The sequence below is a fragment of the Chroicocephalus ridibundus genome, chromosome 3 (genome assembly GCF_963924245.1).
Source record: "Chroicocephalus ridibundus chromosome 3, bChrRid1.1, whole genome shotgun sequence".
Lineage (NCBI taxonomy): Eukaryota > Metazoa > Chordata > Aves > Charadriiformes > Laridae > Chroicocephalus > Chroicocephalus ridibundus.
Genome location: NC_086286.1, coordinates 112,391,273 through 112,514,178, shown reverse-complemented (window position 1 = coordinate 112,514,178; position 122,906 = coordinate 112,391,273). Strand labels below are relative to the sequence as shown.

General features: G+C 43.4%; 2 protein-coding genes across 3 annotated transcripts; both read right to left on the bottom strand.

Annotated features, from left to right (window-relative positions):
* Nucleotides 1-11,175: 11,175 nt before the first annotated feature.
* Nucleotides 11,176-55,188, bottom strand: GRHL1 (grainyhead like transcription factor 1). Its single transcript, XM_063330463.1, has 16 exons — nt 55,062-55,188; nt 51,100-51,286; nt 48,027-48,097; nt 46,111-46,501; nt 45,231-45,307; nt 44,268-44,424; nt 43,645-43,756; nt 42,583-42,677; nt 29,417-29,575; nt 23,031-23,118; nt 20,683-20,822; nt 19,219-19,256; nt 19,028-19,116; nt 17,143-17,228; nt 15,292-15,356; nt 11,176-14,404 (listed from the first exon to the last, which is right to left on the bottom strand). The coding sequence occupies exons 1-16, from the start codon at nt 55,079-55,081 to the stop codon at nt 14,290-14,292; spliced, it is 1,890 nt and encodes a 629-aa protein (XP_063186533.1). The 5' UTR covers nt 55,082-55,188; the 3' UTR covers nt 11,176-14,289.
* Nucleotides 55,189-61,685: 6,497 nt separating this feature from the next.
* TAF1B (TATA-box binding protein associated factor, RNA polymerase I subunit B) lies at nt 61,686-112,000 on the bottom strand. Of its 2 annotated transcripts, XM_063330461.1 has the most exons (16): nt 111,903-112,000; nt 110,964-111,062; nt 110,449-110,536; nt 108,474-108,571; nt 108,085-108,180; nt 107,339-107,471; nt 103,765-103,921; nt 98,199-98,298; nt 76,771-76,918; nt 74,462-74,639; nt 74,113-74,159; nt 71,214-71,304; nt 70,695-70,765; nt 68,412-68,637; nt 63,718-63,832; nt 61,686-63,140 (listed from the first exon to the last, which is right to left on the bottom strand). In XM_063330461.1, exons 1-16 carry the CDS (start codon nt 111,918-111,920, stop codon nt 62,901-62,903), a joined length of 1,905 nt encoding a protein of 634 aa, XP_063186531.1. In that variant the 5' UTR covers nt 111,921-112,000; the 3' UTR covers nt 61,686-62,900. The 2 variants fall into 2 exon arrangements, with proteins under 2 accessions (XP_063186531.1, XP_063186532.1); XM_063330462.1 differs by lacking the exon at nt 61,686-63,140 and having other exon boundaries at nt 63,167-63,832.
* Between the last annotated feature and the right edge of the window lie 10,906 nt (nt 112,001-122,906).

Sequence of the window (122,906 nt, the reverse complement as noted above, 5' to 3'; positions counted from 1 at the left end):
GACACCGCCCCTGTCCGGGCGGGGGACGTGGAGGGACAGTCCCCAGCCGAGCCCCTCCCGCCGCCGCTCGCCCGGCCGGGCGTGCCCTTCCCCTCTTTCCCCGCGTTTAACCGAATCTCCCTTTTTTTCATATCGAATGGTTCGGGTTGGAAGGGTCCTTAAAGACCATCCAGTGCCACCCCCTGCCATGGGCAGGGACACCTCCCACTAGACCAGGCTGCTCAAAGCCCCATCCAGCCTGGCCTTGAACACCTCCAGGGATGGGGCATCCACAGCTTCCCTGGGCAACCTGTGCCAGTGCCTCACCACCCTCACAGGAAAGGATTTCTTCCTGATATCCAATCTAAATTTCCCCTGTTTCAGTTTAAAACCGTTACCGCTCATCCTATTGCTCCACTCCCTGATAAATAGCCCCTCCCCAGCTTTCCTGCAGGCCCCTTCAGGGACTGGAAGGGGCTATAAGGTCTCCCTGGAGCCTTCTCTTCTCCAGGCTGAACAACCCCAGCTCTCCCGGCCCGGCTCCCATTCCCAGGCCGCCCCCTCCCATCTCCCCCCGCAGGGGCTGCGGCAGCCGGTGCAGCTACGAGCCCTTACAGAACCACGGCATGGTTATGTTGAAAGGAACCTTAAAGACCATCCAGTTCCAGCCCCCTGCCATGGGCAGGTGACCGTCACCCTTCACCCCCTTCACCTTCATTTTTCAGGGAAAATGCTGTCAGTGACTAAATAGCAGGATGGGGGGGGGGGACACAGGGACCGTGCCCCTCATATAAGCCACTAGCCATCCCTTGTGACACCGGAGCCACTCGCTCCGCCCGGTGTGGAGGGAAACCTTTAGGGAACTGTAATTGATTTCCAATTGAGTAACGGCATCCGAAGGCGGCACAGTCCCTGCGGCGGGGGGTGGGGAGCGGGACAGGGAAGCAGAGCAGGTCACCGCTCCCGATTCCCAGAGGGATCTTTTCCCAGGCCACATACCGCAGACTCTTCCTCCGTGTCCTGAGCCCACAGCTGGAAACCGCTGGAGGGGGGCTCCTCACGCGGGGGCAAGGCTCGTTAGACGAAGTGATGTTACACGTCTGTGTGCCGACTCGATGTGTGTGATGGCGCTCCCTTTGCTGAGCTAAAAATGGCAGCTATCGGTTTTAACATAAATCCTTAGAGCTCTTACCAAAATCCCCTTGTTCTGCTGCTGCCAGCTGAGGCTGCGTTAGGTGAGGAAGGAGCATCATCTTCATCCTCGCATCGGATGTCGGTGGCAGAGCCCCGGGCTGAACCCCACGGAGCCCGAGCCCCCTCACAGCCTGGAGCTTCTCCCCTTTCCCTCTTCCCTTTCCAGAGGCTGCACTAAGGTGAATATTAATGCAATTAATACTATCCCGCATCTCTGTCCTTCCACCTGCGCCCACCACCTTCCCTGGGGGCTCCAACCGGCGCCACCGTACCCCCAGGCCCACGGGGAGGACCCAGGGGGCTGTGGGTTCCCTCCTGCAGACAGTGACCTGGAGCGAGGCCCACATATCCCCAAATCTCCTTTCCCAGGAGCTCGGAGGCGCCTGCCCGTGCAGGTGGCTGCGGAACGCCGGTGTCCCTGCCCTGCATCACTGTGGTCCCCAGCCCGGCAGAGCCATCCTCCGCCAGCTGCCCCGGCTCTGCCGCCGCTCCCGCATCCTCCGGATCCCTCTCCCCGCCGACCCTTTGGTGCTGTAAAGGCCCGTTTAATCCAGACCGTGGGCAAACACTCCAGAGAAAAGCTTTCTTTGTCGGAGATAGACACTGTCTTTGTCCCGAGGTCGGAAGGAGCGGATGTAAGGTGCTCCGGAGGAGGGATGAGGAGGCTCCACTCGGGTCGTCTTATCCTTTCTCCTGGGAAAACAAGGAAAGAATTGACCATTGCGTGCGAGCAGGAGGGGAAATACTTAATACTGTTAACTGAAAACAACAAAAGGGCACGCAGGCAGCTCTCCCCCATTCCCTTTTTGCAGATACTTATACAATAAGCAATTCAAAAGAGACCAGAGGAAGAATAGTACAGGCTCAGACGGTTTTCCTAATGTTTACCAGAGGTTAAAGATCAACCAAAGCCGTTGTCCGGCTGCAGCTTTGGAGTTAGTGCAATTTGGCATCGGCATCTGGTCTGGCTGAACACAGCAGCAGGCTGCTGGGGCAAACGCGTACAGCCGAGCACGTGGGGCGGGATTAAATAAATATAGATAATTACAACCCAAGCTCCCGCACAGGAGACGTGAGAAGGTACACGGGAAGAAATGAGAGACTGCGACGCATGTGTCGGATGTCTCTCTCCATCCGCTCTCCCTCCTCGGCTGTGCTCTTGGCTGATGGAGCAGTCGGAGCTGCCGCAGCCTTGGATTGCCCCAAAATGCGCTTCCTGGGCCAACAGCAGCAGCCAGAGGAGAAGATCCCCACCACGGAGCAAACGGAGCCGCTCTGCCAGGTGGTGCCGGGCACTGGCTGATGGAAACAGCGGCAGCAGCCCCCGGCTGAGGGCAGGAGTGGGACCAGAAGGATTCACCAGGGGTGAACGCACCCACCTCGGTGGGAACAGCGGAGTTACAGAAGGGATTTTCATTGCAGAGCCAGAGGGATGTGTTCCCCATGTGCCGATATCGCAGAGCTAAAGGGACACGCTCCTCACATGCCTACATTGCGGAGTTGGAGGGACACGCTCCCCACATACCAACATCATGGAGCTGGCGGGACACGCTCCTGATGTGCTGACATTGTGGAGCTGGAGGGACATGCTCCCACGTGCCAACATCGCGGAGCTAAAGGGACACACTCCCCATGTGCCAACATTGCACAGCTGAAGGGACACACTCCCATGTGCCAACATCACGGAGCTGGAGGGACACACTCCTGATGTGCCGACATTGTGGAGCTGGAGGGACACGCTCCCACGTGCTGATATTGCAGAGCCGGAGGGACACGTCCCACATGCCGGCATCATGGAGCTGGAGGGACACGCTCTGGATGTCCCGGCAGGGGCGAGCGCGTTGCGGGGCAGGGAGGGGGGTGCAGCCGTGCGGTCCCCCCCCGCTGTCACGCTGCGTGCGGGCCAGCTGCCGCCGGGGAGGTCTCATCCGTGGCTGCAGGCGATGGAGGAGCAGAGCAAACCCCCCTCGCCAGCACACTGCCTACGTGTCTGCCGGCAGGGACGGGCTGTCACACGGACAGCTTTCCCACAGGGAGGACGAAAGCGCGGTCCTCGCGTGCCAGCCCCAGCTGGCGCAGGAGCCGACAGTCGACTTCTTCCTCGCCTGCATCTTTTCGTATTCTCTTTCAGAAACAGATCAAGCTTTCCATACGTGGATAAGCATCCAAGGAGCGGGTAAGCAGCTGGCACGGCATAAGGAACCACATCCAGGTTACGGCAAAAGGAAAGGGTTTGAGAGAAGAGTCATGCAGACTGTTTCCCACTTTATTTTGGACCCGGGGTGCTGATAAAATAAACACACACTGCCGATTACAATTTATTTTTTTTCTCTCTGCTCCCCATAACGTGTTTCTACCTGAAAATATACTGACTGCACCAAACACTTCCCGGGACCTGGCAGTACTGCAGAGAGAAATCACCACTCGACCGGATTTCTTCCGAGTACGCGAAACGTAATGTTTACTGAATTAAAAAAAAATCCAGCCCACAAATACTGATGACAGGTGAGGACCGTCCAGAGACCCACCGTAACAGAAATAATAAAGTAAGCGACAGTAACGAGTATGACACACCAGCGCGCCATCTGCTCGCTCGAGTGCACCGTCTGGTTTTTCTACTGCTGCTATTCGTGCCCTGGTCTTATTTTAGTGGCACCAGGAGACAGATTCAAATAGCAGCAAAAATAAAAATGACACGTTATTTATTTATTGTTCTGCTTAAGTGGATGTCTTCATCGTTCCCACCATTCTCTTCGCCTCGATATTGCCGTTGGCTAAACCCACGCGTGTTCTGTGACACACAGTGTATTAAAGCATCAGCAATGCCGACAGATGTTCCCCTCTCTTGGTCATCTCACAACTTGCTTGGGCAGGTACCAAGCCTGTGTGCAAGCACACGTTTCATCCTGAATCATCTCTCATATTTTATTAACTCTGAAGTGTTTTTGTGCAGCGCTCGGATGCTGCGAAGGTGTCCCGTGTGACCACAGACCGACCTATGGACCGTCGGACGTGGTTCACCCGCACAGCTGCGGGTGACCGGTACCACAGGCTTTCACCGGGCAGGAGTGTCCTCGCAGGCAGAGAGAAGGTCCTCCAGCACCGACACTGCCATCTCCTCTAGGACATTGTCCATATTGACCTGCACACCTGTACAGCGCCGAGCACAGCGTGCTGCCAGGCCCAGGGGAGGTCTGGGGGGGCGGGATTTGCTGATCACAGGCATCCAGCAAATCTCATCAAATCTTTAGTTGTCTCATCAAAGGTCTTCAGTTATCTCCTCGCTGCCTCTTGGGCCGAGGTCCATGTGTGGTCAGAAGGGACGGTCAATGTGTTCTTCCCGCACGGCCGCAGCGGGCAGCTCACCAAGGGTGTTTTGAGCCCCAGTGGGGTTTGTTTAAGACCCTGGCACTTTTTCCCATTCCTTGCACCACATCTGGATTAGCCGGCTGCTATCAGAGGGGTTCCCATGCCCTGGTAAAAAGTCCCTCTCCAGCTTCCCTATAGGCCCCCTTTAGGTACTGTATATATTAAACAGACGCCATCAAGTACGGGATTTTACTACTGACAAATACATTTTCCATTAAGAGCTGAATAAATAAAAGCCACCTATGTTCTTCTGAGCCTTTGGGGTGCTGGGGGAGAAGTCAGTAGCAGCTGAGCCGCTTAACAGTTTAAATCCCTGTCCTACTCTCTGAGGGGGACGTCTAACCCCGGCGATGTCCGCATCCCATCCCTGCCGCAGCAAAGGAGCTGGAAAACCCAAATTCCTGCTCTTACGATTCTCCCCCAGCAGTATCGCTGGTCACAGGTGACTCAGTCTCCTCCACCCCCTTGCTCAGAAGCCAAACATTACCCCACTTGCTACTTGGATAAAGTATCCCGCCAGGCCGGGCTGCTGAAGGTGACTTGGTGTGACTTGATGCTGTTTCTCATAAAATGGTTGCTTGGACTTACTCGCCGCTACTCCCCCCGCACAGCAGAGATCCTACCGCCCCGCTTCAAGGGCACTTTCCCACTTAGTTTTACGCTGTTCACTTAAAAAGGGCAAGGAATCCCTATTTTTTTCACAGCCTGGGTAAATCCTTTCGTCACCCTCGGCTGTGCGCTTCCCCGCCACTGCTGCAGTGCTTCGGGACGGTAAGGAGACACAGTGAGACAACTGTGAAGTTGACAACACAGGAGACACAGTGAAAATAAACCCAGGCTCTAATTCTGCGCCGTGGCTCCGCTGGTTTGTAGCCACGCTGTTTACACTGGATTTCTTTTTCCATGGTGCCAACAGAGCAGAGAAACGAGCCGCCGCCGCCGCAGAGCTTTTCCAGGGGGTGGCTGCTGGCCAGGGGACGTCCCCATCTTCACACCCCACTTTGGGCTGCTCAGGGGGTGCTGTAGCTCTGGGGACCAAGGTCCGGGCACATGCTGGGGCTACCGGGCTACAACCCAGCAGAGCCAGCCAGGATGCTGCCTCCTCCGGGATGCTGCCTCCTCCAGGATGCCTCACTTCACCCAAGTCTTAGAGCCAGGATCCACAACTGCTCCGCGTGCGTTCTTTAGGCTCTTTAGGTCCCTCCAACACACCTGATGGGTAGAAAGGCAGGAGACTGTCTAATGCCAAAAATACACATTTCGTACACCAGTTGTCATCCCCAGTATGCCCAAGGGTCTGACTTTCCTCCTCTGCAGAGTACGTGAAATATTTGATGCTTTCCTGCCCTGCTGGCCCATTGCAGGGCTTTGCTAGTCAACGTGTTCCCAGGGCTTTCAAGCTGAAGGAGCTTCAGCCACCTTCTTCCTGCTACAGGTTTTCTGTCCCCTCAGCTTTCACACTGTATCTGCCTCCTTCCCTGTAAATTCTGATTGTGCTTTCCATTAGAAAGAACCGACCGCTCCCGGGCACAGCAAGACCTCCTCGCACTCAGCTGTGGCTCGCTGAAGAGGCACCGATGGGCTGCACGGGACTTGAGCCTCTGAGGCTGCCAGGACACGTATGAGATGGGGCTGCAGGGCTCACAGCACCGTGTCTGGGCACGGAGCTGTAACGCCAATACCCAGCATGGCCATCCAGCTGCTGGTCCTCTCCTTGCATCCCACCCTCAAGCCTCTTGTCCCACCCGTGAGGAAGGGTGAAGCCTTTCCTCGTCTCACCTTCCACTTAGGCGCAAGCCTCAGCCCCAGCTGTTCTCACCATCCTGTTCTCCGCTCTCCTCTCTGAGACACCCCGATAGCAGTAGGTACCATTTTATTTTCATATTTATAACAAAATCACCGCTTCATCTCCCTGAACTCTTGGCACGGTTTCCTCCAGGAGACCCACCACACACCTTCACAAGGCAAGAGGCACGAACTGAAACACAGGAGCAGTTTCCAAACATCAGGAAACACTTTTTCACTGTGAGGGTGACCCAGCACTGGCGCAGGTTGCCCAGGGTGGTCGTGGAGTCTCCATCCTTGGAAGGTTTCGGAAGCTGTCTGGACACAGTGCTGGGCAACTGGCTCTGCATGGCCCTGCTTGAGCAGGGAGGTTGGACCAGATGACCTGCTGAGGTCTCTCCCAACCTCAACCATGTGGTGACCCTGTGAAGAGCCGCCTGAGGATGAACATTCACAGCTCTGCTGGATGGGAAAGGCCACAGACTGGGTAGAAACGCTGCTTTCACCCCAAAACCTTCCCCACACACCCAATAATTCCCAACCTCATGGTCAAACTGAGCCCGTGCCCGCAGCTCCTTCTGCTCCACAAATATTGACCAAAATAAGCTGAGCTGTGAATGCCCTGCCCTTAACCCGGAGGTTTGTGCTTCAATTTCAGAGCAAAGACGGACTTGGCTGGCTCAGAGCTTACTTTGTCTCCAACCCTATCAGTCCCAGGCCAGGTCCTCCTCCTCCCTTCACCTGGGCATGAAATCCCAGTGCCAGGACAGATTTCCACCTGCTGTCTTTGTCCTTTATGGCATTCACACAGCCTGTCACACCGCATTACATCCACCCGAGCGCCGTTGTCAGGGAGCTCGAATATGCTTCGTAAAAGCCTCACGATGCACCTTTGGAGCAAAACAACAGCGGGGTGATGGGCGCGTGTAACGCAGCGTGAAAAAAACCTCAAGGATCAGAGAGGGAGGCTTTTCAAAGTGGGGCGGCAGGGGGAAATTCTGACAAGAAATTAAATATTGAATCATGGAATTGCTTAGGTTGGAAGGGGCCTTTCAGATCATCTAATCCAACCATCAACCTAACTCTGACAAAAACCATCACTAATCTAAACTATCATAGAATCAAGGGTTGGAAGGGACCTCTGGAGATCATCTGGTCCAACCCCCCTGCCAGAGCAGGGTCACCCAGAGCAGGTTGCACAGGAACGCGTCCAGGCGGGTTTTGAATGTCTCCAGAGACGGAGACTCCACCACCTCTCTGGGCAGCCTGTGCCAGTGCTCTGCCACCCTCAGGGTAAAGAAGTTCCTCCTCATGTTTAGGTGGAACTTCCTATGCTCAAGTTTGTGCCCATTACATGTTGTCCTGTCCCTGGGCACCACTGAAAAGAGCCTGGCCCCCTCCTCCTGACACCCACCCTTTAAGTATTTATAAGTGTTGATAAGGTCGCCCCTCAGCCGTCTTTTTTCCAGACTGAAGAGACCCAAATCCCTCAGCCTTTCCTCACAAGAGAGGTGTTCCAGTCCCCTAATCATCTTGGTAGCTCTCTGCTGCACCCTCTCCAGCAGTTCCCTGTCCTTCCTGAACCGGGGAGCCCAGAACTGGACACAGTACTCCAGGTGTGGCCTCCCCAGGGCAGAGTAGAGGGGGAGGATGACCTCCCTTGACCTGCTGGCCACGCTCTTCTTGATGCACCCCAGGATGCCATTGGCCTTTCTGGCCACAAGGGCACTTTGCTGGCTCATGGTCATCCTGTTGTCCACCAGGACTCCCAGGTGTCTTTCCACTGAGCTGCTCTCCAGCAGGTCAGCCCCCAACCTGTACTGGTGCATGGGGTTATGTCTCCAACTATGTCTCCAAGCGCTACATCTACCCCTTTTAAACACCACCAGGGATGGGGACTCAACCACTGCCCTGGGCAGCCTCTTCCAATGCTTAAATAACCCTTTCGGTGTAAACATTTTTCCCAATATCCAGTCTAAACCTCCCCTGGCACAACTTGAGGCCGTTTCCTCTTGTCCTATCGCCTGTTACTTGGGAGAAGAGACCGACCCCCACCTCTCTACAGCCTCCTTTCAGGGAGTTGTAGAGAGCGAGAAGGTCTCCCCTCAGCCTCCTTTTCTCCAGGCTGAACACAAAAATTTGATGGCATTGAACAGCATCATTAACCCCAAGCGTACAGGAATTGGAAGGCAAGGGTGATTTAAGCAGCAACAGATTATTTTTTTTTAGCTTGCCATCACTGCTTTTATAATTGTCTCCTTTTGTCTCACACCTTATCCTGACCTGGGGCTTCGTGCATGGCGAGTCTCGACCAGCCTCTCGCCTGCAGCCCGAGCTCTTATTTAAGTGCACAGAGCAGAAGCAAGCGGGAGAGCAAGGGCCGTTTTGGGGCTCAACACCCACAAAAGGGGGGACCCGTCACTGCGCCCCCCCGAAATCCCTTGGCCAGTGCGGGCTGACGGGCTCAAAGCAAAGTATTTCAAGCGAGAAGAGTCACAGGGCAGAGACTACGGAGACATGGACGCAGAGCTGACCACTGAGCAATCATTTTTACTTTATTTGCTTACTAATGTTTGCAAAGCTCGTGTAATTATTTAAGGAAAAAAAAAAAAATCAAGCAAACCTTATCATGACAGAATTAAAAGCCCCATAAACAGGGCCACAGACTCAGCGGGTTGGCAGGGGCAGCACTGCCTGGCCAGGGCTCCGTCCAGCTCCGCCAGGCACCGGAGAACCCCAGGAGTTGATTTTCCTGGTGCTGGGGAACCCAAGACTCAATCCGCCCACCTTTCACCGCCGCTCCAGATTTCACTCCGATTTACGTTGTCTTTTCCAGCCTGGTGGCAGCAGCCACCCACGCACCAGGCTCCACCATCCCTCCGGTGTTGTCCCTCGCCTCCAGGCATCGCACCCCTAAGAGGTACAAGCACTTTTCCACCACCTTCCCACTTTCCAGAGCTGCTGCCAGGCTCAGTCACGCACCTTTCCTCTGCCCGGCCTGTGCTTCCCACCCCTCGAACCACGGCGGCGGTGACTGACCTGCCGACCAGCGCTGAAACGGGAGCACGCCAAGTGCCACGCCACTGACACCGGTCACCAGCTGCTATTTGCACACGCACCTGCAGCGTGGCCACGCTGGAAGGGTAGCAAAATAAACAAGGTTTAATGCAGCAGGCATGCCATCCACCCCCCAGCTGTGCGCGCAGGCAAACGGGTCGATGGGGCGACGGAGCATTGTCCTGCGCAAACAAGAAACTGCAAGATGCACCAAAAACCCTGCAAACGCCCCGGCCGCAGCAGCTGGGGAAACCAGCCCAGAAGGAAAAAAAAAGCCAAAATATCCCTTCTGCAGCATCATGAACTACGGGAAAGGTGCCCAGCAAAGAGCACTACTCTTTTTTTTTTTTTTATTAGAGTTGAGGGGTCGTCAAGATATTGTCTAATATTTAAAAATTTAATCATCATAATAAATCAAATAATCTAAAATAACAAACCAACCCAACTGAGGAGCATGTAAGCTCCACGTTCTTGCAAAGCCTTGAGAAAAAGCTCCTGCAGTTAATTTGTATAGAGAAAAGATTCTTGAATAAGCTGCAGAATTCAGCTTTCCCACACAAAAAAAGATCAGATCTTAAAAAGCTTAACTAAAAGTTTGTGATTAGAGGCCCGAGTCACGCCCCAGGGAAGCTGCAGGGATCACCCCTGTAAGGCTGCCTGACTTGGGAGTTCAAAGCTGCATCTTTGGGAAATCCACCTTTCCCCCACTGATGCTCCGCCACGGGTAAGGGCTGCTTGAAAACACAGTCTTTAAATTCACGAGGTGAACAGCAAAGGGCCGACGGGGCGGCAGGAGGAGGAAGGAGGGACGGCGTAGGCACACACACAGACACCGCGTAAAGGCCTGGGAAGAGGAAGCTCTCACACGCCCAAAGGGGCCGTGGCACCGCTGCCGTTTCACAGCGGATCCATCCCCACGCTGAGGTTTGCTCCGAGAGGGACACCACGCCACAAACCCACTGTCCAGGCTTTGCTAAACTCCGCTCAGCCTTTCAGCGGGCACCAAGCTGGGTGGAGATGACACTCGGCCTCACCCAGGGCACCCCAGGACTGGCTGGGCGACGTCCTGCAGCATCACCCTACCTCTGGGACACAAACTGCGAGCACAGCCCGCATCAGAACTAGAAATAAATGAATAAATAAATAGTTACCCGCCATTTTTCTAAGCCCAAAATTCTTCTGCCTCCCACGTTGTTCCCCGGACACGCTGGTGCAAGCCCAGCCATTGGGAGGGTGTGGGCACCGACGCTGCCCCAGGGCAGCACCCCGCCACCGCTGCGGGGGCTGGGGAGGCAGCTAGAGCAAAGGCTTGTCGAGACATTTTCTAACGGCGAAGAGGAGGCGGCGAACACCTCCCCAGACACCAGAGCAACAGCGGGGCACAAGGTGGCAGTGCCCACGATGCTTTTGTTCGACCCCCAGCAGAGACCTTCAGGCATCACCCACGGCGCACCTGAGCTCCCCGAGGGCCTTTCGGTTTTGTTTTACTGCCAGAGGAAAGCGTCCTTCCCGGACACGACGCTACACGGCTTCCCCACGCTCAAAAATGAATGAGGCTGGTTGAAATCAGGCAGGGAATGAGAACGGGACTAACTCATGTGGGAATAACAGCAGGGCTGGCATTGGGATTATTTCCTTCTGCGAGTAGGAGAAACTACTAAAGAGTCACCAAAGTTTTGTTTTATAGATCCCCTGTCAAAAAAAAAAAAGGGGGGGGGGGGAAGGACAGATGCGTTTACTAGATAAAAGACTCATCGTTAGAAATGAACATATAAAATTTAATAGCTTGGTTTAAAATACATTTTTCAATTAAAAAACAGCAGGCAAAACCAAAAAAATCAGTTTCATAAAACATACATGACATTGCTGCTACTGTTATAAGACCCGTGTCCCAGAATATCTTATAGCGGAAAACAATCGTCAGATTTAGTTCACATACTTCATTAAGCAGTAAAAAGAAATAACGTTCATGTCAATCCTACCTCTATAGAGACTCTAAATCTACTTCCCTGACCCTAGACTGAGTTTCTGTAATAAAACTTCCATTTTCAATAAAAATGTGTAAATATATACGTATTCTATATATCAGGTTTAGAAAAAAAATTCCCTTGCCATAGTAACATTATTCCCCGTGACTGGTGAAGGGAAGCCCAAGCGGCGAGTCGGTCGGCTGGGTACGAGTCCCGTGGCTGCTCTGCAGGTGGTGGATTCCTCTACGGGGTGACACGTGTTGGCCAAGTCTCTTCAGCGCCGTGCTCCATGCCGGCCTCTCTCCTTTGGCTTCAAGGCCAACGGGCTCCATCCACCTGCCCACAGTCACAGATGCATCCACGTGGAATTTGCTCAACTCCAGCCACAGAGCGAGAGGGGACCATGCGGTGCCCAGAGCGCTGGCAAGCCCCCGTGGGGCCCATCAATGGAGGAGGAGGAGGGAGGGGGGAATGGAGCAGTCTATGAACCAGCTCGGGACTGGTCCAACACACATCTCAAAATACTATATTTCATGTAAATCATTAAAAAATATAGTGGGGAGGGACTTCAAGTGGTCACCTAGTCTCAGCACCAAAGGAGAATCAAATATACCTGTGACAGTCCAGAGCTATGTCCACCCCGCCTGGCTATAAAGACCTTCAACGCCAAACTCCACCGCCCCCCTGGGCAAACTGCTCTTCTCACTGGGGAAAATCACCTCGACACCTAACCTGAATTTCTGCAATTTACACCCACTACTTCTCACTGCACTTGCGATTGACCAGGAGAACACCTTCATGTGTTGGGAGGCTGCTCCCCTAAACCTTCTCTTCTGAAGACGGCCCTTCACCAGGCAACTCATCCAATCCTTCCTCCTCGCAAGCCACGAGCTCTGCCTGGAGGACGGGGCAGTCTGTTCTCTCTGGGACATGGGATAGGACCAGGCTCTGCTGGAAAGGCCAGGCTCAGCACAGGGCACAGCGCTCCAGCGGAGGCCTCGGCAATGCCAAGTAGAGCAAAAGGCGGGTCTCATTTCTCGCAGGTCGTGCTCCTGTTTATCAACTCAACATGGCATTTACCTCCCTCTTCCAAACAGCAACATGACACAGCTGAACAACATTCGGTTAGGATCTGTTAACCATTAAGTAGAATCGTTAGCCGTTAAGTAGAATCATACCCTACTTTTCCAGACTATTTCTCCAGCCTATCCAGATTGACCTTCATGTCCCAGGTGATGCACCTGCAGCTCTTCCCAGCTTTGTGCTGTCTGAAAATGTTATAAATGTCTCTTTCATTATCCAAATCCCTAACAAAAGCACCGGGTGACACTGGACCTGGTACTCACACTCATCTGCTCACCCTGTAACACAGGTTTCGCGTTAGAGCCAGGTGCTGCTGTTTAAATGTTCCTCGCTACTAACTAAAGGGTGCCTTTCCTTCATAAGCACATGCACGCGATGAGTAAATACTGTACAATCTACCGCAGAGCAGTATTTTTTGGAGGTGTCTGGCACTCCCAGCTGGGGCTAGGCTCAGGACGCCTGCTACCAGCTGCCCCTGTTTGGTCTCCCCACCTCAGCAATGGGTCAGTGCCCGGCGATGGACGCACACCAGGAATGCCTAACCTGATTGCAGCCCTTAGTCCGCGCTAACGCTCGGCCTGCTGAGCCAGGATGCTGCCTTCCTCTCTCAAAAGCCCTGCCTGTGCGCTTCCAGCTGTCAACATCCTAGGACCTTGCAAGCTATCTCTGATGCAGGAGCCCATCCAGCCTGAGCTGCTGTAGTGGGCAGCATTCAGCTGAGCCTGAAGTACATTGCTACAAAAACACAAACAAACAAACAAATCAACCAACCTACCCTCCAGGAGACCTTCTTCCTGACCCCCAGAAGTGAGACTTCAAGGAAACTGCATCTGCTCAGCTCCTCTTGGAACCCAGCCCTCAGACTTGTCCCAAATTACCTCTCAGGGCAGCAGCGCGCAGACTTTGTGGGGCTCAAACTGGCAGTTTATCAGAGAAGCCAGGATTGCCGTCGCCTTGCTGGGCGGGAGGGCTTAGGAGAGAGCCGGAACCTTTTTCCTTCCATGTAGGAAGATCCATGTTAAACAAGCAGGTCTCTTGTGCCTTCTATGAACGTACAAATGTGTGCTCACCTTTGGTGCGTGTTAAGGGTTTGTCCGTTTTTAAATAGTTACATTAAATATCTGTTTTCTCTGTATATGGCATCCTTTTAGATGGGCTTCATTGCATATATTCACGGTATATACAGAACACCGTATTTTATATATATTATATATCACTTGTATGTACACATTTACAAACCTTCAAAAATATATTGCACTTATATACAATATAGCTTCATCTGATGAGAGTTCACACAGTTACTAAGGCGAGTTCTTCATAAGCAAGGCAGTTTTACATTCCCCCCAAATGACACAAGTGATTTCAGTAGTCTGCCCCTGTTCAAGAGTAAACATTATAAAGACTTTTCTCCAACCTGCACGCAATTCCTACTAGTATCAATTAGTAGTTTTGCAGCTCTACTTAGCAGAAAACAGTCCAATAAAACGGTATTAGCTGATAACGGGCTCAAACATGGATACTGAATAGATAAATAAGATATCACCACTCTAAAAGGCCACCTTTCCAGGGGGTTTCCCCTCCCGTATTTACTAATGTTTTATACATGCTCTCTATTTAATCACTGATCTTTGCTCGCTCATTTCAAGTGCAAATAAGGTCATGAGCATTGCAATGTTCTTTGGAAAGAACAGAAACACAAATGTATTAAGCTAAAACACTGCTCTGCTCCCCAGAACAAGTCAACGCCTGGCTTTCTTCTGGAGAAGGTGATTAGTGTTTTGCCCAACATCCTAAATTATGGGAAAATGTTCACTTGAGACCTTTGTTTAAAATCCACAGAGGATCCATGATCTTAGATCTCAGTGAGAGTGAGCTTGTAAGATCCTCCAACTTCTTCAATCTGCAACTGGAAGGTATCTTCATTAGAATAGTGTTTCACAATGTTATCGTCCATGTTGACCAGAATTCTGGAAAAATAAAATAAGTCAGGGAAATGTTACCTTTCTAAATGCCAAAGATAGCAAAGGTGCCCTCAAATCTCAGAAAGCCTGGACTGTCCAGCGGTAACGCAAGATCCCTGCTCACCTCTCTCTGACGCGTGGCTTCCTATTGCAGATCTAGCTGTTTTTACACAATCCTGCCATCAAGGCTTGCAGCCACACTTCTAGGATCTGAATGAAAGGGTTAACTCAGGCTCCCGGGCCAGGAAGGGAGGGAGATCTCAGAACTGGTGGAAAACCTTCTGAAGCTGCAAACACTTGGGCAACCTTGGGGCTCTGAACTGGTTTGTCTGACAGCTATAAACAACCATCACAAAACCCTATAGAGCTTGTGGGGAAGAAACAGCCAACGCCTGGCCACTCATTTCATTTGCTACAACAGTGAAATACTTGTGTGTTTGTGGGTGCGCACACGCACATGAATGCAACGCACACGCATACACACACACACAAAGCTGTCCTTAGCAGTGGTTTAACTACCACCAATTCAAACCTTTTGCAGTTATCCCAGTGTGTTAATTCTGCTATGAAAACACAAGCCTTTAAACTACATTCCAATGGTGATTAAGGGATGTATTTTGCCAGCCAGAGGGGCTTTGGGGAAGGGGCTAAGACACCAAAGTGACTTTAGAGAAAAAAAAACAACAAGAAAATTAGTGAAGTCAGACTACCTATTTCTATAGTGCCTTTCCGGTCTTCTATGAATGACATTGCAATAGGATTAGTACGTGGCATCCACACCCACCCACCCGCAAACGGCATTTGCGTTGCACAGTGCACGGAGGAATTACAAAGCAGATTTGCCTACAAGTTTGAAAAGAGGAGTTCATGTTCTCAGACAGTTGCATACTCACCCTTTTTTACATTTTTTGAAGATTTTTCCTATTTTATCAAAAGGAACGTCATACTTGTCAGATATCTAGAACAAAAGAAGAAAAAAAAGCATTTGTGAAGCAAGGAGACTGCTGGCACTGCCCTCCACTTACGATTTTACAGAAAGGAACAATAAAAGGTCTGCAAATCCGAACACCCGCTCTGCCCCATAAAGGCAATACTAAATCCTGAACTGCAGCATAAGACTACCAGTGAGAACCCCTCTTCTGCAGTCTGCCAACTTCTGTGCAAAACATTTAATCGTGTTCTAAACTTGGCCACTGACTTCTCAAAAAGCACCCTCCTGCTCCCACAACAAAAAGCCCATGCAGAAAAAAACCCCACCCCTCAGCCTGGTTCTCATCCTCTCTTGGCTCTCTGTTCGCTTAGCATACAGAAAACCATTTCTAAATTCAGTGTCTGATGGATCAGGTGAAAGCTAGTCATCACAGAGCTGGCACAGGAAAAAAAACAGCAAGAGAGCAAAGACCCCTGCTGCTAAGGACAGGAGCTGATCAGGAATGCCGCCCTTAGCCAGGAGGGTGACCTCAGCATGAAACCACAGCCACTAACCACGGCAGTTCATCCTGTGAACCTCCAGAAAGCCATGAGGTCAGCAACTGAAGCCTCGTTTAGTTTGGCAAATTGTTCTTATCACACTGACAGCAAGTACAAAACTGATATGCCATTTCAGGATGCAAAGGCACAGGGGGTTTTCCTCTAAGACACAGTTGTGAGCTCTTGGTTCCTTGCTTTAAGAAGTGAAACAACAAAGGCGCAACTTCACTTCAGGATCACGAGGTAGGAGAGGACTTCATAGCCTTCACTTCCCCTGCAATTAGCCTCCGTCTCCAGCCTGCCTGTGCTGGCAAAGCCCCACAGCCAGAAGAGGGAACTTCAGGTTACAGAACCATCTCTGGGCCCCAAAGCTAACAGCAGGAGCTGGCTGTACAGCCCCGAAGCCTCCATACTCTGAGCTTCGACAAGGCATTAGTCACAAAGAGGCAGCCAGAAACGTCAGTTTTGAGCTCGTGCCAAACATTACACCATTCCTCAGAGTTAAGCTCTGTACTTCCTTTGCAGCACTGCAGCAGGGGTAGTAGAAAGCTGCTTTGGAAGTCAAGCACCAGAGAGCAATTTCACGCCCATGTGCACAGATATATAAAAGTCTTCAAGCACACTCAGAAGCTGGGGCACGGACCTCTCTTCATAAGCAAGTTATGAAAGGGGAGGGGGGGCCCCCAAACAAGGCTTTGAAAGACTGAAATAAACCCAAACCACTGAACGTGTTCTGGAATTCACTCCATCTTCTAATTAAAACACCCTCTCTGACATGAGGGACACCCACGGTGGGAGTCTGTTGATTGTTTTTTGATGCAGCTAGAAGAGACCTACACAGCTGCTTCTGCAGCTTGGCCAAAGTAGAGCCTGCATTAGAGAGGAGCCTAGAAGGTGCTTTCTCCAGCTGTGCCTGTTATTTTGGAACTATCTCAGGTCTCCAGTCATCAAGCGTGACACACCTGGATTTTCAGGAAGGTCGAGAAACACCTTCTTACACCCAGACCCCACAAACGTGGAGTAAGACACTCAAAAGGGAAACTTCCTGAAGTCCTTTAATAATAAATTAAAGTATTGTTTACATTAATTGCCGTGTTATTGAAAGGAAATCTGCGTTACGCTTCTTATCCAGAAGAGCAGGAATATGTGGACATAAACTGCAATTGAGAGTCTAGCTCCTGATTGTCCAGTGTATAAGGACTGGATAGCAAGGGACTACACTCGATTTTTCCTCAAACTTGTGGCAAGGACTATTAAACAGCTATATTACTTACCGCTTCCATTAGACCTTTCAGAGATGGTGTCTTTAACATTAGCGCGTCAAAGACTTCCTCTGACTCTTTTCGGACATACAGCAACACTGAAAAGCAAATCGGAGAGAGGAATTTACTACATAATTACTCCTCAAGAACAATCTGTATATGATAATGGCTAGGTACTGAATAATATACATTGAGGAGCTCGTGAAGAGATATATATACACACCCATATATTCAATATACATGGAAGACTGCACAAAAGTCACCCACAGCTAGGTTAGCTCAAAACATACTTTTTGCACACAGAAATACTGTGTGCTCAAACATCTTTATTGTCAAAATACTTTTAAATTTTTCACTATTTGCTATTTTCTCTATTACTTGAAAGAAAAAGGTTGTATTTGAGACTCAGGAAAGTGGAACGCAAAAAACACAGCTTCGAGACTCTTGGGTATCCGTATTTCACAGGTCATCTGCCACAAGACCTTGCACAATAAAATCATTTGACACATGCCACCACAGCAGGTGAAGCCAATCCTGGCCACCTCCTCATTTTTAAGTTATTTATTTGTACAGTCCTCTGCTCCTCTCATTTCTCTTCCTACCCCTTGCCATGTTTCAGTAATGCTTATACTACCCCAGCTGACACACAACGCAGACTTAGTCTCCTACTAGGAGGGCAATGAAAGAATAAGAAACCCAATTAGGTAAGCATCCCTAGCATTCTCAAGCTAGCAGGGAGTCCTTGTGTATAACATCAGCCTCATCAAAACTGCATTAAGGCTGAGGAATAAGCCATGAGAGCAAGAAAGCCTGGACTTCAACAGCTTTGCTGTCTTTAATCCATCTTCTAATGACTAGGTATTGCAGGCTGTTTACAAGGGTTCATCAGCCACAGCTTTGACACACCTGCAACACAGAACTATTACTGACTTATCTAATTGAACAAGGTGAACTCGGGGCGGCACAGCACCTTGATGGACTTCCTCTGGTAAACGCAGGCTTAAAAAAAGGACTGTAGATTTAAAAAGTGAAGACAGCACACGCACCCTCAGTTACAGCACAGGTCGGACAATACACCAGTCAAAGGAGAGAGAAACTCATGGGTCTCATTTTATGGCATACAGCAACAACAAAACCCAAGAAGTCTAATTTCCTTTTCTAAAATCCATCCTTCCTTACTAGTTTATCCAGACTACGGAAGTGCAGCTCCATTAAGGTCAGACTTGCTAGACTTAACCTTCGCCACATCACAGGTTTAATCCTTCTCTTTTAATCCTTTAAGCTTTGTCATGGTTCTTCCACACACGGCTGTCATTAGGCAGGTAATCCAGTACACCATCTCCAAAGGGATCTCTCACCTCTTTCCACAACAACATCCAATCCCACATCAAATTGCAAACGTGGACAATGAGTTAAAAATAAGCAGAATATTCTCTCAGTTTGTCTCTCAGCAGTGAACCGCCCATTTTCCGGCACCGTGACAGATGCAACAGTTCTATACCCAGAACTGGTTCTTGACATTCATTGCGTAAAGTCCTGGAGAAGATTTCCAAAGTATTTTGTAGTGAATTACATGATGATTTTTCTTCCCCCAAGTCCACCAAGGAGATTGGTAAACTGCTCACCGCCTCTGAGTCTCTTTCCTTACAGGTTCAGACCCAACCAGCTTCTGAGTCAGCAGAAAACCCCAGAAATTCTGACATTGTAAAACATTTGCAGAGCTGACCTACATCCTAATATACCAACTCTTTCTATTACTACTCAAAGCCAGAAAGATCAAGCTAAAGTATACTCCAAAATAAATTAAATTAAAACAACTCTTTAACCTCAGATGCATCTCTCTATCGTGATGGACAAATAATCCAATAATTCAGTCTCTGAAAGAAGAAAACAATACCTCTTTTTGGTTCTTCTATTCTGGCCATTTTATTCGGAGTACCAATAAAGTCCTCTTCCCCAATATAGGCTCCTCTCTTTAGGTTGGAGCTGTCAACGTCAGGGCAAAAAGTCAGCAGCGGTACAATTACAGCGACTTACACCTCTGTCTGAGGGCCAGACTTCAGTAGGCTGAAGTACAGCCGCTCTTACCTTTCACCCTCCAGTTCTTCTGAAGCAACAGGAAGGACCTTTTAAAACAAAAGGGAGATTTTCTTGACATATGCAGAAAAGCACACACTGAATTAGCTAGCTAGTGGTAACCTTATGTGTTACTCGGTCTTCGGAAAATACTACAAATCGCTCTGAATGCTACAAAGCAAAGTTGCGTAAGGACAGACCCATTAGCTGGTTAACATGGTCTTGGCAGCCAACGCTCCCCCCATCCCTCTAAGTGCTTAAGTGCTATCTGTTAATAGCCACTTAGCAGCAGCTTTGTTTGCGTTAAAGAGTCACTGGCATGGGAACAATTCTGCTGCATCCAGCATGAGCAGAGGTCCAACAGCATCAAGTTAAAGGACAGGGAACCCCTGAGCCCATGGCGGGAGCCACAGGGGACAGGCAGATGGCCCACCCACCCACCTCAGTTGTAAGCACATACTGATGTATTGACAGGACACAGGGGAAACCAAGGCTGTCAAGGAGAGAACCAGCCATGACTACATTACTGGAAGTAAGATGCTTCGGTCCAAGCAATAAACATTGGCCTTCATTTTAATACACAAATAATACTTGCACTTCTGTCCAGAATTAGAATTAGTTTCCTCTTATTATCTTTCAACCCTGCATCAAACAACACTTTGTCTCAATCTTCCAAAAGCCAGTAAGCATCTTCTTTACCTCTTTTCATAAAGAGAAATTAAAGGATCTCAAATGAGAGAGGCGGGAACATACAAGAGCTAACTAGCTTTCTATCTGGAGTGGCACAGAGTCTTCTGAGAGCTCAGCACTAGAGCCTTCATAGGAAAACACGCGGAAAAGTCAGCCTTACAGATACAAGTTTATTCTCCATCCCTGTTAGGAGTTTAGGCAATGCTCTTAAAAAGTAAGGTTTAAATTCTGGTAGAGCGTGCCAGGACTCCCAGCACAGGGAAGTTCAAGATTTTGAAACTTGGTTGCACTCTAATTTTTTCCCTTCCAGTTTCCCGTCAGCTGGGACTTTCCAGGAACACCAAGGCAGGGCACTCTGGCAGCGGATCACAGAGCTGACACGCTTGCCAGTTCCACAGAACGGCTTTTCACCCTGCAGCAGCAGGCTGGAGGAGCCCGAGGTCTACAGCAGCGCACCAGGAACACAATGGATTTTACAAGAGAAAACCAGCCTGCAGTTCACTCAATGAACTCTCAACTGGACGTGCTTTGGAAACATTATTTCAGGTTAATGGAAGCGGGAGTTCACAGGCAAATAATTTATTCATAAAACATCCCCAGTTAACTCCAGCCAATGCGACTAGGAGCAATGTCTCTTGCTCACGTGAGACTCAGCCTGTATTTGTTTACAGAATCTGTGCAGATATTCTGGCATTTCATATGTATATACATACGCACAGCATCCTAGGCTTTTTGCAAATACATCCCATAGCCCTCCTCATCCCCACACCCACGAGCTTTACTTACGTGAGCCCCACGCTGAAGATTTGCAAAGTGAACATCAGGAATGAAAAGGACTGGCTGAGTGTCTAGATCCATGAAGGGCTTGAAGACGGTGATGTCTGTACGTTTGTGTGAGGGAAGCATCGGCACTTTGACATCAGAAACTGCAGATTGGAATAGAGAATAATGAAGACACCGATGGGGCTGTGGCAAGAGGCATATATGCTGTTGAACGAGGGCACTCTGCAGGCAGGGTCAAAGGGAGAAGCTCCTGTGGCAGAGGAGTCTAAAGTGGGGTTGTCTATGTCTCAGATGAGGGCCTGGACCCCAAGGAAACAGCTTTTTTTCCCACAAAGGAGTAGGTGCTTGCTCCATCTCTCCAAGAGAGCTGCTTGACTTTGTTCAGATATTAAACTGGCCTGGAGAATGGTCTGGCCACTCACCCCAACAAAGAAACACAGGTCTTCCATGTACCAAGCAAACCATCGAAACAGAGGGCAAAACCTAGTTCGAGACCCTCTTTTCCCTATCCGTTCCCTCAAAAGGTTGCTGGATTTCCCATACCATAAAGGCAGAAAGAAGACAAAGAGACAACCTACATGGTTCCAGTTGGGAGCCTCTCAAAGACAGCACCACAGAAGCACTATCACACTTCAGAGGTGGTACAAATACTGTTTTTAGTGCAAGATGTGACATTTGGAGTTACATTCCTATTCCACACTTTCAAATTTTACATTTTTGTTCATCCTGGTCACCTCAAGCTGCCAGACCCCAGTTCATCCCCCTCCAGGACCAGCATCATTTCCTACAGAGTATTTTGGTTCTCACAATGCACCAGCTGACGTGACACAAGACACCAAGTGCACAGACTTCACCCACAAAGACCCATTTGGGAGAGAGTGAGGCAGGAGGTCCCTTAAAATGCACTTCAGACACATTCATATCAAACTGACCCCAGCTGAAGATTTCCATTCATTTTAACAAGCGGAAACATTTCATTTTTGTGTCAAACCAACTGCAAGTAAAACATTTCTCATATCCCCAGTGGAAAAGATACTTTTTTGTTCCCTTGCAAAACTTTTTTTTTTTTTTAAAGATTGCTCAATCCCTTTAGAAAATAACTGTCTAGAAGTCACAAACTATCTCTGCTGTTGATGAGTCCATGCACACATGGCATTTGTGATCGTGGAGGTGGGTATAATAGCTTATGGCTTAAAGCAATCAAAAACTTCCCACACAAGAGCAAAACAGCAATGGATTGTACTTTCCAGGAAAGCAGAGGTCACATCAGGCTAAGCCCAAGCCTAGGAAGTTCACACTGGAAAGCGGCTTTTGTAACATCATAAGATCCTGGAAATCTGTATTGAAACTGTTTGCACTTTCCAGTCATTACGAAGGGCTGCATGCGGTAATCTTCTGGGAGCCGTTGGGGCTACTACCTTTGTGAAATGCTAACTGTGTGCCATAAGCCTGCCTTTCACACCACATACTTTGGGAAAAAGCCCAAAAACCCAGCCCTTTCTGCAACTGTCCTTGAGCAAACGGGTTCCCTAATAATCTTCTTCTGAAGCTGCTCCAGCAGCCTGTACCTGCTGTGTCAGGAAAATCCTGCCCAGCAAGCCATGAGGTGCATGCTTGTTGAACCAGTTGGACTGTTAAAAGCACGGCTCTGACAAGCACACTGAGCAGAGCCAGGGAGAACACGCACCTGCCCCGTGCAAAGGAAGAGCGGGGAGATACATTTTCCTCTAAGCAGGTGAATAACTAGTCATCCAAACGCAGGATCTGTTGCAGTCACCCGCAGCGGTTAAAGGAAAGATGCTCAGCCAGAAGAAGCTCCACAGTCTTTACATACTACGAGTGCTGAGGCCTTCACATCTTCTATTTAAATTATTTACTAAGGACCACTTTGCTCTAGAAGAGTAAGCGTAAGGCTGGGAGGTGGGAGGCTCAGTCCCAAGGCTGCCACCACCTTGCTGCACAGTTACGAACGTGTTTTTAATCTAAGTTAAAGCCTAAGTTTAGGACCAACCTGGAAACACTTTGGAACAGCTCCAGTACCTGCTGCCTCGCATTGCCACAGGGTCTCCAGCAGCGCCTAAAAGTCACACACTCACCCTTTCAACTGCTAAAGAACTCACACGATTTAAAACATAACAGGATCCTGCCTTGGACAGGAAGAACTAGGCAGACGTGAAATCCTAACTGACTCAGTATGTTGCAAAACACAATTAATGGTTCCATAAGCAACTGCTTAAAACAAACACTACTCCATAGGGGATAAAAATTGATTTAGAGTTCTACTGCACAAGTTATTTGTAACCAAAATCAGATCTAATATTTAAAATACTGACGGAATAATTTCTACTTACAGGCATTCAACTGAGAGCTGGGGTCACTGCACTTGCCTTTTCTTTTGCTTTGCTTTCGCTCTTCATCCCTGATTTTCCTCTCTGCTCCCTGCCAGACAAGAGATTAAGGGGAGAGGGGAGAGAGAGAGAGGGTTGGTTTTAGTTTTTTGGGTTTTTCTAGATGCAGAGGCAGGAACACCGATTCTTCCAGAGCTGTGTCTGTGGAGATCAGCTCCACGGTACCCAAACTGCAGGTTTGCCAGAGCGTGACAACTTGGAGATCTGCCCAGTGTTTACTTTCAAGTCCTGTCACCTAATGAAATCCAATAACCATATCAAAGATGCAAACACTTGCTCTTCTTTCAAGTCAGATGGGGATATGATGACAAAAGACACCCACAGCTTTAACAACTGTATGAAACGTGAGATAAAATAAACTTGAAGTGTTCAAAACAATAAAAACTTGCAAGTTCCCTGAGTTTAAAAGTTCACTACATCATCATTAAATCCTGATGTATTAAAAAAAAAAAAAAAAAAAATCAAGCCACACTTGGATCACCAAGTGCAAGACACCCTCCTGCACATTGCACATGGAACCGGCAGCAGTTATACCAGCCTGCACTGATCTCAAGTTGAAGACAGGCATAATTGTAAGGTAGACGTTACTACTTCTCTTTTTTTTGGGGCCAGGCTATGGGGGAATCCACAAATACCTAACCAGGTCCTTGCCATGGTTCCCGGCCCTCCAAACCAAGCAGCAGTAGGGAGAGAACTATGTTTTCTGCAAGGTGCAAGCAGCTATGACAGAGAGAGAGGAGGAAGGAAGAAGGTTTGTATTGGAATCACGTTCGTTCCTCTAGCTCTGCCCAGCCCTCCCAACATGACTGTGGGTTAAGGTAGGGATGTCACATTGCCAGTTGCATACGGTGATAAGCCCACAATAGATCCCCAACACTCAATCCTGATGCTACCACCAGATCACTGCCCAAACTGGTATAACACAAGTTCTACCTGTCTCCCAACACCCTCCTGCAAAGCGAGGCAAGAGGTAACAGTTCCAGCCACAGGAAGCCATTATTTCTCATTCCCACCCCTACAAAGCTGCCAAAACACACCCACATCCTTGGACAGTGCTGGAGGAAGACTAGATTAGTTACGGTGAACAAGATGACAAAAAACACTTGGCGATGGGGTGGAAACGGTGCCTAAGGCAACAGCCCTGCTAACCTCCCAGTAAATCAATACTCTATAGATGACAGGATGCCTACGCCTGCTAGGTAGCAGCAGGCACGTTTGCACTAGGAATAAAAAGGAAAATTAGCCTAAATATTTGATGTGCGTTAACATATATCACCTTTTCTTCCACCTAACAGCAGGGACACAAGCAGTTTCAGGCAGCTGCTGCGAAAGAGGCAAAAAAAATACTAATGAAGACACAGACACTGCCAGCTTCGTTTGGCCTCATAAAGGCAATACAGCCCACTACAGTGAAGACATCCCACCTAAACCTCAGCACAGCTGGACCCACACCTCTCTGCAACTTCCCTTACCAGAATAGTCACAACACCTCAGCTTGACAGCAGAAAGATCAGCTTTGGTTCCAGCCCTGCGTTTTACCTTTCACATGAAAATAATAAAGTTCTGCTACTCAAACACTGTGCTACAGAACAGCACCTGCTTCCTTGTGGAGAATGTGCTAATCCATCAAGAGCACACAGTTTGAGAAAAACTCTGCCCTCCCATACCTACAGCCAGAGTTCTGCTTGAAAGTCAACTTGTTCCAGGTTACCGGGGCCCAGGTAAACACATGTCAAATTCCACATAAAAAGAGAAAGTTGTGTCTTGATAACAGGTTTTTCTGCCTTGCCAGTGGAGCTCAGCAACAGCCACGCTCAGATACTTTTGAAGAAAAAACATTAGCAATCCTGTGTTCTGCTGTTATGGAATAAATAAGCTTGTAAGAAAGAGGTTTCTCCAACTTTATCACCTAGAGAACAGCCTACAGTCTGAAAAGCAAGATTTCACACTCTTGCTTGTGTGCTAAAGGCTGCAGGGTTGTTCTGGTTTTTTTGTTCTTTTTCTTTCCTTCAAAGTCTCCAGTTGTGTAAGGGACTCTTGGGCTGAGAAAGGAAAGCGGCATTTTTGAGGAGAGCTGCCATCCCTTCACTCTGCAGAGAAATGTGATGTATTTGATAAAGCAACAGAGATGCAGGGAGAGGATGCAACATCAAGTCATGGCACGTTGGGATCCGGAGCCCTCATGGCATCACAGGATTCCCCGCTTCCACACGTGGGCTGTCAGTCAGACGTGCTCCAAAGCCGGAGAGCTGCTCCCCCGCGCCTCTCTGCACGCCCTCTCACACTGGGTGCAGCTCTGGCACACAGCCCACAAACCACTCAAGCTCTTCCTCTGCCCTGTGGCCCTAGCAGCCAAGCCATCAGGGGATACCGGTGGACAAAAAATTGGACACGAGCTGGCAGTATGTGCTTGCAGCCCAGAAAGCCAATTGTGTCCTGGGTTACATCAAAAGAAGCGTGGCCAGCAGGTTGAGGGAGGCGATTCTCCCCCTCTACTCCGCTTTGGTGAGACCCCACCTGGAGTACTGCATCCAGCTCTGGAACTCTCAGCACAGGAAAGACACAGACCTGCTGGAGCAGGTCCAGAGGAGGGCCACGAAAACAGTCAGAGGGCTGGAGCACCTCTGCTATGAGGACAGGCTGAGAGAGTTGGGGCTGTTCAGCCTGGAGAAGAGAAGGCTCCAGGGAAACCTTATTGCAGCCTTCCAGTATACAAAGGGGGCTTATTAGAAAGATGAAGGGTAGCATTTTACCAGGGCCTGTAGTGACAGGACGAGGGGCAACAGTTTTAAAATGAAACAGTGTAGGTTTAGATTGGATGCAAGGAAGGAATAATATTTTTTTTTTTTTTTTTTTTTACAATGAGGGTGGTGAGACACTTGAACAGGCTCCCCAGAGAGGCTGTGGCTGCCCCATCCCTGGAAATGTTCATGGCCAGCAGCCTGTTTAGCGGAAGATGTCCCTGCCCGCAGCAGGGGCACTGGAGTAGGCGACCTTTAAAGGTGCCTTCCCACCTGTAGTCTGTGATTACGCAAAAGAAGGAACAGTCTCCATGTTGCTGCCCATCCACATCAATGCTGCCTCGCCCCATCTCTCTCCTTCCAACAGGATCTCACTCGCTTATTCCTACCATCCTATAAAAACCTTCCCACAGCACTGCCTATCACAACAAGAGTAACAGCAGGTCCCAGAGGGCAACACTAGCTATAGCCTGTTAAATCCTGCATTTAATCTTCCCTGTGTGGATGCCTAGCTGAGGCACAACTTACAGCACAGAAGGTTGTCTTCCACTGGGACAGGTCACCCCCACACAGCCCAAATAATGCTGGGCCAAGCATGAACGAAGCTTGTGCTGTAACATGCCACAGGATGTCACCATTACGCCCACACAGCTTTACTCAGGTCTTGAAACCACATAGCTCTAGAGGAAAACCAAACATCCTGGGCACCTGTGGACCCCCTTTCCACTGAGAGAGAACAAAAGGGAAGACACAAACACATGAAGAAACTTGATCTCAAGAACTAGAAACAAGCTACCAGCAGCTTTCCCTTCCACACCAAGCGTGGGAATCCTCCTCCTTCACTCCTTTCCCGTGCAAGTGTTAACTAAACTGTTTGACCTTCTGTAGGATATCTACCAATTTGTACGCACACACCCCAAAAAAAAAAAAAAGAGAGAGACAGCAGAAGACTGCCTGCCATGCCAGCGTCTGGGTTCAAAGTCAGTTCAGGCAAGCAATGGAAGCACAGCCTTAACAGACAAAGGAATAGAAGGGACCTACACAGAGCTGTCCCTGTTAGGCGGCCACAGCATCGTCATTTTGTGCTGGGTTTTTTTTTTTTTTTTCCAACAGACCTCCACAGGATAGACTTGGCCCTCCACAAAGAAAACATGGACAACAGTGCTTCTACAGGTAAGAGTGGCCACCTGAGGACACATTAAGGACAGCAATACGTGTGGATACTATAGCAACGATGGTCCTGTAAACATTCAAGACCAGCTGACTGATTACCCAAGATTCAAAGCAGGGCAGATGGGTGCTCCTTCTGAAATGCCAATGCTCTTACAGGAGCCTGGAGAAGGTGGCCAGCGCTGGGGTCTACAAATCGGTACCTGCAGATGTAAGGACATGGGTCTGCTCACAGGAGCACTTGCCTGGCACCTCAAACAAGCGATTGAGTACACAGTTTGATTCAATGTGGTGATAAATGCTATTCAGCTTGTTGGCCTCCATTCCCAGCTCTCATTACCAGACCCGGCCTGATCTGAAAGGCAGCAAACTTCAACACCGTTTCTACAAATGCAAATTACAGAATCATCAGGCACCAGCCTCACACTGGCTGCCTGTTCACAGAACGAGCAACAGTCAGATTAAATACTGAAAAGTAATCTTTTCTCCTTCCCTCCCTCCCCTTTTAATTCAGGGCCAATCTGCAAAGTATCTGGAGGAATAAAGCAGGAGGAAAGGTCAAAATCCCAAAGGAAAAGAAAAGATACATTGGCATGACTGTACTAATAGCTTTACTGAGATTTATGGTATAGACTCAAATGGTTTCCTTTAAGCTATGTTGTTGTGGTTTAGGCAGGGCTGGCCACTAAACGAATGACAGAGTGTCCCTTCCCCTCTGGGATCACACATCTACCCTTTTATTGACCGATTTGTCTTATTAGCAGTGGCACAAGCCTGTCAGTAATTTTAGCGCAGTATCGGTAACTGACTGGTCATCTTATGAGTAGAAGATTCCCCCCCTTCCCCGCAGCAAGTCTATATTCTCTACAATACCAGTGAGTACAGGTTCATAACACACAAGGGTCCCAGATAATGGAAGAGTTGTAGATGACACACTTGCTTCAATCTCATTTTAGAGGAGAAAAGGAAAAGAGAAAAAAGAAGGGGAAAAAAAAAAAAAAAGACTGACGAAAGCCCAAAAGACGCAAGCCTTTTAGGCTCACTGGCAAGCCTTTCAGATAGCTCTGGAGAGCGTTCTTTAACTCCATGGTAAATTCTTTGCAGAAATCATCACAACGGAAGCCTTCTCAGGAGGCACTTGAAGGAAGATGACTAAGTAGCTTTACATTGGCAGCTGCCTACAGGCAGCTGCTCCCAACCATGCAAGGAAGCAGAGGCCTATTTAAAGTATATAGATGGGACAATAAAACACGGCAGGATGGGTCAATGGGATGCTACAGCAGAGGCAGACTGCAGAGGGCTCCGTATATTTTGGGAGGTAAGGAGAGCAACGGAGATTAATATTTGCAGCAGTGTCCTGAGGGATGACAACAAGGCAAGACCACAGAGCATGTAACCAGTGCAAACCTAGCACAGAACTCAAGAGTGACGGCCACAAGCCCATCTCAGACCTGCAGCTGCACAGAGAGATATTTGAGATATCACTTGCAAAGAGTCTGTGCTATGGAGTCTGGATGCAAAGAATGAGAGGCCCTAATCAAGCGGGATGCCAGCAAAATAGGAAGTCAGTGTGGTTCACAGCGATCAAAAGGAAGACTGGGGAAGTCCAGCCGGCATTGATCCCAGTCAAACAGCAACACTGCACATTACTTGCTCTGGTCCTTCAAAAGACTGGTCAGGCAGGAACAGGTTACAAAGACTGGGAAATGTCCCTTCTTTGCAAACTCGGTGAAGCTTTTACAAGTGCTTTCAGCTCAGCTCCTGCTATGTTTCTTTCACAGCTTCAGGTGAACAGTGGCTTTGGGAAGGGTGTTCATTCTGTGTGCTAAATGTGTTAGGCAGAGCAGTCAAATTACAGCACCCATCCAGCTTGTAAATGGGCTTAGTTATACTGCTGTATCTCACAGCAGCACAATGAAAACAGCAACATCTTCTGTTCTCAAGACGTGCACGTCACCAGTTGGTTTTTTGTTGGTTTGTTTTTTAATAACAAATGCAGTAAGAACACTAGAAGAAATTTAGAAGGACCAACAAGACATAACTTGGGCAAAAAGACAAGCCTTCACTTGCTCCAATCAATTGCAATGATTTCTCTTCCCGATGGCACTCTGTGGGACTTTCCAGTGCCTGGAGTACTGACAGCCAGTCTCCTGCCACTGACTGACCTTTCTCCAAAGTCAATGCTCAGGAACACTTCTCAGCACTCCAGCAATTTTAGAGCAGCAAATTTATCTGAGGTCATCATAACATCTATGAGCCAAGCAGAAGGGGCTGAAATTCTTTCCTTGCAAAGGCTGAATGCAGATGGGAATTTTCAATGGGCCAAAATAGCAAGTGCCAGAATTAGAAAAAAAAAAAGCTGCTAAGCTGTGGAATAGCCTTTTCCAAAGGGTCACTGGCACATTGACTCAACCTTACCTTGTCGCAGAAGACTTTAATCTGGCAGTAGGCTCTGTGGACAGGTTTGTTACTCCTGTTATTGTAGCTGTAGGTGTCAATCTGAAGATTCAGGGGCAGGCCTTTAACTCCCTTCTGAGAGGAGAAATCCGTGCTGAGGCAGTTCACAGAAATGAAAACCTGTAGAAGAGGAAAGCAGCACCCATCAGTAGTGACACACAGACTCCTGGCTGGCCGCTGAGCAAGGGACTATTTGGCAAGTGCAGATCTAAATGCTGGTCCTCAGCACTACAAGTAGGACCTTCTGTCTTCTGAGAGATCAGGCAAAATCCACAACAAGCAGTACTACGTTCTTAATCCTTTATATAAGCCGTTACAAGGGACAAAGCCACTTTGTCCAGAGTGAATTTCAACAAACTCTCAAACTTTATGAAGACTCCACCCATCTTTTTCAAGATCTCAAACTTTCTGTAACAGTAATCCTCCTACACCCAAGCCTCACTGCCCAGTGTTTTACCACCTTGGTAAGAATACAACCATGCTTCAAAAAATTTACGTTACTTTGGGCAAGTTAAAACAAAGCTTTTCATGAGTTTTACGTAAGCTGCTATGAGCACAGCTTATGCTTGAAACTACGTGGAGGTTTTTTTGGTTTGGTTTTGGTTTTTTGGTTGGGTACTTTTTTTAGTGATATTAAAAGCTTTTAAAAAAATACTAGACAACATGTTATCTTTAAACACAGGAATAATACCGTTATTTCAGTGAAAGAGTTTCTGCACTTTACACTTTAAAAGATGAACACCATTGTGAATATTCCCCAGTAAGACCTACAATACCCTGCTAGCGTTCAGATCAAAAGGGAAAGAGTAATATTTTCATTACTCTAATTAAAAAATTGAATTATGGGGAAAACAAATTAAGAGAGATTTTCAACATATCTAATTTAATTTTCATAATTGCCTTAAAAAAAAAAAAAAAACACACAACCTACCCCAACAACAACCCACAACCAGAGAACAAGCCAAATGCTGCTTAACAGAAGGAAGAAATATCCTTGTGTGGATATGAACAGATAGACCAGAGCACTTTGTATCCAGAACGTGCACTTGCTTTGTGCCAAGCCTTTCTGCAGACACAATCCTCATTACCGGTATGTCTCAGAAGAAGCTGTAGTGATTAATTACCAGGAATTTATGAGCTACCAAGACCTGCAATGGCTCCTCTCCTCTCCGTGTCAAGAACAGAGGCTGGGAACCCACTGCTTAAAAAGAAATTAAAAACAATCAAAGCCCTGGAAGCCTGAGCATCTTGGCAGAGATCTTGCAGGAATACTGTCCCACCACCTGACTGCTCACTTATTGTGCTACTACCACGAAGCACCCGTTTGACAGGCTCCGCAGTCAGTTAGTGCCACCTCCCGGAGCCATCCCGGTGTTGCAAAGTCTCGAGGTAGGTTTTGAGAAGCTTATGGGTTTGGGTTGGATTTGCGGTTTTGCAAAATGTTTATCACGGGCTTCTTTGCACAGGTTCAGCAACACCCTTTACTAGTTTTAACAAAAGAAGGGAAATGGAAATGTAATAACTTTCACCAGATTAGGGATATAAACTCTTTTTCTTTCCCATATATAACACAGTAGTATGAAAAGCCTGGGAGGAAAAAAAAAAGAATAGCATAGATAAGCATCATCTCTCGTAATAACTTGTCTGAATGTTCAAGATTCACATGCAACTCCTTGCAGCCCCTGTGAGCACCGGTTATCCCAGGGCGGGGAGACAGCTGCTGGCACACCATCCCTTCCCTTGTGCACACACACCATCTCACAGAGCTGGCAATGCCCCCCCTCGAGTCCCTCTTGTGCAAAGGGACATTGAGACGTGTGAGACAACATCTAACTCACGCCCGCGTGGCATGCCAGCAGAGCCCCATCGCCAGCCACCCGACCTGCACTGCTTGCGCTCTGGTGGCCCAAGCCAGGATGACACAGAGGGACATCAGCGCGGAAGGAGCCAACGCTCAGTGCCCGCTCACCTTCCAGCCTGTCCCTCAGCATCCCAAACTTGCGTTGTTCCAAGACGACTTCTTTTGAAAGCGTTAAACACATCCCAAATGGCAGCCAGGAAAATTATTTTAAAACAAGCTCTTTTCAATCTTCCCCAGACTAAGCTTTGCTTGCTTTTATCCACCCCGCTTCCCTTTTTGCTGCCTTCAGCTTTACAAGGGCATTTTGCTTGTGGCGCTGGCACACCCCGGGGGAAAGCTTCAAGGAGTTTGAAGAGCTGCTTTCATCCACTTCGCAGCTAGGTAATCAGATGGATGCACAGCCTGAATAATTGTGTTCCCTGAGCAGGGTTTTGGTTTTTTTTTTTTTAACAAGAGCCTCAGCTCTGGTGTTTGCATATTTTTACATTTTAAATTTTAATTTTAAATTTATTTACCCATACTGAATATTCACACGCAACTCTCACGTCTGTATGAAGAAATGACTGCGTTCTACAAGAAAACATGCCCGAGCAGCCATGTCAGCAGGTCCACCACAGCCTCAAAATTTCTGCGAAATCCCTCATTTGAGTTTCACACCACTGGACACCAGTGGACTCCATGTGCAGCATCCGCCATCAGTTCCCTCGCAAGCAGTGTCGCTTTTTTACTGGATAATTCAGGTCTATGTTTTCAGTTTTCGTGGCTTACCAGCCACGCAAAGCCCATGCGGCACGCTGTCTTGAAGGTAGGAAGAAGCATTGGTCTCAGCACAACTACACGTGCTACAGCAGCAGAGCTGCATGGGTATCCCATGGGAATTTGGGATTGCCTGTCAGATGACAAAGATTATCCTCCTACTTTAGAGTCTCCTCATTTGATTAGCTTTGACTTTAAGCAGCTGACTTCATTTTCATGCCATTTAAGTCTTTGGGACTCGGGGCAGGAGATGGCAACTAAAACCTAATCACCTCTCTGAGGCAACAGAGCGCCAGCCTGTCTTCTCCTGTTCGTACAAAGCCATTTCAGTTCAAAAGGATCATCTGCTCCTCTCTACCCACCCTGTAACTCCTATTTTTGAGCGACTTCAGGTTGCCTCAAGTTCCACAAAGACAGAGTTTTAGCGAACAGCTTTTCCAGTTTGGGCTAAAACAGTTTCAAGCCAGGTGCTTTTTCGTTCAGGAAGACTTGACTTGCGTTTGAAACGTAAGGCCAAGTGACTGCGCCAGCTACATCCCCACCCTAAAATTGCCAGAAGAAAGAAAAACGTAACCGCAGAAGTTGTTCTGCGTCTTCAGCCTGCTGAGCAGGATTCCTTTTCATGTGTCCAACCTATTTTTCTAAGGGCAGTTCCGCATTCTCAGCTATATTAAGATTTGTTGTTACTTTTAAAAAAAACATTTTCATTTCACCTCCCAAGATTCAACATAAAGACAGCACTTAAAAATAGAGTACTGTCAAGCCCAAGCACTTACAAACATGAGTCAAGCCCTCAAAAGTTACGCAGATTTTCTTTAAAACTGAGATTTCTAAAAGGATTAGAAACCTGTTCTCAAGTAATTTTGCTTGCTCGTCAGTTAAGCCTTAAGTCTATATTTGAATCACATTTCCAGGCTTTTATCTCCAATCAAAGCCTGGCTTTATTTTCCCATTCTTTTTTGTTGATTTTTTCAGGCTTTTTAAATTATTATTATTATTAATCAAAGTTGAGATTCTCATCGAGACAAATGGCTTCACAATGGTGAGGTTTAAAGACAAAACACCAAACAGCATGAAACCTGTGAGCTGGTACGAGCTGTTAACCGCCCCCCGCCCCTACCTGTTGGCCAACACTCCAACACACTACAAACCCTCCTCCACCCAACACCAGGCCGGGTTTCCTGCAGCCTTTGTGGCAGAGGAGCAGCAGCCCAGCCGCACACAACGAAGGACTGAAGGCAGAAGGATTAAAGCACCTCCTCCAGGATCCCGCTGGAAGTCAGTGTGGGAAGAAACCAGACCTCATGACTTCCCAGTCTGTTTCAACCACCCGACCACTCCTCGCCTAACTCAGGAGAAACACACCGTGCACCTATGTTCAAATCTACGAGAAACAATCTTCCATTTTAATAATGCAGGAAAAAAAAAAATTAATCCGGCAGCTCTGCTGTGTGCCCTCAAGGAAGGGCAGCAGAGACAGCCAAGTTCTTTCCACACAGCACCTTCCACACAAGATCTGCCTTTCAAACAAACCAGGAAAAACAGGCATAATTAAAGCGCAATCAAAGCGCTGCAGGAACCTCACTGTCAGCGAGATGAAAGATGCCTTTTTTAAATGAAGGCTTGCATACCCAGATCTCCTCTCCTTGGTTTATCTTGGACACCATGCTCTTTTGTCACACAAAAAGCACCAGCAATTTTTGATTAGTCCAAAGGCTACATATGCAGCAGCTTTAGATGAAATGTCACCTTGTACAGCCTCTTCTGACTCACTGCAAAGCAAAGTTGAAAAGGAACAATATGTAGGTACACGGCAATGTCTGTATTGCCATAGGCAAACAACACAGATGGGTATTAGCACACTAAACTCTGGACAGTCCCCAGCGCACACACAGGTGTGGGCAAGACTGCAACAGCCACGTAACAGATCCCCCCGTCGTGCAAAGCCTTGTACGCCCTTCTGGGTAAGACCCTACACAGACAGACTTGGGACTATTCCAGCCCTTGCTCCACGTGGCTTTCATTTCAACAGAAGTCAGGTAAATTGAATTCACTTCCTCCTACTTATGCTCCATTCTATTTTTGTACCCAGAGGATGAAGACTTCACTCAATAATCCAAGTCCATTAGGTATTTCTTTCTCCATTGAAAATTCTGATAAAACTTTAGCTCTATTCTAGCACTAGCAGGCAAAAGCCTCTCATTTTAATGTTATATTCAACTTTAAATTGTCAGGATGCTTTTGATTATGGATTACTGTGTTTGGACACAATACAGAGTTTGCAGCCTACAACACGACAACCAGGGACAGGTTAAACTGCAATGAGATTCCTTCCAGGGAATACACTTGGATACTGTTTTTCTTGACCTTGACTAAATAATTTCAACGTTCTGCCCAAGATACAGTAGGCAAAGGGATTCCAGTGCGTCCTGGGACCATTTCCCCAACACAAAGGCAGTGTCTCACCTGTGGACTGATCACTGTGCATCCTACTTGCAGACCAGCCTGAGGCCACACACAGCCCTTGGGACTCACGGGACGCATCCTGTCTCTCACTTCCCGCAGAGCAGCAAGGCCATTCCTGTGGTCTCTGGCCAGGGAAGGCTGCAGTCACTGCACAGCTGACTTGATCTACAAGTTATTTTCACTTTTTGCAGGACAAGGATTTCTATAGCCCTTAACTGAACTGATCTGAACAGAAGCCTTTGAGGCTACCACAGCAGATTAAAAAACAGAGGAACAAATAAGGTAAAGGATCCATCAGACCTAAATAAAAGGACTTGGATATGGACTAGAAGACTCGAACTAACCTCCTCCTCTTCTCCCTCAGAGGACCAAGACATGCACCATCCAACAGTAGGGAGCAGGAAGCTACACAGCTATTACCAACGCCAGGACAGAGCCGCTCCTCACCCTGGCTGCCGGCAGGAATTCTGGGAATGTCAACGCAATGTCCAGCAGCCACCAGGTTGGTTGGTCTCCGGCAGCTGCATGCGCAACTCGGGGTTATGCAGCCGTGTGGTCACAGCACTCTTTGCTGGCTAGCTGAAGGAGCAGTCCCAGGCCCAAATTCCACAAACAACTCATTTATCAGCCCTCCGCTAAAGAAAAGTTACCCGGAAGCTCAAAGGTTGTTATTTAAATGTCGATGATGGCTGAATGCATGTGGTTTCTCCAAAGGCTTGGACAAATATAAACATAAAAGGGAAAAATAAAGGGTCTTTTCTAAAGATTTATCCACATGAAGGTGCACAATAGAGGCCTTAACATACTTCATCCGTGCTGCGAGCTGTCTGGATTCAAATCACCAGCAGCCCAAAAGCCTTATCAGTTACACCAGCGCAGCCCCAAGCCCTTCGAGAGTCAGAGCTGTCAGCCTGGGCACCGCAAAGTGCTAACGTAGCTAACGTGGCTTCCAGGATTGGCACCGGGTCATGGCCAGGCAGCTTGGAGCACGGGCAGGGCAAGCACAGGTCTGCCTGCACACATCCGTGAAGGCACGTCCTAAGAAAACAGTGCTGGGAAGCCTCTTCTGTCTTTAAAAGAAAGAGGGCGGGGGTGGGGGGGGGAACCAACAAAAAAACAAAACCACACCACACTTTGGTACAGATCACCTGAGAGGTGGATAATCTTACTGCTCTCACATTCGTTTCTTCACCTCCCACATGCACCACAGGTTTTGCATCAGCAGGAGGCATGCCAGGAAAGAGAGATTAAAAAAAAAAAAAATTGGGCAATTCATGCACCTGTGGGCTCCCCAGCCGCCTCCTGCCTTCGGGATCGGACACTCCAAATAAGGTTTGTCTGGCAGATGTGCGATAGGGCCGCATCCACTCCAGCTCTGCTCAGCCAGACCCAGCACCATCCTCCTTGCAGCCCGGGGAAGTTAGTTTGCATTCAAAACCTACCAAGCCCAATTTGGGTGACTGACACAAAACACATCGCGGGTCCCACACCATGCCAAGGAATGCCAAGTGGGAAATATGACCCAACCCCGGATGAGAGAACATCCTCCTAGCAAGTTCATTCCATCAACAAAACGAAAATGAATGGTAATGAAAGGAAAATACATATTCCTGCTCAAAGAGCAACGCCGATTGTTATTCCAACCTGTTCTGAGGCAAGGAAATACAGAAACGTCTCCGCTCTCAACACGTGGGAAACCTGGGGATAGAGGTTCCCAGTCCCACTGATACCTCCTCCCACCCCACACTCTGATAAGATAAAGGTGCGGGGCCAAGCGTCAGCTTTTGTGGGGTTGGTTGGAAAGAAATGAAAAGCAGCAGTTTGGCAAAAAAAATTGCAGCATGTTAAAGAAAAAAAAAAAAAAAAACAACAAACAAAAAGCACAAAACCCACATCACCACCAAAACCAAAAATCCCTACACAAATGGAAAAAAACCCACAATCCACCCACCAAATAACCTCAACAAAAAACCCCAAAACAAACAAAAAAATAGCAACACAAAACTGAAAGAATTTCATCTACAAAGACACAAAAATGGCTGAAAAGGAAGTTTTGCCACCAGGTACTACAGGAATAGAGAAAAGGAAAAAAAAGTCACCTCCCAGTTTTCTCTATAGATAGATAGAAGAGATAACATCAGGAAGATTTTTTTTCCAGCTTAAGGACACACATTGGGAGCTCCATAGTTGGTTGTAAGACCAGACAGGTGGTGGAGTTTGGGACACCGAGTTCTGAAGAAACACTGTTGAGTTGAAAACCTGCTTCTAATGTGCAACACTTGAAAATCAAAGGTAACATATGTTTGTTTTTAAGAAAACCCAGGACAGAGCAGGGAGAGGTGTGTATAAGAGGCAGGTAAGCAATCCTTGCTATGACTTTCCTATGTCACTGCTCCAAAGGCTGTGTGTACTTGTGCCTCAAAGTACTTGTGGTCTGCAGCCTTGGCTTCAAACCAATCTCTTTCCTTTAAGTATGTTTGACTCATCACATTTCATAGTTTCATTTCCAACTAGCCAAACCTGTACCTCCTCAATGCTGCTGAAGGTGGCAACACCTTTTTTAATGAGGCATATGACTGCTGTTTCATTACAATGGCATCCATATAAATGCATGCAATATTCATCAATCAGAAAAGTTGAAGTTCTTCCTACAGTGAAGACCAAGTGAGGATTATGCTAGAATAAACTCTTAAAATAAATCAGTGGTGTACACCCCAGCCTTACTTCAAGTTGTAGCAAGAGATCCACCCTCTCCAAAAATTGAGCTCATCTGAACAAAGAATCCTGCCCAAGAACTGCAGTCAACATACACGAGGATCTGCCAGACCACCCTCATTGTCCAATCTGCTATTTCAAAAGGTCAACCCAAATTAGCCTCAAATTACTTTAGTACAGGACCGTTCCACTTTTCTTGGACCCCAAAAAAATAAAAATAAAGCAGCAGCATTAATTGCTCTGTCATTGAGTGTGTCACTTAAGAGATACCACAGCACCTTTCCTTTGGTGGAAAAAGCAAAAAGCTCTACCGTAATATTCTCCAGCTCTAAATCCCCCTGTTACGCCCTTGCTATGTACCCCTTTTTAGTAGAAAGGCTCCTTTCACACTCAGCATCTGGCTTACAATGCCTTTTTTTTTTATTATTATTTTTTTGGAGGGAAGGAGTGGGAGGACAATAGAGCCCTTAATGTGCAGTGACGTCATTTTTGGCTACGGTCCCACCATCCAGCCTAAAGCAAGCCAGACAGAAGACCTCCACGGGGGCCCTTCTCCGGGAGCTGCTGGAAGCAACACTACATTTCAGAAGGGACCCATTGGCAAGCATGGAAGGGGTGCCCCAGCGCAACAGCGTGTTCTTGCACTGTTAGGACTGCAAAAGCAGGGCAAAGAGGGTCTCGCAATCACCGTGCAGACAACAACTCGCCCTGTTCAGACATGAGGCCCCAACCCTCCTGTTCCACCAGGCAGGAGCTCAGACGGGATTTGAGCAAAGCAGGATCCAGCAAAGCCAGTTAACCCTGGGGAAACCGATCTGTCCAGATTGTTCAACTGCCACTGACCTGAGAGCAGGCCATGTCCCCAGGCCAGAGTTAAGGGATAGAGAATTTGCTTCACAGCCTAACGGGTAACACAAGAGGTAACAGTACAGTGGCCAACATTATGAACAGCGTAGCAGAAAACACTCAAAAGAAAAGTGCATTTGACCATGCACATAGTGGCAGTTTTCATTAAAAGACTTCTATTGAGTATCAACCAAGAGAAGGAGCACTGGGCATGCCGAACAGACCTGGGAAGAGATGGTTCCCAACCTCAAAAATTCATTAACTGAACCTACAAACACTTCTCCCAGTTGACATATGGAGGTCAAACACATAAAAAGGGCTGCAAGGACCGGATTCCTCTCTTCCCTACCTTCAAAATCCCCTGATTTTAAAGATGGCCAAGCCCACTCAGTCAATGAGGAGGGGCAGGCACCTCCAGACAAAGCTCCATCCCAGCTCTAGACATCCCGTCCCTAATGAAGTCATAGAAGCAAAAGATCACGAGCTTGTGTTCAGACATCTAAAAGCTGTTCACAGGAGAAGAACCCCACCTTGACTGTCTGCCCAACACAACAGACATGCAGGACAGGGTGGGAAACTGTTTGAAGTCTCCACAGGCCTCAGGGTAACTCCAGCATTACCTGTTGCATGCAAGCGAGTATCAGCTACACATCTTTGTCAGACTCATCAGACCACACTTCCACCCAACCAGGATGGCTCCTGACTCAGTGCACTGGCTTTCCTAAATATCCAATTCAACAACTCACCAGTTTATTAACTAATTTCCCAGTTCACCATCTCCCTCTTTCTGCTCACAAAGCATGATTGCCTCCTCATTCAGTTCTTCCCCACCCCTGACCTGTAACATGGTGTGGCCAGACCTCACCTCTAACACAGACATACCTGGAAGCCCACCAGAATCACCACCTCCCCATTCTGCAGTGTCTCTTTGTCAATCTTTCTACCCTGTCCTCGCTCTCCTTCCAGTCTCGGGAGCACCACTTTGGGGCAGTCTATCTTTTCCTCCCCACCCTCGGCTCCCTTCATTGTCTCAGAGCAAGGAGTCTTTGGATCCTGGCTCTGTTTTCAGCTTGAACACATCTGAAGAACACTTAACCCACCACTTTTCCATAGAGTGGCCACTTCTAGCAGCTCCTGTGATGTCCCAAAGCAACAGAAGAGGGCAGAGAGGAGCTGCTAGAAAGAAGCACACAGCATTTGCTCTGAAAACCATGGACATTGACTTGTCCCAGAGTGGGAAGTGTCTGTCATGCATGAAATACTCTTGGTTTCTACACAGATGGGCTCACAAACAGCACACCAACGCAGCCAGCTGTGTGACAACTTCAGTCGTGCAGAGCCAGACTTGCCTGCTGTGTCCAGCGTCTAAAGCCCTGGAGTTGCCCTCAGCTCTCCCAGCACAATGCAACTGGGAAATGCTGGTTGCTGAGGGCATCTCAAATATCCTTTCCATCCCCCAAAACTCCACAGCTGCAAAATCCACATGTTTTCCTTGCTACAGAGTGAGCATACGACTCTTATCACCTGAAAACAGTGTTCCTTCACCAGAAAGCTGTATTGTACAAAATCCTTGAAGTGCTCCAAGGGAACTGGCAAAGCACACTCTCAGGCAGGTGGCGACCCTCCTGCACAGCAGAGATCCGATATTCCTGTACAGCCCCACAATGAGGGCTAGCACAAGAAGGGCATGAACCTGGTCCCAGAGCTGCCAGGTTCTTGTGATAACACGCTATTTCTCCCTTAAATGTGACACACACACACACAGAGTCCTGGCTGCCTATATGAGTAATTACATCAGAAACCCCAGATGCAGAGCCTCATCACCTCCTGTTTGACACTGCTGCACAGGACCAAATCACTCCCACAGCGAACTGGGAGCAAGAGGGAAATGGAAGAAGCAGCAACCCCAGAAGAATCATTCGGCCCTGGTCCAGGTAACCCCAAGGCTCAGGAAGTAAGTTTCTAATAACCAAGGCTTGCTAGCTGGTTAAACATATCATCTGTGCAACACTGCTGCTGTTATTAAATGTAAGACACTATTTATTACTGTGGAGGATTTTCTGTAGCATCAGAAACTCATCTCTCTCCATTGCCTGCTCTCTTCACGTACTTCAAAAGACTATTACTGGGGGAAGGAAGGGGGAAAAAAAGGGGGGGGGAATGAAAGAGAGAGAGCATGCAAGGAAAAAAAAAAAAAAAAAGGAAAATGTAAGAGAGAGAGCATGCAAGGTAAATGAACCATGCAATAAAAATTGTTGAAATTGGCTCAGGCATCTCCTGATAAGATCACAGGAGTTGAGAAAGAACTGCAGCTCTACTGGCAAGAAATCTGATCATTGACAAAACGCATCGACTCAGGTTTAAAAAAAAAAATACAGTTAAACAGATGCTTAAACACACAGAACACTTGCTAAAAATGCCAACTATTTGAACACTGAAGTCCAGAATATTTTTATCTTTGTATGATTCTGATCCCAGGAACCAAAGCTTGCACTCTTGGTATCAACAGTCCTCTGCAGCTTCATACAAATCAATACTCAAGTATATGGATCTCGCACACTAAGACTGTGAATCTGGAGCTAAATTTGCCTACGTAACTGCAAAACCACTCTAGGTCACATCTCCCTGCATCACCTCATCTGAGCTCTGAGCTGAAATACCACTTTGAGGGTCCTTAGACCTTTTCAAGCTGCTATTGGCAATTTCACTAAGGACTGAAACAACTCATTCTGGGGTCTGTAAAGCACTTGGGTAGTAACAACCTGATTCACAGGGCTGGGCTCTGTCACCTGGTGGGAAAGGATGGCTTTCCTTGGGCTAGCTATGGGCAGCACCAGCTCTAAGCCCTGCTCCTGGGTTAGCAGCACATCCTTACTGCTGTAGGATGGCTCAGCCAGCCGAGAGGCAGCTGCAGAGCTGCAACATGCTTCCAACTCCTTGGGGACCTGAAATCATTGCTCTGTCCGCATGATCCATCCCTGCGTGCAAATCCTAAACCCTCAAGTACATCTCAGACACAGATTACGAGGGTTCCTTGAATGGAAACATGTTAGACTGGCTATAGCAGCAGGGTACCATTTTGGGAATACTTACTGACTCCTTTTGACAGCCCTTCTGAAGTTTCATCTATTTGTTCATATAGCAAACTGCTTCATGCTTCAAAAAGATCACATCAGCCTTTTAGTCTCCTCCCTGCCACCCCTCTCAACCCAACTGAAACCAAGTCTGGTGAACAGGGAAGCCTGGTACCCAACACCAGCCTCAAAGATAACGTGACACATGCTGCGAGGCAGAACTTTCTCCCATCAGCAGCACACACAGCTCCTCGCTGCTGCCTGCCAACCATCCCAGACTTCTCCCACAGAGCCGAAACTCAACAGCAGCCCCCACACAACCCCTCCCACTCTCTTCTCTCCAAAGCTTTTGTGCTGCACAGAGCAAAGCTCATGCTAACAGTGAGGTCTGTGCAGTGACACCATCCCTTGTGCCTCCTGCAGAGCATAGTGGCACACACAGCTCCAGAAAAGGACCTTTGCATTCTCTGTTGAGAGCTCCTATGTCCCCCAAGCTGGGGCTCTCCCTAGACAGCACTGTGCAGTCACCAGTAGTTTTCTCCATGATGTTAGTGACTAGCATAGGATGTCCTAGCAAGAGAAGAGCCAGCCTCCAAAAACTGAAGGTAACTGTTCCCAATTTTTAACAAAAACCCAGGAAGTAATGAAGCTCTCCAAAGAACACTCCTGCACCTTGACTCCAGCAACAAACCACAAACTCCAGCAAATGCCTCTGGAACAGAGGCGACTCCGCTCTCTGACCTGCTCTCCTGGCACCCAGAAGATGCATGGGCTTTTTTCAAAAACTGGAGTGGCTTCAAACAGTTGCAGTTAGCTACTAGCTAGGGAAGCTGCCTGGACTTACACGCCTACCCTAGTGACCACAGTTCTGAAAAAAAAAAAAAAAAAAAAAAAAAAATCAAACCAGAGTTCACCAGGAGGCTGCTCTAACTTGAAATAGGTCACTGGGTGCTGGGATCTGAGGTTTCAGCAACACATGCTTTGGAGCTCAAGGGCAGCAGCTACTCCCTCTTCTGCTAAAGCCAAGCCCATTGCCACAGCCTTATCTCCCTCAGAAGCTGCCCCTCGCCTCCTGCGGGGATCCTCCAAGATACTGTGCTCCCTGCCAAGCCTAGCTATGCTCCATCACACTTCCCGTACCACTTCATCTGCTCTGGAAACGCTCGGCGCTTCCTTTTGTCAGTACTTGTCTGTCAGGTAGACAGTTCTGCCAAGAACCTTAAAGCAGTTGCAAAGCTCTCCTCAGTTGCACATTCAAACCCTATTAAGAAATAGCCAGAAGGTTTTGCCTAATATAAGAGCGTAAACAAACTTGTTACATGCTAATCACCAGGTAGGCCACACACCCTTCCCCTCCCCCAGTCCCCGAATCTGCTAAAAGGACAGGAAATATAATCATGGTCACATACCTTTGCTTCCTCGTTGATGTCCCAAGTGAAGGATATGGCATTGTACGCAATCTCCTCAATGTTACTGATGGTGTTGAAGCTCTCCTTGTAGTCAGCTGTTAGAAAGAAGGATGCATGAGTGAAAGGAAGAGGCGATACCCATCTGGAGTCCTCAATCACACAAAGCAGCCAAAACTGCAACTCCTCACCAACCTCTTGGGGGCAAAGGAGTAAAAATGGATCATTAAAAAGGCTGGAAATGGTTCTCATACAAAAACCAAAAAAAACCCCAAGAAACGGGAGGAAGGAGGAAAACAGGACTCGGCAGAAATTCCAAACTAGAAACTCCAGTGAGAAAGGCAGACATCCCAAATATCACATGTCCTGTGCTATAACCTGCTATGTGCAGGAAACTCTACCCTGTACAGCAAGGGCATAAGCTCTCAATAAAACTCCTTCAATAACAAACAAAGATTTGCATGCGCGTCTGCTTTAAGTGCCAAGTGATTAATCCCTGCTTTTATTCACAGAAGGAAGGGACGAGGAGTACAACTCAGCCTTCAGCCAGAGAAGGCTGGAAGCCAGCCAGCCCCAGCCTTGTCTGGAGGCAAGTGGAAATTTGCAGTGTTTTCTTTTTTTACATGTACCAAAGACCAGTTGTGAGAGAAGCTGTGGGAAGGAGGATCATTAGTGTTGAGGTATTTCTATGAGGATCTTGTCCTTTGAAGAAACACAATATTTAGGACAGCCACAGAGTCTATAAGCTGCGATTTAGCTACAAGCACCAGGATATGCCAAAGCAACTGTAGTTTGAAGGGTGGTGTTAGATCTCCCAATGCAAAACCCTAAACTCTGACTGCTCACCAACGAAAATCCTCCAAAAATCAGCCTCTTTAAGGAGTCCTGAAAACTACCGCATTAGCTCCAAGCAATCAAAAGCTCTCTCCGGGCTTTCGGCAAAGCTATGGACAGCAGAGAGCATGATCCAAAAGTTACCTAAAACAACAAAGCTTCAACAGAAAACCAAACCTTGCCAAGGAATTAGGTTTGGAGTTTGACATCAGCAACGACAGTGTTCCTTACCTATGTCAATGCATCTTTGTTTGGCCGTGTGCTGTCTTGAGTGCCAGTATTTCCAGTGCCTGAGCTGATCTTCCCTTGTTTTGTCTTCAGCAAACACAACCATGATGACACTCTGAAAGGACAGGGGGAGGGAGTAAGATATATATAAAAAAAAAAAAACACAACCACAAAAAAACCCAAAACGCAAACACATGAAAGAAAAGGCCAGAGAGTACATTTGTTTTGGAAGTTCTTGTTGGTATCAGGTTTTCCGCTTTAGGCTTTCCAACCTGACGCACCACAGTATAGCTGGCACACCGCTGCCAAACAGGAAGGCAGACGGCAGCGCTTTCTGGGTCATAAACAGAGATGAGCAGAACTGCTCTCCTAACTGGAGTTCAAGGATCTCATTCCAGGTGTTGCATCACCTTTACACAAGTGCTGACACCACTTCTTAACAGACTGAGCCAGGATGGGTTGGTCTGGAAGTAGGTGGACAGCAAAGGAATGAACATTGACGTAAGAGAGCGAGTAAGCTGGCCTTAGTGCTGATGCTCTGGTTTAGATTATTGCACTTTGGGAGAGTTTAAGGCTAACATTGTACACACCCTCTTTCCCAAGAAACCACAAGAGCTGCCACTCACTCGGACTTTACTGATGGGGTGATGGATTCCTTCACTGCTGCTGACTTCTTTCAGCGTGATTGGGTAAAATTGACCTTTATTCAGGTAAGTCATCGTGCTGTCCCCAGGCTTCTGTCGGAGGGACTTAGAAGCTTCCAGAGTGTATTCAAAGTTATTCCTACGGAGCGAAGAAGGCAGTGATTGCTAAGGTATTTTCCTGGAAAGCCGATTAAACATTCCACATTTAATTTGGAGAAATTCCAAAGTCGTTAGTTGACTCACTAAGCCATCAACAGGCAAGGAAGTTGGAAAACAGGATGAGCCCCTTTTTCAACCATTTCCTTCATGAATGAACATTTAAGAGAAGTTCTTGGCAAGCTAAATCCCAAGACACATCAGCAGGCAAGACTGGAAGCTCCCTATTCAGGCTGAGAGCAGCAAGCTGCTCTCATGAAACAGGAAAGTTATCTATTAGCAATTAAATTAAATTCACAACCTAATAAGCCATTCCGCGGCCATGGTCTTCTCTTCTCTCTTGGTCAACTGCAACTAACCAAAAACTAGTTTATTCCCCTCCTTAAGAGTTCAGATGAGTTTCACACTTCCTATTTCTGCTGTAGATTTCCAGCAGGGAGAGAGCAAGGCAAGCCGGGGAGAGGGACACAGCTGAAAGCCAACTCCAAGACCACTGCAGGGCTGACAAACAGCACCGCATCTTCCCATGGGACAGGGAGCGGGTACAAGGACAGCAACTGAAACTGGGTGGTATTTCCAGCCCTGCAGGTAAGTTTTCCTTGAAGTAGTTTTCCTTAAAGATATAGGTAGGGTTTTCAGCTGTGAAATTCAAATGAGCAGACACTGTTGTAGTTTTGAGACCCACAGCCCCCCCAGTGCCAGACAGAGACTCGGCACAGAAGTACTGCTTGCTCGTGGAAATTGTAAGAGAACAGGAGGATACAGGCAAACAGGGGCCTTAAGCATTACCCAGAAATGCTGTCAAAAACATAGTCTTCTGAATTCATGTTGGCCATCCGGAGATTCAGTTCAGTAGGAAAGAAAACCTGGGACAGACACAAAACAAAACAGCACAACAATTAACAAAGCAGCAACAAGAAAAGTCAAGATTAAACAGATACTTGTTACCACAGAACTTCTGGCAGGCAAACTGATCATCCGATAACAATTGATTTTTTGGTCTGTACCTACAGGACACTTGAGCAAGGCTTTAATCCAAAACTTTTGGGTGTCAACTAAGCACATCATCTCACAAGCCTTCTGAGTCAGCTTAGGGCAACACTTTAAAGCTTTCCCAAATCTCAAAGAAAGGGCATAGCTACACAGTTCCTTGAGGTCTGGCTTAAAAATCAAAACATGGTTACGCTGTTGTTTTCAGTTGGTACCATAAAACAAAAACCACGCATTTTCATCCAGGTTTAGCTCTCACTCAAGGCCCCTAAATAAACCACCTGTTTTCTACTGACACACACCACACCTAGAAACTGTCAGTAAGGAAGCTTACAGACATAGTCACTTCACTTCGGTACCTGCAAAGGCACCGTGGGGTGCTGAACTCTTGCAAAATCCTGGCCCAGTGCTGTGGATCAAGATAACTATTTCCATGCTCTGCAAGCCAAAGGTTCTGTCACTAGTAAGGTTAGTCATTCGCTTTTGATAAATGATTTTATGTTGTGAAGGTTTTATTTACTAAGTTATACTTGTGCACTTTTTCTCAGAAAGTCTTCTATTCCTAAATCACTGGGCGGATTTCTGGCTCACATAACAAGAACAATTGAAGATGGAACCAGGTCTCTCCATCCAGACCAAGACACGCACACATGCACACAGCGCCTTCCTCTCTTGGTACCTCTTGCACGCCCTCCTTGAAAGTCTCTGAGAAGGTGGAGTCTGGTGTTCGCCTCTGGGAGTTTTGAGGCTGGGTGTTGGAATTGAACTGGTCGGGATTGAGGTTCCTGTCGAAGACCACGACACGCTCGGGGGGCTCGGGGTGGTAGACGCTTGGTGGGATGCCCACTGCAAAGCCATGGGGCTGCGTCTCCGTTTTGATGGAATGGGTGGGCATCGTAGCAATTGAAACAGTGACTGTTGTGTCTGGGGTTGTAAGGTGGCCTCTCTTGTCCATGCCCATCTGGGGCGTGTGTGGAAGGACAATATTGAAAGGCACATTTTTCAGAACCTGGACTCTGTTTTCTCCAGCAGAAATGAGCGACTGTTCTGTCACATTTGGGATGCTGTTCCTTTAAAGGGTAAAGAAAAAAACATGCATAAATTATACAGCTCATTTTCTCATTAACCAAGAGCTAGAAATACTTCTCAGCCTTTTGGACAAGGACAGCTGATACCACCTCTCCTGCTTGTGCAAAACAGCTCAATCCTAACCTGAAAAGCTGAGAAACTCATTCAAAAAAAACCTCACCCACTAACAACCTCACCTTGGATATGAATTACCCTGGAGCAAAGGGTGAGGGTTCGCAGCCCAGATCCTCACTGCTTGGAAAACAGCGGTCCAAAACTAAGCACTTCGATGCCCTTCCCACCACGCATTGGCGCACACGGGCTCCATGAAACTGCTCTTTGGTGGATGGAGGAGAACTGACAGCAAGGTTGCTGCCTAGGACTGCGCATCACCCGGGAAGCGCTAGTAGGGAAATTACACCCCTCTTTCATGCACAAACCCCCGAGAAAATCCACACCGAGACTCCTGGGAATGGTTTGCATAACTTCCCACTCTCCACCCCACCACACTCATTTCTGCCAGGACAACACTGAGGTCTGTGGCCGAGCTGACCTCATTGCTAGTAGCCACTAAGTCCGCCTGCCCTCCCTTTCTCCATCCCCACAATGTGGTTCTGCCCTCTCCTTTGCACCAATTCTGACGCTCCCCCATCCCCTTGGTGAGCCAGTTCGGCTTGTTCCACTGGCAGAAAACTAGCCATTTCTTTTTTTCATCCTGCTAGGTTATGGGTCAGTGGAAGACCAGAGCTGGTAGGAGAGGAGCAGTGGTAACACACGGCTGGGAACCAGACTGCTCCTCTCAACAACAAGCTGTTCAATCGGCTCAGCCAGACCACAAAACCTCACCTTGAGTCCTTCAAGCATTCTAGCCTGTCCAAAGGAAGAGGGTGGTAGGAGTGGAAGCCTGGCTTGAATGAACCTCTCATTTGTAATATTTACTTAATCAGTATCATCTTCTGCTTGGGAGGCACAAGAAGGGGAGGGGCAGGAAGAGGGGAAAAAAAAAAAAAAAAAAAAAAAAAAAAAAGGAGTTCCAGAGGATACTAAAGAAGCCCACAAACACTACAAACCCAAAACTAAATCACAAGCACTCTCAAGTCCTTCCCTGTCAGCCCATGCACAAGGAAGCAATGCTGCTGGTGCCTGAAGAACAAAATCATCAGTGAGCAACTGAGGCAACCACATGCAAAAATAAAAGGGTCACCAGTCACCTCCGCAGCCTTGGTGTGCCTGTGCTACCAGGCTGCGCTTAGTGTTACAGAGCTGCTTTTGCTACACTGACTTTATGACACCAGCACTTAGAAAGCAGATGGATGGTGATGAGCAGTTTGGGCGTCAGCTCTCCACATCACGGTCCAATCCCTGTCCTGTTCCTGGGGCAGCACAGGAATTTGGGGCACACAGTAAGAGCAAACAATTTCTCTCTTCAGCACAACATTGCAGTGCAGCAAGTTATTTTCCATCAGCAGCTTCGGCGGTCTAGGAGGGAAGGGAGATAAGCAGACATGCAATAATAAAAACTAATACCTTTTGCTATGGTCTTGGTCAGGATGTTCTACCTCTGGTTTAGCTGTCGAAGATCTCCTCTCCCTTGGAACCTGGGAAGTGCAAGACATCCTATAATTGCACTCTTCCTCTCATACAAAAAAAAATAATTAATTATTTCCTCAAAAAACACAGACATTTAGTCAAATTAAGAAAGCACTGCTCTCTGATACCAATCATTATTAGGATTCCAGCTCCACCAATGTTCGCGCAGCTTCGGGATAACAGGCCTGCCCCAGGCCATGCCCTGCAGATCCCCATGTAGCTGACCCAGCCAGCTGTGCCAGCCCTGGGCTCCTGTGAGTGCCAGGCGGTGGGAAAACCAGTGCAGAAAATCATCCACCCCTGACGGGAACACCAGCACCGAGGTGCGCAGCACCACAAGGGCAGTCCCCAGGGTTTGTGCTGGCAGTGCAGGTTTTCTCTTCTGCAGACTGGCAGAGTTCAGCTTGCTGGATGAGCTCAGGGCTTATGAAAGGATGCTGCTTCATAGCCCTTTCCCAAAGAACACATGCTCTCCAGGCTACTTCCTCAAAAACCACCTGAGGCTTTCCTTTCTCCTCGGAGAGCAGAAGATTCAGGGAGGACCAGGTCCAATAACTGTAATGGGATGCTACAGCTCATTTTTGTGCATGGCCACCTACAACACATTGGCCCAAACCGTATTGAATCTTCTATAAACAAAAGGATTTAAGACAGCTCAATACTGCTCCTCTTATTTTATGCCACGGACAGGATTTGCCCTGTAAACATCACACACTGCAAACACTGATCACACAAACCACCTAGTTCACACACAGACATATGCCATTTTCCTGGCTGCGCTGCAAGGCCAAAGCTTACAGAAGGTGGTGAACTCTTCGACCTGCAGTGGCTTGGTTCACCAGAGTACACAGCCAGCGCCCCAGCGACCTGAACGGCTTTCGCTACCACTGGCACAAGCCCGTGGTGCTCAGGCCCCCTACACTGCACACAGCAAGTCCACGCAAGCTCCTCAGCAAACACATAAACAGTGCCCAGAACTTTTGTCACCCTCATCACGCCTCCTGAATGAGCAAAGCAAACATTTTGCAGCGTAAGGAAGAGTAAACTCTCACCACTTTCCGTTGCTGAAGCCTGCTCAGACACTGCCCGCGTTTGCCAGCTTGGGTGCAACGTGGGGAACCACTGCTTTACTGCTAACTTGAGGACTGATGGCATACCTGCATGAACAGCGTACTTCTCTAAACAGCCCCCAACTAAAACCCACGCCCTGGCCCTTGCACATAACCTGGAATCTCTAGTAACACCAGAGTTGTTGGATTTTCCGTGCTAGGAAGCCAACACTAACTAGCCACTGAAAAACAAGAGTCTTCCGAGCTGAGTTTGGCCTCCAGTCCAACACTCCTAGACTCTAGCTTTTGATCAAAAATTTGTCTCCCGTAAGGCCTTATTAACGACAGTTGAGGTATCAGGGTACCCCATTAGTCAAATGGAAGAAGACTCAAGTTTTCTGTTGTTGTTTTGGGTTTAGGGGTCTGGGTTTTTTTAATACAAAGGTGATCTCATCGGCTGCCTTTAATATTGCAGAGGAGATGTACTAGAATTGTCTAAACATCGTCCCTCTAGCAGCCCTCAATAAATCTTTCAACCTCTAGCCATTTTGTTTCATGCAAATACATGGCATACCTGCTCTTCCACTGATTTTTCTGTACACCCACTGATACCCAAACATAAGAGGAAACCCTGAATTAGACATTAACATACAGAAAATCCCTTCTGCTTTGCCAATTGTGAAGGATCGACATCAACATTCTCTCTGTAATCTACAGGTTTAGAAATCAAAATTGATTTTGTGGATTAAAATCACTCTGGTGAAATTGTTGGGGTTTTTTTTCCAAGAGCACAGCAAGTGCAGGCACAAAGCAGAAAGCCAATTTTCTCACAAAAGTAGCTGAATAACATCCACATCAGTGAGTCTGTGGCATTTTTTCATGTGCGTGTGGAGTGCTAATCTCCATATTAAGCATTACAAGAATATTTTGATATGTAAGACTTATTCAGTTCTTAAAAGCACAGGCAAGTATTTAGTATGCACAAGGCAGCCTTCGCCTTATGCTTGGAGGCTGGCAATTGCACTCCCTACTGTTAAAAGGCACTAGCCAAAGTATCAGGCACACAAGCCAAGTCAGCCTCCCAGCCTCCCTGCATGGTCAGCAAAGACAAAACAGGCATCTCCACCCAGTGAGCCAGGCCACCATAACGCTGGACTCTAACATGAGCAGGACACTTCCCTGGTGTGTGGGAAGTGTCCTGCTTCCCCAGGGTGTGGGACCCTGCTGGTCCCTCTCCCCTGACTTGTACATGGACTGGACCCTGCCTCAGACTTCTGGTATTTAGGAAAGAAAGCTCAGCAAAATGTATCCCACACAAACCGGGTGGTTATCTGACTGTGTCCAATTCACCTGTGAGCACCTAGGAAGGCGCCTGCCTCTGAGAAGACCGTGAACACTGAGTAAGACAACCACAGTTGCCAAAGGATTAACAGATTACAGCAGTTGAAGCTCATTGAAGGTCAGAGGGATGCGGGCAGCAACTCCTCCAGGTGGACACTTCTACCACCAAAAATCTGTAATTATAGCTTAGTATCAGCTGAGACTAAGGTACTACATCAAAGACACAGCAAAAGCCAATGATCCCACCAGAACTGGGAGCAAAAGGAGAGAAATTTCTTCCTCCACATGTCATTCAGACACAGACATGCTTCCAAAGTTTCATTCTTCACGACTATTTCTACAATATATTGCTCCCTGCAGAACCTGGAGTTGACAGGCAAAGTGCAACTGAAGCTTTTAATCCATTACATTAAGATCCAGGGGATCTTACTCTACTAACCTAAAAATAAACCAATTTTAAGAAAGTGAGACATGGGATTTTTTTTCCATTTAAAACCCACATAGTTTAAAGTCCTTGTGATCTATTCATAGCTTCTGTAAAATCCTCCAGCAAATGACACCTTTTCCACAGGTGGAACTAGAGCTCCGCTGGCTGCCAGAGCACACCCACACCAATCTACCTTGTAGTAATCATACAGCAGTCCGAGGGCAGCTGCGCTGTCTTCATCACCATTGATACTCATCATAGCTTTGGTAGCTGCTGTAAGGGGATTTTCAAGAAAGGTTTTCCAGGCCTCATCTTCACTGGTGTACGGACGTCTCTGAGAGTAGAGAGAGTCATTCTGAAGAACCAACACAGGTCTTTTACTTGAATCGTGAAAAAAAGAAGAAAGAAAAAAGCCACCTGTTAGAACACACGAAAAACATTCCTAAAGTTCTTCTAAATTAGCTGCCCCAGTTTCACAGGGTTCATATTCTGATTCAGTGCACTGCAAGGATTAGTCAACACAAAAAGCCCAGAAACCTAATTCCGATCTCACTCATGCTCAATGTAAATCAGGATTAATTTGACCGAACTCAGCTGGATTACACCAGCCTATATAAGATTGCAAAGCCGTTTCAGAGCACAACTGACCTGCTCATGCTCTGAATGCAACCCAGAAAAAAAGTTACACATGCTTACTAGTCTGCCACCTACAAAACCTCTATCACATCCTATGTAATACTACTGAGTCACAACCTGCTCCAGTTCCCAAGTGGGACTAGAAAACGTGAATTAACGAAACATCTCTTTCCCCAGAGCTTTCAGAAGGTGCCTTCGCTCTCAGAGTATACCTGAAAACACCACCTAGAAGCTACCAATTAGTTGTAGACTAACACAGGGAAATTGGCCAGAGGGATCTCAAATCAATTTGGCAGTGAATTTTTCTGACAAGGAAGCCAAAAGACTTACTGCCTGGTCACTGTTGAAATAATCTGTGACACTAGTTTGAGAAACCCTCAACAAATAACTGGGAAAAAAAGAGAAAAAGTGGAGTTTTTGCCCTTTAAATTGTAGTATAAAATATATATATATATATTTATTTATTCTGAACATTTTGAGATTGCTGGGAACAAGAAAGCTCCAAGACTACTCGGACTTTCTGCCCACAGGTGAAAGTAGGACCATCTGTAGAAAATGCTGTCCTACCACCCTAGAGAACTTAATATATTTTGTTTCTATTAGCAAAATACATGCTTCATCTTTCAAGTCAGTTCAAGCAAATGTTGTTTAAATCTGACTTTTAAACCAGTTCAAACAGTTTTCTTTCCAGTACAAGCATAACACGAGTTTACTGCAGATTGGTGGGGAGAGAAGTGAGGCTTTTTTGTTTTCCTAAATATCCCGAACTTGGCATTTCTTAGTGAATTGGTAATAGTTTAAAATAAATAAATAATTATTTTAAAAAACCCAAACCCCACAAAAAGCAGTTCCCCACCACCATCACTCCCCTTCCCCAGCAGATAAGCATTCTTTTCATCTATTTACCCAGATGCATTCAGAGATTGAAATACACTACAAATACAAAAAGTTGTGAAATATCAAGTTGTGAAATACTCTAATCACTATAATCAGCTTAACAGTATCCTACATTTATCACCACCTTCTACCAAAAAGATTGCAAAGCACTTTGCAAATTATGCGTTCAATCCTTTATCAGTTACACAAGGAGTCTCACTGAGCTGCAATGGGACAGCTTGGCTGAGCTGAAGTCACTTAAAGCGAGTGGGTGTTTCCAGGACTTGTAAGAGCACTTCGTGGCTATAAATCACTATTATACAGTTGGAAAAAAGCAAACAACAACAACAAAAAAGACATGCTCCGGCACCAAGCCGTTTCTTCAGGTCTTCGTACATATTTGTGTACACACTGATGCAGATACCAAAACACAGTGTACCGAAATGCAGATACCTCCAGTATCGAGGACACCCACCTTCTATCATGGATTGCACAGCAGAAGACAAAGCAGGATTTTCTTTAGAGACATAGTACAAGCTCCTATTCTTATACCTTGTGACAAAAGAAACCTCAAATATCCATAGCAAATGGGTAAATCCTCCAGTTAAAATCAGTCGTTAATGAAAAAGGCAACTAAAGTAACCTGGGTGCAGTTCACTTGATCCAACCCTGCCAAGCTGAAGGGCTAAATCAGCCTTGCTGGGACTCACGAGACTATTAAGCTGATTCCTTCCAGCAACACAATGTTCACATGGAAAAAGAGAACCAAGGGAGAACTAAAAAGACCGAGAACTAAAGCAGCCACTAACCAGAAACGCAGCAAATGCGAAACCTACATATTTTTGTGTGATTCCTTTGTCATTGCAACACCTAAACATAATGCACGTTGTCTACTCCCCTAAAAGCAGTGCAGAAAGGATTATCTGCAGAATTATCAAGAGAAGCGCGGGTTTCGGCAGTAACTCAATCCCTTAGCAGAACCACAGCTTCTTTCAGGAAAATGAGAACGTATTAATAAGAGAAGGCAAACATTTATTTTTCTAAGTTTTAGGTTTCAAGATTACTGGCACGTGGATTTGCTCACAAAGTAGAGGACGTGTCCAGCAAAGGCTGGAGATAAGTTTCCTACTGCAGTTTTAATAATTTCTGAATTATATTTCTATGTGGCCGAAGTAGAAGCAGAGGAATATGACAACAAGCAGACACGCTCCCTTTGCCTGCAAGGATCCCACAGCCCACAACGTTCCGTGCTAGGACCACAGAAACTATTCCTACTTACTTCACCGATCCAAAGCCTCCCTTTCTCTCCCTCACTGTGCAATTTAAGTCAAGATGTCAGGAGATCCGCAGCCGCAGCGTGTTTTATACCTGGTCTTTGGGCAGAGCACACCTTTAATGCTGAGGCAGCAGAGAGGATTTCCATCACCGGCTTCTACGTGCCAGAAGAGCGAAGCGCAGGTACCTAAATTGCTATAGCCTCATCTATTAAGTGTCATCGGAGGTAGAAAATACGTATAAAAAAATCCTAATTATAGGGTGAAGTTAGCAAGCTGCTGCGTTTGAGTCCTCTTTCTAGAAAGTAGTACGTTTAAAAAAAAAAACAACAAACTTTGGTAAAAAAAAAAATAAATCACGCTTTCCCTGGGAAATTAGTGCATTTGAGCCACCGATCATTCAAAACACGGTAATTTTATCATCGGTTCTTCGAATCGCCTCAGAGTCACCCCGTTTTCTATTCACCCAGGGTGCCCACGGCCGCCGCCTCCAGACGGACACGGCGACAAGCGCAGGACTAAACGCGGCGAGGGATCCGCTCGGAGAAGACGCCTCGGCGTCCGACACCACGAAGTTACAGAAAACCGGCGCTATATTCAGTTTTAGGTCTTTTAAACACCCGGTTCCGCGCAGTACGAGGCAGCTGCAGCCGAGCTCGCCGAAAGCCCCCTTGCTCGGGGGAGGGGGGCCGCCAACCCCCTTACCTGCCGAAATCCACCTTGCCGGAGGGATGCGCCTCGTAGAAATCCATGGGGGCCTCTCCCGCCGCCGGCAGCGGCGCGGGGCTCCGGCGGGGCGGGGGACGGGACAGCCCGCCGCTGCGGCTCTGCCCGCCTCCCTAAGCCGCCGGCAGAGGGGCAGCCCGGCGCTGCGGCGGCGCCCGCTCCTCCCGACGGCGCGGCCCGCTCGCCCGCCGCCGCCCCGCATTTAAGGCGCGGCGGGGCGGGGGGCGGACGGCGGCGCTTGACCCACGCCTCGCCGCCGGTGTCGGGTTTCAAAGCCAGCCCGGCCTCGCCGCTCGCCTCGCAGGGGCGGGGTGGCCGCCGGGGTCGCCCCACCACGGGCCCCTCCGGGCTCACCCCCCCCCGCGCTGCTCGCCCCCCCCCCCCCCCATTCCGCCCCCCTCCCCCCCATTCCGCCCCCCTGCCATTTCGCACCGCCCCGCCGCAAGCTCCGGTTACTCCTCCGAGAAGTTGGAGGGGGACACCGGCTTCCCCCCCCGCCCCGACCCGGCCCCCATAGGAGAGTGGGCCCCGGGCGGGCGAGCCCCTCTCGTCACAGTTCCGTCCCCCCTAGAGGGGCGGCAGCACCGGTCCGACCGGACCCGGTTCTTCATCTTCCCCCCCCCTTCCCTCCCGGCTCACTCACTTGTCGTAGTCTTGTGTCATGTCTGGCGGAGGCAGCGGGCGGCAGAACTGGCCCGGCGGGTCGGGAGGGCGAGGCGGGGGCGAGCGGAGCGAGCAGCGCGCAGCCCGCCGCACCGACGAGTTTTGTCGGCTTTTCTCGCCCGCTCAGGTGGCTGCCGCAGCCGCAGGTGGACGGGCGCCGCGCGCCGCCCGCCATTGGCTGCCGCCGATGGCGGGGCGGAGCCGCCGCGCCCCCATTGGGCGGGAGGGCGCGGGGCGGTGCCGGCGCTCGTGCGGGGCTCCGAGAGGGACTGGGGGCGCCGCGGCGGAGGCGGCCGGTGGGGCTCGGGCCGCGCCAGGCCGAACCGAAGCCGGCGGTGGGTGATAGGAGCTGTCGCCCTTTCGTTACAACGCGGGGGAACGGCGAGTAAAGGGACGAGTAAAACTTCGCGGGGAAGGTGATCCCCGGCTCAGAGGCCCACCCTCCCGCCCCCAGCAGCGCACCTCGCTGTCAGAAGCCGCTTTTCTGAGGGAAAAAAAAGCCCTTTTCCTCCCGTTTTCACCGCTCCCCCTACACGTATAGCGTTCGCGGGCGCTGAGGCGCTGGCACCGGCGTCCCCAGCGCTCTTCTCCCGGCGGCAGTAGGCGAGGGCTCGGCGGCCGGCCCGTCCCGCTCCGCGCTGAGGCCCGGGGCCGCGCTGGAGGGGAGTCGCCTCACGGCACCCCGACCGGGGGCCAGGACTCGCGGCAGGGGACGCGGGAGGCACCTTGGGATCTTTTTCCGCACTAAAAAAGGGTGTACCCTTCTCCCTCTCCTATCCCGTATAACCTTCCTTCTTTTTCCTGTACTGAACTCATTTTTTGGAAAGTCTGGAAGTGACAGAAAAGTTTAGTGTACTGTACAGTGGATCCTATCATCGTTATGTGCCTCATAGATGAACCCGGATTTGGAGAGAAAGAGAGGTTTAGGATGGAGTTACTGCTGGAAATGCATCTAAATCTTCTGGTTTAACAGCAGCAGAAACATTACGAATCCATCGGATATATCCAAAGTGTCATGCATGAATTTAAATCAGAAAAATCTTAAGTTTCTCCTTGAGAAATAAGGGTGGGAGGTTGCTTGTTTAAGTAACACGTTGAATCAAATCCATATAGCAACAATGCTATCTATCATATGTCATGCTTCAGATAGCTACTGTAATTTAAAAGTATGGACACTAATAAAAGGTCTCTCCTTCTAGGTCAAAATTCTCTTCCCTATTTGTACAGGATATACTCCAATGCAAAATTATAGAAGGATAATTCAAGCAGCCAACCGAAGGAAATATGAAACTAAAGGGAACAAACTTTCACTAAGGGTCTAATCCTGGAAGTTGCTTAATATCCTCTGACTGGATTACAACTAGCGTTCTAGAAACAAAATACTTTGTTTGGATCTGCAAACATTGCTATTAGGATGGCAAAGGACAAATAACATTACTGAAGTAGGATCTTGCTCTACAAAGTGAAATGAACTGATGTAAATTGTTCTTCATGACGTGCAATAAAAGGTGTCCTACATTTTTAACCTATTTGGAAAAATATAATTCAAGATTACACAGAAGAAAATTTATCTGCTCTCACATACAAAAAAAACCTACTGCCATCCAATTAAGATGTCAGATAGTTACATTTTCTCAAACGAGTATAACCTGCTTTGTTTCCAATACAAATTACAAAATGAGCTCAAAATTGCAAGTATTGGAAAGGACTGCTAACTTTCTCAGGTGTTATTCATTCCTCACACTCCCCACTTCTGCTCGTAGAATTCTGGGATGTGCAGACACAATCACTGCTCTTTGGCACACATGCATACTTTTCATTAACAATAAAATATAATACTACCCTGTAGCTGTAAGTGACCCAGATGCGGTACGTGATGAAGTTCAGTCGCATGTTTACGTTGCACCGGAATTGCTGAAATCTTAGTAATGTGCCACACTTGGTATTTCTGCTTAAACTAGAATTTACCAGGATTTTATTCCAAATAAATCAAAGCTGTTGTCTTTGCAAAAGGGAGAGCTTTTTTTAACAGCCTGATCCGACAATGAAAACTTAGTTATCAACATAGCAATCACTTCCACCTTCAGGAGACAATGATATAAACACCGTATTGTGACACCGCTGAGTAATCTACCGGTCACAATCTAGACTTGGTAACACCATTTGTAGGTGTATTTCTGTGATGTCACTAACCGGGTTGCATCATCGCTGAATAAAATCAGGCAAGAAGCACAAAGGGATTTAGCAGAGCTTTGGCTTGGGCATAAAGCTGTGCTGGCCTGATGCGGCAACGCTCTGGCAGGACTTCCCTTGCCCTGCGCTGTCAGGCGTTCGCTCCAACTTCTTCCCTCGCTCGGCCCTTTCGCCTTAATCTCACTGCTCTCCTCCGCCTCTCATGCCTTTCCCTTTACCTTTCCTTCTGCCTCCATCCTGCCTTCAGCGTTCTCCTTCCCGTCTTCATGTATTCGTTGCCTTTTAAATGAACCTCACTCAAAATACAAAAGGAGCCCCTCTGAACTCATGCGCCATTTGCAACGACCCGGCCAAGCACTGTCTCAACGTGCTCGCACCTCCTCCTAGTCTGTCTTTTGACGGAGAATCTACCTAGAGAAACAGGGAAGTATTCTGGGCAAGGATTAGCTACTGTTACAACTTACCTAACAAATAAGGTTTTAAAATCTCATACCTGATAATTATCATCTACACGCACTGGCCATTCACACCTGTGTAATATACAAACAAGTTGCATCAAGTTTGTAGCAGTACTTTTGATTTCACAAAACGCAGCAGGGAGTCAAAACAAGGTACTTTCTGCTTAATCTGAATCCCTAAAATGCGAGGGCCAGGCTGCAGAGCTGGCTGTAAAGAGCGGTGAATCTTCTATACTCCCCTCCACTACACGGCACACCAGGCAAGCTTTTCTCTTCTGCAACAGGCCTGTGGTCACCAACAACAGAACTGGAAAAGAAGGCCCAAAGCAGAATTCGCTGAAGGCATCAAAGGGCTGGGGAAAAACAAAAAAAAAAAAAAAGAAAAAAAAAAAGAAAAGCCCAGGCAGAAGTTCATGAACTCCCTAGGAAGTGAGGTGAAAGCAGGCACAGTGGAAAGAAATAGAAAGACAAGTGACAGCGGAAAAGGAAGCTGGAAATGCCTTGTAGGAAAGCGAAGATGGAAAATGCTGGGGGGGGGGGGAAGGGTAAAAAAATAAATGTAAGTACAGTATGTGAAATACAGGACAGGAAAATAAAAGAACCAGTTTGCTTTTTTGCTTCAGTCGTATCCCTATGCACGAGCTTGCAGGCCGTCCTTCGAGATTGCCCTTTTAATTCTGTATTTAGCCCTAAAGATAACGCAGACGCTGTTGAGAGCATGCAGACTGTCCAGGGACAGGAGATGCAGCTCCATCAGCCTGACTGAGGCTCCTCTGAAATGATTATAACTTAAATGAATCAGTTTTGCAGTAGCCTATATATTAAAAAAATAAGTCAGACTGAAGCCGAGAATTTTATCAATGATAAAACCTTTAGCACACTAACCAGTCTCACTGAACATTTCTCATCTCTGCTCGATGTTGCGCTTGCTCTGGGTTTGACTTCTGCGTACGCAGGTCCTGCCGCACAGGCCGACAGCGGTGGTAGCAAGGGAACAGCGTGTGCAGCTCTTTGGCTGCATACTGTTCTCTGCCTAATCCGCTTGGCTCCGCTGCGTGGAAACCACCCAGCTGCCCAGTTAGGAGTTACAAATGCCACGGATCTCAGCTCACTAAACAAAAGTGTTTTGTCACAATCGTGTATCAACACAGCACAACTTACCGTGCATGTGAGCTCCAGGGCCGGGTGGATTCCTTCGCATCCTGGCGTCACAGCAAGTTGCAGGTGGTGGTCACAGGGAGCCCTGTATCACAGTCTGATACCCTGACCTTGAGAGCTGGGGCACTTGGATACAGTTTTAGGACTTTCTTTTCTTCCACGGGCCTGTCACGGGTGGCGTCTTCACCCCTCTCTCTCACAGCTGCCTTTACTCCGCACCCCTCAGGCAGCCCTGTCAGAGGCGTGCAGTGCTGCTTCAGACAGCGTTGCAGGTGTCCTCCATGAACAGGCAGCACAGAAGCACCCCAGGATCCAGATCAAGCTTTCGGATTGCAACATTGCCACTGAGTGTCTTTAGCATCTTTCTCATGAGGCAATGGCAGGGTCTGCAGCTGATGAGCAAAGCCACTGCAAGGACAACAGGGAGCAGACACACAATACTTCTACAATACAGAGCAGCCATGTCAGATTATTAGAGGAATGTGGAGGCTTGTATTTTCTTTTAAAACTACCTGATGTACTGCTGGAGGCAGAGTGTAGATGCGGAGGATCGCGGAGGAGTGTTCTTGCTCTCAAAATGCTGCCGTTAGCAGTTGTACAAGGGCAGCTATAACCTCATGTGAGGACACGAGCATTCATCATCTCCTGTTCTGCCAGCCCTTACTCACTCTCTTGTTCACTGTTTCAGCAGCATCCTAGCACAAGCAGTGGTGAGGAAAGCTCTTTCACGTACACCTTTTTCCACATCGTGGCATCCCCTTTATATCCTCCCTCATCTAATCTGGCCAGGAACAAGGGAGCTACATGTGTGAGCAGCAACAAGACCAGTAACTGCAGAGGAGACATTGGAAAGCATGCATTCTGCATTCAGTGCAAGGACAACTGCGGCAAGAGACACTGCTTTGGCAAATCCACATACTAACATGCTCAGCCAGGAAATACGTATGACTGTATGTGCTGGGAAGCCCATTTCATTTTGGATTCATGAATTGAAGTTATCCTGATTCTCCTGTGCTTGCAAAGCAGCATAAAACTTACTCAAGCTGACATGGGGAAGGGACAGATGCACCAGGGTGCAGACACTTATTCAAGGACTTAACATTTTCAGACTTTACCTCTCCCAAAAGCATTGTGGGTCCTGATCCTGGCCCTTTTTGCTCCCAGCCCTGCAGAAGCACCCTCTTAACAACTTCCTGTAAATACCCTGAAATCATCTTTTCAGGATCATCAGCAAAAGTCTTGTTTGTCCATAAAGGGAGAAAAGTCATTTTGAGGCCTTTTGAGCTTCCCAAGAAGTTATGAGAAAGCGAGTTATTCATTGCGTTGCCTGCAACATTGCATGAAGCTTTCTCAAGTCTTCCAAACACTGTTGTTTCAGGGGACATGTTAAAAATGAGTTAGGAAAGATGTAATTGCAGTGAAGCTCATACAACACACTATAGCCAATAAATTAGGGTAGTATTGCTTACAGGCATTGGGCTTTGACGATTCTCATTCTCTTGTTAAATCCGGTTCAGGGCCCTCGCTCTGCATAAAAGGTTAAGGAGAAAGTCAAATACCTCTCCTTCGTGTCTGGAAAATGGTAACAACTTTAAAAAGAAAAATGTATTTGACTGAGACTAAGTTGATGTTGAGAATGCAGACACATGGAGGTAGTGAAAAAACTAGTAAGGTAAAATTCCAGTTCTGCTGAAGGCTGAACCTTTCAAAAGAAAATGAGACATCTCTCATATTTCTCCAGTGAAACAACAGAAAGGCTGCATTATTTAAGAGAATTCATAAAGCAAGGTTACTTTTGCGCTTTTAAAGATAGAAAAAACATAGTACATTAAAATATAAAAACCTAGGAAATAGCCTAAATTCACTTTAGAAGGCACATCAAGGTCTCAGAATAACTGATTTGCTATTGTCTAAGTTAATAATTATTTAACTATTCTAAATCTTAATATATAATGTTTTAAAAGTTTAATCGAAAAAAACCACTTGCCTTTATCTACACCCTTAAGAACTCTGTTCAACTTTTTCAGTAAGAAACAAAACAAACCGGGTTCTCTCTACTTAAAATTTCCATGAGAAAAAGTACAAAAAAAAAAAAAGTAGCTATCAGAAAGTTGAGTTTTCCCCGGAAATTTTCAGCAACTAGTTACAGAAAGGATCTGTAACTTAAAAGTCAATAGAAGAGGTGGCTGGAACTGTGGGGTTGCGGCAGACACCCTCCCCTTCAGCTATCCGCCGGTAGCTGTCTGTTCAACCAGCGCTGCTCCACCTCAGGGTTATATTAACTGGACCCAGAGTAGTTGTCCCAAGTGAGCTCAACTGCACTTCACTGAAGATAAGGCACTCTCGTGGCTCGTCAGCTTCTTAAACATCATTACTCCAACATAAGTGTTGATTGATTAAACTGGATAGAACTAACATTAAGTATTTCAGGGGCACACCCTTTACTTTTAAATCTGGCTCTTAACCTATGTGTCCAGAAGGCACATGGCTCTTGATGATTAACTGCAAGCTTTATTCCAGTTTATTAAAGTACAGCTTTAATTTATTCTAACATCTAAGGGAGCTTTGTTACGTTTGTAACAATGTAACAATGAACACAGTATTTTTAATTTATGAAGCTCAGATTTTACTACTACAGTACTTTTAAAAGAAAGGTGTACCTATAATTAAGTGCATAAGTCTTTCAAATACAGACTTCTGAATTAAATAAATCCTTTATGTGTAACAAGGTGTCTTTTAGATAGTTAATTCAAAACTTTAACAGATATTATAGTAAAAAGCATGAGACACTTTCGGTCGCTTGAGCAAGCACTGTTGAGAACACTGACAATGTGTATTACACTTCTGTAGATTTTTAACTGACACAAATACTCATCTAAAGCAAGAACAATGAATAATTTTACCAGATGCTTAGAAAGTTTAGTGATTCACTCAGGTGAGGTCAAACATAAAAGATAATGGCTAATTTCAAAACACAAACACCGGACACAAGATGAGATTCAAACTGGTCTATTCTGAGTCCATTAATGTTAACATCAGTTCAAGACACATCTTGCCAGAGGTCTGAAGTATTTGGCACAATGTGGCAATAGATTTAGACATACTAAACGGTACCCACTTATGAAATCTCTAACACATACAACAAGTAACAACTCAGTCTGCTCTTTCCTCTTCCCCCATGAAGCACAGTTTAGCTCTGTACGGCTAAAACTATGCCTTCGCATCTGCATGTTACAATCGCTTTATAGACTATTGCTCTAAATCCTTGTTTTACAATATCTACTTAAAATATCTGAAAAAGTAAAAAACTTTCACCCAAACTGAGTCTTCTCTGTCACCTTAAGTTAGGACACCACGCTCAATTACACCCTGCCTCTACTGAGCCAGCAAAGCCTCCTGGTTTGCCGGTATTTCCAAGTAACTATTACAACTTACCTTTAATAGTCCTGTCTGCTCTACCTGTGCTTGAAATACTGCTTTATCACTTAGCTCCAGACAGGTAGGGCAGCACACCTGCTCTCCTATCATTTGCCTGTTCCCAATTTTTAGACGACTGCTTCACAGATTGAACCGCAACAGATTTTAAACCCTTCCATCATATTCTGAGAACTGAACTATATTCGCTGAACTGATTACCTTCCCAGCTTCCATCTCACTGAAGCCCTTGCTCAGGAAGGAAGCTATTACTCTTTATAAAGTCTGCAGACACCATTTTTCTTGTCTATAATAATGCTTAGGAACAGCTGTTGATTTTGGTTTTGATCAAATAGATTTGGCAACTTCCGTACCGTACTGATGGCTGGAGTTGCTGAAGTTTATTTCATTCAACCGAAAGCAGCATTATTCATGTTACGGTGTCTTTAATGTAGCAGCAGCACCCAACTTCATTTACACATTGTCTGGAAGTTTTCAAAACACAGTGCATGAATAAGATCGAGCATGAGAAACCGGCAGAATGGCTGAGGCGCAAGCTGCTGAAGGTGCTGGATTATAAAGCAGACAGAAGAAATTCAACCGACAGCAGCCTCACAAAAGAAGAACGACAGGAGGACCCGGCACTTACTGTTGCACAAGAAACAGGATGGGCAGTGCCAGGTGTAAAAGTAGCTGCAAAATCTGGGAAGCCTGGAGTGGAACACGCACCTGAAAGGTGTTAACTTGAACGAGAGGCTCAGGCATAACAAGAGACTGGCTGATACGCGGGATGCAAGGAAACGTAGAAAACAGTGCCAGAGTTGCTCCAGAACAGCCTGTTTAGAAACAATGACTAAAAAACTCACTGCGCTGAAAACATCAACCAACTGCTCCTTTTATTTGTTAACACACCATTTCAAACCAAAGTAAACATTACTTTCTAGAAATGTATTTGCTGTCATACAACAGTAGGTAAAAAAAATAGATAATATTTTAATTGCAAAATCTCATGATGTAATTAGATGCTAACGTGCTGTCCATTACACTCGAAGTATGTACAATTATGCCAAAAAATGGTAATTTTATAGCTTCCTGTTGGCTCTGATGCAAAGTGAGGAAATAAATTCTGATAAACAGATTCTTTGGTAACTTTCCCAGCTAGAAACCGGTAACTTAAATTATAGATAAAATGACACTACAACTAAAGTACAGTAGTAGATCTCAGCACTACTATCTTAACAAAAAATTTCCATGCAGGAAAAAGGATCAATATGATACCATGGTTTGGGATCCAACTAATTTACACAGTTTTAATACTGTTACTTTTAGGCCTTTTTACTTCCTTAGGCCTGTGTTGTATTTTGGCTTTTTACAGAGTTTTTTGTTAAAAAGTTTGTGTTCTACCACACACACCTCATCATGGATATAAGAGGGCTGTATCCGCAGAAGAAAGGAGAATAACTGTATTACAAAATGGTAACTCTGGGGAAAGTCCATTTCTCTGTAATGAGCCAGATGACCACATTTTCTGAAAAGAAAGAAGGAAAAAAACACCCTAAATTACAAGTGCATTTAGTTAGTATTTAGCTAGCGTTTATATATTTAAATGTAATTAGAAGAAAACGATACATTTTATCAACTGCATAAATCACAATTCTGGTCTACAATGTCGATTCTGTTAAAGGGTGCACTCCTGCCAAACCTTGAAGTAGAGAACTGGACCAAGGCACATTTAGAGATGGTGCAGACACAGCGAGGAGGAAAAGCCTGTATAGCTTCTTGCACCATGAATCAGGATCATACTCAACCATACAAAGAACACATTCTTTGCCTTTCAGGACTTAACTGAACCACTGGTCATTCTGCCAGCTTTTAGCAAACGTAGCAAAGTGTGAAAATGGCTACCTTACTCTATTTTTAAAATTTCTAAGACTCTCCAGGGGGCTAGAGCATCGCTGCTATGAGGACAGGCTGAGAGAGTTGGGGCTGTTCAGCCTGGAGAAGAGAAGGCTCCAGGGAGACCTTATAGCCCCTTCCAGTACCTGAAGGGGCCCACAGGAAAGCTGGGGAGGGGCTCTTTATCAGGGAGTGGAGTGATAGGACAAGGGGTAACGGTTTCAAACTGAAACAGGGGAAATTTAGATTAGATATTAGAAAGAAATTCTTTACCGTGACGGTGGTGAGACACTGGAACAGGTTGCCCAGGGAAGCTGTGGCTGCCCCATCCCTGGAAGTGTTCAAGACCAGGCTGGATGGGGCTTTGAGCAGCCTGGTCTAGTGGGAGGTGTCCTTGCCCACAGCAGGGGGGCTGGAACCAGGTGATCTTTAAGAGCTCTTCCAACCCAAAACATTCTATGACTCTATGATCCAATGGAGACATCCCAGGATCTTTTCTCTATTCCTTGCCCACACTCTCCATAGGGCCCCCTCTCCTCTTCCTGACACTATTGCATGGGTTTATAACCCATCCATTTCTTCTCTGTTGCCTTTGTGGGCTAAATGTAAATTACCTGTCTAGAAACAACAGAGAATATCTAAGTTCAAGTCAAAGGAGTAATATAGGAAACACCAGGGCAAACATTGACCCGGTCAAGAGAAAGTAATTAGTGCTGTAGCAGCCTTCTGCTTAATTATTTTGTAGCTTTCACAGTGAAAATGTTAATGAAAATGGTGAGGTGATTTTACTGATGAAGTATATAATGAAAATAGCAGACTGGACTTGCTGGTAACAAGTGTCAGCCTGAACAAAAGAGGACACAGGGGACAGACTGCAGAGATAGCTGCGTAAACATTAAGTTCAGCATTTTCGGTTGGAAAAATACCCTGTTCTGGGTTAGCCCCAGATTTGTTTTTATTAAAAGTGGTAAGTTTAAAATAGTATAAAATTAATCTGTTTCATTGAAAAAAAAAAAAATCTTTTACATTGATATGGGGATTTAGGTGCTATTCACCATATAAGCCCTACTCATCTTCTAGCTTAGTAGGCATTACCCTGGGATGTGGAGAAGCAGAGTTTAAAATTTCCCCCCTCTGTCTGATTCAGAGCAGCGGTCTTAAATATTCACCAGAACAAGGACTGGAACCTGTCTGTCCCAATTTACGGGCAAGTGTGCTAATTACTAGACTATAGAGTCATTTGCTCGCTTCCCTCTGGCCCAACAAACATTTACATTTTACCTCAAACTGGCGGAACAGACGGACCCATCCTCGAGTGCCACGCAAGCCGCACTTCAGGGAGATGAGTCTTTGTTTAAAGCCTTCCGAAGTCTGGCAGATTAGAAATCTGAAACTAGGTTTTTTTGTGCCGTACAACCCACCCTATGCCCTGCCTCATGTTCCTCAAAAACTGCCAGCAACTTCTAACAAAAACTAAATTAGATCAGACATTCCAGCAGCGCCAGAATGAGTTAGCTGACCCCACAATCCAACGCGTTTGCTAAACTTGAGCTTCACTGAGAAATGTTGTCGGCTGAACCAAACCTGCATTTTTGGGCTCATATGAATTAAGACATTTTGCTATTTCCTAGTCCTAACCCTGAGATTCAGCAATTACAGCTCTTATGGCAACTTAGGTGTCAAATCTCAGTTTTCAGGGCAGGGGAGTGATATTGTATGTTCTGAGGCAAATGCATAATTATGTCCGCACTGTAGAGCGCCTATTTGATTAACTGGAGTTATACTTTTCACAAGAGTACCTAAACACAAATTTTTGCCCTATCTTGTGCTATTTCTGTGCTACTTACCCTAAGAGCATCTCTGAAGAGCTAAAAAAAATCCCAAGTGGTTTTAAATTTAGATGTGATAAGGGAAATCCATTTTTTCACACGTTGTAACACCTCATCTTATATCACCTAAAGACTTCTATAGCAAACCAATTTAGAATCCAGTTTAAAACTAAAAGTTTTAAAAGAAAAGAAAACGTAAGAGCATTTTACCAACCATTTGACCTATTTCAGCTTTACTGATCTGAAATCATACATCAGTCCTAGGATTAAAGTATTTCAGTAGTCCCAGCTAGACCATGCTGATTTTTAGAGAAAGAGAATTGGTAAGTTTGTATGTATAATAGAACTAAAAACAAACACTTGCATAGGATAAAACCTCATATCTGAGGGAGGAGATGCTGTTTTCCAAAGTTAAGTAAGTGTCAGATGTATAATTAACTACTTGCATTGCAAATGATATAATGGGAAATTTAACCGGTAAGAATTTAAATTCAAATCTTGTTTCATGAAGGCTATGACAGTTTGCCATTAACATTTTAATATATTACATATGAAAATGTAGGCTTAAAAAACAGACTTTGCATGAAAGATTATTCACACAAACATACACCAAAATATCCACTCGTTCTGTGTGTACATAAGATTTACGCAAATTTGTGGTAAAAGGATTATTACCTCTCCTCCCTTCAAAAAAAAAAAAAAAAAGCTTCTTATTCATACAAAAGAATGAATCCATACAACTAAAGCTCTTGTAATATAACACTGTGTTTACATTATTCCAACCCATTTCTGTCACAGTGGATATGTGAAAGGTAATGTGAAAAGGAAAATAAAGATAAGCAAATAAATCCACTGAAAGACAGAAAAGACTGCATATGGGTAAAAGCCAGTTATTTTCAAGGGGAATATTTAACGTTTTACAAATCAGAAAGGTATCTCTAAGATTTTATAGAGGCTGTTGCTCTCTTAAGCATGCCATTTATAAGCATATACCAGATAAAGATATTTAAGATGTTATTCAATGCGCTAATGAAATCTCATTTCACATTAATGTACCCTGACCTCCTTTCCAAAAAACCACGCTCTAACTGCACACATGAGAAATTCAGGAGAATCCAATCCACCTGCAAAGGTCAGCTTTTTCACTCTTACCCACCAGTACCTTCACCTTCTGGATCAGGATTTCATGATACGACCAATGGCCGAACTGAAATCTAGCCGATCATGCAGAGGCCGTACCACACCACCCAGGGAGTTTACAAGAAACACTATTTTAGATATTTCCTATTCCTTGGAGTAAATGCTGCCAAACTCCCACGCTCCCTCAGCGGGGCTTTTGCTCTCTTATCTCTGGCCACAGTTCTCTGCCAGCACCCACCAAGTCAAGAATTCACCAATTTTTGCAGAATTTGACCCAAGACGAGAAGGTATTAAAGGAAGAGTGAGAAGTTCAACACAAACCAGGCAGATGCTTAAATATCCATATAATTTTGTACAAGGCTGGATTAGCTGGGCGATCATTCTCATTGCTACTTAGGTCCTTGAAAGAAAATAATTTTACCAACAAATAGCATGACTGTTTTGATATACCCTTAACTGAATATAAAAATTCCCTTTCACTTGAGAAGTCAGGATTTGGGAACAGTTCTATAGTAAAGACAGACACTAAACTTCCTTAGTAGCACAAAATGTTTTCTTTCTCCATGTTTCTTTTCTACTTTTCTGCTTGCAAAAATTACAATTGTTGATTCCCAATATGCTTAGATGAAATAGTGATGAAGACCTTTCCACTTGTAACTTTTTTTTAAAAAAATATGTTCTGGAGGCATTAATTGCCTGCTTATTTCAACTCTGCCTGCTAATTTTAACTTCAATTTTGATTAAGGCCACCACAAAAGCAGTATAATGATTTAGCAAATTAATTTCCTGTGCTTTTTTGTGAGCCAGGGGAGAAAGGAATGGAACTGTTTTCCCATTCTCTGGAGAGCTGTGGCGCAAGTTTTTTTCTAAAACACTATGAAGAAGGAAGTGAAGTGAATATTTGTACCCAGCTGCTACTCTTGCCATGTGACTCTAGTTGTTGATTTTGTCTCATCTCCTCTCTTCTCTAAAGCTCACTTTGATCACTCTTCATATTACAATTTGTCTACTCCCAATCCAAGACTAACCATTCTGCACACGCCCCTTTCTACAAATTATTTTAACTGTGTGTGAATACATAGCTGTGTACACACCCCATATTTGTCATTTGTAAAAATATATATATATTTTTATATATATATATATATATATATATATATATATATATAAAAAATATATATATGGCACTTTACTTTCAGGAGAACTTCACAAAATATATTTCACAAAAATTTGAATACTTACTTCTCATTACATAGTTTAACTGTACACAGCCAATAGTCAGGGTTTTTGACTGTAAGTAAACCATGTTTTTCTTGCAAAACTCCCTTCAGGCTATGCCCGTGAAAACAACTCCCATCTGTGTTTTCTTCAGACCAACTTAACTGAAAACTTGAAGGATTTGGCTTTTCAGCAGGTAGCACTGAACCGGACAGCTTGCCAAACTGATTCTGTAAGTTCACAGCCGTTTCTGTACAAACAGAAACAAAGAAAAAACAAGGCAAAAAGTATTAGAATACTGTTTAGACGCAATTAATATGGAATGAAAATAGGGTATTTGTGCCTTATTTTATTTTATTTAAACCTCTGTGTGGAATACTGAGAAACCCCCATTCTATTTAAAATTCAACTTTGTCACACGGTATAGGGAAAGATTTTAAAAGACAATTAAAAATGCCACAGCTTTCATACATAATGATATTAATACTGGGGTACTCCAAAAGCATTCCCCAAGTAAAACATATAAAATCCATTTGATACTGCTGCTATTTTTATTCTGATAGAAAACACATGCCAGGACGCCTTTCGCTGTATTTACCTGGTTATATGCTATCACTCAGACTAGCTAAGATTTTGTTTTGAGTAATTTCCTGTGTATCAGAATTAAGGAAGCCTGGTTTCATAGACATATGGATTTAAGTTAAAGTTTTCCATAGTGCAAATTTCAACTGGGAAAACAAACAAACAAACAAACAACAACAAACCCCACTCCACCTTTCCCCACTGCTAGTAAAAGAATGACAAACTTTCATAAGTTACTGAGGCTGAGAAGGAAAAGAAGGTATGACGATAGATCAGCACGCACAATATGACCACCTAAGCCTTGCTTCCCCAGGATAAAAAGCAGATTAAAAAACACTGTTGTTGGAGCTGCAACTTCTTTTTATGACTTGTCTCTGAATAAATTCATTCATAAGCTGGAAAAAAAGCAGAAGAGACATCCTAGAGTAATCCAAAGACTGGGAAGCTTATCTTACAAGAGGACACTGAAATCTACCATCAAAACCAAAGTCTGAGGAAGGTTTCTGAAAACCTGTATCTGGCACATAAGTGTTCTAGAGCACTCTTCGTGTCTACTATTTTAAATTTGGTTTAAGATGTATCTTGCCCAGTTGCAATGGCATTATGTGACATTCCTCCTTGCAAGAGCTAGTGGTAAAGCTCTGTAATCTAAGTGGCCCTCTTTTAGCTCAAAGAGAAGCAGAGCCGAGTGAGGAATCTAGAGTGCCACAGAAATGATCAATAATGAATAAATGCAGGAACTAAAGGCCATCTGATCAGCTTGAAATAAGCAAACCTAAACGTGTATTTCCATGGAACATGACTTGACTGCAGGAGCAACCCTACCGAATTTTGAAGAGTAAGAACATTTAAAAAACCCCAATTGCATCCTTGAAAGAGAAATCCAACACGTGTTATTCAAACCAAACAGGATTATACAACTTGTTTAGAAGTCCTTGAACCAGTCCCTTCCAGAAACTGGAAAAGTATATAAATGGAACAAATATCACTTGACACACTAAATCTCTCTCCAAATATCGGCTCCTTACTAAATACTATTAAACGTAGAATGAAGAACTTCAGATCTAATTTTGTTGAATAAAATGCTGGTTTTCCATATTTGCACAGATAAGTGGGGGTTTTGTGGGTTTGTTTGTTTGCTTTTATGGCAACATAAAATACAGTAATTTCTTATAAGTACTAGTAGAGCTACTAAAATGAAGTAGATGTACCTGCACTCTAACCATGTATAGCTAGCTATTGAAGTAAAGCCATGTTCAGACAAGCCTTCCTCACTTTCTACGGAAGACTGCAAGAAGGAGTGGGAGACAAGAGGGACATGCAAGGTCTACCAAAGGACATTCTGGGATATCCACACCAAAGGATACAAGGAAGTAAAGGAGGAAACGGACAGGAAAGCTATGGAAGACCACCAACAATTCATGAAGATCACAGTTATATAAAGGCAGCTAACAAACCAGTGAAGATGATAACAGTAGGCCATTAGGAAGACTGGCAAAGGCAGTTTCAGTTAAGCATGAGGAAAATGTCTGTTTGAAGAATTCCAGCCACAGGTTGTAAAATTAAAGTAAAAAAAAAGCACTACATTAATTGTACCCAGAGATGAAAGAGAGAAGAGAAAGTATTTTAAGATGTAAATGTTATCACAGTCAGGGCTGCACATTTTCTATGATGGGAAAAGTTGGAGCAGATTTCTGACTTGCTGGAAAGGCAAAATTTACTCACGTCTTCTCTTAAGAACTTTAGATTTCTGCTTGTCTGAATAAAAAAGTACCTTTTCACATCTCCACAGATACCTAGCAAAAAGAGACATAAGAATCATTAGGAAAAAGCAAGCTGGAGCAAACAAGCCAAAGGATAGTAATTTCTTACAAATACAGCTAGAGTTATTAAAATAAAATAATCTAATGGTTAGTGCTATTATTAAAAGCCACTGCCCCCCCACACATCTAGGAAGTCTTTTTTCAGAGTAGGCAAACTGAGGCATGTATGCCTAGATTTACGATAATCAGTTAATTGTTCAGTTGTATAGGCTACTTGTCACAGAAAGTGAGCATTTAATTAATATGCTAGATAAACATTATGAGTGTAAACAGAAAATTAAGACAGGGATTTAATCGCTCTATTCACTCAAGCTTGATGGATGGAAATGTGAAGCAAAATCTTAACCTTTTTAATTTCTGCGGTGGTCAGGATTTCACATAAAACTTTCTACCTTAAAAAAAAGTACTTAAAACCTCTTACTTGGCTCTTTCTTCATCCAGTTTCTTTTGCTTCACATCCAAGGAACATTTTATAACCTTGTACCACTTTTTGAACTCAAAATACGGACCACCTGAATAAAACATTCACATTTTAGGTTGGGAAGAAGTCAAAGAAACATGCAATACACAGAAGGTGGTCTCCATGCAGTTAGACTCTGTGTCTTCCACCTGTATTGCACACCTATCCTGAATTCTATGTGCTTTAAGAAGACATACTCAATCTAACAATTCTGTAAGAAAGAGAAATGCAGAAATGCAGTGAAAGAACAGCAAGTCGTAAGAAGTGCAAAGAAGCTCCTTAGCTTAGGATAGATTTCATAAATTTAGCACAATTCAAACCCTTTCCCTCCTTCCTGAAAGTTAAGCCTAGGAACTACCCCTTCTCTACCAAATGAACTAGATGTCCACGGTGGGAAGTGGCCTTCACCTGATTGAAAGTTGACTTCAAGGGATTAATGCAACTATACCTCAAGCTTAGGTTTAAACAAGTAAGATCTAAACAAGCTCAGATGTAAAATTTCAAATAGTTTCATCAGCTCCTCACTGTTCGTTCTACTATCCATGAAATGTTATAGGGCACGAAGAATGGGCTAGGTAATTGTATTCACTTCATATCAGCCTCCCATGGTTTTCAGCACAGGAACTTCACTCCATATCTGAACAAATATTTATCAGCACATGCAAAAACATTAAGGCAGATGGCATTCCCGCAGCCCATTCATCATCCATGCTCCAAAGAGGCACAGGACTGAAGCAGACCAACTGGGTACAGTAAGTATAAGTATTCCAAACAGAACTATGGTGTAGATTTATATATTTAAAATATAATCAACTCTTATTACCCATGGGTGGATTATCTGCATTGTGAATTAACCAGGCTTTGCATTTCCCCATCACCTCAGCTGCACTGCGTGCGATGCTCGCATCATGCTTTGCTTTGCCAGCTAGTTGTTTAAACGGTTTTGAAGGTGAATATACTATTCTTATAATCAAGCTTACATACGTTTTGTATTATCTGCATTTTTGCTATTCAAGTTACCCTGCCACAGGATGTCTTAGATGCTAGAAATATGGATGGACTCAAAAAGCAACAGACAAATGAAGGGAAGAAAAACCCTTCAGTAGTTCTTAAAATTCAAAGGTGTGGATAAAACTTCTTTTGTTAACTCCTTAAACCCAGAGGTTTAAGTAAGTATTCCTAAATTGCTGGGAGGGCAGTTGGGAGGGGAGGGAGGCAGAAATTTTTATTAAACTCCCTATGAATTATTAAGCACCTGTCACAAGCAAAACCATTATCAGAGACATGATGCTACACTATCATAACCGTTCACCTGGCCAGTACTGCTGGTCTGATGTTCATATAGCCGAGCTGGCTGGAAAATACACAGCTCTGTGATACACACATACACATATACATCTCAACCACGTTTTATTGAAACATGGACAGTATTGTGTATCAGTGTAGTTCATAGAACACACACACACACAAACCCACTAGGTAACTATAACTAGCTACTCCTGTACAGCTTCCAATCTGTCTTGAAAAACTGTAGGAGTTGAAATACTATTATTTTTTTTTTAATTAAAAAAAAAAAAGACTAGAGAAAGGATAGTTAAATTGAGAACGGAATCAACATAAATTGGATCTTTAAAACTCAGTATTAACCATTATTCATTTCAGCACGCTAAGTTTGAGAAAATGCCAGAGGCAGTTTTGAGATCTGGCACTAATCAGTGCTCTAACAGAAATTCTCACATCAGCTCCTCTGCACAGCTGCTCACCATCACCCCAACATTTTAAGGATAGGGACAACATAGCACAGCTTATGGATCACTTGGCACCAGCAGATTTTAAATTAAAAAAGTGGGCAAAGAATGAGCTGTTAATTCCCAAGGGCAATGAGACTAGTTAATAGGGGAGAAACCCCATTAAGACATTAATGGCTTTGAGCCTCAGTTTGTAAGCAGTTGCACAACTTCTACTCATCGCTATCACGTACTTCAAGTTTTCAAGGGAAATGGAAAGGGAAAAGAAACTGAGATCCAAAATAGGTTTGTGCATCCACTTGAAAATGAGAATGACCAGTTTTAGTTAACAGTGATGACTATCTCTAGATACAGCAGTAATTCTGCTCACGCATGGCTAACACCAATTTTATTATTGAATTGAATTCTAAAAAAGTAACAGAAGGGTCAAAACGGACCCCAAACTGGATGGAAGGCGTAAAAGATAAACCACTGTAACACATCTTTGATCTTATCTTCAACTGTGATCTGGATCAGGCCATGGAATACCTTCCTGAAGATTTCTAATCTTTGATTTGGTCTTTCTGCCCTCAAAGAACCATGTTCACACCATTATCTTCTCTATCTTAATTGCTGCTAGCTTTTCCACACTCTCTCAGGATTATTTGGACTAAGAAAATAGATTACATCTGAAATAAGTTACACACTAAGACATTTTATTTAACAAGACTAAACAAGTTTGGATTTTATCATAAACGTGGTTTGATGCCCCTAATAAGTGTCTGCTATTTACGAACAAAGTGCGTTCCCTCTTTACTGCGTATCCATTCATCTTCACCTACCATGCATAAAATTCTAAAACAAGAGGCAAACGTGCACAAGGAGAAGCAGAAAAGTACCTAGCAAAATGTGTTCCAAATTCCCCTATCCAGTACAATAAGAATTATGCAGGTAAACTGAGATGACTTTATGTGAAGAAGTTGTACTGTTTTCTTTGAATAAAGATTTGCCCTAGAAAAATAAATGACAAAACCACATTTTAACGATCAATAAGACAAGTCTTTCTAAGCCTGATTACAAAGTTATCTAATTTACAAAATCGTAAGATTGCTTCTACTAGAATATTTCTGTACCTTCTTTGTTATTTTTATTTCTTTCTTCAGCAAAGTCTGAAAGTAACCTGAAAAAAAATAAAATCAGGCTATTTTGTAGATCCAAATACTGCATTTTTGACATGAAGTTCAAATACAATCCACAAAAATTACACCCTAATTTTATGCCAAGTTTCAGATTCAAACTCGATGATTTTTACAAAGAAGTAATATACAATGTCTAAAATGTTTTCAGGTATGTTTTATGCTACTGAACTTAATCACAATTAAAATATTATAAATTTAATATTACTAAAGAAAGAATGACCCAAGACAATCCTTTGCACTGTTTGAAATTTGGATTTGCTACAGGTTTGGCCTGTACACTTACCATTCATAGTGATCATCTAATAAAAACAATAATTTGAGCACAACTACAATAACTGCTGCAGCAAGAACATCGTATTTCACGTTTCTTGTTGACTTATTTCCAGGCACAAGAGTCAGGAAATCCGCTTCTCCAATACGGATCTTTTTCACCACGCGACAAGTCCAATTATGCAATTCATCTGATTAATGTAAATAAAAATATAAAATGAGTATGTCGAGGCAAACCAGAAGCACTTGTACAGTGCAAATATGTTGGTCATTTGAGGAAAACAATGCTTACGTCTTTTAGGACCATTAGACAGCAATTTTTCAGGCTGAAAAGTATTTTTGATTATTTTTAAAAATACTAGGCAACCTTCACTGTGCTTACATGAAAAACAGTCGTGACTTATTATATACTCACATAGAGAAAAAAAAAAAAAAAATCACATTTTTAATAGTGTTTTGGTCTTACTCAAATGACGTTAGAACACTAATGAATGCTATTGTGGGAAAGCACATCTTAAATCTACATAAATATAGTTCCAAAAAAACCCCCAAAAGCCAAAAACTTGTCACAAACGTTTTTCCTGCATGTTGACTAAGCACCCAGGCGAGGAGGGATTCAGTGCCGCAGAGAGGAACAGGGCTCGGTTTAGTTTAAAGAGGGGAGCTGGGTATGAACAGCAGCCTAATCACGGGAGGGCAACGCTCGCTGCCGCCCCGACCGAAGCCGGCTGAGGGACAGACCGTCCCAGCCCAGGTTAAAACTGGCATTACACAGTAAAGCCACGTTATGTCAAACAGATACAGCTCCAGCTCCAAAAGCAGCAGTGTGATATCTGTACAGTCTCTCATTACTCTATGCTTATTTTTCACAGATACAAATCCCCCAAATTTCTCACCTTTCCTGTTCAGCAAGAAATACAGGAGTTGATTACATCACTGTCAGATTCCACAAAGGTTAGCAATGTATGACTAAGTACAACCTTAATCCAGCTATACTTTGTACTCTCCTGCTGCTTACAAAGAGTTCAGTAGGAACTCATTTTTAATCCTCTCGTACATAACAGTAAAAGTTAAACAAAATCTGTAAACCAAATTTTCTTATAAATACTGCCAGTGCATTTTCTTTTATTTCAGATCCTTAAAATGGCCCGTTCATTATTATTTAATGTCCTAAGAGGCACTGCCAATTCATTGCTTAATTTATTTTTTAGGAGTTGTTAGACAGCAGCAGCAGTCCTTTTTCAAATTGTAAAAAAATGCTTCTACGTGATAAAAAGTTTAGTTGCAAGGAAAAAACAAAGGGCAATATATTCTTATTTTACAGTAATTTTCAAAGAGTACTTGGCTTTGTATTTCTCAGCAATAAATCTGAAAACGCCATATTTCTAACTGCTTCTTTGATTCAATTGATACTTCAAAATCTAAAACATAATGTGATCCTCTATAGGCTCTAGTGCAACACTGGTGTTAAACTACAAAATAGGAATTTCTACCCTGGAATTTTAGCCCTAAATTTGTTGTTTGTCTTCTCTTTGTTCAACTGTGAGTACAAAGAAAAGCCAAGGAGCTTTGTCCAACAGAACTAACTGCAAAATAAGACAATAAAAACCCCCAAACTATTAATTGTTGGAATGCTTTGAGGAAAAAAAGAAATACTAATTTACAGGCTACTTGTCTGTAGAATTCCTCTTCAGCAATAGTGGTATTTGATAGGAGGTATGGTAGCCCAACAGACACAGTTCACATACTAGGACTTAAAGGTCTTTCTCTGGCAATTTAATGCTCAAGACTTAACTTCAGGATAAACAAAAATATTCAATAGTTATGCAACATATGATTTCAAAACTAAATTGGAATCAAGTGAGACACCAGCTGATTTGTAACACAGCATCGTTTGTTAATACTAATATTAATGCTAATACGCAATATTATAGAATATATATTCACTATTATATATGAGACAATTCCAGCGCTAAACAATCAGGTCCCGACTTCATAAATCATTTAGCTAAAGTTAATAAATCAAGTGACTTCAACTAGTGCCTCTTAGTTCACATGGATACTGAAAGGTTTGAAATGAAGTATCCACTCCACAGCCTTAGAGAGCCAGCACCAGAGTGCCACTGCATATCTGGGCCTATAATACATACTCTAAATGTTTGATGAAGGTGCTTTCTATAGAAATTATCTTTCAGTTCAAGCTTAAATGGGTATAAATTAGAAGGAAAAGAGCAGGTGCTTTTAAAGTAGTAATTCAAGTCTTTCTAGAGTTTAATAAACCAAAGAAAAATTTTATCAGTTCGGGTTTGGGAAAATATTTACCAGGTAAATTGGCTTCCATCAAGTACTTCATGCACAACATGTCTGGATGAAGAAAGCAGCTGTCTGTTATATCTGGAAAACGAGGCAGGTCTAAAAACGCCGCAAGCTCAAGCATTTTGTTGTATACTTCTTCATATACCGGCCATGACTGAAAGACAGGGTTAGAAAGTGTTACACATTTGCTCTGTTAACCATATTTGTTATTAATTTTAAATTAGTTATCGGTGTTAAATTCTGTATTATTTAATACAGAATTACTTATACGGACTCTTTCAGCACTCTGTGACTAAACATACATGCAAGAATGGAGCCAGACTGCAGTATTGCAAAGAGAAACATGCGCTACTTTAAAAGCCCATGAAATACAAAAGGAACAAATAGAAAGTTGCTTCAGACCTGCAACCAACCCACTACCTTTTTGTGAAGTGATCAGTATGTCTCCAGATGCTCCAAAATTGAAAGAGCATTGGAAGAAAAAAAAAAAAAAATACAGGTGCAATTGAGGGTTAACTCTCTAAAGAGCTGAGATCACAGAACCACAGAAGGGTGGAAGTTAACAGGGACTGCTTGAGACCATCTAGTCCAAGCCCTCTGCTCGGGTCAGCTACAGCAGGTTGCCCAGGACCACGTCCAGTTGGACTTTGGGTATCTCCATAGATGGCAACCGCACAAGCTCTGTGGGAAATGTGCTCCGGTGTTTCACCACACTCACTGTGCAAGTTTGTATATTTTCCTTATGCTTAAATGGAATTTCTTGTATTTCAGTTTGTGTCCATTTCCACTCATCCTGTCACTGGGTACCACTAAGCAGGATCTGGTTCTTCTCCCTTGTACCCTCCCACCAGGTATTCATACACACATCATAAGCCCCCTCCCGCCCCGAGTCGTCTCTTCTCCATCTCCAGGATGAACAGTCCTAGCTCTCTCAGCCTCCCCTCGTTTTTCAGAAGCTCCACTCCCTTCATCACTTTCATGGCCCTTTACTGGACTCACTCCAGTATGTCCATATCTCCTTTGTACCGCAGAACCCAGAACTGGACCCATCACTCCAGATTTGTCTCCCCAGGGCTGAGCAGAGAGGAAGGATCGCCACCCTTGACCTGCTGGCAATACTCTGCCTAATGTGTCCCGGGATGATGTTGGTGCTCTTTGACACAAGGCCACATTCATCTTCACAGAATCTTGTCCACCAGAACTCCCAGGGCCTTCTCTGAGAAGCTGCTTTCCAGCCAGGCAGCCCCCCAGCACGTGCTGGTGTCTGCGGTTATTCCGCAATAGGTATTTATCACCGAGAATATGATCGATATGAGGCTGACAGGCCTTTAGTTCCCTGGATCCTCCTTTCTGCTCTTCTTGCAGACAGGGGTGATCTTTGCTTTCTTCCAGTCCTCAAGTAACTCCCCCAGTCACCATGATTTTTCAAAAACTGACAGTGGCTTTGCAATGACACCAGCCAGCCACCCCAGCACTTGTGGCAGCATCCTGTCACGGCCCATTAACCTTCATAAGTCCAGTTTGTTTAAATATTCCTAACCTCATCCTCCCTCCAACAAGGGTAAATTTACCTTCCCCCGGGCTTTCCCATTGGTTTGAGGGATCTGGAATTGGTGAAGGCTGCAAAAACATGAGGTAAAAAAAGGCATTCATCACCTTAGCCTTCTCCTTGGGTCTTTGTGACCATGTCCCCATTCCCATTCAGAAGCAGGCTCATGGTCTTCAGAACCTTCCCACAGAATCTTTAATATAATTTTTTTAAGAAAAAAAATAAATCTAATTCCATATTTGCATATTTATTCATGAAAGTTCTCACAATTTCTACTGAGGTTTTCCTGCTAGAGGAGAATATAACTTGCAGCCAGATTTTGTCACGCTTATTCATAATGAACTCAGCAGGACCTGGTGAAGTTTGCGTAAGGTTGGACTGTAAGACTTGACCCTCATTTCTCAATACTTTAAGAATTAAGAATGTTTTATTAAACATTCTTAATTCTTTCTATTTTAAATGATTACTTGTATTTATCTCTTAAAGTGATAATTTTCAGTGGTTCAGGCTACTCTACCATTTTAAACATATAAAAAGCATTGCTTTTTCTGCTTGTGTTGGCGGTTCTAATTCAGTAGAGCGCTTGATCATGTATTCATATTTATCAAGTCAATTTGTGCATAAGATACTTTCCTATAATAGGCCTTGAGCAGGGATTTACACTTTATGCACGGGTTCAAAACTTTCCCGAAAAAGAGTGAATTCAGGCTTAGTTTTTTTCTAGACCAGAATAAAAACAGAGCAATCATGTTTAAAACAACAGTAAGACTGCAATAATGAATTTTTATTCAATCATTTGGCCTCATCTCTTTTAATAAGCTGAGTAGCCAATGCTCAAATTTTATTGTTTTGAATGACTGCCAACATTTCCTTTTCTTTTTTTTTTTTTTAAAATTATCTCCCCCTCAGACTGCAGTTCAGACTTGCTTAACTGTGTGAACACATGCTTAAGCAAATGAATAATTTTGCTGTCACTTACTATTACACATGCAACTTTTTGTAACAGTTAGGAAGTTGTACCCTGTTCATTATATTTTCTAAACAGTGTTAAAAATTGGCTTAGAGTGCTACAGGACTATCTTGAGAAACAAGAAAAACACGCATTACGAGACTTCTACAGAAGACCAGGCTCACAGTACTTTCCATTCCTGTTAAAAAGCAATGCTAAACTGAATACCAAAACAATCTGGAACAAAACCTGAATCATATGTAACTTCTCTTGAGCGTATCTGGAGAAAAATTAAAGTCCCAGGATAGTTCAAATAAAAGCATCACGTAAATACCAGTCCTAATTAGATATAAAGGAAGTAAGTTTTTCCCTTTAATGAAAGGCAGTTGAATTAGTAGCTTCTTAATAATATATGAGAGATGAAAATAAATTAAGACACGGGAATTCAGTCATTTGAAGCATTCCCGTTGTCAAATATTAAACTATCACCCATGAAGTTATCTGAACAGCCTAATTTAACACAGAGGTACTTTGAGGAATAAAACTGCTAATTGGAGGGCTCAAGCTAGGCACCTTCATTACCTTCTATCTGAGCTTCTCTCACTGCATCAGGCTAAGGGGACAGCTTTCCTCTGCTAGGTACTACTGAGTCATCCCTTCCTCCTCAAGCCCGACACCGACTTCTGCCTCAAAGCTTTTGACTGCAAGTTAGAGAAGGCAATTGGTTCTTTTTCAAAATGGCTAGAAAACAGTCTTCCCTTTGCAATGACAACTGATGCTTTCTTTTTTCTTTTTTTTTTTTTTAAAGAGTAAACAAGTGGTGTAAAAGCTACAAATAAAAATTACTACCGAGAGCTATCATTTGGCTTATTTTAGAAAGGATGTTAACAGACAAAAAATGGTTTTAGTTGATGTGCGTTCAAAAAGAAAAGTAAACACAATTGGGCGTGCAGATCTAAGAAGGGCGTACTCATCCACCATAAAGATCAACCAAATCAACTGCTACTTTCCAGGGCTTAACCCCCTAAGCTCACAAACATTCACTGTAGTACTCATGTTTCTACAACACAGCGCTGAGTCATGACGATGCAAGTTCCACCAAACACCACGCTGCCAGGAGTACACAGTAATCTCTTGGACTGTAAACTGCAAGCATAAGCTGGATCCAACACAAGATCACATCTCAGTAGAACACATCACAGCAAAGATCTGAAGGCTGAAAGGTTGAGGACTGCGGGGACTGTAGAGCATTTCAGTCATCAAGAACTGAGGATTTTTACCAGTCACTACATACCCTGTTCCTGCCCTGTTTAATGCTGAAAGAGCTGTGTGTTCAAAGAGCAAATCTCTTATTCTGCAAAGTTTCATGTGTACTGGGAGAGTTAAAATAGAAAGAACATCCAAATTCCACGCAACAAACACAGCAAATGCTAGCACAATATTAAGAATAAGCAAGATGCAGCAAAAATGCAGCTTCAAAATAAATAAAAGTGATCACCTTCTACCTAGCTATGTACTTCTGCCAGAAAAAAAGAACTTGATAAAACAAGTTGCACTGAAAGTCAACCAGCAAATCAACCAGGAAAGCAAGATCCAGAGCTGGGGCCTCCTTCAGGAGAAAAACCTCTGCCTCCAGCACCCCACGATTAAACCCCAAGGGAGGAATACTTGGACAAGAGGGGACAGTGTTAGATCATACACCACATGCTCTCAAAGTATAACTTTCGCTTATCCAATCATAAATTAAAGAATTTTGCATTACGTATTTTCAAGTTGTGTTTCTGTGCTAAATGTTAGGACAACTCCCCTGTCCATCAGCACGTGGAGTTACTGAGCTCTCACCTCATTTCAAGAACCTGGGAAACACTCCACATATAAAACTCAGTTACAAACCCTTGAGGGCACTTAATAATTTCAGGAAGACTGACAGAAAACCCTTTTAAAGTTATGCCACCTGCTAGCCTTTTCAGGTGTTTCGCAAGCTGGGATTTCTTCAGGACCGATCAACAATGCTGACAGAGTCTACAGCTTGTCTAGATTGGGTACAGAGGTTACTGAGAACTTTTCTTAACTGTTTTGTCTTTAAAATCTCTGTATCTTATTCCCACAAATAAGGTAACTTCAGATCTTCTCCAGAAAGCAATAGGAAAGATGAGAACTAGGGAATATGCTTTTCTTTTCTTTGCCACCATCCTCAGCTGAGCACAGGAGGACAAAATACACACTATTGGGTCGGTGAAGAACTGTCTAGAACAAGATTTTCATGGTGATAAATATTCATTAGACTATTTAAATCGGTTGCCTTTATCTTTCAAAGTTACATGGAATTTTTCACCTGTATTAGAAAAGAACAAGCTGGTGTTCAGAAGCAGATGAGCCAAACTATTAGCATGATAATCAGATCACGGTAACAGGTAATTGTTTTGGGTAAGCCAAGATTGCAGCCTCTCCTACTTGTTTGGACAATATCAGAATGTTGCTGATCAACAAGTAGAAAACAGTATGCACTGGCTGGCTTTCTAGATTCATTTGCAGGCTCCAGAGCTTCTGGTTTTACATGTGGTCTGACTGACCCTCCTTAGATGACTGTATAGGCTGTTTCCTTCTGTATCAGAACAACATCCCAGCAGCCATTACTTACATTTTCATAGTTCAGGTTATCCTTCTACCTGTGAACTTCCATCCGGAAAACCCTTTCTTCCCATGCCTGCACATTCTCTAAGGCTCTACCGTCACCTGTCCAGCAGCAGACATCTTTCCTACGTGATTCCTTTAATGACCATTTAATACTGGAATCTAATAAAGTCCAACTTCACTTTTTCATTCTTGGTTTTTTGTTGCTCTCTGGGAACTTTTGATGTTCAGAGTTTGGCTGTAAAAACCAGCACAGCTTCATCACTTTTAAGATGACCAAGACAACCTAGACCGAGTTTGAAAAAGAGCGTTCCAAACTTCTCAGGAAATGGACCAAGAAGGCAATTTAACTTGGAGATTTGGAAAACATCAAGTTAGGAGGCTTGGAGAAGGGGTTTTTACAACACAATCCAGAATTTTGGTCCAATTCTTGCATAAAGCAAAAGACATTTATTGTAAAAATAATAAATCAAGTGGATGCCCTAATGTGTGTAAACATCTTTGAATATAGTCTGCATTGAAACACACTTTGCCAGGAACCTAAACTAGCTTTAAACTTCCATAAGGTAAAATTAGGTACCAACAACGAGCACAGCAGTCAAGTGCTCTACGGAGCCTGGTTCACCTTATTTTGCTTCTGCTGCTCAACTGGTTCAGATATATCTGGTCGTCTGCAGCATAAGCCTGATGTGGGACGATGCCAGCCGCAGTGCACACAGGTTACATAAAAGAATTGACAGTAAAGACAATAACTGTATCAGCTGTGAAATTTACACCCAGATTAGTATTGTAAACTGAATGAAATGACCTTGCGAACCAATCGTTACGTACTATATCCTTAATGTCATCAGCTAGCCCAAACTCCTAGATTACTAAAGATTTTTTTTTTCATGCTTTGTGTGTACTCTCACAATATTACCAATCTGGCTACCTCCCATACAAACACGCACGAATGAATCTTGCTGATGTATATCTTTTAAACAACATTTTTTCCCCCCTTGCCTAACCTCTGTCCACCTCTCAGGGACCATCACCATTCCACCTGGAACAGCAGCAAGCTAATACAACAGCCATCGCACGCAAATTAAATGTGCTTTAGCACTGTGTTTTATTATGAATACAAACTTTAAAAAACAAGCATCACTCACTAATACTTTTTTCCCCAGCTATGTTAGATAGCAAAACTAATGTTAGTCAACTGTTGCACTGTTGGATTCTGTGATGTCTCAAGCTAAATTTTTCACGAATGCCTTCTTTGCAGAGCACAGGGTATACAGAACAGACACACGTGATGTAAAGGCTGGACATCGTAAACACTGTTACCACTGCTATGTAGAAACGTCCCAGACTTGTGAATTGCTGGTGAGTATGAAAGTATACTGGGGAGAGCCCCTGTACCCCCCCCCTACATTTTTTCCTAGGTAACTATCAGAAACAGGAGAGCAGAATCAATGAGCTTCCAGTCTGACTCGGTGCAGCCATTCGATGTGGACTAAATGAGCGGATAAATTTCTGCAAACCCTGATATCCATGAATCACATACAGATGCTGATGTAACAGCAAGAGGGTGTGCCTGGAATTATTGAAAGGGAACCAAATGACAAGAAGAACAAAGACGGGTGAAACTGTGACAACTCCATTTAGATAACTGCTAAGAAATATGCATCTCATGAGACTTCTTCCACCAGAAAAAACACAAAGAGACCAAGCACACGCTTACAGTTGCTGCTTTACAAGCCTCATCAAGCAGAAGGGATAACTGAAAGGTAACACAAGACAACGAAATCAATTTGTCCACCTTGAAGCCAGGCAAACACGTTGCCCAAATTATCTGCCTGGCAACAAATGGGCAGAAAAGGCGTCAGGAGGAAGAAAAGTCAAGATACCATTTGAAAAATCATAGATGATGTCACACTGTCAGCTACTACGTCTTAAAATCCCAAACTACTCCTGATCATTGTTGCAGAGGAAATGAGAAGGATCTTCGTATAGAAAAAGAAGATTAATTTTAGAAGACGACTCAATAAAAAATGTTTATGCATCTTTGAGAGAAAAAAAAATATATAGGTGTGCTAAGATATTAGTCTGCATTAAATTGACACAGGCGGTCTTTACTGAAGAATTCGAGATTGCTTGTGGATGAGCCAGCAACCACATACAAGAGAAAAAGCTAATTGAACATCCAGTACAGTTGTACACTTTTACCAGAGGAAATAAAAAGAGAGATTTTCATTGGATGCATAGCAGACCTTTTAATATACTAGTTTCAGAGGAAGACATCTTGTTCATTACACGATTCCTGGCCAAAGTGGTTTTTGAATAAATGAGTTTCAATATTATTAAACCAAGAGAGACACATGCTTGAGCGTTAGCTTGATCATGCTCACATGCTAACTCTGACAAATATCGCTTTTCTAAAAAAGTAGTCTTTCTACAAACAGAGAGAGTAATCCAATAAGGAGCTGAACTGTCATAATGTACTGAAATTTAAGAGTTTGAGAACAGATTTCATCGAATTTCATAAATATTTTGTTAGGTTTGTTTTCTTTCTTCATTAAGTAATGCTTTAAGACAGGTATGGACAAGCTAGAGTTTCTGTTACACAACAGCAAGCTCCCATGATAAACTTGATTACAATAACCCTTTCAGCAGTGAACTTCCTCCTCAGCTTTTTTTTTTTTTCTTTCAAGTAAAAGCCTCACCCTTGCTTCTTTTCATTCTGCACTGCTTTCTACCCTGGACAAGTACAGCATGCACCTGTTAAAATGCACAAAAAATACAGAGCTAGACAGAAAAAAAATAAATCCCACAGACAGAGGCAGCCACCCCAACAAAACTGAGATTACAAGGTATCTCAAAACACCAGCAGACCACAGCAGGAATCGCTGCTTGTTTTGGAAAGTAAAAGCAGCACTAGAAGATTATTTTTTAAATAAACAAGAACAACTGGCTTCTGTCTTAATTTGAATCCTTTAAATAGTTACCACTAAAAAAAAATATAAAAAAATCATATGGCAATTAATCTCATCCAAATTTTAGACAGGAAAAGAGGCTCTTACACATCAGACCTTACATGTTTTTAGAACAGGATCTCAGCAAACAGAGCAATGTGTCTAAAAGCCAGTCTGGTGGATATACTTTCCAGGGAAGCAGAAAGCCATTGTCATTCCAGTCTGAACACTCTGGGAGAAAACAGAGCAAACATTTGACCTGCATTCACAAGTTTATTAATAGATTTAGTCAGGCATTAACTTTGTTTGAATCAGCCCCAAACTAAAATATAAATATGCAATTCACCAAAACCTGGAGTGTGAGACAATCCAAACAGCAGCAGTTTCCTAGGAGCTGTGTGATGACTTGAAGACCTGGGTATTAGCCAGTAACAGATTATTAAATGATAAAATAACCTTTTGAAAAGCCACTGTGGAAAAAAAAAAAATAAATACAGGGACAACTTTACAGGATTTTCGAAATCTTCAGGTTTCCTCATGATGGTGCCACAAACCCACCCCATTGCCTCAGGCAGGTCTCTTTGTCCCAGTTTTCCACCTTGTGATAGAGCAGCACGACACCACCCCTGAGAGCCCGGCCCTGGAGGAGCAGCCACCGGGCAGCCAAAGGCACCTCGTGGGATGAGGGGGAACCACCAGCACCAAAAGAAGAGAAAGAACCAAATATTCCGCAGCTGTGCTGGCTTCACATGGCATGCACTAAAGCAGGCTTAAACTCCCATATTAAATGAAGAAAAGGAAAAGAGATATGGAGCGGCTCATTTTTTTTATTGCGTGTTAAACTAAGATGCTATCTTGGTTTAGAAACAATATGAGATGAAGTGATTAATGACTACACCCTAGCACACTTACACATCAGTCTCAGCTAAAAGCAAATTCATTCCAGTAATTCCTAAATTCCATACGCTTTACTTTAAAACCTTAATCGCTATTCAAAGACATGAAAGGAAGACCGTATTAGCTTAATCTATTCACAAATCCAAGACCTGTGCTTACTTTTAGGGCCCCAAAAAAATTGCACAGAACTGAAGGCTGTTTAGAAATATTATGGGTAAAATGGAAAAACCCTTAAGGTGCCATCTCTGCCATTCCAGGATGGCTCCCCCACGGCCTAGAATGTATTTACTCTTACATGGCTTTTCACGTTTCTCCTCTTACCACATTTCTAGGCCAGACTTCTTGCCAGCGTTCCTTCTTCCTCCTAGTGTTGGGATCATCACTACTACTCAAAACCAAGAAATTTCACATTGTGAGTTTTTAAACAAGCAATTCCTTTAGTCCCTCCACCAAAACAAACCAAAGGATCACTAGAAAAATACTGGCATTCAAAGCCCTTTTTCAAAAAGCAGTTTTTACTTAAGAAAACTGTATAGCTTTCATTGCTTAGGGTTCTTTGACATAAGCTAGAGATACCCCTTTTAAGCACCGATTTTGCATATTTTTACTATTTAATCATTCCTCAACATTTTTCAAGCTGAATACGAAACATCTCCAGATCTTTAAATCTGAAACTTTGAAGGATGGTATTTGGTTCACCTAACTTAAAGGCTTGAACTATGACTTAAAAAGGAGTTGTTGTGAGATAACTAGTTAATGAAAAATGAAGTTTTACGATCTTAAAAAAAAGTCTCCTCAGAACACAAAAACCACAAAGTGAAACCGTAACTAAAATCCCAGAACAACAACAAAAAAAAAAAGCGTCTGTACCACACCAATCCATAAAGATCTACTTAGCATTGCATCCAGCAGCGAGCAAGAGAGATGCGTAGGGAGGAATTTAGGAACCAAACAAGCCACAATGACACTTCACCAAGTACCTGTGCAGCTTCACACCGTTTGTGCCCGAGTCAGCAGTGAGATCGCTGCATTTTTTAGTTTCAGATACCTTTTCTTTCCTGGCATTTGTCCAGTCGTTATCTGGCCCTTTCAACACCCAAAACATCCTACCGCAAGGAGTTTCACCAGTTACCCACAAGACACGGGCAGCCACATTTCCTGCTGTTTGATTCTGAATCTGCAGAACAGCAACCTTTTCTGACACCTCCCAGTCCTTGTACTGGAAGAGACATTGAAGAGTTGCCTCCCAAACGCATTCTGCAAACTATCGCCCGATCTTCCTTTAAGTCACCTCTTCTTTAGGTTGGAAAGTTAGTAGATAAAGTTAATTGTCTCCGGTAGGAAAACTGTCCCTACATTTGATGATCCCTGTTGTGACACTCTGTACCTCTTACTTAGTTCTTCTGTAACTTTGAGAAGAGGGAGAACAGCAAGAAAAACCCAGCCAGAATTCCATGGAGTATTTAAAAATATGGGTGCATGATAGATTTATACATTGACATAAAGTTGATCTCCATTTCTGTACTAGAAGTCAGGAGTTATTAGAAAATAATTCCAATGTAGCTGGGCTACAACAACGGCATGTTTGAAAACAGCAACACGAAGCGATTACAGAAACATGTATAATTAAGATCACACCGATATTTAAATTAAGGCTGGTACATGAACATAACAGCATTGACAACACCTGTTTACAGAAAATGCTACAAGTTTTATTCTTTAAAAAATAAAATCTCTTCCTATTTAACAAACATAACAGCATGGACAAATCTGTTGACTGACATGTACTTCATGGGTGTGCTTGGACACAGAACAGACAACGGTGGGGAAAAAAAAAAAGTGTATCTCTGTGTTTTAATAGCAGCTCATGGGCCACTGAATCATCTTTTTTTAAAGAAAACCAAAAAATAATGTGTAATGCTTACCCACTGTAATGATGCCACACAAAAAACCGCAAACTTGCATTGTATCTGTCTTTTAAGGTCTTCTTCCCACTCACTTTATCTTTACTTGTACTACTTTCACCAAATTGACTCAATAGACTCAATTATATATATATATATTTTAAAAGTCAACTGTAGGACAGGAAGAAAATTTGAGACATTTCAAGATGTATTTTCTCCATCTGTGTTCTCATAACCGTGAAGATCAGAGAGTATATATTCCAGTAGATGCAGAATGGGGCAGGTTGCCATTTTTTTGTTCTTCCCCTCCTTCCCTCTCCAGTAAATCTGATCAATGGGGTAGCATTTTTTCAACACTTGTTCCAAACTGCTCAGAACATAGGATTAAGGATTTTATCAAGAAAGAAGAGGAAAAAAGTGAAAAGACAAGACTGAATAGAATGATGAAGACTAAGCAACTTGTAGGTATACTTTTGTTTACATCACGATTTTTTGTTTAAAATTATCATTCTTCTTTAGAAATGACTTCTGCAAGTTAGGTAGTCTTTACTTGCATCAATACAGGCATTTTACTGCAGCAGACAATTTTATTTTAAAAACCATCTCGGTTGTAGTCTTTAGCTTTCGTGAAACTAGAAAATGATTTAACATATCATCATTCAAAATAGTAATGTCAGTTTAGTGAACACGTTGTCGTCACCTATCAAATTCCCAATACCAAAGCAGTCACCAAATGGTATAAATCGTTTCCACAGTAAGAATTTCAGTACAGTGACCTCATGCAATATTCAGAATACAAAAGTATACAGAGGAATTTTGCTCCTCCTTAGACAGGGGGACAAAAACCATAAAGCCCTAGAACAGTGATTCATTTCATCTGCCCCTCCTAGAGGAGTACTATAATTAGGAAACTAAATCCACACCCACAACTAAAGAAATAGGAGCACTTAAGAAATACTGTGAAGTTTATAAACTTCTATTGACATACCCAAACTCTGTAATGAAGCAAATGCTAATCCTTCTGCTTTTAAGTGGATGAAATTATAGTACCATAAATAGCATCTTTGATATAAAACAATCACAAAGAATGAAATATCATTTGCTGTACAAAAGCACTCCGCCACATTGCATCCAATTTAGGGTACGAATGAGGGAATGTTACCAGAAAACCCAAGAGACACACTAGCCTGATGAGCAGGACAAATATCTATAATTTTTAGTAACACTAAAGACAGTCATCATGAGATTCCTATGGATCTTCAGTGGTCAATATTACAGCTTCGTATCAGCTTATGCCATATAAGCTTAGACTTTACCCAGAATATCTATCCCCTGGCTCTATGTTTGGATAAAGGCTGGTATGAGCCGTGTGCTCCACAGCCATTCCCGAGTAACATCATCCTCACAGACATCCCGCTCTTCCCTGAGCACCTCATGGTTTGAATACAGACCTCACTCTTTCCTGCGCTGCAATAAAGTTTGCCGCTCATCTATTTGCGTGAGAAGATACTCATTTTTTCTGTATTCGAAAGAATGATGAAAAAGTGCTTAGGCTTTGTTCTCAGTGCAAGGTTGGAAGAATTACCACCGTGAGGGAAGGCAGCATGCAAACTCTACGAGCTTGCCCAGCCCTCCAGGAAAAGAGCTGAGCGTAGGCAAGAAGAAAGAAGCATCAACACTCTAACAACAGTCCCTCTGCTAACCTCTGTCTATCCTTCTTCAGTATCTACGTTTAAGTCATCTAATGAAAATACTCTCGGTAAGTGATAGAGCTAGCTACTTTTCAAAGCCTCCCAAGGAAGACCCTATCTAAGTTTAGGCACTTCAAACACAGTAAAATATTTTATCAATTTGTGACTGCAGGAAACAAAACAAATCAGAAGCAGCTCAAAAGTATCTAACAGGAAAATGCAGGCAATTGTTTCCAAGGAGAATAAGCTGTGTAATACACTTAGATACAGAAGTGACAGTTTCTACGTGTTATTTGGTACTGTAAATCCAAAGAACTAGTTTTCCAGAAACTTGTAATACTGATGCTACTTCCGGTCAGAACCAAATCATTCAGCCAATCTTAGCAGCATAAATTACATGAACCCCTCACACTTTATAACGAGCTGGAAGAGACGATTAGAAATTAGCGAGGACCGAATGCCGAATTACTTCTAAAATTAAGACACTACCCTCAAAAGCTGAAGAATACAACCAAGTCCTAGTTTTGGTTATATAGAGCAGGCGATTGTCAAAATATTGAGCAAGCTTCTCTTAGTCCATGAGAAACCCTCCAATTTTACGTTTTGCTCCAGGCTACCTGACAGTTCTCCTGCCCCCAACATTCACAGGGAAATCAAAATCAGGAAGCGTCTTGAACTACTTAAACTCATCAGCTAAATTTACAAAACAAAATGGCTTTTACTATGCTTGAACAATGCTGAATTGATTCAAATACATTTTTGTGGCACATTCCTAACCAGGTTTTACTGAGCAACTCTGTTGTTAGATGGTCACAAGGCACAAAATGTTTATACAGCACAAGTATTAATAACTGTATTCCGATTGTAATGTTGCCTTCAATGAAGAGAATCAGAAAAAGGAGCTAAATCTGAGGTTCAATAGCTTTCATCTTCCTGCCATAGTAAAACTTATCAACACATAACCATATTGTGACATAAATTATTAGCATTACATCATTATTATGGACCTGGAAGAGAAGTCCAGCACTGGGTAGTACTGCACAAGGATAAAAGTCCTGAATTTAAACATGGCTCTCAGTAGGACAGCGAACAATACGAAAACATGTAGCTCCTAGATATGAAAGTATGTGATTTAGACCTCTCCAAATACAGCTCGGGCAGGTCCCTACACTCCCAGGCAGGTCTGTCATACCCCTCTTTTTATTGTGGGATCAGGGGATAAAGGGAAAACCATAAATAAAAGATCCCCCTTTTGAAGCAGAAGGGGGGATCTCTCTGCATAGTGCTCAGGGACAAGCTCTTGGATAAAAAAAGGCAAGAAACAGCACTACAGGTATTCTGCAATGAAACAAAGAGGTAAAGGCAACTAAGCTGTAAGCAGCAGGGAAACTAAAAAAAAAAACAACCAACCCAAACCTTGAATTTCAATGCCACAGGTAAATAGGTAAGTCGTGAAACAAATACGAAGAAAAAGCAAGATTGTTCTGTAACTGGAAAAAGGATATGAATACATCTTGTTAAAATAACATGTAAGGAAGAGAAAAGTTATGTCTACAAAAAAGCAAAACAGTATCTGATAAAAACAAGTATTTTACAAAGGAGAGGCACGGATAATTTACACACAAGAAGCTTCAAGGAAATAACTGAGGAGCTCTCTGAAACACAAATGTTGTTTTTTAAATAATCCTAAGAAATTCTAAACATCAAAGAACTCTCCACATTAATATGCAGTATTTAAAAAAATGTAAACGGGGAGATTCAGGAACTCTAGAATGATTAGCTTGGCACAGATCCTGAACAAAATAATACAATGGTAATGGGAAAAATGGAAGCTAAAAATATCCTGTCAGTCAAGCAGCCTTCATAAGGTCAGGAGAGGAGAGAGCCGACTGAAGCTCCAGCTCCCACAAGGAGCTGCTCTGAAAAACCTTTTTCCTTCTTTATGGGATAGTAAAAGGGAACCCAAATCAAAATTACGACAAAGTTTCACTGGAAGACCGTAATTCATAATTGTACTCAAAACTCAAGAGCTGCTCTGCTAGAAAGCAGAGTTTGCAGAACAAAGGAGCAAAACAGAAGCATCCTTGATAGAAGAGGGATATATTGGCAAATTCATCTCAGAAATCAGATCTCCCAAATCCTCAGCAGAAGTGAGATTTGATTGAAGGTGACACAGAAAGGTGGGTGCCAGAAGGATTAGTCACAGAGGAATACAGATACAAAAGTGCTGTCAAGAATAAAATCAAGCAAAATCTAAAAAAAAAAAAAAAAAAAAAAAAAGTAAAGAAAGAAATGGAATAGAACAACAAAAAGAAAATACAAGCTATAGAATACTGTAAAAGAAGAAACCAAAGAATTGGAAAGCTTCCAGACAGCGTAGAGAAGAATGATCATCTCTCAATGTTTAAAGCAAGCCTTTCACTCCCAAATAAAAGAGGAAAGAAATCCAAGCTAGGAAGGGTGTGTTCCTCCAATTCAAATAAAATAAAATAAATCCAAAGGATCATACAATAAAATGCTCTGCACTAAAGTGGCACTTTCTCACAGGAGCTAAAGTTTTCCAGTCTACTTTATAAATACATTATAGTACCTACTTCAGCACCTGTGAGAGGTTACCTTATGGAAAAGAGACCCTGGATGAAACAGACCTTTTCTTAGGAGAGCAAATATTTCTTTTCAAACTCTTCCTTTTCCCATCAACGCGAACATCAGTTCATAGAATACTCGAGGTTGGAAGGGACCTTAAGATCATTGTCATAAGGGAGCATGAATTAAAATTTAAAATTTAAAGCGAACACAATGGAGAGCTGCCCAGAGCTACCGGCCTAATGTGACACGGACAAAACCAGACATAATTTTAATATAGAATGATAAGCTATTAAGCCTGAAAGAAAAAAGGTACCGGGGGGAAGAAAGGAACAAGAAGCCTTTTAGTTAGATGGGAGGAAGGGGTGAAAATCCTGACATGTGCTTTTGTCTTTCGTGATTCTTCTTCTCTTGTCCACAACACTGATTTCTGACTAGCACAGTATATTGCTGCCACTTTACCAAGGTACACTCAAGATTTTTCTGCAGGTAAAGGTAAGGAAAATGCTAACATCCCTCTCAGTCAGAAGTTTAGGAAGGATTTCTGTATTATGGAAAAACCTGAAGAGTAACACAAGGAATTATTTAAGAATCAAGACATCTAGGGATGAAAACGGGCAAATTATATAAAGTAGAATTCCAACTAAATAGCTTCTGTTAATATGGGTACATTGAAGGCAGGATGTTTAAAAGGAAACAAAAAAAAAAAAAACAAAGATAACCAAAACTAACCTGGATATTCATTTTCTCACATTGCAAGGTCAAAGCTGTCTGAATACGTACATTTCTTCTTATAGGCAGGAATACTTAGCGGATTATAAAAAACAAAAACCGCAGTGGAAGACAGAGAGGAATGGAATTAAATAATAATAAAAAAAAAGGAATCATTTTTAAGATACAGGCTCCTAGACAGCAAGGTGTATCAACAACACTGTCAACACTGAAGCATTCAATGGCCTTGTAAAAGGCAGAAGGTTTCAGACAGAATTGTGCAGCTACTTCCATGTAAGATTTAAAAAGAAAAAAAAAAGAAAAAAAGAGAAAGGATTATATAGAGAAGCCACTCTATGACCACACTTTAGGGCAGAAGTAGTAGCAAGGATTATTCAGTAAATACCCCTTCCTTTTGTCTTCGAAGGCAGGCTGGTGGACAATTTCTGAACAGAATTCATCTAACACCCACCAAGCTCAACTCTCTCCTAGGCCCCCCATCCCTGAGAAAAAAAGAGATTCTTAGTAACTTTAGGAAGAAAGGAGTTATTTCAAAGTTGGAGGAGAAACAGAGAGAGGGGAACTTCACTGAGGTCACACATCGGGCTCCTTGCCAAGTCCAGATATTTGTGCATCTAAAAAGATGACCATTCCAGAAGCTCTTCAGAACAACAGCATCTGAAAGATATTTATGAGACTACACCTGTCCTGTTCCACAGAGCACATACTCCAAAGCGATGTGTTTATTATCTTCAATACTTTAGTAAACCATGTTGCCCAACAGCCATGGGAGTCACCTGCTTACCTATATATATACACGTACATTTAAGTTTGTGTGTGTGTGTGTGTGTGTGTGTGTGTGTGTGTGTGTGTGTTAAGAATGTGAGAATCACAAACACAATTTATTTTTGGACCTTAAAAAAAGCCAAACAAACTGATCTACTATGCATTAATGGTAAAATATGCCAAAAAGTAATGAGTTTTATAAAAAATAATGAAAGCTAAAGGTAAACTTGAGACAGCAAAGCAGACCCAAAATAATTACAAGAGAGATAATCGGGTATACAGTCCTGAGTCAAAAAAGGTAAAAAACCCCAGATCTATGGCAAGGACAAGTTGTTGCTAGCTCAAGAGAAAAGGGATTTTGTATGATGAGGATACAGATAAATCCCTAAAAGCAAAATAGAGGATGTGTATCTTAAGGATGTATCCCTACTTCAAGCAGAAAAGGAAGAGGGAATTTGTGTGTAGCTCCACTGAAGGACAGATACTACCAATAAAAATACAACAAACTGAAAGCAAATTAGCCACGGAACTTTATACATATTACTACTAATTTACAAATTTGTTTTAACTCCTACACTGGTAGGCTTTTAAAGAAACAGATATTCTCTGCATTAAAAAGGAAACAAAAATGACTTCCACCTAAAAGAGAAGAGATGACTGCGCTCACCAAAGATGTGTTGGCTACTGGCACAAGCTCCAAGATCAGCAGGGATTTATTGAAGTTAAACAAATTGCAAATAGCAAGAAAAAAAACTTGATCTCCTGCATAGAATAAAAATCAAAACTTAAGTATCTTATTCTTTCTTGATGCATAAATAAAAAGGTTTTAATCAAATGGAATGATAATACTTGTTTTAGAAAAATGAAATGTTGCAGAGTAAGATGAAAACTTTCTTTTCTTCTCTTGTATTGGGAAATTAAAACTTCCGAACTAAGAACAGAGCAGGAGCATCCTGCTACTGCTGCTGTTTGCCCTCTGAACCTTCTGATCGTGCATTTAGGTAAAACTCATTTACCAAAGGCTAACTTCTAACATAATCACGATTTTCATAGAGGGAGGGATAAATAGGATGATTAATCAAGTGAAGACTTAGAAAAGAGACTTGGAGCAATGGAAAAATAAACACGTATGGAAGATAAACAACTCATTTTACACAAAGATCTTTTATAAAGTACTTTTATCCTTCATAAAATACTCATGAGAAGAGTACTTCTGTCCAGCTAGGACCTGACACGTTTCTAGCAGTTATGCATCATAATAAAGATGATACAGAGAGGTGGAGGCTCCTTTTCCCTTTATTCATGAGGCAGAGCTCCCAGACTTCTGGACAGAGATGTCCAGATAGGATAACCTTTGTGATGGGTATTTTAAATAAAGTTCAGTTTGGGCAGAATGAAAAACTATGTCCTTATTATTAGCTATTCCATTACTAAAATATGAAGGGCTTATCTGCCACCTACACTGAAAACGTGAAATGGAATACAAAGCATACTATACCATTTGAATCATAGCATACTTGAGGTTGGAAGGGAGCTCTGGAGATCGTTGAGTCCAACGCCTCTGCTCAAAGCAGGGTCAACTACAGCAAGCTGCTCAGGATTGTGTCCAGTCAGGTTTTGTGCATGTCCAAAGATGCGGACTCCACCGTGGTTCAGGGCAGCCTGCTCTAGCATTCAGTCATGCTTACAGAAAAAGTTTTATGTTTAAATGGAATTTCCTGTATTTACCATCGACTCCTGTCTTTCTACTGGGCACCACCAAGAAGAGAGCCTGACTCCATCCCCACTCCTTCCCGTCAGGTGTTTACACACATTATTGAAATCTCCCCCAGCCTTCTCTTCTCAGTGATAAAAATCCCAGCGCTCTCAGCCTCTCCTTGTATGACAGATGCTGCAGTCACCTCTAATTGCTAAATTGTACGCGGGACAGGCAAAAATTGTCAGTGATATAGGCTCCATTCCTGTATTACACAGCACAGAAGTTCATCTGCTGGAAAGCCTCAGACTAGTCACATTCCTTGCACATGAAATACTACTACTAAATGACGAGGCATAAAAAAAAAAAATAGCCTTATGCATGTACACGTACACACGTCACTACATAGAAAGATAGAAAGTAGATGTGACTCACCTTGTAATAATTGTTGCATTTATTTTTTTAAAGCTATAACAACTTCAACCTTGTACAAATTCCATATATTTTGGGTATCTGGGAAATTGTTACTGAAAAAAGCATTAAGCCACTGAGAATATTTTTATATAAGATGAGTCTTATCAAGTTAGGCTTCATCTGTACTCAACTGATAAAACAATACTTAGTATGAATTCAAATCCTTCAAGCTATGATGACATAACTACTTCTTGACTCAAATTTTGGCTGCAGGGAATTAGCACAGGACACAATTAAACACACTAAAAAATCTGTTCAAAATAAAAAGGAGACATATTGAATAGTCCTCTCAGTTATCAAGATTTTTGACCATGTTTGCAGCTTACATTCACTAGACTTGAAGCACAATAAATAATGGCATTAGAACATCTTATCTGCCTGGTCATTAACAGTCATAATCCCCTAAAGGTTTTGAAGATAATTGTCTATAGAAAATTATATACAGAACACCAAGGAGAAAAGAAAGCAGGCTGTATTTTCAGGATGGAGTATTGCACAATCTGACTTCCTGATCCAGGACAATAACCTCATCTCTTGAGTTTCTCAAAACTCAGATGTCAAAACCAGATACAGTAAACTATTGGTAATCTCAATGCTGCAATGAGCAGCAAGATCAGTTCTGAAACATGAGATGCAGGAAACAGTCAGGAAGGTTTTTACAATTATCATCCCAATGACGCAGTCAAAAATGTTAAAACTAAACCTGAGGATGCATTACACTAAAGGCACATTGAAGGTAAAGTAGGAAGCAGATATTCCTTGAAAGAGGAAGCCACAATAATACTGAAGTGGCTGGAAGATAAACTGTACGGTAAGTTTACAGAACTTTCCCTATGTATCTCAATGAAAACAAATTTAAGAGATTAATTGATTAGCATGATTGCCTACTTATGCTTTGGAAGCGAGGGGTGCAAGTGTCAGTATCACAGACAAGCAAGATGGAAGTCAAAAGTTACACAAATTCAGCTTTCAGATCAGCAAGTTCCCATAAGCTAAGTAGCAGACCACACTAGATACAGACTCATCTTAAGCAATAATAAGAGGAAAAGAAATTCATATTTGGGGTTTTTTTTCACCAGTTTGTCAAAAAAGGAAAGTGCATATATGCTATACAAGTGTTTAAGCCAGAGAGTGAAATGGCTACTTCTTTTTTTAAATAAAAGTGGAACAAGATTAAATTTACCAGCTTCTAGCTCTCAAGTTGTCAACCCCCACTTCCATGTCAGGACATGCTACAATCCATAGTGGAAGTGTGCTTATGGAGGGACAGTAACATAATCCAAACAGAGCTCTGGGAGAAAGCAAGCTAATAGGGACTGACGAAATCAGCTTCGGGATTGGGATCGGATCATCCTGCATGCCAGAAACAGCTCTATCCCAAAAGAAAGCAGTAGGATCCTCCAAGGGCAACTGTCATCTCCTCTCTGCAATCCAGATCGCCCACTTTGAGGCATGGCACAAGTTTCACAGCTGCAATTCATATGAAAATTTTATCTGTGTGATTCTTAGGATTTGGAGTGGAGTGTTATTTTATTTAATTAGACCAGAATAAAAGTTCTGTGTAACCATTTTTCAGAGACAACACTACCTCCAAAGGATGGAGGCAAAGAAGGACAGAGAGACTGAGAATTAAAAGAGCTTACAAAAAAAAATTTACACCCACATTTCAACCTGATCTATTAAGGAAAGACCTAAGACAGAAAAAGAAATCAAGAATTTTTATATTATATTTATCTCCTGGTTTTTAAAAGTTGAGGTAATAACAGGCAGGATAGCAGTGGTATATAAAAAAAAATGCTACACATTAGCTTCTGAACAACTCACGACCTGCTGAATATAAGCTGCATATTGGAGATGGTAACATTACTTGCAACGTCATCACTGGGGGCTTGGGCTACAAACACCTTACAGCAGGCAAAAACCTAGCTTTTCTGTTAGCAGAATTGCTGCTTTCTGCTCTTCAAAGCTAAGATTTTAGTTGCTCACTTCAAAAATCAAAAATAAACCTTTTTTCTGCAACACAAACACCAGTGGGCAATCGTTACCACAACACATAATAATCTTAAATAAGGGAAATTTACATTTTACTCAAGACAGTCCATCACTCTTCAGCTTCTAGAAAGGCCGTAACCCCTTATGTAGATTTTAGGTTTGATATATTTCAACCAGTACAGCAAGAAACAGAACAAAAGATATCATCTAAACCATATTTTATGAAAAGAATATGGAATTACAAACAAATTCAAGAGATATTTTAAATAAGCACCAAAAAGAGTAACTTATTGCCCTTAATCATGAAGCCAAATCCTATTTCTGAGTGTTCCAAAAGCAGTCCTGAATATCTTTTTCTCCACAAGTACTTATTGATTTCGGTTTAACTTAGGTAATCAGCTTAATAAGGCTGGTTAAAGATTAAAGCACTCCGAGTCACAGAGCGCACCCGTTTCTGCACAGGCTCCAATAATGTGAAATGTGAACTCTACAACATAAGAATAGATTTAATCAATCTATTAGTACAGTGACCAAAAAAATTAAAATACCACAAGATAACTAGGTTTTTGTTGTGGTTTTTTTTCTTTATCTTTCCCTTTAAGAAAAAAAATTACCTCTACACGAAAGATCTTAAGATCAAGTCCATATAATTTCATCTTCTCCGGAAAATGCTGAAAAACATTCAGATATGGAATATGACCTTCAACAACAAACCTGCATTAAAAAAAAAAAAAATGAAGACCAAATCAAAATAGTATTTGGTATGACAAACGCATATATTTATTCTAAAATTAATACACAAATCAATTTCTGATTTGAAATAACATTAGTATTATACTGCCTAAGCCATTCTACCCGAAGCTACACACCCTTAAATGCTCCACAGGACAAAAACCAGTTCAATCATTTAACAGGCCTTTACGTTGAAGCTCAGATACGATTGACAAATGATAATGTTATGGCAGCAAGCTTACAATCAACATGCTCGTATGGAGTTTGTTCCACACATTCTTCAGCTACTGTGTTTCTGAAACTGCTTTAAAGCCTCCTTGGAATGGTATAGAATTTTTATTTTTTTTTTTTTTCAAAATTCTAAAGTTTTAAGTAAATTTTAGTTTTAAAACACACACTTTCTGCTGGAGGAGTTTGAGGCAGGTAATGTGGCAGGGAAGAGAGTCACAGAATGATGATCAGATACACAGAACTGAAAGCCCATTAATTACATCTGTATTCTGTTTTGTTAAAAAAAAAGGATTGTTTGGGTATTAAAAGAAATGGTTTTGTATACTAATTAATTTTATTTTTTTTTAATTTGCACCCAAATAATGCATTTTTTTGTTAAAAACTGGCTTTGGTAAGTGGTTGACAGTATTATTTGGGATTTTTCTTGGCTTTTTCATACATATACATATATAAAAGTATACACACACACATATATACACTCATAAGATGGGGCTTAACAACAGCTACTAATAAAAAGCCACCACCACACCAATCCCCTGCTCTTATCTAACACCTTAGGTGACATTCACAGCTGCACTAAATTGAAGAACTTAAAACTTGAGTGATGGCTTCACAAAATGGATTGAGCCAACCTAAGAGCTCAACATAACTAGTCGTACTCTGGCTGTGTGCTCCTGTTGCTCATCATCCTCTTCTACAAATGTAACTCACAACAGCAAAAGTTTGCCCGTTACCCTGTTTCAAGAAAGGTTTGTTTCCCACCACCTAACAAACTGGGGAGGCTCACAGATGGTTCCAACAAGTGCCTCACAGAGGCAGGAGGAGAGAAGAAAGGGAAGCAAGACCTTCCTCTTTCAGCAACGGGGACCCATTACTGGTTCAGCTGATGATAAGCTTTGGCTGACACGTGTTAAGGTGCAATCACACAATTAGCTGACAGATCTGAAGAGCTGGTACCAAGACACCGAGAGCAGCAACCTCCTGAGCCAGCACAGCAACAGCTGGAAGAGGACAAACAATCAAGACCTTCCTTGGGGTGTGGTGGAGCGGTGATTGCAGCCAAACCACCCTAACAGCTTGCTGCCTCTGAAATGGGAAATCCCACCCTCCCTGCAGTCCTCTGCCACACACTCCTCCCTGCTGACAAAAGCACTTGTGTGACTTCTCAGACAGAGGATTAGATTGAAAACTAGTCTTTTGTTTTCCAGGGTTTGATTTCAACCAGACAGATTTCCAGACTCAGCTGACTGCAGGGACGTTATTGCCAGCACAAGGCTGAAAGGGACTGTGGTGAAGCAAATTAACCTGCACCAAAATATCCGGTGAAATTTTCTTTTGCAAAATTAGTTTTCTGCAGATCTACTTCTTTCAACTAACATAGCAAAAACTGGATGAATTTAGTACCCAGGGCAAAAGAAAGGGCAAGAATGTTTATGCAGGACCACAGCAGCTCAGCTCAGCTTGAACTGATGCTGAAACCACATCGTTATACTGCAAGAGGCGAGCAATGTCCATCAACATTGGTGTCTTTTTTAAAAAAAAGTTTTCACTAACTTGGCTGTACCAAGTTAAAGCATTGCAACTGTTTAAAGAATGACGACATCTTTCCTAGCTTGAAATTACTGTCTCCGTACAAAAGAATGCTCTTCTCTCTCAGGTTAACAGTTGGTTTTAGGTTCTAAAAATAAATGAAACAGCATAAATACCCTGTTATGAATACAATGTGCTGATGATTCAGGTTTTTAACACTTACTCCAAAAGCCCAGATTTGGAATAGCATTTCAGAACAGTTTCTTCTGCTGTTCTTCCAAACCTTTCATTTACCAGACAGATGATCAAAACACTTGTAAGACTACATTGTATCAGTGAAGTGCTTGAAAACTTGACTGGGCAATACAGTACACAGTCCATGTGCTTTTAATTACAGCAGCCGCATACATTAGTAACGTCCAAGTATGAAAAAAATGCTAGGTCCTCTGCATGCTACGAGGAAATGATGCATCTGTTGAAGCCACACAGTAATGCCACAAACTGATTACAAGTTTAGTCTTGCCAGCACAGCTAGGTATAACCTCATTTGAAAGGCATTAGTTCTCACAATCTCAAAGTCTAGCATCTTGAAACTTTTTCCAAAAGCCAAGAATTTTGTTATTTGGATAAATAATGCAAAGTGTATGGAGTGTTGGGAGACTATTCACAATGGAAAAGGATTTGATGTGTTGCATAGAGTAAGAAGGTTGTTAAAAATGTTATTTTTAAACCAAAACGTTCCTGTCAGAGGAGGTAATTGTACTGTTTTTTCTGCTAAGTATGTCAACTAGCAAGGAGGAACGTATTTTTGGTGTTGTAAATCCTTTAAAAGCTGGCAGATTGCCCTACCATGGTGCCTAAGCATGTATCACAAGGGAGGAGCGGGAGTCAGCTGACTTCAGGGTAGGGAGAAAACCAAACTGAGAAAAAAAAAGGGCAGAACTTTAAGTACAACTGTAATTCAGCTGGTTTAAATAAAACAATTTGCCTATAAAGATTTAAAAGGTAATGCTGAATACTTAATGTTTTCTCTGCATAGTTTTCATCTCTGGTCTGTCGCTATTTTGATCTGTGTATCTTAATGCATGCAAAACTGTGAACGTTGTCTGATTTTTTTAAACTTAAATATTCAGAAGTTAGAAAACAAGAATTTTATGGTAGTACATGCAGTTTAAAATTCTTTCCCCTTCTTCATCAAACTTGTGAAAGGCAAAGACCTTAAGGGTAGGGAGGGGAAACATGATAATGTAATTACAGTCTTATACAACTATCGTATCATGGTAAAACTTTGCAATACAAATTACATTCTTTTAAACATCACTTTCTGCATTTAATTCAGTTCATATTTTCAGTGCATTTGAAGTCACTGAATCATTCCAATTTACCCACTTTCAAAAGTATTACACCCATAAATTGTACCTAATTAAATGATATCTTCTCATTCAAATAATCTTATTTCAACTTCCAATTATCAGTTTCTGATCATGCCTTTCTGTGCTACGTTTACTACTTGACTTTTTGTCTCCCCTTTTCCAGCTTTTTTTGCTGTTTTCATGTTTCCTCTAAATCCTTTCAAGCAAACGTGCTCATCTCTTAAGGATTTTTCAAGTGCCAAATCAATAATATACCATAATATGCAAACACCACAATCAACCTTTCCTCTTAACTGTTGACTTCAACAGTTTTGGGTTTTTTTTAAACCACACCATCACACTAAGACAGGAACTTGTGAGGATGTATTTGCCTCATATGACCCCACAGGCTTTCCAGTAACAGTTTCCAGGATACAGTAACCCAAAAACAGATGTTTAATTATTCATTTAATTATTCATTTTTCTCTCCAAACAGGATGGGCTAAGCAAGAATTCTTTACTGTGACCCACTTGCTCTGTCTCAGCAATTGGAATTTACTACTTGGATTTTTGCCATATATAAGCATTATTAGGCATTATTTATATATTTATTTTCTAATCATTGACAAAAATACAGAGTATACAATGGTAGTTCTGATTCCTATAGAATTCCCTTAGGAAGATACTGGTCAGTAATAAATCTTGCTATTGAAAACTACTTTTGAGTTCTACTATTTCTTAATCCATTCAATAAATACTTCTGTGTTGAATTCTGAATACTGTGGCATTTTGCTGAACATTTTACAAGCATCTTTTATGCAACAACAGCTTATCCAGTTATGCAAATATGCAATGGTTTGTGCAATTCTGACTGATGAAGGCAACAGCCACCCCCTAAAGTTAAATCAAAGGGTTAAACATTGTTTTGCATAGAAACAAATTAGTTAGTATTAACTACTGTACTTTGAGATGTACAAACCTCCCCTTTTTGAAAAGTACTTGCAAAAGGGCGTTCTTCAATACCCATCCTTCTCAGAAAGTTTGTACAAAGCTAGGAAAGTGCAGGTGGAAGCTGGCACTCCAGGGGGGAGAGATCAGGCTCTGGGGTCGGCTTCCCTTGCATTCATCACGTTTTCAGCAGCAATACTAGTTACACGCACCACAGGTGGGGCATGAGGTACTCGTTGCCTTGCCTTTTAGCTCACAGGTTACATACTTGAAAAATAAAAATTAAAGAATTGAAATCTGCCCTATCAACTGAATTTTGAATCAGTTTTTCCTTTATTTTGTCCAAGTTTGCAATTTGAATTGCCAAAGCACAGTTACTTGTGTCTTTCTGTTCCTTAGATTTTGTCAGAGTAACATTTTTTCCCCTCCATCCTTTTAGAAATGCCTAGTATTTCAACACTTGTTAAAAAGCAGTTATCGATATACAAAAGGCCTTCCGAGGAAGATCTAAGAATTCCTTAATTTAAACTATTTGGGCCTGATTTAAAATATTTATTGCTAGCAAGAAAGGTTGAATTATTTTTCATTCCTTAAGTAGACTGGAATATTTCAGTTGGAAGAGACCTACAACCATCATCTATCCCAACTGCCTGACCACTTCAGGGCTGACCAAAAGTTAAAGCATGTTGTTAAGGGCATTGTCCAAATGCCTCTTAAACACTGACAGGCTTGGAAGTAAATAAGGAATGTGTTTATAGCCCTGTAGAGGGGTGAAGGGAACTGCATTGTCAGCAATAGTTTGACGGACTCCATTTAGCATCAAACCCTACTATTAGAACATTTTATCTTTACTACATTAAAAGCTGTATTATTCTGAACTCTGATAATTACAGATACAAAGACATGAAGGCAAAAAAGGACTTCCTGTATTAATTTCTGTGCCCAACGCCATTGCGTGAAGCAACTTAGCTACCTTTCAGATCACTATATACCCCTGCTATTGTTTGTACGACGACACTGATGTAAGTCCTGGAGAATGTTTACTCATTTAATTCTGGCATGCTGACAACAGCAAAAATAGCAGAAGTGTGACCATACACACCTCCACTGGATCTTAAGAAGTTTTGAAGGAGAAGGATAAAAACTTCTTTATCTCCAAAACCGTCTCCCTTACAGGTCTTTGAGATTCGTTGCAAGCAACAGCAGAGAATATTCTCCAGAAGCAGCAGCACAAATTGTTATGTCAAAGAAAAGATAAGACAACTAAATAGAAAGAACTTCTCACTATTTCTGGGCAGATTATTAGGAGGGCAATAGTACAGATCTAGTTTAAAAAAAAGGTTTTATTTATGAAAGCCACAAATATTTCACTAGAGACTATTCGTACCTTAAGAGATCAGATAATGTCATTGGTTCTCTCAACCAGAGTAACGCCATGTAACAAAATGAAAGGGTCATTGGCATTGTCATCCTCAGTTTCTCCTTTCGGTTCTTCATTAAATACAAGCTACCATCTACCGATCCAGAGCACACAGAGGTGCTTTCTTGGGTTTATGTTAAAAACAGAAAAGAAAAAAAAGTAATTGATATGGTACACACACAATCCATGCTATACAGAAAACAAGATAAAGGAACCTTTGTTCAGCAACTAGTGACATTTTGAAATCACTACGTTGAGTAGTTAGGTAGTTTGTGTACTTTTCTACTAAACAGCTGATCTCTAATTTATTCATCTACCAAGATATGAGACGACAACCTGTTTCATAAACTGCTACTTCATTTCACTACGACATTGGATCACACGAAGAGACAAAACTCACTCTAGTACCCATCAAAACAGGCATTTTGTTGGAAACTACACTTAAACCTGGAGTTCTAGAAGGACGCTAATTCCTATGCAACATAAAACTAACATACTTACAATCTGGAAACACTATTTTCCAGTTGAGAAATTGAAATTTCTCTCTTTCCATTTGAGAGATAAGGGAACAGTGGGGAAACAAGGGAAAATATGATGTGCTTAAAACAATGCCTCGGAGTTGGGGATTAAAATAAAGAGTTTTAAACTTCACAGTCAGGACTTTAATGAGAACATGATTTACACTGCAGAAATTTTAGTGAGGTTAAGGTATGTAACCATCCTCCATAAAATCTCTAACTGTGGAAATGTAAGTATTCTTTTAAAACAACATATCTACATTCAATGAAGAAAACCCACCTTCAGAATAAAAATATAGCAAATGGTAAAGAAGGTAGGAAAAAACCCACAAACCAACCACAAAGAAAAAAATTTCCTTATGGAGATGAATCACTGAAAACTAAGAGAAGCAGCAATAAGAAATTTAATTTAGGGGAGTGATTTATGAGTTAGGAACTTTTTCAGCAGTGAAACCTGGGAATTCAGGGAAGGAGGAAGAAAAAAAGAAAAGCCCCTCTTCCCTAGATCCTGACCCAGCTAGGAGGAATGAAAATGTTTTGTATTTAAAGCACGCCAGGACAAAATATCAGCACTGATTCTGCGGAGATTTTCTGACTCTGTTTCCCCACAGACTGTTCACCTGTTCAGACAGGAACAGCAAGGGCTGGATCCGCAGCCTGGGAGCTGCAGAGCCATGGCAAGCAGCCTGCAAAAAAACAGTTTAACAGTTCAGAGAGCTTGGCAGCTCTATGGTTATGATGGCAGGTGATAGCCAACCCTGTAGGGCGACAGCGGCCAGCGGTAGGTAGAGGTCCAGCGCCCACCGGCAGGCAGTATGAAGACAGACATTGCACATACCGTGTTCCTGAGCCAGAATTGGCCTTTGATGCCACCTACCGGCTCCTAAAACGGTGGCCGGTAGCACTAGGGACACAGCAAGAGGTTCAAAGAACCGTCTCAAACACACGCCTGGTACAGACTAAGACAAGGTCTAGGTGACAGCACTCTGAGAGGTCTATCACGTAGAGGTGCGCAAGGGAACAAAAGCAGGAACATCAGTTAATCCTTTTAGTCAACAGTTTAACCTTTTACATGGATACCTGTGCTTAAAGGCAGCTTCACAACTGAAGCTTCATTATTAATTTCACATTTAAAATAATCCTCATTATATTTGTGGCCTTAATGATGGCACTCAATTTCCTTTTATTTCTTCCAGGTTATGCAAGGCTTGACAACACACAGTTACACGCATATAATAATTTAAGATTTAATAGGCTTCTCTAGCAACATCTCAGTGCTATACTTGGTGGAATTTGCTGTTATCGCTACACCAAAATAACAAAAAAAAAAAAAGCTTGCACGCTGGACAAGCCCCTTAGGAAAAAAAGGGTGTTGAGGTTTCCAGCCTGTAGCAATAAGAGCTCGGTAAAGACAGCACTGAGAAGGAAACCTATGAACCTTCACAAGAATTTATAATCGACTGGAACACATCTAGTATTACTTCTGTTAAATTTCAATACACAAAATAATTCCTGTGTCTGTCTGATTTCAACAAAATGTACTTTTAGTGTTGCTGACTCTTTATCCATTTCTAGTGCTTTTAGTAAAATTGGTATGACTGCTTAAAGCTGAATTCAGTCTCTCAAACAATAGACCAAGAACACAATAAATTATGGCCTATCTTAAGACTATCCAGCTGTTCTAAAACTCTGAGAAATATAACTATAAAAGGAACAAGTATCAAGGAAGAAAGGAGCTCCTCCAAACGTCAAAAAGGGGAAGAAAATTCAATGGAATATTTTCACTAGAAATTTTTCACTCAATTCTTTCCTCTTCATATAATATATATGTGTAACACCCAAGATCTGCTACATGTGCAAACATAGTTACTCTCTACCTGAAAATTTTGTCATTTTAAAATATAAGGATGAAAGGTACTCATATTATATTCACAAAAGTTTTTGTAACCATTTTTGCACCTTTTTCCCCCTCTCTAATTCGTTTGGATTTTTTTAAATATTTTTTTTTAATTGCTGCAGATCAAGTTTCTCATTCTATTACCATTTCTGAACTTTATGAAATAAAGAGAAAAACATGAATAAACAAGACTGCATTCTTCTGAGGATAGACAGACAATATCACAGAAGAACAGAAATGTGACATAAAGAGGAGAGTACATAACAGGGGGAAAAGAAACACTGAAACAGACAAAGAAGGAAAAGGCAAGCAAAGAATAAAGCAAAAAAGAAAAAACATCAGAAGTTTAAAATAGAAAAAAAAAGCTTTCAAACATGCCTTGAAATATATTTCCAATATCAGACATTGCAGCATTGTCTGGCATTACACTTGCCCAGTAACACCAAACACTCCCTTTTTCTATAACATTTTAATTACAGAATGCTAAACATTTTAAGTATTTTCAAGTTGATATTGCGAACAGAAAGGAGAAACCGATGGAATGCTAAAAGAAGATTTTTGACAGAAGGTGTTATAGGGAAAGTAGTAAAAAGAATGCAGAGACAAAAGATACAGAAGTACCAAAAATATTGCAAGAAAAAAATTAGAAAGCTAAATATATCTATGAGATGGGAAAAAAACCCAACAACAAAACAAATGCCAAAAGAACAAACTCATGTTTTTTAACATCCAAGTCACGACTGACAGCGCTGCTATTAGCTAAACAAGTGCTTATTCTTTAAAGCTGCTGTGTTTGTGAACACCTAGTTTTGCAAATACGATAGCAATTTTCTCACACTCCAAATAGGAGGCACGGAGCAACCTTATTACAAAATAGAGAACTTCCTTCTGCATTTCCCATTGTATTTCCAGGTCCTGTTCAATTTTAATCTCTTTGGGTAGGGGTGGGGGGGGAAGTCTTCTATTTCTGGTAGAATATAAAGTACTCTATTGGCAAACAGGACATAAAAAGTTTACACTTTCCAACCAGTTCCTCCAATTCATTGTACATGAATACACTTTATATATATTTATTTAAAAAACTATACAAAAATGTTTTCCAGATAGCTCAGTTCGTTGCTCCTACCTGAGACCTTGCTAATTGATGAGGCAAAGCTGCTATCAGTCTGCAGATCCCCCTCACTTTCAGACAGAGACAACAACTGAAGAGGGCTTGGTGTCTCCGGTTCACTGTCCACATCAGTACTGCTATCGCACACCTGGGTTTTGTAAATCAGTCATTGCATTCACTACTGTTAGTTACTGTTTCAATCTGAAGAAACCAAATAAAGCATGATAGATGCAAGAACAACAGTAAATGAAGTTTAAACTCAAACTGTTCACATTTTTACTTTCTCTATGAACCACTGGTATGTAAGAAAACCCTGTAAAAATGTATTGTTAAAGGATTTCTCAAGATAAAAAAGACCTCTAGTGATTACATTGCATTTCAGTCTGCTACAATGACCAAAAATTTGGCAATACAAAGAATCAAAGCTTGATGAAATAAGTAACTTCAAGAGAGCAGGCAGGAAGGATGGTAGCTGATGATGTATTTTGTATTCTAATTTCTGCTCTATCTACTGACCATCTAAGCCAAAACAAAGCAATATTTTTAAATAAGTAGTTTTCCATACTCGGAGAAGTGTTTGTCTCTCAAAACAGGAAAAAAACAAAAAACAAAATGGACACAGGGAACCCTGTTTAGAAGACATCCTTCATACTGAAGTCACATTAATACAAGCTAAATATGTAGCTTGAAAAAATAAGGTTTCTGTTGTTGCTTTTTAGAAAGATACCAAACATCTCATGGGATTTGAGCTTTTCACTTACTGATAATGCTTTGACAGTTTCTCCAGCTGATGTGTTGCAATATGCCTGTTTGGTCTTCTGAAGGTAACGCCTCCAAAAATTGCACAAAACTTCATCCTGATAAATACAAATGGATAGAGATTAGTGCAAAGTTCACAAGATCATTAATTGCTGAGAGAACAGAGTGTAATTTATAACTCAGGAATGTGAATAATGTTCCAGCTCTAATTTTATTAACTGTGATTTATAAACTACGTTTTAAAATTACCAGAGAAACTAAGTTTCTTTTCATATGCTTAGTGTTTTTAGACAGGGAGTTGTTAAATTCACTTTAAAAATTAGAATCTTTTAAAATAACGCCTCCTGTAACACAGGCACAGTGTATACAACTCACAGCGACATCCACATACCTTCATTTGTGGACATACTCCTAATGCTTCTAAAGCTTCAGCTTGTTTCTTGAGTACGAGCTGAAAGCCTTCACAAACATACCATTCACAGCCTCCATCTAAGTTAAAAAAAAAAAAGTATGTTTTTTTTGTTTGCACTGTTCTGGGTGGTTTTTTTTAACCTTATGCACACTTATTTCCACTTAATATTCAGTTCTCTTGGTATCAGGACAGAGACGTGTCCCCCTATTAAATAATTTTAGCTGGTCTATGCTCTAGGATCTACACTGAATACTCCATTAATTTCCATTTACTCACAGTGTTGATCAAGAGGAAAAGCTACTGAACAAGCACTTCTCTCCACGTATTTCCCAAGAATAATATATTTCACTGTAATTTCTAGTGTAGCATTTGTAATTGAGTGGAGAGTTGTTAAGTGACCAGTTTTAAAATAAGTGCAAACCCATCATTAAAAAATGAAATATGATCATTTCTTTCCCATCCCCAGCACAGAAAACTGGAACACATTGTGGTGGTGAGTCAGGCAAAAATCAACCAATATCACCACGTTCTTCACCATTCTCTCCCACAGAATCATACACATTTAAATGAAAGAAACTTTCTCAAGATATTCAGAGCTTTTAGCAAAGCTCAGCACTACACGAATTTCATAGACTCGGCCTTCTCCAGTCTATTCATTATTCCCTCAGACCACTCTACATTTACTTTTCACCCTTGCCTCTCTATATTTACTACTCCTTTCTCCTTTTCTGCTGGATTAGGTTTGAGACATTTTCTCAGCATTTCTCAACTTCCTCTTCATTCCCTCCCCACCTGTTCTTCACTATCTTTTCTTCCAATCACACATCACATCTCAACAATTTAGGAGTTATCTGCCCTAAGTTTCTGTCCTGCTTCAATGACACTGGCTTTAACAGTTAACCACAGATACATCTTACTCCTATAAATGCATAAAAATAAGTTGCCATAGCATAATGTAACTGCACTCACAGAAGGGACTGTATGAAGCTAAGGATTTCTTTCTTAAGAAGTCTGGCTAATGAAGAAGATGGCTAATGACTTCCCTAAAAGGAGAAGTAAAAAGCATGAAGTGGTACACAGCTCAGACTTTAGGAACAATACAGGCAAGTGGAGGTGTTAAGGTTGTTCCCCTTTTTATTCCTTCCTTCATTTCCCCACAATTGTTCTTTTGAAAGGAATGTAGTGCTCCACTGCCTCCACAGTAGAGCAAAGATAGGTCAGCGTATCAGAGACAAAGCTAACCCCATGCTTTGTAATGCACTGTAATGCATTTTTGCTTTTTGAAAGAGGCCACAAACAGTAAAACATCTACTCAGCCATCACAGAACACATACATAGCTCCAGCAGCAGCCTTGCCATAACACAGTGCACATATCATCATATGTAATGACTGCTATTCCTCTGAAATTAAACTCACGAAATTACAAGTATAGAAGTGACGCTGGATAAAAGACATAACATTGGTTTAGCTATTATAACTGCATGAAATCTCTTCGACGTAGGCTTGCGTGTAGGTTACAGGGCCAAGTACCTGTAATGCAAGCCAGACTGACATTCTAAGAGCTGGACCACCATCATATCTCATGTACAATGACAGACAACTTTTCTGGTTTTGTGATAGCCATCACAAGGAAGGAACAAAGGGATCACCACACCTGAATGCATGCCACTGGTATCTTCAGTGAGTACTGGTTTCCACAAATCAAAGTGGCAATAAGTTCTGTTCAATGCAAAAAAAACCACCACCAGGCTCACAGAGGTCACCTGTGGCTCAGGAATTCACCAAAGGTGACCACTGAAGGTTCCGACCGCATTTGGGGAGTGTATTTTGTTCTTATTTTTACAGTCTTTCCTAGCTATCTGCCTTTGTCCATTGTCAAAGACATAATGGGCTAGGTGAACCCTGGCTGAACAGACACTCTTATGCAAAATACAGAAGGAAACTCATACATACCAGTTTTTTCCTGCTTTTTTAAACCTTTGGAGATTGTCTGGATTCTTGAATTACAAACAAAATCAGAGTTTACAACGTCTGTAGTTCTCTGCAAAACAGGAATATATCTTAGCAAGAAAAAAGCCAGGTGTAACTGGCATAAATAGCCCTATCATAAAACATAACGGGGGAACTTGTTTATATTTCCTAAACTAAAGGGAGACTTTTCATTCAGAAATTGCAAAAATAGAGAATTATATGTGTCAGGGTTTGCCTGCATTGGTACTGTACTGAAGCGCAGCAATACCTCTAAGGCATCTAGACAGTATGCCAGCACCACAGACACAGCAACACAGCATCTTAAAATGGCTCATTTTAAATTGTGATTTCAAGGAACATTAGTTTTATACAGTGTCAAGTCAAGCATGAAAAGAGAAAAATCACTATACTGCCTTCAACTCCTAATATCAAGGAGGAAATCTAATATTTTCTAAAAATAAACCCAAGAAAATCAAAATAAACCTTTTTTTTTTTACCTCAGTAACATTGTGGCAAGATCTGCAATAAAGTCTCCCTCCATCAGTGAGACCCCAGTTCACTTCTGAACATTGGGCACAGCGTTCATTAAAATCTCTCTAAAAGGAAAAAAAAATTATAATAGACTTTCACACGTGCTCAAGCAAAACAAATGGCACTATTACTAGGCGACTGCAAAGTTTTTGAGATTATTCACTGAGGATAATATTTATGCCCTTTGCGTTAGCTCTGGTTGATAACAAGTAATCATTGCTATCAGTCATAGATAAGTGTGAACAAATGATTTTAGCTGGCAAGCATCAGCTCTTGTGTATGTGAACATTAGTACAAGGGGAATAATAATGCACACCTGGCACACATGACATGGCTTAAAAGAACCAACATCCATCAGAAATGAAAGCAGAGACAAGAAGTAGAGAGCGTGAAATTAAAGCAAAAATACGTTTCTAGAACCTGAGGAAACATGAGTGGAAGAAAGCATGCACAAGCCGGTGAAGACGGGCGCAAGGGAGACTTCCCAGAGAAACCAGAGGAGGGAGGGAAAAAAGGGAAACCAACAGATTAAAATAAAGCGTTTTTCAGCAGCCCCCAGCAGGGCTGCGCTGGGGACCGGCTGCCCCCTTCCGGTCCGGGGGCGGGGGGGGGGGTCGGCCGGCGCCTCACCCGCGGCCCCTCGCCGGCCCCCGGCCGGGACAAAGCACCGGCCGCCACGCACCGAACAAGGGGTCCGGGTAGGGCCTCGCCCGCCGCCCCCAGGCCGGGCCGGGCGGGGCCCAGCGGCGCCTCCGCTTTGCCGCCGGTCCCCTCCCCGCCCCACAGCCCGCAGCCACCGCACGCCCGGCGGGGAAGCGCATCCCACACGGCCGCGCTCCGCCACCTCCCTCCGGCCCAGCGAAACCAGCCGCCCCCACCGCTTCCCTGCGCCGCTCGGCCCCCACCGTGGCCTCCTCGTCCATGCCGGCAGCCGCCCCCGGGGCCCAACACCATGGCAACTGCGCCGAGCGCCGGCACTGCGGGCCGGCCTGGAAACGGCAGCCCTGGCACTTGCGTTCCGGGCCGGCCGTGGGGCCTGGCGCCCCCGGCCTGGCTATCCCTGTCAAGCCTGTCCCCGGCTGGGGGACCGCCATCGCCCGCTCTGCCGTGGGTGCCCCTGGGTTTTGTCCCATTCCCCCATCTCCCCTCGCCGGAGAGCTCATGGCGGCACGGCTGTGAGGCGCTGAGGGACCCCGGCGCCTCTTGGGGTGGCCACAGGCCCACCGCGGTGGCCAGAGGGCCCGCCCGGGCCCCGGCGGGAGAGCAAGGCACCGCGGGGGCACGGGGCCCGTCCCCTCTGAGGGGACATGGGTGCGGCCCCGCCGGGGTGGCACGGGGTGCTTCCCCTCTGAGGGGACGTGGGGCGTTTTACTGAAGGGACGTGGGTGCTTCACCTCAGAGGGGATATTGTGAAGTTCACTGAGGAGATAATGGGCCCTTCAAGGGGGCATGGGGCCGTTCAGGTAGGGGACGTGAGTGCTTCACTTTAGAGGTGACTAGGAGACATTGGGCACTTCACTGAGGCAACATTATGCACTTTACTGACAGGAGATGGGTGCTTCAAGGGGACACAGGGCACTTCAGTGAGAGGACATAGGTGCTTCACCTCAGAGGGGGCATTGGGCACCTCACTGAGGGGACATGGGTGCTTCAAGGGGACACGGGGCGCTTCAGTGAGGGACACAGGTGCTTCACCTCAGAGGGGACACTGTGAACTTCACTGAGGGGACATGGGTGCTTCAGTGAGGGGATATGGGCTTCACCTCAGAGGGGACATCGGGCACTTCATTGAAGGAACATGAGTACTTCACCACAGAGGAGATATTGGGCACTTCACTGAGGGGACATGGGTACCTCAACTCAGAGGGAACATTGAGTACTTTACAATGAGGGTGGTGAGACACTGGCACAGGTTGCCCAGAGAGGTGGTGGAGGCCCCATCCCTGGAGACATTCAAGGTCAGGTTGGACAGGGCTCTGAGCAATCTGATCTACTTAAAGATGTCCCTGCTTACTGCACGGGGGTTGGACTAGATGACCTTTAAAGGTCCCTTCCAACCCAACACATTCTATGATTCTATGATTCTACTTCACTACGGGGACAGGGGTGCTTCATTTCTGAGGGGCCACGGGATGCTTCTCCACAGCGGTGTCCTGGGGACCAGAGGGGACATGTGCCCCTCCAGCCCCAGCCCACCAACATGCCTTTGCGCTGAGCTCCTGCGTCCTCGCCCTCGTGTTTCCCTGACCGGGTACACGCAGCAGGGGACTGCTGAGACTCTCTCAAAGGTGTTGGAAGGGGGACTGCTACTGCCTGTACAAAAGGAGGCCACAAGAACTCATTTAACTATGTAAAGTGTTTGGAGATCCTTGAATGAGGGAAACTGTGATTTGAAATTCGCTTTCAATTAAAAAAAAAACAAACCCAAACCTCCAGATCTTGATGTAGGTCTCTAATTTCTTTCACGCTAATAATAATGTTTAAAGATGTCTAAACACTGAGATCTGTTATTGCAATGAATTTGCCCACAAAATTGGAGAACAGGTTTAGGCCCCTTAAAAAAAAAAAAGGTCCACTAAGTGAAAGCATGGGAAAAAATTAAAGCTAAAATATACATAGAAAGAGGTGAGGCTGCCTTGACAGCTGTGGTTACATTGATGTTGGAGGATATGTACAGGGCTGGAGGGGAACTGTTTATGTTCAAGAAAAAAAGTTATTACTCATACCAACTGTGATCTTTTTTCAGTGTGGGATGAACATTTGTAACATCCATTAAAGAGAATTACGCATATAATTCCTGACATGTTAAAAAGGTGATTGTCAGCCTCACAGAAATGCAGCTAATACTTTGATGAAACAGATCCTACTTGTGATTTTAATTTCCATATTTTTTGTTTGTGGAAATACTGTTCTGGGAAAGCAAGGCCATTTCGTGTGACGGAAAGAGTTTGATCTTTTTGTAATGAATTTCTAAGATGAAATACTACCTTGAAAAAAAATCAAGGTAGCTGTATCTGTGATAAAACAGGAGGAGCGCTGTTCCAGTTCAGAAGATAAGGCATTGCTCCTGCTGGGAGCGGTGCTCATGTGTGACTCGATGCTTAAAGTAGGCACACTGGGCCCGCTCAGTGGATTTAACTAAATTGAAGAACTGGTTTAAATTAAGTCTGGAGGCGACTGCTTTGATGAGGCAGGACCTCGGAGTTAGGACTTCTGTTTTCTAATTACAGCTGGTCAAAAAAAAAATCGTAAAGAAAGCGTAATCACAGGACTCTGCCAATTTGTCAAAACCAGAACACTTCATATTCAAGGGCAGCAGTTGAAGATAAGCACAAGAAGAAGGAAAGGGTGGGTAGCTGTATGGGGAACTGTATTGGTGTAATTCTGGGCATACTGGTATAATTCTGGGCATACTGGTGTAACACGCCAGTATAAAGTTTTTGAGCTGGCAAGCACTTACTCGCTGCTTTTGGACAACCCACACTGCTTTTCTGAGCTGCATTTTTCCATGCAGGTGAAACAGAGGTACGGAAAGCTACCAAACTTTGGAAGGGAAGTTGTACAAAGACTAATACTGATATTACTAGTTACTTATTAGTATCCAGGATCTATATAAATGCAAAGCTTCTGTGAATATTTCTTAAGACCACCAACTAATTATTGCAGACGAGTAATCTAGTAGCAAAAAATCAAAGCATAATAGGGGTAGCAAGTTTTGTACCAATTTCTTAAATATTTTTTGAAATGACATATAAAACCGGTTTTTCAGCATATAAAATTATGTGTAACCTTTGTCCCTAATTACAAGTTACCCAAGCGTACTGATAGGGGTATGATAATTTCAAAGTCAGGAGACAGACTGTCTTCCTGCTTCAGCTCACTTTTCTAATTAAGATCATTATGCATAGTAGTCAGATTGATTCGAGGCTTAGATAAATAATACGTCCTGTTGTTTCCATTGATTTGAATTTTTAATGAACTGGGTTCCATTGCTGCTATCACATTTCTGGCTCTTGACTGCAGACTTTCTACATGTGAAGACGTAAAAACTACATATTGGACTGAAAGACGTGTCCTGTGGCCTATCCTTGGGGATAATGCTCATGAAATTGTGCTGGCTCCAGGACATGAACTTCTGTAGCAGAGATTCTCCCCAGAGTCTTCAGCGATTGTCAGACACCTACTACAAAGAGTTAGAGCAGAAAGGCAACCTCATCTGCTCTGAAGATCGTGCAGATCAACACCAGGCAGATCTACCAGATTGAAGTTTATAGAAAATATACATCGCTATTGGCACCCACAATTTGTTTTTTGCACCATCTCTCCATGGAAGAACTCATGTTTAAAACCAGACAGAAAACAAAAAGGGAAATTAGGAAAACAAGAAGCAGATGTCTTCAGTTTAACCGATGTTTTTAAAAGAGACCACACTATAGAAAGAGTCAAGGGGAAAAGCTGTGCCGAGCAGAAGTGCCGTGGAGGTAAAGGTGTGGAGAGACAGTTGTGCAAGGAGCCGACAGGAGAAGGGACAAAGGTTGGAACAGCAGCAAAGCGTAGGGGTTGCAGCAAGCTGGGAAGGGGAGGATAATCAGGGAGGGGCTGAGCTCAGTGGAGCTTTGAAGGAAGCGACAAGAGGAATGAATTTAACGTTACAGCTTAGACACACCCAGCATTGCTTTGCAATAGTTAGTGTTTATTATACAGCTTCAGATCTCAAATTTTATTTTTTAAATACATTTCCGGCCCTGGAAAACCTGAAAATATGACCTCAAACACCCAAAACAACAGAAAGCAGATAACTTTTTTTCCCCACAGGTTTTCTTAAGCTGTTCTTAGGATGTGAGCAGCATGAGGTTGAAGTTTTCGCTACCAAAAGCGACAATACTGCACCCAGGAGGGAGGGCAGACTTATCCTGTCTTACACACCAAGTTTGGGGTTCACACCATCAGCTTCTGCTTTGCACATATGCTGCAGCCCAGCCCATCTCATGGAGGTGTGTTGTGGTGCCGCAGTCTCACTCTCGTTTCACATGTGACTCTCCATGCCACAGAGAGCTGGTGATCATCTGTGATCATCTAACCAGGGGTGTTTGGAGACACAGACCACAAGGGAGGACCTCGCATTCAGACAGATGAGCTGCTCTCGGAGGTATGACTCTTTGGGTTCAACCTCCTCATGTCATCTGAAGCCATGCTAACATGTGGTCAGCAGTGATTTTGGGAGATCTGGCTGGGGATGCTGAAGTCTTGGCTGGAGTCAAGTAAAGACCTCATTGTGGGTTCTGGCCTTCAAAGGCAGGATCTCTTTCTTGAGGAGCACCAAGCTGATTTCTCTCTGTCCATATTAGTGGAGGTCACACCCCCCAGCGTCTGGTGACTATCTTAACCTTATCCTACAGAGCTACAGAAGGACACTTCTAGCAGAGAAGGTGATCTTTGCCGCCACAAAGGAATAAAACAGGCAGTGGGTGTTTCAATGTCCCGTTTCTCATTCCAGGCATGTATAATGCCTTTACTTTCTCCTTTTTCAGATTTTGTTGAGCAGCTAACATGAAACATTCCTTCAAATTGTAATACTTTAATAGTGTCAGACTTTGTCTAGTTTCCAGCTTTACTGAAAGAAAAATACAGAGCATATTGAAGGGGATCTTGGGTTCCCCTATAGCCTTGTGTGTCTGTAGAGCCCTGAAGAGTGTTCTCAAGATCATTCTCAGATGTGTTTAATCCACAAACGCAGTGGTATTTTTAAAGGAATCGAGAGCCACCTTGTGGAGCTGGGATTCATGAAGGGGCTCCAAACAATACTGCTGGGAACTGCTAGGGATTCAGATCAAACGGGATGATGGAGGTCGTTAATCCAGTAAACTTGCACAAGTCTGCACATATTCAGTGAGTACCCGGCGCATCACACAGCTCCTCCGCAGATGAAAACTGGGCAGCAAAGAAATACACTTGTGGGCAGCAGCAGGCAGGAATGTAAGACTGTCAGAAGAACACAGAAAGCAGCAAAATCAGGGAAGCAGAGTAAAGTACTCATTATGTCCTACGAAGCCTTGGCGGTGGGGCGTTGTTGGTCACAGGGCATTTTTCACCATATAATTAATTAAGTCCTCAAAAGTGCTGATAAGTTTTGGAATTATTATATGTAGATTTCTGTTACAGGCTTATTTTGTCCTGCAGTCATTCATTAACATAGGAGAATTAGGATTCCCAGGGCCCAAATGCCCCATGCTCCATAACCAGAGAAATAGCAAAGTCGGGACCACTGATGGACGTAGTCCATAACTGGAAGTATTCACCGGTCATTGTTCCTGCATAGAAGAGTAGTCTTGGTTCTGAGGTTGTAATAGGTGCTATAAAATGTTTCTTTTGCTGTTTTTGTCCCATCATTTCTCATGGTGAACTCTGAGCTGCTTGTCAGTACCAAAATGTGGATACCAGCACACGGTCTTACCAAAACAAGAGGAGAGGTGTTTGATTTTTTTCAGTACCTTAATGCAGCAGCAATTTATCTTCAGCACATATTGTCATTAGTTGACGTCTTAAAAATGTATTTTATATAAGCACAAATTTTAAAAGTCTCTCTAAGTGGTAGACCTTAAATATCTAAAGAAACTCAGACAAAAAAGAAGGGACTGTGATGCTGGAGTCATTCTCCCGGTGCTAGAGGTAAATGGCTGGTGATCAGTCTGGTTATTGAATCATGACACAACCAAATCCAGCACAGGACTTCAAGACTGGTCTTACATGCTTTTGCCCATCTTCTAGTGAGCTAAGTCTCAGCTCCAGAAACATTTTTAATTAGTTACACACTAGCAGAGCGCTAACTTAAATTAAATTTCAAAAAAGATACCACTTTCAAAATCCTTGTTAAACAAACCATCTTTAATATCCCAAAGCATGCTACAAAGCAAGTAGAGTGTGAAAGCCATCTGAGAAGTCATTCTTTTTAGGTCAAGTCTTAACAAACAAACCCAACATATCCTTTATGTTTAATAGAGTTTAGTTTTCCCTTTTGTTCAGACATTGTTTTGGTAAACAGGAGATATCTATTGGTATCCCTAATGGTCGCTTCAGACTGGCTTGAATTTTCCCCTGGTAATTTAAGTGTAACCACAGGTAAGATGACATGTGGTAGTAGGAGAAAATTCATAAAAAGACACAACGAAGCTATGGCAAGGAGCCAACGACTTCTATTTTAGTTTCAAAAATATGGAAATCTCAAAAAAGCCTGCACCTTTTCCTATTGTACTTATTCCGTCATGCTTTCAAGAGGCCATGATGCATGGATCCATAGAGCACTGGGAGCAGGTTTCCAGTGTTTGTTCTACAAGAGGTGATTCTACATTAGAATACATAGAGGTGAAGAAGAGCCGAATCTATAAGAAATAGAATTGAGTAGAATGGAAACCTCTATTTTCAGAATGTTCCCAAGCTTTGGACTCAAATCTGCGCTTCCCAAGTTGTCTCTGTCAAGCGGAGAACGCAGCAGCATTCAGGAGAATCCAGAAGAACCAGTAGGATTACCCTAGCCAGGAGCTGTACTCTTCAAAACCAGTGTGTGTGTGTGTGCGCGCGTGTGTGCGTGTTCAAGGTTACAAAGGATGTTTGATAAATGTCGTTTCAAACTAGACGTGATCCTAGCAAAGTGAATGTTCTGCAAAGAAAATTAAACCAAAAATAGTACTTAATATACCCTAAAGTAAAGAAAAAATTCTCTTTCTCAATTTATATTCCCCACCCACACTACATGGCTTTTATGATAGTTTTTATTGTAAATACTTATGCAGGATTGTCGAGTTTAAAAGGAGAGTTTAGAAACATATATTTTCTGTTCTAACTACAACATTAAAACAATTGCAATTGAATTTCTAGGAGGGGGGGCTATAAAAAGTAGTTGTGATTGCTCTTATGATAGTAAAAATGAAAATATAGTAAAATAGAGTCATAGATTTGCTTTGACTTACAATTTCATTTCCCCAATGGTTTTTGCCCTCCTTTTCTTGCCATCTGTTTTCTTGTCCTTTCTTTCTGAAGAAAGAAAAGGTCCCCATCCCTGTTCAAAACTTGCTTAAGCCTGTAAGTTACAGCATGCCATGGGACCTAGACAGCTTCACACCAGTGTGAATATATTGTGCCTCAGCAAGGTCCAGTGCTGTTCTGAGCTCACATGTGCACTGGGGCATTTGTGGTGGTGGTGGCATTACTAAATAGACCGTAATGGCAAGAGACAGACTTTTTGCTTCACCCTGACATAATATCCTTAAAACAACTTATTTCTGTAGATACCCGGAAAGGTCCCAGAGGGAAGCTTTGCTCCTGCAGTGCTGAAGACTGCACATGTCGTTGGTTCAGGTATCAATGATACGATGGAAATACCAAAAGTGCAGAAAGCTTCTGGCCAGGACTGAGAGATGCCCAAGACTCCATGAGGACCTGTTTGAGTATAGCAAATTGAATTGCAGCCCTGTTTTATCTGTATAGTTCTAGCAAATTTTTGGCTTAAGAGGATGTATTTAGCAATGACAAAAGGATCAGGCGTTATAATCAGGAGAAAAACACTAAAGCCAATTTTTAAGAGCTTTTGTGCAATGAGGATGAGAAGAAGAAAGCTAGGGAAGAGTCATGCTTTTTCCAGCTTATTGATATGTTTCATCTTGAGGCTTTTTAGCTTTTAAACAATATAGTCTCTGTTTGAGGACAGTGATTTAATTATGATTGAAGATTGTCCATCTTGTGGCCTTTTAATGCAGTATTCAACAGTATTCATTGTGTTCCTGCACTAGTTTTTTTTCTTGGTTTTAAACATAAAACTATTTGGTTGCTCATTGAAGTACAAACTTCAAGATCCCATGCAAGGCCCATTAAAGACAGCGGAAAAGATTTCACTCGTTTCACTGGATTTTGGATCATGCGCTCTTGGACTCTGAGTTGGACTAGGTGTATGTATGCATATTGTGGCAATTATCACAGATGAGTGTGTCTAGCCTTAGCTCACCCTTGGGAAACAGAAGCATCGCTGTCACCACTTGCAGATGGATCTGTAGATCTGCACACCACGAGTTCTCTTAGTCAGATCAGCACATAATCCTGCAGCACGTAATTCTGGAGCAATAGTTTACTATTGCATCAGGAATTTATTTCCCTTCCGTGTCTTTGTTATTTATTTATTTATTTATACCATCTTTCCTATTCTTGGTACGCGAAGAACTTACAAGTAATTCCTTTTCTTACAGCCCCCACTTCTTGGGTCAGTATGCACACAAAAAACATTTTGCGTTGGCTATAGAGGTTTAACAAAATAGTAGTTCTTTTTCCCAATCCCTGCTGCCTACCTAGAGCACCACTTCAAATGAGATCTCCTCAAAAGAGACTTTGAAACCGGGAAGGTGGGATGCAAATCCCCAGCACATGGACCCGCTCTGGGAATCCCACCCTTGCCCTGAGGAAAATCCAGTGCATACCTGTGTAATAAAGTCACTTTTGCTTAGTGGTCTGATCACGCTCTGAATGTAGCATGTGAAATCATGTGGCCTCACGGAATAGGGATTTGGGATTTGATTTTACTCAGGGATTTTTTTTCAAGGGTAGCCAAATAGATACTTGCTTTCTCACATGACTATATTGTGTGGTGAAAAGGCCACGTGCACAAATTACTGGTGCCTTCACAATCTTTATTCAATTTCTTGTTTTTAGTCACACACATAAGACAGTATATGCTGATTCCCAAGATACATATACCCAAGATAGGGAAGGGATAATTTACTGATTTAAAAATTCTAATGTACTCTAAGTATCCTTCACAATTGTCGGAAAGGAAGAAAAAGGAGATCTGAAAGTCAGACCAGGAATCTTATTTTCATCTTATCCCTGTCCATATGACAAGGGCAAGCAAACCCAAACAAAGGCATAAACAGCATACACCCATTGCCAGAATTGCTCACACCATTTAGGCAATTTAAAGCAGTAAACAAAGATAAGCGATCTGCATAGAAGCAGCTTTAGGTGACCACAAATGGATACCGCTGCTTAATTCAACCCTCTCTCACCTAAACAAGTTTGTTTTCTCAGCGGTGTTTATTTGTACTAGGGAGTGCTAGGGAAAAAAAATTCCATCCTCCTCCAGATTATCTGCTTCAATGTTGTGAAAATTCAGTATTTACCCAGCCTGAGAATATATTCCTCCTACAGACACACTCTGTGTTTTGTGGTCTTGCCAACATTTGTTGGTTGGTTGGGTTTTTCCCTGTAACTCATAGCATTTTGCTGGGACTGGAGCTGGTCTCATAAGTGGGAGAAGCCCTGCAAAGTTCAGTCTGGAAGGGAAGCCCCATCTGACCAACATTTCTGTCTCAAGAGGCAGGGAAGCGGGGAAAGGAGAGATAAGGCAGAAGCAGATACATGAAGGTTTGAAAAAATAAATTGGGGGATGCTAGCAGGGGAATGTTTTTCCCATTTTTCTGATGCTGAAAAAATGGAAATGTTGAGGAAAAACTTAAGAAAAACCTTTGTGTGAAGTATTTTTTTAAAACCATAGAATCACAGAATGGTTGGAGTTGGAAGGGACCTTAAAGATCATCTTGTTCCAACCCCTCTGCCATGGCCAGGGACACCTTCCACTAGACCAAGTTGCTCAAAGCCCTGTCCAACTGGGCCTTAATGAAATCCACAATTAATTGCTAGGCTAAAAAGTTGAAAATTACGTACACTTCAGGTTGTCAAAATGTTTTTCTGTAGTTCATACGCATTTCAATCTTTTCCACTTTCCTGTGAAAACATGCAGTATTAGGCAATGGCACATCCCTTGTGACACTGCTGGCCTGGATGCTGAAGGTCATGCCCATTCTCAGTCCTTACTGAGCTGTAACTTCGTTAACCTCTCAGGTACAGGAATTCAGGAGTAGGAAAAGCTCATCCATTCTGGGTAGCCTTCATGGATCTTTCTTCTTGTCTTTCCACGCGACAGCTGACCTGGGAAGGTGGAATAAAGGAGCCCATGGTGTTTTCCCCTCTGTCTGAAGTTTCGTGGACTCCCTGAGTGGGCAGAGGAGCGCGGCTGGGGCTGGATGGGTGTGCAGAGGAGGGCTGGTGTACGGGCTGGGAATGGAAAGGGGAAACAGATATAGGATGAGAACTTCTGCGTCAGGGACTATGTTCCAGAAATATGGGGGATACCACAGTCCTCCCCTATCTACACCCAAGGACAAGAAAGTCTTGGAAATATTAAGGGACAGATCAAAATCCACAACTTCTTCTCCAAAGAAATCAGGACTAGTTGCCTGCTACTTAGGGCCTGGCGCATGAGCTTTGAACTTTTGGGGTGACAGTCCTTGAGATATCTCAAGCTTTGGCAAGGTAGCGAGAAATGCTCTATATTTGCCTGTCTACTGATTCTTTCACCTGACATCCAAGGCACACATGAAACCGGTGCAGAATTAACATTTGAAGTGAAAATCTGTCCACTTTCCACCCTTATTCATTCACAAACCCATGAGAAAAAACAACACATGGTTTATTAGTTAACTTTGCTATTTCTAAACTTGCAGGAAGGTTCTTTCAACAAGGTTATATAATAAAGTATGTTAAAATAATCCATTCACAAAGCAAGTCTGAAATAACTTTGAAGCACAGGCTGACACCACAGAAAGTTCTCCTATGTGACCCTTAGCTTCAAAAGAGTTAAGAAGGTGCTGGCAAAGGCACAGAGATTATCTCCACCCACACGGGAAAACATACATGGCTGAGAAACTCTGTAGCAGCACACAGGGAAACAAAACAGTCTAGCCCAGAATTATCCTTCTGGAGGAAAAAGTGCTCCCTGCTGGGTAGCAGAGAGTTTCCAACCTGCCAAGCACATCAGAGACCTGCTTCAGGTCTGAATGCTCCGTCCTTGCATCTTCATCGCTCTT

Coding starts and splice junctions, on each gene's coding strand:
- GRHL1 (XM_063330463.1), bottom strand. CDS start 55,081: ATGACACAAGACTACGACAA. Junction 15,357..17,142: donor TGAAAGGTCTAATGGAAGCG/GTAAGTAATATA, acceptor CTTTTGTTCTAG/ATATCTGACAAGTATGACGT. Junction 14,405..15,291: donor TTCAAAAAATGTAAAAAAGG/GTGAGTATGCAA, acceptor TTATTTTTCCAG/AATTCTGGTCAACATGGACG.
- TAF1B (XM_063330461.1), bottom strand. Junction 103,922..107,338: donor ATCAATTAGCAAGGTCTCAG/GTAGGAGCAACG, acceptor CATAAACCCAAG/AAAGCACCTCTGTGTGCTCT. Junction 71,305..74,112: donor AAATAAAAATAACAAAGAAG/GTACAGAAATAT, acceptor TGTTTTATTCAG/GTGGTCCGTATTTTGAGTTC.